Genomic DNA, 139,399 nt, shown 5'->3' with positions numbered 1-139,399 from the left:
ATTTTACGTAATTTATCCACGTTTGGGTAATAGCGGTAGATTTTCACGAAATTACCCGACCTACCTTATGGCAAATACTTTTTTTTTTTAAAAAATATTACGAAATTTTCAAATCCGAAAACGTTTACGTGTTAATGGGGTCAAATACCGTTTAAATAATAAATTTCCTGCGTTTATTAAGGCCGATTTTTTGCGCAGGGAATTGCAACAATTAATATAATATTTACGTTTTTTTAACCGGTTCGAGCCCACAAATTTCCAATTTTTGGGCATAAAAAATTGTTCCGCCAAAAACGTGAACGATATGGATTAGTTTAAACAAGCATTCGATACATCCACCCAGGAAATCCCGTTTAAAACGCCAATATTATACAAATTTATATTTTTATTATTATTGCATTCCCTGGGCTACCGCCCGTTTTATTTATCGTTATAAATTTCGAACGTGGTACATTTGGAACTAAGTATTTTTTAAAAATTATAAACCCCCCAACGTTAAAGGATTAACGCGTTATATTAATATTGGCGATTTTAACCCACGGATATTCCCCCCAAAAAAGCAATTATTTGTTACGCGTACTTGTATTATATTTTATAAATAATGGAATTCCACGACGTATTATAAATATATTATCTGGGTTTGGAATATGTTTATTTTATCAAGCTATTAAACGGTAAACCCAATAATTTATTACCGTTACCCGAGTGCGTTATTAATAATATTTATATTTATATTTAACTTTTACCGCCAACAGCAATAATAATTTTTTATATATATATATATATTAATATATAAACAAATTTAAAAAGGATCGTTTATAACCCAATATTATTTTTTATATATAATAATTTCAATTTTCTGGACAAGGTACAGGATTTTGGATATAAAAAACGTAACCGAGTGCAAAATTTAATATTGTATTTCCTTATATTAACGCCAGGATTTAAACGATATACGCAATCCCAATGGTACGCCACCGTACTTTTCCGCCAAAAATGGTTGCAAACGCCCGCCTTTTTACAATATCCGGACATTTATTACGAAGGCGTTAAATATTATATAATGCACCAAATTTGTGGTTTTTTATTCCCCAACCGCCCATATACGCCTGGAGCAATCCCACAATACCCTACCCTCGTACGAATTATATTAACCTTTTATTCTATCCAAACCCCCGCCATTACCGAAAACGAATGGGAATACGCAGGAATTATCCAAATTTACGAATTTCTTTTTAAACGTTTTTTAAACCTGTTACCCGACCATTTCGATTATTTTTCCGTCCTGTTCCTCGTTTATAGGAATTAAAAAACAGCGTTATATATCCGTACTATTTAGGGAATTTATATCGAATCATCCCAACTTTTTAACAAAAAATAATAAATATTACCCGTACTAACGTTTTTCTATATCGAATTCAATTTTATTAACCAATTATGGTAGTATTACGCCTTTTTTATATCCATAAATATAACAGGGCTGGGGAAATATAATCAATTTTATAAAGATAAAAAGGAGTTTTACCACGTTTTACGGCTTTTACAAAATATATTCCGGTCCCGCATTTTATATATTATAATTGCTATTTTAATCCAAAACGGATTATAAAATAGGGATTAAATTTTTGAAAACGCTTTGGAAAAGGTTTTTACCGATATATTATATAATACAGATATTTCCGTGGTAAACCGTATTTATAATAATATATTCGCTAATTATATTAACGGTTTAATGGGTATTGGATTATGGGATATAAAACCCAAAATTAATATCGTTTTCCGCACGTAACGCCGTTATTTGCAAATAATTAATTTTTTATAAATAATAATAAACGCGTTCCACTAAAAAAATTACGGCGTATTGGAAACTATAGTGCCGCAATTGGTCCTATTCTTTTACGGTTGCAAAGCAAAAAATTACGACCCTAAAATGGTTTATTTAACCTGGTTATTACGATTAAAAATAACAAATTAACCGCTGCGCACCGGGATTTTAAAATTAGCGTTCGTAAAATATACTACGGCCGGAAATAGATTTAAACCGGTAAACCTAGCAATTGAATATATTAATAATGGTTTCGCCATAAATATTAGAAATAACCGCAATTCCACGTACGATTTGCGAAAAACATTTTTAAATTGTATAGCGATGGGGCCAATCGCAACTACGGTGCGTAAAATATTGGAAAATATCGCCCGTATACGCATTAATAGCAAATATTACATAATATTAACTAACCAAAATATAATCCGTTATACCTACTTGTTATTCCAAAATAGTTAAGGAAGCGAAAAGGCCGAAATATTACCCAATTTCGATTTCGACGGTCCTAATTTATTATATTTGGGTTTAAAAAAATTAATGGGCGATATATTGGAGGTATTTAATTTAAAGATCGTACACCCTAATAGCGTATTATTTCAGGCGGATATTAAAAGAATAGGGGCAAATCCAAAGGAGGGATATAACCGGATAAACGGTTTGAATATTAATGGTATAATTAATATTAAAAGAGATTTGCTGGACGGAGTATACGAAAAATCCGACGAAAAAAGCGTATAAAATTTAAAATAATAAAAAACAAATTACGCAAACCAAAACGGGTAAAAACGAGGATGGTTACATTAAAAAAAGGAATTAACGGACGAATAACGATAACCTTACCCGCGAACAACGGAGGCAAAAAAACGTCCGCAAAACTAGTAAATATAAATAAATAAATACCAATCGTAAATTTGGTTTAAAATAAAAAACGAGGTATAATTTCCTCCAAAATCTTCCGCATAAATAACCCGTTTTTTATCCATTTTTTTTGCCCAAATAAACCGTATTTTCCATCCACCGCCAATTATAAATCCAGCAAAAAATATTTTGGTAATAACCGTTATTAAAATACCCTATTAATTACGAATAATAAATCCATTGAACCGGATTTTAATAGTAATAATTGTTACAATATTACATATATAAAACCACCAATTTTTTAGCACCAAATCCCAAAAAAAGCAAAACAAAAAAACCTAAACCGATTAAAAAAGACGAAAACGTTTGGCAGCGTTAAATATTTTTTTAAAAAAGGGTTTATTAACGCCACCCCTCCTTTTCCGAATTAGGGTCGCGGTAAACGATCCAAGGACCGAATTATCCTCCTCCTTATCCTTTTTTAAAATGGGTGTACAGGGTCTTTTGAACGAATCGAATATAAATTTATCGTAATTAAAACCAAAATAGCTAAATGAAAAAAACGGAATAACAACCGCCAAAACGTCGGCGTTATTTTTATTAAAAGTGCCTTTTTCAAACCGTTTATTGGTTTCCCGGCGTTTAATAATACAGGAGCTAAAATCCCTTATTAAAGCTCCGATAACCCGCGCGGTCGCGGTTTCGTCGTAAAATCCATCGTTGTTTTTAATTTATTTTATTATTTTAACTATAAACCCCTAATTTATAATAGTAAAATTGAAATACGGCAAATATATACGATTAATATAGTTAATAAGCGTATTATGGCCACCATTCTGCTTTTAATATTAATAATTAATATAAATTGGACCCCACGTTAAAATGAAAACTAACGTTTTTTCCACCAAATCTTATTCGTTAAACTGTTTGAAAATATTTAACACGAATATTAAAGTTAAACAAAAATAGAATTTGCCCATGCGGCGCGTTCTATTAAAATAAAAAATATTAAAATATTGGGGGGGGTTTTATTATCCAAACGAAGAAGTTAAAAGGCCAGGAAAATATAATTGCCATTATTTTATACGCCAGGAGTTGTTTAACAATTGGAAATTGGAAATTTTGGGGAAGCGTAAACGCGTAATATATTTAAATAGTATTTACTATATATTAGCAACGGCCGGAATAGTAAAAAAAAAGGTATTAACCTTCTGGAATATACGATTTTTTACCCAATCGAAAAGGGTACCTCGCATTTCGAAAATGCGCCAAATAATAAGCTTATTTTAACCCAACCGAATTAAACGACCACAAATTTGTAATTATATATTAGCGTTCCATATTAAAGGGATAATAATACCAACGCAATAACTGTGGTGCAAATTAAAATTAACGCTGGAAATATTAATATTTAGGATATAAACGTTAAAATTGGAGCTGGAATCTGTAAAATCGGAAACGGTTTTATCGCGTTCGGTTTGGAATAGGCCTAATCGGATAGCAATTACACCGAAACTGGTTTTTTCCAAAATAAAAGCAATAAAATTAAAAAAGTTAGTAAATATATTAAAAATTGTAACAATTGTTACAAAAATGGAAAAATAACAGTTATTATAACATTCATTATAATCCAAAAATATAAAAATTGTAATAATTGTTATAATAATTGTGGGGAAGGAAAAGGATTATAATAACTATTATTATATAACCAATTTACGTTTAAATTTAGGGATTGGGGGTTATAACCAGGACGCGTTAACCCTTTTTTTTCTATGCAAATTTCGATTATACGGGCAATAAATGGCGATTCGTTTAATATAAAGTGGATTAGTTTAACCCTGCCCGACGGAGGTAACGCTTTAAAATTAGTGCAAATTTTTGAATAAACCCAATTAAAGGGATCGTCGCCGCTATATTAAATTAAAACGTCCATAATTACCGATCCAAAACGGGTTTTTCCTTTTTATAAGTTTTTTTTAAAACTTTGTCGGACGTAACGGTGTTTGGCCTTAAAATCCACTCCTTTTAACGCCAACATTTTACCCAGCTCCGCCGAATTAACATCCCGGGTATCGTCCTCGGCGTAAATAATTAATTAAAAAAAGTAATTAATTGCTAAAAATTGCAATAGGCGGATAAAACCTATATTTAAAAAAACCGAGGTTTGGCGGTTACCAGCTATAATATCCGCATTAATGGGAATCCCTAATGGAGCGGGACCAGTATCGTCGGTATTTTCGCCCACGAATGCGGTAATAATGTTTTTAAAAATTGCTTCGGTATTCGTTATAACGTTTTCGAAACGGTGGTTAAATTGGAATTTTTTAATAATAATATTATAAAACGGAATACGCTTACGGGGATAAATAATTATATTATTAGGTAAAATAAACCCGGTATTTATACCCCTACGTACCGTAAATACGCCCTTATATTTAAAAATTATTTACGATTTTTCGTCTGGTATAATAGTAGGAATTATAAAATTTAAAATTCGAGGGTAAAATAACCATTTTTTTTAACCCATTAATTCGAATTTTTGTAGGGAAATTTTAATGTTTTTATCGATATTAAAAACGACGAAATAACCATTATTTTCCCAAATATAATCGACCGTAAATATGTTTTCCTAAGATTGGCCTTTAGGTCGGGCGAAAAAAATCGCAATTTTATCCCAAACCAGGGTATTAAAGCCAATAATATCCCTAATTTTGTTAATAATCGGCGTAATAATAATTATACCCCGATTAATATAAAGGATAAAGCGAAATACGCGGTATATTATCTATTCGCGGTAACGGAAATATTAAATTTTATTTCCAATTATATATTAAAAAAAAGTACCGGATAGTAAATATATAACCAAACGCCGGATATTTTTGGTATTTTCGCCCGTGGAAAAATCGGCCTTCCGACCGTTTTTGCGTTAACAGTTCCAAATAAGATTATTTCATTTAAACAAATATATTAATATAACGAAATTATAATAATTATTACAAAAAAACATTTATTAAATATTATTTTCAAAATTGGAATTATCGTCGGAATTATCGACGTCGGGGGGGCGCTGCTAAAAATTGGAATTAATAATTTTGATTATATATTATGGGTTAAATATTCTTTCCGCGTTATGGATTTCGTCCAACTGTTTAGTTTTTCGGATTAAAAATATCGAATAAAATATAATAATAATTGTACCCGCAAATTTGGGATTCGATTTGCGGGCGGCGAATTTGGTTAAAATATTGTAAAATTGCGCCTGGGTAAAAATAGCAGCCGTTCGCGGGGTATCGGTAACGTATACCTCGGTTAACCCATAATAGCATTTAACGTCGAAAATTGGGAAATTGGTTACTGTTTTTTTAAATGTTTGCGAAATAAAGTTAACCGGGACGAAAATTAAAGTGGGAAAACATTCGTCGGTATTTTTAATAAATCGGTCGTATTAGCAACGGATATACCATATATAAATCGCCGTAAAATAGATAATCGTTTTTCCTATACCTATTTCGTTGGTTGATAATTAATTTTTAAAAGCTATTTGCTCCAATTTTAATAGGGTGTGGGTATTTAAACCGAAAAAAAATTAGTTTAATAAAAACAAAAATTGTAATAATAATTACAAAAATAGGGGTGGGATTGTAATAATAATTACAGAACTAGGGGCAGGATTGTGATAATAATTACAAAAATAAAGATAAAATTGTAACGATGATTACAATTATTAGGGATAATATATATATAATTTACTAACCAGTTAATAGGGTAACCAATGGCGACCAAAAAAAGTATTAGGTATATCCCAATTAAATTAAAAATATTTGCCCTTAATTTTTTGATATTTGAAACCGATTTTATTATCGGTATTTAAACCGTCGATAGGTAAAATGTTTTAAAAAAGGCGCAACTTTTTTATAACAGCCTAAATCGCGTCCGAATTAAAAAAATAACCAGTCCAGGGATAATTTTTGGTTAAAATGGAGAATTGCGTATAATATGCCAAAGAAGCCGTTAGGATTTTTTCGCGGGCGTCCTCGAAAATTTCCTTTTTTACGCGGTTTATATTAGCAAATCGATCGGCGATAGTGGATTGGGTTTGTATAAAATTAAGGAAATTGTTTTGTTGGTCGTCGCTAAAAAATTTGGGATAAAATTCGGTAATTTTTGTTTTAGGTTTGGTAAAAATAGGACGATGGAACCGCCCCTCGTCGTACAAATTGTTAAAAATATTTTAAAATATTAATAAATCCAATAGGTGCATTTAAATCTAATTTGTACGTTTTTTTTTTCTTTTTTAACCGTTTAACCTTAATAGCTTTAAAACGGGACCAGGTATCGACAGCGAATATTATTATCGTCCTATTATAGCAGGCGCGGTTAAAATTAAATTAATTAACGACGTCGATAATTTAGTCGGTTCGCGAACGGGCAACCAAACGATACTAAAATTGCATTAAATATAAATTATTTACAACGATAACGTTATCGGCGATGGTTGCATAATTGGCGATAATAAATAGGGTAAAGGATTATTCAATATCAAATTTAAAAGAATTGCGGTAATTTCCATTAAAATCGTTAAAACTTTTTTATTTTTAGTAACGATTTTTCCCTACCGGCGAAAAATAAAATAAAGGAAATGGTAGCAAACCCTAAATTAATCGTCGATATAATAACCGTTATGTATATATGGTACAAAATTAACGGTTTTAAACCTTAAATCGCCGTTTTTAAAATTAGGTCCGGTGGTTATTATCCGCAGGTAAATTAACATTATGGCGAGGATTGTGGGAATTATAACCGGTTTAAATTTGTTTGCGAATATTTTTAACCCGGGGAGGTTAATATTATTTTGGCGGATAAAAGGGGGGATAGGGGGTAGGCGACGCCGATTTGCCAAATTATCGAAAATGGGTTTGGTATTTTTATCGTTAAATATATCCGGTACGGAAACCAAAATCTTTTACCAAACGGGTATTTTATTATTTTTAATTTGTTTACCGGGATTATTTATTTCCAAATAAATTAAAAACCCGAATACGTCGGCGATTGAAAATAAGTTAACTAATAATTAAAATGATACCCGTTATCCCAAAGTATATAAAAAAGTAAAATTAAATTATAATAACTGTTATATTATAGCAATAATTGATTGGTATTACCGCAAAAAATTGTCATAGTTAATACAATATAATAAATAATAGGGTATATTAATGCGGGGATTATAATAATTATCGCAATCCAATAAAAAAAAATATTAACCTATTATATTAATGTATTATACCAAAACATTTATCGTTTCGTAACCAAATACAACTATTATTTTGTTTATACTCGACGAATTATTATTAAATGGTATGTTAAAATCTGGTTATTAACGCGTGTTTTTGCTACGGTGACGCCAGCAGCGGATTAAAGGCGTTTAGGGGTTTGGGCGATTGGGGTTTCGTTCGTATTGCGGAAAATGTTATTTCCGCGACCGAACTAGGCGGGCGGGTTGGTATTATTATCAATTTTAAAATAGTTAATATAACCTAAATAAGATATAATGCGAATTATTTTAACAATATTCGTATTCCCTACCCTGCGTTAAATTATAATAATTATCGCCGATATGGATTGGTTTTTACCCAATTAAAAATCCTTTTATAACGGAACGGGTAAACGATCCAGGAAATCCGTGTTTTTATACGATGGGAAATAATATTTAAATTATACGAAGTTTATTAATCCATTATTTGGCGTCGAATTAGGTTTAGGTTACGTCCGCGATACCGAAATAAAATTGGTTTTAATTGGCCGAACGGTGGTGGTTTTATATATACGGGGTACGGGCGGCCTATTTAATAGCGCGGGTACCGGGTTGATAATAATTCCCGGTTATAATATAGGGGGCCGATTTCTAGGGTTTTTTGGTAACGGGGATAATGCGTTGGTAAATGGTTTAAAAAATATTAGGGGAGTTTGCAATTGGCGGTCATTTAAATCCGGGGCAAATTCGTTGTAATTATCGTTTATATTAATATTATTATCGCTTTTATTAGTGGACGCGGGGGCAGGTTAATTATCGTTTTCGCCTATATAAATATCGTTATTATTATAATCGACGGGGACAGGGGTAAATTCGTTATCGCCGGCGTCTATATCGGTATTATTTTTATTTTCATCGACGGGGGCGGGGATGAATTTATTATCGCCGGAATTTATATCGGTATTATTTTAATTATTATTATTATTATTAGGAATAGGGGGAACTTTAGGGGAATTCCGGTTGCATCCGAATAATTTTGTAATATAAAACGGTCCAACCGAGTAAAATTTAATTCCAAAATAATTGCAATGCCCGCGTCGTAATTTTCCAAATTTTTAAAATATTGGTTTATTTTTTTTATCCGCGCTCCTTTTTATGGTATGGTTATTCAGTTGGTAAATAATTTCATATTATTGGGTATATATTCCAACGTAAATTTGGTGGTGGTTTGGGCGGAGGTTTTACCTTTTTGGCGTTTTTTAAAAGTTATGGTGATAAAGGAACGTAATTGTAATAATTATTACGGTTTTTGGCGAATTAAAGCAATTATTGTAATTATTATTATAATAAGGTTAATTAATTTGCCCCGGACCTAACCGGGTGGGGGGTATTTTTGCGATGCAAGGGCGTTAATTATAATTTATTTTCGTTACGATTGGGTTAATGCCTGTTTGGGTGGGTAAAGTATAAACAGTTTTATCCAATTAAAAATATTTTAATTAGGTTTTTTAACGAATGTGTTTGCAATATTTATTAAGGTAATTTTGCGATTGTAACAGTTATTACGTTTGTTACTTAAAAATTAAACGTTGGTTTAATCGTTACAATTTTTTATTAATCGTTATAAAAAGAATTTAGCGGCCGGGAAAAAGGTTTTTATTGTAAAAAAAAAACCAATAAAAATAAAAAAGGAGGTATTTATAATTGGGTTTACGTATGGGGTTTTTTGCTAATAAAATAAAGTTAAAATGGAAACGCCAAAATTTCCGGAGTTTAACCGTAATAATTGTTACAATTCGCAATATTAAACCCTTTTATTCTTAATCGGGGCGCCGTTACGCCGTACCAACCTATATATAATCCAAACTTTTAATTTACGTAATAATTGTTATTATTTAGCATTTGGTCGTTTTATTTAGGCCGTTAATTGGGGATTTTGGTATTTAACAATTATATATTCTGCGCTGTTTAATCCTTCCCCCCTAATTAGTCCAATCCGGCGTCGCTTTTTTTATCGTTCGACCTTTTTGTAATCCAGGGCACGTTATTTAATTTAATTAGGATTTGATTTTAATCGCCCTTTAGTTTTTGGGTTATAAATTTATAAACGTTTTTATATTGGATATTTTTGCAACCGTTAACGTTAACCAATATTTTTAACCTGTGGTTATAATACCGTTTAATTCGTTCGTCGGCGTTTATTAATTTATTTTCCCGAATAATTGTTAATTATATCCATCGTTTCCTAAAATGTTACCGTATTTTAATTCCGCCGCCTTTTTTTTGTTATTTATGCAAATAAAAGGCGTGATTTCGTATCCCATTTTCGTATATTATTGGGAAATAAACAACGAAATAATCGTTATATTATTTAAATTATTTAATTAATTGTAAATTTGGAACAATTTCCAGCAAATCGTTTTTCGTCCAGTCCCGGTTATAGGAATGGACGAGCTTTTTAACGATATCAAAAGCTATTGGTTTGGGTAATATTAATTGGGATAATAGGTCGTATAACCGCCGCGGGTTTGGGATAAAGATAATTATTGCAAAATAGGTACCCCATTTATCCAATTGTTTAAATATATAACTTTTTTTGGAATTTTTCCTGGGTATTTTAAGTGGTTGCTTTTTAAGGGGTAATGCGGGTAAAACTCCAATTCGGTGCACGTAGGCGTTGCAACAGTTTTTAAATTGGTTTATTGTAAAAAATGGATTCGTTTCCTGTATAAAATTCAATATAATTCGTCGAAAATATTTAACGTTGGCGAAGGTTTACATATTTGGCGCCTTTTTTTTAATTTTCTCCTATTTATCATTTCCTATTACGTCCAATAGGGCGGAACGCGTGGTTTAAATATACCCAAAAGGCCGGTTTATAGTAATTCCGACGCTTTTGCCCGGTTATTATCGTTTAAATTAAATTTAACGATACGTGGAAAACTAATAGGGAATAACCGCGTTTATAAATACGTTAAAAAATTTAAATGGGTAATTTATAAACCTTTAACGTTTCTTCGTAATATTACCGGTTATTTGGTTAATTTGGTTAATAATTTTGGCCTGGTTAATTTATATTTAGCGATGGACCCCTGCGTATCGAAATACCAGTAGGGCGTAAAAAAATATGCGGTTTTTTTACGGTTAGGCCCGCGTGCGGTTCGTCCGAACCTTTACCATAGGTTTACGGGGTCGTTTAATATTAACGCGCCGTATTAAATTATACGTTCCACATCAGGTATATCCATACCTATACCCAAAAATAAAATGGAAAATATAATGCGAATTTTAAAATCCGGTTTGGAAAATTTTGCGTAAATTTTAATTTTATCGATTTTAAATGTAAATATATTATACCGGATAATTATATTGGTTGCGTTTTGCTTAGTAAATTTCCTAAATACGAGGTTTTTTATTAGGAATTGGCGTATTTAAATAATACGGTTTTTAACTTTTATACATATAATAATTTTAAAAATACGGGTGGCGGATAATAGTATAATATTCCCTATTAGGAATAGGAAATACCGGTAATCGTTAATAAGGGTTTTGCGTTCCAAACACTATATTATAATTGTAATTTCGGGTCGGTCGAAAGGCGTTTTAACGAAACGTATTATCCTTTTATAATATAATTGGTCGAAAACGTAAATTTTAATTTTTATTGTAAAAATTGCGGTGCACCCGAATATAAATACGGTTATTGGTATAATTGCCCGGATTAAACGCAATATGGAAAACGATTCCCTAAAATCCTTCCACTATAAAATTACATAAAATTGATTAATAGTAAATAAAACGATTTATTAATGGAATATAGGGTTTCGAAAAAATTTAAGGAATCGGTAATTGGTGGTTTATTCCGGGTTTAAAAAAATGTGCGTATATTTATAAACGGTTTGCGGGTTCCAAAAAAAGTTATATTAAATAAAATTAATTTTAGTAATAAAAACCGCATATTTATATTTACGTTTAAAGTGGATTGGTCGATTAATTTGGGGTTCGCGGCGGGATAACGTTATATATTGCGTAATTGTTTTTGCTTTAATTTGTTTAATGGGATTATTTGGATAATAATGGTATTATTGCGAATAACCGAAGTAATTTTCAATATTATATTTTTCCTATACCCGGTTTTTACTAGCAAAATAATATTTTTTATATTATATAAAACCCGGTATATATATTATATTTGGTTATAATATGGGATTCGTGCAGGAATATTGGAGGGTTTCTGGAGGTTTAAAAACTATATAACAATTAAGGAAACGAATTTATATTATAGGCTTAAATTACCAATAGCTTTGGTTTTGGCGTATAATTCCGGGAAAATATGTACGTCGGAGGAGGTATTTACCGCCGCGTATACGGAATTGGGACCGCGAAAAATTACGTCGATTTAATGGGAAAACGAGGTATATATGGGCGTGTTTCCGAATATTATATATATATAGTTTAATACGAATATATAAAAATTTGCGGAAATAATGGTTTTTTTAATGGGTGGATATATAGCGTATTATATAATATATACCTTATACGGATTGTAAAATTAGTGGTTTTGCGTTATTTATATTAAAATTTATATGTAAAAATTCCTTTCGTTTTTACGATTCTCCTTATATAAACTTTAACAGATTATAATCGCTATTAATAAAATGCGAAATGGGTATCGATGGTGTTTATAGGTGGACGTATAATATATTAAATAAAATTTACTTTATACGGATTGTAAAATAAATAATTTTGCGACATTTGGATTAAAATTTATATGTAAAAGTTCCTTTCGCTTTTGCGATTTTTTATATATAAATTTTAACGGATTATAATCGTTATTATTAAAATGCGAAATGGGTATTAACGGTGTTTTTGGGTTAATAATGGGGATACCGCCATAAACGGATGAAAAGCGGGTTATATCCAATTTTTAATTGGCGTACCGGGTGCAAAAAATTTTGGATTAATGAAAAAGGCCTACCAATTTTTATTTTCAACGATGTTTTTTTTCGATATTTTGCGTGGTTGTGGAATAATAAGGGAGTATCAGTCGTAAAAAGGCCAAAAATACCGTTATAGCGGCGAAAATCGACAAATTATCCTCAAACCTAAACCAAAGCGTTTTTTGGATGGACCCACAGGTATATTGCAAAACCGCAATTGAGCCACGAAGTGGAGCGAAGCGAACGAAGTGGATTAATTGTGGAGCTTTGGGCTTCAGGGATGAGCCCTGAGACTACATTTTAGTTAGGTTTCAACATTTTACCGGATCTATTATAACGCAGTGTTTTAACAAAACCGATGGCCATAATATTGCTGTTATATATTTCAACATTTTTTTTCCTATGGTCCGATGCCCTAAAAACCTAATTACCGGCAACGGTTCCCATTTTACCTACAACAATATTAATATTTTATTCGAACATTATAACACCAAAATTTATTACGGTCCCGCAAATCACCCATAAACACAAAATAGGTTGGAAAAGGTCATAAAATTAATAAATATAATGTTAAGGTAATAAAGAATGCGTGTAAACGAGGCTTGGTGACCACGTTAACCAAATTAAATACCTGCTTTTACCAGGCTAATTAATAATCGATACGTCGAGTCCATAAAAATAACCCCTTTTAAGGCTTTAATGGGAATTAATCCTATCCATCAAATACAGGACCTACCCGATATCCCAACTAAAATTTTCGACTTAAATAAGCCCGAAAATATATCTTATATTCCTAATAAAATTTAACTAATTATAAAAAACCATTGGGACGAACAACGATAGGGATTGGAAAACGAAAAAATCCGTTAACATTTAAGATTTAATGTGACCGATAAAAAGGATTTATATCCCCGTTTCCCAGTTGGGATATTAGTAATGGAACGGAGGAACCCCCAAAGAAAAAGGAAATTAAAATTCCTTTTAAATTGGTTATTACCGGTAAAAATCGTAAAACAAAATAAATTTGGATCTTATATTTGGATCGTGGGACCCGAAAATCGCCTTGCAGGAAAAGCACGAAAAATGCATATTTACGATTTACGAATATGGAAAAAACTTTGATTAAAAATAAACTTACACGTAAATGGACTTTTCGCCCTGCCTTCGGAAAATGATTTTGCATTTTATTTATCCATTATAAAACGCAACCCCATTATTCTAAACCATTAAACCAGTAATTTTATAAATTGCATTTTTTAAATTTAAAATTGTAAATTATTGCGGCTATTTTTCTTTTTTCTTTTTGCCTTTTTTCCTTTCAACTTTTTTATCATTTTACGTTTGCTAAAAAAAGACGGTACAAATTGGAATCTGTAATTGGGCTCCTCATTTTTGAATTATTTAGCAACCAATTTATATTTTGATAATTTGGTAAACAAAATGGTTACATCATCGCATTTTTCCTAGTGTTTTTCAGAATGTTTTCATTTTTATTTTAAATGACTAAATCCCTTTTACCACGCAGACACCGAAACACTATTATCTAAAATCCGATTCCGCTTTTAAACGAAAATTCTGTATTAAACAGCATAACGCAAAACAAAGCCGCACATTCCACCTGTTTATTCGATCCATCGAGAATAAAATAATTATTGAAAAACTTCTGAAAAAGCGATCCCATTTGTGTGTGGGATTTGGACAATTTATATAATTACGGGCTTAAACAATATAAATAAAACGGATTCCGGGACCAATTTAATATAATAACTGTTATTTTGTCAAAAATAAAACGATGTTTTCGCGGAATCCCCGGTACCGAAAATAAGGCTCAAAACTTCAGCTTAAAAACTATAAACGGGTTTTAATTTAAAAACCACGTAATGATAATAACCAACGGAAAAAACCTTTACCACCCATAAAACTTTTGGACAAAGACTTTTACCTACGCCTTAAACGATATACCCATCGAAAATGGTTGGCGGACCTTTTAGCTATTTAAAACCTGGATTTTAAAAACGGTATATTAAATGCCGATTTAATAGTAAATCTATATATATGGGAATTTATATGGCGAAAACTTAAATCAGGAAACGACGCCAGAAAATATACCCTGGGAATTTCAAACCTGTTTTTTTTGGGATATAAATAATCGCATTAATTATTTAAATAAAACCTGGGTAAAAATTTAACTACTTATCGGGGAAATGGAAAAACGTGGATTAAATACCCAATGTTCGGTTCGGTTTAAAAACAGGATCGTTATTTCGTTTACCGGTAATTTGGACCCTAGGGACCCCAATTTACCAATCCCATTAAAACGTCCAAAATATTTTTACAAACTTTTATAATAGAAAAAAATGGTCAATGTACATTAGGCGGAGGACCACCCATATATTTCAATAAAAAACAAAAGTCGAAAAAAATATTTTTCCGGGAAAAAATAAGCGTTTGGGCCTCCGATGAAGCATTTTGGGTAATAAATAAAATTGATTGGGTTTAAAACCTAATAAGCCGTTATATTTGGACCTGGATCCAAACAAGCGAAAATAAATTTAAAATCCGAAGCATTTACTATTTCGAAATTCTGGTAAACCCCGGTTTTCGCCCGAATTACGATATCTTCTTCCCAAATTGGACGGAGTACCATTTCGTTAAGAATATTCGGTAAAGTCGACGGGATAAAACTAATTTAAATCGTTTGGAAAAGAAAGACGCGGGAAACTAATTATCGATACAAAATATAAATATAAAATGGTGCTGGTATTTCTTTATTATACGGATATATTTACTCCATTATTTCTCCCGTTGAATCCTGCAATAATTAATTTACCACCCATTATTTTGAGGTTTAGGCCATTCAAGATAAACTATTAATAGTATTCAAAAAAAGCTTTTTTGGGAAACTACCACCTCCAATGTGGACGACGAAAACGATGGACCGAAAATCTATATTTTCAATTTAGGATTCCTTAGTAAAACGACCTGGAAATAAATATTGCAGGTAACAAAGTCGAATATTGCACTAAAAGTTACTACCAGGGGGTTGTTGGAACCGGTAAAACGTCCCGACCCAAAATATAGAATTTTAAAAACAGATCCAGGACTTTTAACAAATTGGAACGTTTTCGTAAAAATTTTCCTTCAAAAGTTTGGGAAACCTCAAACTGATTTGTTAGGCCTAATACCCAAACGTAATTGGAATCCCGCCCTCATTTACTTTACCCATATTTAACAAAAACTGATTACCTTATTATAATTAATTAATTCCAATCCCGTTACTCCTTTTAAAAATACGCATTCGAGCTTTTTACATTTAATAAAATGAAAGCATTTTTTAAACAATTGCTCGATTTAAAATTCGGCACCCGGTACGATAAAATTAACCGAATTACCCGCAAACCTTAAATCTACTTTATCGAATAGCACGAAAACCCTAATTTTATTATTACATATATGGTACACACTTTTAGTGGCATTTTCAGTTTAAAAATAATACAATAAATTTTGAAAAGTATTTGAACTGTTAAAAACTGGGATAATCAAAATCCTGAAATTCGATCGTCCATATCCCGATATATTTACTTATAACAATTGAATTTAATTAATACATATTGGGGACGAATCGCCAAATAGCTCCAGAAAATTGACAAAAAAGTTAGAAAAAAAAGTTAAAAAAAGGGTAATGCGAATATTTTTTCTAACCGGGAATATAATAGAAAATTGCTTACAACCTACGACAAATAAATAAAAACCAATAATTGTCCTTATCCGCTTTTTGAAAAAAGGCCTAATAAATTCATACTGTTTAGGGATACCCTTGAAATTATTAATATTTTTATCAGGATAATAGCGATTCAACATTTTCACCGAAACAAACCTCCACCACCACAAATATATATTTTAAAATTTGAAAATATATGGTTTATTAACCCGAAATTCAAATCCAAATACTGGTTAAACAAATACCTGTTAAAAAAGTTCGATGAAGAAACCGTTCGGTTAATAGACGAATATATCGCAATTTTCGCTTTTGGAAACGGACGACAATTTATTCTACCGTAATTAATAGCAAATCGATTTAATGTTAAAAGGAAGGCCCGATTTGTGGCTTTTCCCTTAAAAATTAAAATATATTTTAACGAATTCCATTAAAAGAAATTATGGAATGTATAAACGAAGTAAAATATACAAATTAATCCGGGTTACATTTTTCCACCGATAAAACCGAAGGAAATCGAAAAGGTATTAGGAAGCAACAAATTTGCAGGTATAAAAAATGGAAAAATTATTACCGAAACGGGAAAACCTTAAACATCTTTACCCGGAAATTCTAAAAATGTGGACGTAACTCCCCCCAACGGAAATGCATAGGACCAATTTACTTTAAAACGGAAGGTTGTAAACGATACTTCGATGGGTAAACCTTTTGCTAAAAAACAAAATAAAATATTTACCAAGATTTTAAAGGATTAATTAAACTTTTTCCTTAGCAACCAAATAATTGAATCGGACACCCGATAAAGCTAAACTTACACCAATTCGACAGGTTGCTTTCCCATCAATCCCTAAATTCAAAAATTTTAATATAGTTGAACTAATGTCGATATCCCGCCACGAAATATATAATTGGTACTTTAAAATAAAAAACGCTGCTAAAATTAAAAATAAGGCCCTATTTAACGCCCGGAACAAAATGGCCCAGTTAATAAAAGCACTCGAAAAACGGGTGGGACAATTAGAATCTGGAATAAAAATATTATTTTTAATATTTCAAATAAACCGGAAAACGAATAAATTTGAGTTCCTATTGGCCGAAAAGTTTAACATTAACACTTTTAAAAAATATAACCCTATTTGGAATTATAACGACGAAATTATTTTTAACGATTCCACCGATAACCGAATGGATTTTGGAAATGGATATATAGATAAAATTTTCACTTCTAAAATCCCTAAAAGATAATAGGAAATACCTGCGAAACCGGTGGGAAATATATTTTTAACGATATTAAAATAATGCTAAAATCCTTTATTTTCGAGGAATATATTGGTTTATTTTTCAACCAATTTAACGTTTCAATTATTTTAATGCATGTTGCGAGGTCTTTTGACAACTTTACCATTAAACCTTGCCATTACGATTAAATTTTAATTGAAAAAATGGGAAAATATACGGCAGTCTTTTTTACTTTATTATTTTTGATATTTACGGCAGAATATGGATTATAAGGTAGGGGATTTTGTGGCGTTGTGCTTATTTTCAAAAAAGGCCATAGGGGATTACGTTTATTTTCACATAACCAATTTAAGTTTTCAAACAGAGTTAAATCTCGGCTTAGATTCGGTAATTTACGTAGCTCCACGACACGCACTTTTCAGGTACGAGTCAGAGCACGATTTCTCATTTCTTCTGTGGAGTTGTTTTCCACTGTTTTCAAATGGTAGTAATACCCTTGAACCTCTGGATTATAAAAAGAAAAATACGCAAGCTTTAGCCACTATAAAATTGCTGTGCGATAATGGACCTCTTTTATATATAAAAAATGCACTCCTGCGTACGAAGCCTGGAGTAAATTAAAAAATCTATATAATTCCGAAGGTTTTACTTCGGATTACCTTTTATTAGAGGAGTTTTTCTCGGCCGTACCAGAATTATTCGATAATATCGAGGCTTATTTAAGTAAAATCAAAGCGTTATATTCAACTCTGAGATCTAAAGGTTTAATTACCCAAGATAAGGTTGTTATAGCCTGGGTTTTAAACAATTTAGATGAAAATTGGACCTTTTTTGCACAAAGTATTATCCAAACTTTACGGAAATGATTCAGATAAATATACGGTAGACTTATTATTTACTAATATATTAAATGAATTCCGTGGTAAGGATAGTATAAATAAAACAGCAATAGTTATACGTAACCAAAAAAATAAATAACCAAAGGGTTAAAAAGTCCAATTGGAATAATAAAAACAAGCTTTTACGGTGTACACACTGTAAGTTAAATGGCCATGTTGTTTCTAGTTGTAGATTTTTACACCCTGAAAAGGCTCCTAGTGGCTGGAAGCTAATAAATAATAATAAGGGGACCCGTTATAAAAAAAACAGGTCGATTTTGTTAATGTTATCAATAAATCTCCACTTTGAAGAGATAATAATAGTCGATCCAAAACCGTATCGTTGGAAGAAATTTTAACCACTGACGAGGCTGAAGATTCGGTATATTGTGTACTTATATATGATTATATTTATAATTATAATTATAAATACCCTTTTAACGGATATAAAGCTAATAAATTAATTTTAGGGCGACGTGGAAATGGACTTAATATAAAGTACTGTTTCACAGCGTTTGTACCTAATTTAATTTATTTTGACTTCAATCCATATATTGTATTGCACTCTACTATAAAATCCTCCAATTTTATCATAAACAGTGCAGCAACAATTCATACATGTTGCAGTATATAGTATTTAACAGACGTTAAAGATATAAATACGATTGTTAAATGGGTAATGCTTCCCATTTAAATATAAATAAGATGGGAACTATAAAAGTCAAGTTTAACGATACAGGTATAATAGAGACTATAAATAACGTGTATTATGTACCAGAATTTCGGTTGAATATACTTTCTGTTACACAACTATATAACTATATTATAACCTTTATAAACAATAAAGTAATAGTGTTACATAAAGGACATAAACGTAAAATAACAGAAGGTTATAAAAATAATGGGCTATATATTCTTACTACCCAAATTGTGGAAAATAACTGTATATTGCATACGGAAAAAAGTCGAATAATAACGATATTTCTTCCAATGCCATATATAAGCTACATGTTACATATGAGCATATAGGGTTAAAACCCTTATTGCAGTTAATAAAAATAAATAAGATAAAAATATCGAAAGACGATATATATAATTATAATAAGTATACATATGAGATTTGCTTAGCTGCAAGATCCAATCGGAAAATAAACAAGATTTCTGCAAATATTATAAATTATAATATATTAGACAGAATCCATTCCGATTTAGATGGACCTATAAATCCACGTACGTATAATTATTACAAATATTATACAACGTTTTTGGATAAGAAGTCACGTTATTTACGTGTTGCATTGTTAAAAACAAAGGCTGATGCCTTAAAGATATTTAATATATATAATAAACAAATGGATAATAATACCGTTAATATAAATGGTAAAAAAACAATAAAAAGTTCTTTACAGATAATGGAGGCGAATATATAAGTAACCAATTTAAGATTGCGTTATAGAATGACGGTATTATACACCATTTTACGCCTGTACATACAAAAGAGCCAAATGGGTTAAAAGAACGTATAAATTTAACCCTATTTAATAAAGTCAGGGCTATGCTATTGAATAGCAAAACACCTAACTATTTATGGGATAAGGCTTTATTAGCCGCTATATACCTATATAATAACACCCCACATACGGCTTTAAATATGCAGACGCCAGCCAATATATTTCACAATATAAGTGAAGATAATATAAATAATAATGCAATTTACGTAAATAATTATATATAACCTAGGGGATATATTATTTACTATAACGATAACCACAATAAACAAAAGCTTGAACCTCGCAATAAAATTGGTATTTTAGTAGGTTTTACACCTAATATTAAAATACAGAAAATATGGGACCCATATAAAAGGAAATGTCTCCTGGTTAGAGATATTACCTTTATAACGGATAAATTTTATCCGCATATAAACGAAAATACCAATTTAAATAATAATAATATAAACGAGGTCGAATTGTCTTTACCAGATTTCGAGGTAAATCCAGCAAATAATACAAGTATAAATAAATATAATAACCTTGATAAAAATAACATTAATAACGTTAATAACACGAATAACGTTAATAATATTAATAAAAACAACGTTGTTACCAATAGCAATAATCCCCAAACAGCTAATAATTCGTCTATAAAAATAAATATAAAACATAAGCCCCCAATAAATTCTGCAAAATATAGAATATATAATGACGTTCTATTTACGATACGTGATATCAATAAGTCGTTAAAATTTAATTTTAGCGAAGATAATTACGTATTAATAATAAACTCGTTAATAAAGCCGAATACCTATAAACAAGCCATGGAAAGCCAAAATTGGGAAAATTGGTTGCAGGCTTGCAAAAACGAAAATAATAGCTTAATAGAATCCAATACCTTTACTATAACGGATTTACCGCCATATAAAATAACTATAACTGGGCGCTGGGTTTTTAAGAAAAAGCCCTTGAACAATATAAATAATATTCGTTTTATTATGGATATTAATAAACGGTATCGTTATGTAGCCAAATGGGTAGTACAGGGATTCCACCAAATTATGGGTGTTGATTACCTGGATACCTTTTCTACAACTTGTAAAACAAAAACATGGCATATACTTATAATGCTAGCATTACATGAAGGGTGGTAAGTCATTTAATGTGACGTTAAAAACGCGTTTTTACACCCAGTTATCGATACCGAAATATATATAAAGTTACCTATAGGGCTATATATAGATAAAAAGTATATAAATAAAGTGGGTAAATTAAATAAAACCCGGTATGGTTTAAAACAAACGCCTAAACATTGGTATAAATACATTACCAAAACGCTGATAAAACTAGGTTGTACTGTTTTCCCATACGACGAAGGCGTATATATAAACCGAAATAATAATAGCCATTTCTTTGGCATTATTATGGTTTGCCACGTCGACGATATTTTGGCATTTAATGCTAATTTATCGTGATTGGATATTTTTTATAAAAGATTATCCAAATATATAAAAATAGAATGTATGGGACCTATATCCAATTTTTTGGGTAGCAGGATAATTATAAATAAAAACAATAAAGCCGCTTTTATTAGCCAGGAAAGTTATACCAATAAAATATTGAATAAATTTAATATTAAAAATACCGAAAAACCTTCTACCATTCCGGGGGTACCAGGTTTAAAATTCGATATAGATAAATATAACGGTACAAAAAAGGAAATTAAAAATTTCCAACAAAAGGCAGGCTCATTACTATATTTAGCAATAAAAAGCCGCCCAGATATAACATATTGCACGTGCCTAGCCGCCAGGTTTATGGCTAATCCTGGGGCTGAACATTTGAAAATTCTTGAAAATGTTTTTGAATATCTGCTTAGAAATCCCGCTTTTGGCCTACAATATAACGTTAATAATATATCTCAAAATAACGTTAACGGAAAGTTAATAAATATTATAAATATTATAACTTATATAAGCAGCAAAAATAATATAAATGATATAAATAATATAAAAAATATAAATAATATAAATAATATAAATAATATAAATAATATAAATAATATAAATAATATAAATAATATAAATAATATAAATAATATAAATAATATAAATAATATAAATAATATAAATAATATAAATAATATAAGTAATATAGATAGTATAAATAATATACTCTTGCAGGATAAAAGCCAGAAAAATAATGATAATATATTATTTAATAAAGGATATACAAACTTTGATTGGGCTAAAGACCTAAATCAAAAACGTTCCAGCACTGGATATATATTAAGCCTGTCCAATAATTATAACATAAATAACGATAACAATATAATAAGTTGGATTTCTCAACTTCAGAAACCGGTAGGTTTATCGTCGACTGAAACTGAATATACGGCTTTACGGGACGCTGTTAAAAAAGCCATATATTCAAATAATATGCTAAATCATATAAACAATAACTTGAAGTTGGGTTTTAACATTAAAACCCCTTTAATTTTAGTGGATAATGCGTCTACCATAAAGCTCGCGGAAAACCCGGAATTCCATAAAAGATCTAAACATATCGATATAATATTTTATTTTAGCCGCGAAGGTATAAATAATAACTTAGTTGAGTTGAAATATATACCAACTAAATTAAATATAGCTGATTTTTGAACGAAATCAGTACCCGGACCTTTGCATAAGGGTTTATTATCCTATGCAAATGTCAATAACGGTGCAGAAGACAACAGTGAAAATAAATAAAATAGAACGTATCCACTCGCTAATTTGTTTATTATTTTACATAATAAATAAATTACGGGGGTATGTGAACATGGCTAGCGCAGGGCTAATTATATCAGCTACCCTGCATTATCTTATAACGGCTAGCACGGGCTAATTCTATTAGTCACTCTGCATCGAAAAAATGAATAAATAACAAATAAAACGTATACGCGTTTATTATACACACAAAGCTTTATATATCACGTCTTTGTTCATAATTTCAACTACAAAACAAATACGTCATATATAATCTAACTTAATGGTATAATGCACGTACCATAATTTATGTCATATATACGTTGTTGAAGTGCGTGGGTTCGAATCCCGTTGTGGTCGCAGATTTTCTGTGCATGCATAAGCACAATAGGCCGTTAGGCTCAATAGGTCGGCAGGTCAGTCACATGAATAAGGCCAAATCATGTGACGTAACCCCGCATTCCGGACATCCGGATCGAAGATCTGCACCTATGGATTCGAACACGTAATTCACAACTTAGCCTTAGATTCATCACCTTCATAACCTTCATCGATTCAACGATTCAACGAATCGATTGTGCAACAACAATATATCATCTCTATTACCCGCTAGCAGACGGTTATCTGCCATTTCAACGTTGCATCAGCCTTATCCGTGATCCACTTTTCCCCGCGTTCAAGATTAAGCTTATTCTATCTCGTAACCTCCTTAAAGTATACGCGTTGGAAAATAGGGGCCCTGCAACCTATTTTGTAGGCGTTCAAATTAGATGGGATTGGCCTAAGCGCCTATTTTAGCTCCATTAAAATTAATACGTAAAAGAAATATTAACAACGTTCGGATTAGTTAATTGCAAATTTATATTTGCTCCTTTATAACCGGGTATGCTAAAATATAGTGGGGTTAAACCCGTAAATGCGCTGGAAATTAAGTTATTACGGCGTATTGCCGGCATTTTAATGTATTTAATATTATTAACGCGCCCGGATATCGGTTTCACGGTTTAATGGTTTTTACGTTCTTTAACAAAAATAATTATATGCCATTCAACGGCAGTTAAAAATTTATTACGTTATTTAGCGGGTATCAAATCCTTATTTATTTGTCACGGAAATAAAATATTCAAAGCCGAACTACCACCCGATTCTTTAATAAGGGGTTTAAAAGGCTTTAAATTACTGGGTTTTAGTAGTAGCGATTTTACCGGGGCTAGGGAAAATTCAAAATCCATTTACGGATATTTGTACACCTTATTTGGGGGCTTTAAAACGTGGAAGTGCAAAAAGGTGAATATTATAGCTTTAAGCACACCAGAAGCCGAAACCGATGTTTTGGCGGAAGCCCTGCGTGAAGTATAGTAGTTTAAACACCTATTTATAAAGGTTGGAATAACGTCAGGTACCCCCTGCTCGGCCCCCCCCCCTTTCGGCGCCCCGAAAATCTAATAACAAAATACCCATTTTTATAAACTAATTTAGATATAAAACCATCAACAAACAAAAATACAATCGTTTTCAGGTTATTCCGGTTTATTAACCTCTTCTTCATCAGCTAAAAGTTCCAAATTTTCTATATCATTTTCCTGCAATCTAATAATATTCTATCTATTAACCAAAAGCTCGCTTGGATCCGGAATCACCCTCCTTTTTTTAACCGGCCGTACTGCCTCCAATTGTGCTTCCAATAAACTGATTTTGTGCTGGGCGTTAACCAGAAATATATTTTTAGCTTCGAAGTTTTTTTGGACTTTTGCAAATAAAAGATATAAAATAGCGTTGGTTTTATTGGATTGGGAAAATTTTTGCAGTTGAAATTGAATATTTCGGGTCGTTTTAGGGGTTTCCCAAATAAATAAAAACGGGTCGTTAATTTTTTGGGTTAGATTTTCCGGTGTTTTATCCCTTTATAGACCGTTATTTTTATTTTTTACAACGTTGGCGTTGCTATTTTTTAATAAAAAAGGGCTTAAAAATGGCTTAACCAAGATTTACCGGCTATATGTGACATTTGGACCATGAGATCACCAGACCCTAACCCTGACCCTGGACCAACGACCCACCAGGGTGATACCTTTATCGACGTCGCGTCAAGCTCAGAACTTTGTTTGTTTCCTTTCCTCTCCTCAGAGTAGAATCTTCGTCGATAGGCGCCAATAGACTAGCTTCCGTGCTATGCTTACCCTGGCCGTGACACAATTCTACTCTCTAAAGAATCGCTGGCCTAGCGATTAACAAATAAGGCGCAACAACTTATCTTTACGCCGCTGGCGAGCGACGAAAATAAATCCGCACCCGACAGACCCGACCCGACCGGAGTTCGACAGGAACGGCAATTCCAGTCCCCGACCACGACCGATCCGACCTATGCCCAGGCTGAAGGACCATCCACCTGCGAGCAGGAAATCACAAAGATTGATTACGAACCAGACGGAGCAAACAGACCGCCCCATCGACGACCCGACCCGATCAGAAAGCGAAACAGACTTTCGCCCAGGCACCAAGTCCAGTGTCGAGGACGAAATCGAAGTTGCATCTTCTTCGCGGTCCCCGGAGCTCAACGTGAACGCACAAGAAAACAACCCCAGAATGATGGGCGACGCAAACGACCCAGCCAGCGAGATCGCTAGGCTAGAAGCGGAAATACTTAGGCTAAGAAACGCGTTGAGAAACGACACACCCAGCCCCAGGCCCTACAGAGAATTAAGGCACCGAGAGCCATCAGTGGAAAGTGCATTCGGCGGAACGAGTTTCAAAGCAAAAGGGATGGCCGCTTGGCCAGCCTTTACCGAGTTCCAAGGAACAGGCGGCATCAACCCTGCTTACAATGACAAAGCAAAAGCCAGAGCCGATTCACCCCCAAAGTTCGCAGGAGACAAGACGCAATTTGATAGCTGGCTGATAAAGGTGGCCGACAAATTCGAAGAAGATGTCGCCATTTTTAGGACTGAGAAAAGTCGGATGCGTTACCTGATGAATTTGCTCGAGGACAAAGCCGAGAAAGCAATGATTACTCGTTACGTTTCAGTTACACGCCCCTTTTCATCAGCAGCCGAAATGATCCAAATCCTAGAATCCATGTACCACGACCCCAACCAGTCCATAGCTGCCAGAGAAGCCCTTAAGAAACACGAGTTTGAGCTAGGCAAGGGCCAAGATATCCACGAGTTTATTGCCACGTTTAATTCACTAGCCCAGCAAGCAAAGGTTCGGGAAGAAGACTGGAAGCAAACCTTGTGGGGATGTATACCCGCCGACCTCGATCACCGTCTGCTGCACGATAGTGAGAACATCGACATAGACTACGAGACGTTTTGCCAGTACGTTACCAAAGCCGTCTACAGCAACCAACTGGCACAAGAAAGGCGCAAAGACCGAGAGAGCACCGACAAGACCAGCACGAAGAACGAGACCCGGAGCAGGCAGAAAACAGCTTCGACGAAAGTCCGTTCGCGCTACAAGCCCAAAGATTATCAAGGGGATAGAACGGAACCAATCACGATGGCTAAGGCCGGTCGCTCACTGACTTATGAGGAGAAAAAGGCGCATTGGGATGCCAACACCTGTTTCATGTGCGGAAGGGGTGGCCATAATTCCAAAGATTGTCCCGAAAAAGAGAGAATAAGGGATGTCAAAGCAGTGAAGCCGAAGCAACAAACGAGTAGCTTAGATTCGGAAACCACAGACGAATCGGGAAAAGAGTGAGACCGCCGCAAGCCTCCTCGGTGGTCCAGATGTCTACGATAGCTCAGATTGGTAGTAACCCACGACCTAAATCTTTCATCATTCGAACTCAGATACAGGTTAATGGCGTAGCACTATCAGTTAAAGCTCTTTGTGACACCGGAGCAGACATTTCTCTTTTGATCAGCCCAGCAATCGCTGAACAAGCCGCAGAACGGCTAGGAGCCCGGCTTCAAAGGTTAAAAACCCCGCTACTTTTGTCGGATTACCGCAAACAGGACGCAGGACGCATTACGCACAAACTAAAAGCGACCTTGGAAATCGATGGACGCCGGTTCAGCAACCAAATGTTTTACGTGACGGAAAGTGGACATGATATGTTTATTGGGCAGGATTGGCTAGTTGAACAGGATGTTTGGATCCACCCGAAAACGCAAACGTTCGCATGGCCTGAAAGGACACCGTCGCTGGCAAAATTCTCGCCAGCCATTAGACTTCCGAACATGTTGGACAAGCCCGATCCGGTTGCACAAGCCGATGCAGAGCGGCGCGACCGAGCATTCGAACGGGAAACCAAAAGTGTGCAAATACTTGGACGACCGTGGCGCCAAACAACCTTTTTAGAACCCAGACCAACGACCCCGGTCGTCTTGGGTGAGGACCGAGACGTTGTAAACATAGCCGCCCTTCAACACAAACTGGACACCGACCCCCGACAAAAGCGATGGAAATCGTGCCCAATACCCACGCAGCCCATCACGTTAGAAATTGGACCCGAAAAACCCGCCATCAGCCTATCTGCCGTCGGCCGTTCGTACCAATGGAAAACCAACAAGGGAGAACCAATCCCGTTCCCGGAAGATGAAGACCCCGACCATGTCGAACTGGTCCGAAGCAAACTGCCATCCCGACTCGCTCACCTGGAGGGATTCTTTTCGAAAGCAGCTTCCACCAACCTGCCTCCACATCGCCCAGGGCACGATGTAATTTTGGAGCTAGACAAGCCGAAAACAGGATCGCCTCCGACGTACAGGACACCTGTGGAATTCCTGCCGCTCGAAAAGGAAACAGTCGACGAGCTGCTGCGCATTGGGTTTATCGAACCCTGTATGCAGGCCGACCCAGCGCCTGTCCTGTTCGTACCTAAACCACACTCCAAAGAACGCCGTTTTTGCACCGACTACCGATGGATCAACCAGTTTTTGAAAGATCGATTCGTACCAGCCCCGGATGTCAACGGAACTATTTTTAATTGTCGCAATGCAAAGAGGTTTACAAAAATCGACATTATTCGAGCTTTCAACCGGTTACGTATGGCGGTTGGCTCAGAGTACCTCACTGCTTTTCGCACCCGACAGGGCACCTTTCAATGGAAGGTGCTTCCCTTTGGGCTAAAGGTCGGCCCAGCTTGGTGGCAGTCATTTATCAACGCTCAGCTAAATGAACTTTTGGACTTGTTCGCCAGCGCATACGCCGACGATGTTTTGGTTTATTCCGACGGAAACGAAGAAGAACATTGGGACCAAGTAGAAGAGGTTATTTACCGATTAAGCCGAGTCGACCTCCAGGGAGATATTAAAAAGTCTCGATTCAACGTTACCACGGTCGATTATCTTGGCATCGTTATGGACGCAGGTCTGGGCATCCGTATCGATCCAGACAAACTGCAGGCAATTAGCGATTGGAAGTTCGAAGACCTCACGTCCAAAACAGCCGTGCGTTCCTTTTTGGGATTGTGCAATTACATTCGAATGTTTTGCCACCATGCCAGCAGCGTCGCTGAGCCGTTGAACCGACTGTTGAAGAAAGACGCCAAATTCGCTATGGGCCCCGAACAGAGGCGAGCATTTGAGGAAATGAAACGTTTAGCCTGCGATGCACCGGTTATGGCATTTTTTACCCCAGGCCGACCGACCAAGGTAGAAACCGACGCCTCACGCAACGCGACCGGCGGAGCAATCTGGCAACAGCAACCGGGTGGAGAATGGAAGCCTGTGGGATATTTCTCAAAAACGATGACCCCAGCAGAACGCGCATACCCGATCCAAGACCGAGAGCTGCTGGCAGTGGTTCAAACGCTGAAACATTACGAACCAGAATTGTTGGGGACAAGCTTTTTCGTGGTTACAGACCACCAAGCTTTAGTTTACTATTCCACAAAACGACTCCTTTCGACTCGACAGGTGCGTTGGGCAGATTTCCTGGCCAACTTCAACATTACGTTTCAGTACCGCCGCGGCAAAGACAATATAGCCGCCGATGCCCTGTCCCGCAAGACGGCAGACCTTCCAACAGTTAAAGCTCGGGAAAAAGAAGAACGAACAATGACTTTAATCCCACCTGAGAAGATCACACCTACGGTGGCCGCCGTCAGCACTGCCGACCCAAACGCCCACGTGGTGAGCGGCGCAGATTTGGTAGACCTAATACGACAAGAGAACGAAAAGCAAAAGCTAGGCCAACACCAAGGAAAGCTAGTCGTCCCGGAAACGACTTTAGACGGACAGATTTTTTTGAGGACCGCTCTGATCCGTGAAGCTCACGAGCCCAAAATATTCGCCCACGCAGGACAGAACAAGACGATACAAATGATCAAAAGACGGTATTTTTGGGAGGGCATGAGTCAAACCATTCGGAAATACATCAAAAACTGTCACGACTGCGAGCGAAATAAAGGCAGACACGACAAGACCCCGGGCCTATTGCATCCGCTACCGATACCGAATTACGTTTGGGAACATGTAGCAGTTGACGGAAAGGACATGCCCAAAGACAAGTTCGGATACGACTACGTGTGGGTGTTCGTTTGCAAGTTCAGTCGCCTGATAGCCACCATCCCAGGACAGAAGACCGACACAGCAGAAATCCTGGCCTCCCGATATTACCGATACCTATACCGTTTCCTAGGACTACCTTTCGTTTGGATTAGCGACAACGCCGGGCCGTTCATCTCCGAATTCATGGCGACGATAAATGAACTCACGGGTACTAAACACCGACACGGCAGCGCCCTGCACCCTCAAACACAAGGTGCCGTAGAGATAACCAACCAGGAACTGGACCAAAAGCTGCGGTTTTATATCGACAAATACCAGACCAGTTGGAGCGTACATTTGCCTGCTTTGGATTTTGCCCACAACGCCGCGTGGCATTCCAGCCTTGGTATGTGCCCGTTAAAGGTAGTGCTCGGGACCGAACCCCGAAACCCGCTGTCCACCGACCTGCCAACCACGACCGTTGATTCAGACCAGAAACGAAAAGCGCTGCAGATCGTCCGCCAGACTAAAGAAGTCCAAGAGTTGGCTCGCCAAAACGCGCTAAAAACGCAGGCGAGGCAGGAAGAACAAGCCAACAAAAAGCGGCGACCAGTAGATTTTGGGGTTAACGACTATGTTTTCGTCAAGAAAAAAGGGTTTCCGACGACCGCACCGACGACCAGACTGGATTCACAGTGGACCGGACCATGGCAGATTCTAGAAGAACGAGGATATAGCTATATTCTGGACGTACCTGAATCGTTTAAAGGAAAAAACTTGTTCCACGCAGACCGCCTCCGCAAAGCCGCAATGGACCCATTACCACAACAGAAAAGAGAGCCGCCTCCGCCAGAAGAGATCAACGGAGAACCAGAGTTTGTGGTCGATAAAGTTCTAGCGTCCCGATTATTTGGCCGGAGTAAGACATTGCAATACCAGGTCGTATGGCAAGGATGTGATCCAGACGACACGTGGTACCCGGCTGAAAATTTCAAGAATTCAGCGACAGCCCTTGACGACTTCCACAAGAAGTACAAAGATGCCGCAGGACCGCCGAAGCGATTGGCAATCTGGATAAAAGCCGCTGCCGAGGATAAGTTGGACGAACCGAATCAGGAGGATAACGTGGCGGAGCATGGAGAGTTAAACGGTAAAAGGAAAAAGCGACGACATGGTTAACTTGACAAGAGCCTCGCATGATCTCCTGCGTCGACATACGAGGTTTGGAAGGGGGTAGTGTGACATTTGGACCATGAGATCACCAGACCCTAACCCTGACCCTGGACCAACGACCCACCAGGGTGATACCTTTATCGACGTCGCGTCAAGCTCAGAACTTTGTTTGTTTCCTTTCCTCTCCTCAGAGTAGAATCTTCGTCGATAGGCGCCAATAGACTAGCTTCCGTGCTATGCTTACCCTGGCCGTGACACTATAAACCCGTTATACGCCACCCAAATTAGATATCTTTTGCTGTAAATGCTTTCGATCTGGTTATATTATAGTAACAAAAGAAATTTCGTTTTCCCACAACTGTTAAATAGCAAAATTGGTTAATAAATCCAATTTAAAGTCGATAAGCCTTTTTTAACGGCCCAAAAACCGATACATCCAATGGTTGGAAAACGTATAACGAATAAAGGGGTAAATATAAAAGTTAAATATTATCTTGCAAATAAAGAAATATTAATTCGTCCGTTATATATAATCCGTGGCCGTTGAAAACTAATAACCGTTTTTCAGGGGTATTAGGTTAAATATACGGAATAAACACTTTTTTTAACCATTCGATAGCCGTTTCGTTATTTATCCACCCGTTTTCGGTTATATAAAATTGCCAATTATCGAAAAAGCTTAAATCTGTTGGAGACCATTGTTATTGTACGTTCTTTCTCTTAAATATAACGAAGGGAGGGAAGGTAATACCCGTAACCGATATATATTCGATTATAGTCGTCCAACCACGCGTTCCGGGCTTTTTCCGCTGTAACGGCCGAATTCCGTTAAAACCTAATATTAAGCCGTTAAATCCTTGTTACGACCAGACAGTTGGGCCGGCACCAACAAGGCCAGGCGGGGTCACACCCCTCCTAACGACACACGGAACCCGACCGACAGTGACGGGATTACATAAGGAAAAAGATCACGTCACCTCACGTAACCACCAAAAAAGCGATCTTTTATAATCTGTAAAACCTCGATTGGGAATTACAAATCAAACAAATCAGGAAAATCACATTTGGAACATAATCTATATAAAACACGCTTATTACCATATAAATAGATTCGATTTTAGGATTGCTTAGGAACAATCAAACTCTAATTAACTTTAATATTTATTTAAAAACGATTATAATTTCACCCCAATTATTAAAAACCCCCGCTACCCAGTGAAAACGCTTAATTGCTTCAACCCATTATATTTTACCCTAGAAACAGGTTACCCGATACCTTAATCGTAATATTTTAATTGCTCCTGTTTAATATTTTGCTTTAAAATATACCGAACAATATCGCCGAAACAATATTTTCCAATAAAACCACCCCTTAAACCCCTTTTACCATTAACGCTCCGGCCAGCGTTAACGCCTTAGGTTAAATAATCGCAACGTTTTAAATAGAAAATCGACAATTCCAGGAACGAATAACCGAATAAATTAATCGAACCAATAGGAATTTTATTAAATATTTTTTACCATTACTTTATAATAGCACCCCAGGTACCCTGCAGGGTTTCTTTACGGGAACCCGGGCCTATTTTTACTTTAACGAAAACAATTTCGATAATAACGCAAAAAAGGTTATTTACGCAATTTCGCTATTAAAAAGCGATACGTTTATTTGGTTCGAACCAATCCTACGAAATCATTTGGACCACGATAAGAAAACCGTAAAATTAAAATTAACCGCATTTTCGACGATTACGAAAATTTCGAAAAATATTTTAGAGGAGCATTCGGCAATTTAAACGAAAAACGAACGGTTAAGCGTAAATTGGTGCGCTTTACCCAAACCAAATTTATTACCAAATATGCTCGTAAATCTCGACAAATTACCGCTAAATTACTATAAAGCCCCGAAACCCTAATAGCACGCTTTTATACAGGATTTAAAAAAAAATTAAAACCGAATTTATTAAAAAAAAGCGACCCGACATTTTAACCGAATACGTAAAACTAATAATTAAAATCGATAACCGATTTTACGAGCGAAAATTGGAACGACGCGAAAAACGCAGCGTATAAGGACCAATTTTGCGATAAACCAATATGGGACGCAAATACCAATATTTTAAACCGTTTCGCCAATATAATATTTCCTACGGAATATATAACGGATTTATAAACTTTAACGCGATTTAATATAAAAAACTTCGCAAAAATCCCAAAAATGGTAAATGCTTTAAATGCGATAAACCAGGATATATAACCAAATTTTATCCCTAAAATATTCCGAATTTATACCCCAATTCCGAAAAACCACGAAAATTAAACACCACCACCCATTAACAAGTATAACCGGATTAATACAATTTAATAAATTGGATCGTATATTACGACGATAATTATATAATTTATAATAACGCAAAAATGGACGCAAAATGGTATTTATAAAAATTTAAAAATATTCGGACCTTAGCAATAGGAAACCGCGTATTTACTAAAACCAAACTACCGGTATAATTACGCAAATAAAACGCCAAGTTACCCGAATTTACGAAAGCAAACATTTTAAAAAAATTAAAACCAAAACCATTGGGATAAACCCATTATATCCGGATAATCCAACAAACCCCAACGGACGAATCCAATAACGAATTAAAAAACGAATTTAGCGAAAAAAAAATTATATTTTTAAACCTATATAATACCGTAATGGAAAACAACCCCTATATATATAAGAAGAAATTTATCGATTTATACCGAAACGACCAATTAGTGCAATTTCCCGGAATACTATTTCGAATACAAATATAAAATCCTATAAAATTAGTCAATCCAATTTTCGGAAACCACCCAATTTTGGATACCAAATATCCCAAATATATAAAAGTCTTTTGGGTAAAATGTTTTCAAAATAATTGCGGATTACATTTTAGCAAAAAAATAATCCACGATTTTTTTCCACGACGACGCAAAATAATAGGTATCCACGAAATATTTACCACCACTAAATTATTTAATTGGGAAATTAAAATAAAATTTAATACCGAATTAACGGTAATTTTCACCCTTTGTAACGATTACCCCATAATATGCTACAATCAAAAACAATCCCCATAATACGAATATACCCGAAATATTTGCAAAATACATATATTAGCTAAAATACAGTTATAATACGAAATAAAATCACGATAACCAGGACCCGCACCCATAACCAAAATCGTGTGGAACCCCAACGCTAAAAATAACGAAATACTTATAAACGCACGAAAAACGCCTGCACCAACAGGGTACCGATTTAATAAAATTAAAATTAAAAACAGCTATACGCCCCGAAATAAGAATAATAAAAACCCACGACGCGAGTCCAGTAAATTAAAAAATTAAAACCGCCAAACGGTACAGGGCACTAAACGGTAGTAGCAAAAACGGAATAAGAAACCCTAAACGCCACGCAAATTACGAAAATAATATACGAATATATATTCCTAAATATATAATTTAATGGAAAACCTATACGAACGCTTTTTAACAGCGGAGCATAAAATAATTACATTTTTCCAAAAATCGTAAAAAAACGACGAATACCTTAATAATAGAAGAAAAAACCATATCGATTGCAAACCGTAAAAGGAAAGGCAATTTTATACGGGAACGGTACCATCGAAACAAAAACCGTATACCTTTGGATGGAAAGCTATAAACGAAAAGAACAAATTATTTTGGATGTTACGGAAATAAAGAACAAAAATATAATTTTAAAAATTCCCTGGTTTAAAAGGAGCAACCCCCGGATAAATTGGACTATAGGCCAAATTTAATAGGAAAAACACCTAATTATTAAACGATTTCCAATATAATAGGGTTTATATAAGAAATATAAGGCACGGAAGGACTAAATAAAGCAAATGGCGTATTTACAGGAAAAACGATTAACCCCGGAGCCAATATCGGAAAACAAACGATTATCCACAGGCCAAAACCGATCCAATTACATAATATAAATTACGAAGGAACAGACCAAAAACGGCAAAATCCCAGAAAAATACCAAAATTATATACGATTATTTAATTAAAAATTCGAAATAAAATTACACGAGCACAATCCGTTCGACCACGAAATACCATTAAAAAAAGGAGCCCAATTAAAATTCCATAAAATATACGGTTTAAATCCGATACAAATGGAGGTTTTAAACGAATATTTCGTAAAAAACCTTAAAAAGAATTATATTAAACCATCGATATTACCAGCAGGATACCCAATCCTTTTCGTACCAAAGAAAAACGGAAAATTACGATTATACGTGGATTACAAACAATTAAACGATATTATAATAAAAAATTGCTACCCGCTCCCATTAATAGAAGGATTTCGAAACATGCTTTACCAAATACAATAATCTACAATATTAAACTTTAAAAAAATATATAATTTAATCCGTATAAAGGAAAACGAGGAATGGAAAATAGTATTTCGCATCAAACGAAAATATTACGAATACCTGGTAATACTTTTCGGTTTCACCAACGCCCCCGTAATTTTTTAAACCATAATAAACCACGTTTTTAAGGAATGTTTAAACATTTTTATCGTTATTTACCTGGACAATATTTTTATTTTTTCCAAAACGTTGAAAAAATATAAAAAACACGTTTACACAGTTTTACAAAAGCTACAAAACGCTACATTTTTAATTAAACCCGAAAAATGCATTTTTTACAATAAACAAATTAATTTTTTAAAATATATTATCGCCCCTGGAAAAATTAGGATGGAAAAGTTAAAAATTTAAATAATAAAGGAATAGCACCAACTATAAAACGTAAAAAACGTTCGGGCATTCCTTGGATTCGTAAATTTTTACAAAAGATTTAATAAGGGTTACGGCGCGATCGCCACCCTATTAACCAATATTACCAAAAAAAATTTAAAATTCCAATGGATGGAACGAATACAGCAAGCTTTCGAATAATTACGAAATATAATAGCATAAAAACCGATTTTTAAAATACTAAATTTAACGAAATTTTTCGAAATCGAAACCGACGTATCCGATTATATAATTGGAGGATAATTTAACCAACGAAACGAAAAAGGACGCCTGCACCCTTGCGCTTTTTTTTCACAAAAATTAGATAAACCAAAACTTAATTACCAAATACACGATAAAACATTTATAATTATTATTTGAATATTCGAAAAATGCAAACCACAGTTATCCGGAACTAAATACGAAATATTAATTTACACGGATTGTAAAAGTTTAACCCATTTTACCACCAGCAAAATGTTGAATAAACGATAAATTAAATCTGTAAAATTCCTATTAAAATTCCATTTTAAAATTATTTACCGAAAAGGAATAAAAAATAACAGGGCCGACGCCTTTAACAAAAAACCAAATTATAAAAACATAATACCCGAAGAAATACGGAAAACTTTTACGGTAAACGATAACGGAAATTTTTTACCAATTTACCAAAATTTTATAACGATTAATACGGTAATTATGCCAAAAGAAATACGGAAAATCCACGAAAGCAAAACCCACGGACATTGAAGAATTTCCAAAATATGGAAACGGTTAAAACAGCACTATAATTTTAAAAAAACACGATAAAAAATACGAAAAACCATTAAAAACTGCGAACTTTGCGCAAAAAGCAAATCCGCCAAATACAAGCTTTACGGGCTCCTATAACCTTTACCAACCCCTAACAAGGCCTGGCAAACCATTACAATAAACTTTATCGTTAAATTACCACTTTCAGAAAAATTATTTACTAAAACTAAATATAATAGCATATTAATTATAATGGATAAATTTATTAAATACGCCTATTTCCTACCCTATAAAAAAGCAGCAACGCCGAAAAGATCGCCTATATATTCCTACGAATAATTGTTAAAAACCACGGATTTCCAAAAAAACATTATTACGGATAAAAATAAATTTTTTACATTAAAAATTTGGAAATTTTTAATGGAATAGTTAGGAATTAATTATAAATTATTTACAATATTCTACCCACAATTAAACGGATAAGTAAAACGAGCAAATTAAATATTAAAATAATATTTAAAATACTATATAAACTATAAACAGGATCATTGGGTACGGTTATTACTCACAATATAATTCGTATACAATAGTTTAAAAAATAAAAATATTAAAATAACCCTGTTTTATACCGATTATGGATTTAACTTTACGGTATATGGAAAACCAAAAACCACGATTACGGCCCCACGAACCGATAAACAAGCAAGCGAATTACGAAAATTCCACCAAAAATTCCAACAGGAATTGGAATTTGTACGAAAGAAATAACCAAATACGCCAACCAATATTGGATAAAAAAACTATCCTTCAAGGAAAGAAATAGCGTTTATTTTATTCGACGTAATATTAAAACACAACGACCAAATAGCAAATTTAATTTTAAAAAATTTGGACTTTTTAAAATCGATAAAAAAATTAGCGGAACTAATTACAAATTATTATTATTAGGAATTATGAAAATCCACCCAACGTTCCACGTATGATTATTGGAACCAGCACCACCCGGTACTAATATATAAAAGACAATCGAAATCAACGTAAAAAAAACATACGACGTCGAACAAATACTGGATTATAAACGTAACCACGGTAAAACAGAATATCTTATTAAATGGGAAAACTATAAACACGAAAAAAACATTTGGAAATTTTTTAACCATTTTTAAAATTGCCAGGAACTATTCCGCCAATATTAATAAAAGCTGGATTTACGAGCAAATTAACCAAAAAAAGGACGATCTAAAAAAACAGCACCTACCATTTCCAAAAATTAAAAATCGACCAGGATTCGGAACTATACCACCAAATAAATTTATAAAAAAAACAATTAGCATATACCACAAACTAAAACATATAAACAAAACAATTTACCGTCCGAATATTACGTAAAAACATTTATTTTATCCAATAAAAAAGCATTTAAAAAACCTATAAGGAAGGACGAATCCCAAACAAAATTGGAATCCGGAAAAAACGATTTTAGGGACATTTTAGGAAAAACTTCGGCCGATCGTCGTCGCTCCTCCTATTTTACCTTTTTATATTCGATTCGATCCAATTCCTCCAAATTATTAATCCCGCGAAATACAGCTCGCATTATTTTTTTAAACCACAATTTTTTTATTTTCGCAAACGGAAAAGCTTTAACTGCTTTTTTTAAATTTTTTGCTATTTTACCAAAATATTTTCCTCCAAAACCTCCACTTTAATATTAAATTTGGAATATTACCGACCGATATTACGTAATTAAACATTCAAAATACTTAATACGTCGTAACCGGAACGGTTAACACGAAAATATTCGATATAGCGAAAGGAATTTTGCGGTAAAACTGTATAACGCATTATACCGCGGGATTCGCAATAAAAACAAAAAAGCATATTTACAAAAAAGGAAAAAAAAAGCGAAAAAGGCGTAGCGACGTTCTGTCGACGAACGACCAAATTTTAATTTAATTACACGATTTAATATAGCGCAAAAAAATTAGCCAGGAAAAAAGGAAAGCGAAATAAAAATTAGGGAAATACGGATTGTTTAAAAATTAAAGGGATTTGGTTAAAGGAAAGGAAACCTGATATTACGATTAGATAGTTGGACCGGCACCAACAAGGCCAAACGGGGTTACACCCCTCCTAACGATATACGGAGCCCGACCGATAATAACGGGATTATATAAAAAAGAAAATCACGTGACCTTACGTAACCACCAAAAAAGCAATTTTTTGTAATTTGTAAAACTTCGATTAGGAATTACAAATCAAACAAATTAGGAAAATCACATTTGGAATATAATTCATATAAAATACGCTTATTATTATGTAAACAAATTCGATTTTAGGATTGCTTAGGAGCAATTAAATTCTAGTTAACCTTAATATTTATTTAAAAACGATTATAACTTTACCCCAGTTATTAAGAACCCCCGTTACCCAGTTAAGACGCTCAGTTGCTTCAACCCACTGTACTTTACCCTAAGAACAGGTTACCCGATACCTTGATCGTAACAATCCTTTACTTTCCATTATACCGGTTTTGTCCATATTCCACCGATTTTCCGGTTTAATATTATTAATAACGGGGTTAATAATATAAAACCACCAAAACTTAATTATTTCCGTAATAGCCCCATTAACCAGGGCGTTTTTGATTCGACGGGGCTTTTGGGTTTTAAAAATTGGATAACGAGCGAAAAAACGGGTTATCCAACGTTTTCCAAAAATTTTTATCTCTCCGGCGGCTTAAAAAATTCGTTCGGTAAAAAAGCATAATCTTTACTGGGTTGGCGGAAGCTTTAAAATTATTTGGGTAGATACCCAGTTAATTAAATGTTTTTCCTATTCCGTAAAAAACCTTTGAAAAAGGTTTTGTGTTTGTTTATAAGGTTAAGAACCTTTAAGTCGATTTCAAAGTGTAGATTTAGGTATTCCCCATTTTCGGGAGGTTTTTGCAATTGATTCGCCATTATTAACGTCTTTAATAGCGGAAATAAGCTGATTTTCAGTATACTGCTTCATTGGAAAACGGAGAATGAAGAACAGAAAAAAGTAAATCCAAAAGTGAAAAATTGGTTGAGATATTTATAAAAGAACATGAGAGGTGAAGGTGGCTGTACAGTTATTTTTCGGTGCCGGACAGGGGGGGCCGAGCAGGGGGTACCCGACGTTACCTCTAAAAGGCCTTATTGCAATATTTGGAGATAATACAGGTTTTATAGTTAAAATATATAACTTTACGCACTATTAACGTATTAAATACACGTTATTAAAATTTTACTACGTACGGGAGTTAGTTATGAAAGGATTAGTGATTTTAAAGTACCTGGAATCCAAACAAATGCCCGCTGGTGGCCTAGCAAAGCCCCTAACGCTTCCAGTTTACAAGGTTTTTTTGTGAGCTTATAGAGCTTAAACCTTTACAAGCTTAGTTTTTACCTACTGAATTTTAGGGCATTTTTAATTAGTTAGTCAATTAATTACAACTTATTATATTTCTTTTGTCTGCAATATTGGATTTTCGCTGGCCCAATACCAAACGTACTACCCGAATCTATCCTGCATAGGTTGATTAATAATTAATCTATCCCGACCTTGTACCCAAAGTTGAATTCGAATTAAAATAACTCGCGTTTTGGGCGATTTACGCATTCGAAATACCCTATATAATATGCCTGATTTGGACTATTAGCAACGAATAACCAGATTAGTTACCTGGTTTAGTAGTTAATTCCTTGGGTTAATATTATGTAAATCGGGGGTTCAAATCCGGGGGTTTTTCCAATTCGGGGGTTCGTCCATTTTGGGGGTCATGGGTCGGTACAAAGGGCTTAATCATCCAGGGGGTTCATATCGGGCGTTCGAGTGGGGCTGGGACACAAGGGGGATCTCTTTTTATTTTTTTTCTTGGGTTTTTATTTTTATTTTTATATACTTTTCTTTTCCGACTTCATGTGAGTAATAGCAAAAAAGGGGGTGTTAATTATATGCGTTATTTAGCATGTAATTGGTCCACCTTTATTTGTATATAAGCCACAATAAATAATGCCGAGGTGGGGCTGTCGGGGTTATCGGATTTTCCGTTATATTTTATATTACAGGAATTGCGATTTAAAATGTCAGCGAATGGGGTTTACCCTATACCGGGTTTAACACCTACCCTGCACTAACAAATTAACTACCCTGTATCGGGTTAAGATTTTCACCAAATCAGCAAATTAGTGCGAACCCAGAAATGGTTTATATGGAAATAAAGGTGTTTTTTCGATAACCTATACAAAATAACTTTTCGGAAAATCGTGTGCGGTACCGGAACGTTTTTTGGCGTGCGGACCCCTATTTCAATATCGGAAGGTATATAAAGGAAATAAAGCAAAGTTTCCCCCACTAATGGATTTCAATTATTAATCCCAAAATTAGTGAACCATTTCAATAAATAATTTAGCGCATTTAAGCCCTGTAATTACAGGGTTTATAGCCCAACTAGCACCACGCCGCACATAGGCTAATGCCTAAACCCTTGTTAGCAACCCATATTGTTAACAGTCTTGATTTTCGTTTTCGTTTACGGGTTCGATCTTTTTTCGTTTTTTTTGCCGGAAAGTTTGAATAAAAATAAAAATAAAAGCGAGAAAAAAAAATAAAAGGAAAAATAAAAGGAAAAACAGCAGAATAAGCAGGTTAATTTTATTAATATTAATACGGATATATCAAAATCTCAATTAAATTATTCAAAAAACAAACTTATAAAATTGACAAAAGCATAATTATATAAAATATTTATTATTATCTTTTCTTAATATATCACATTATTTATAATTCAAATACCTGCCAATTGATAATTATACGGATAGATATATTTTGTTCATTAAGTCTTTATCCAAATTTCAATAAATCCGTTTTTCTTTTATTGTTATTATCTTTTAATCGCCCCAGTACGAAAACCCGCAGGTTATTTAATTCGGTTTAAGCCCGCCAGCCCGCGGGCCCCTATTTACCTGTTAAAAAAACCCGTGGGCCATTACGGGCCCCCGCCAAAAGCCCATGGGTTGGCGGGCCGGGCTGGGCTAAACCTGTTTTCGCGTTTTGGCAGGCCCTAAAACAAAGGATAAACGCCGACAATGGCTTCGTTTGTTGGTCATTGCCACGAGTGGGCGCTTTGTCCTTGACCCAAAAGTGAGTCCAACTTAAGTGGAGGCCAACCGAACGAAGCGCCGTGTATTGACCCCAGAGGAGAACAAACATGGGCATTGGCACATAATTCGTCCATGGTACGATTGTTTACCTGCCATGAATCAGATTTGACTGCCGTCCAATTGCTTTGTATTGGCCAAACAATGTTATTGTTCGGAAAAGCAAGCCTCACGTATAGAGTTTGAGCCTTGTCTATAAAAGGAGGCATAGCATCTATTCATCCAACAGCTTTTGATTTTCCAACCAGACCAGACCAAAGAGCAGCCATCGAACCGCACAGCAACAAAACATCAACCAAGCAAAAATCCAACGCAAGCGCAGAACCAGAATTCACTGCCGAGTGGCCAAACAGTTCTTGTGCGACCAACTCACACACAAACACTTTACCACCGTAAGTACCTATCCCTCCTCAGGAATTCTCACCATGGGTTGTGCCTCCAGCAAGCCAGCTCCTGGTCGCTCAGGCGGCAAGGGCAAAGGGGCTGCCAAGAGCAAGGGCAAGGCTGACAACAACATGGACGTCCTTCTAAGCCCAGTTCCCGTTGCCAGGCCTAGAGCGGCTCATAGGGCACTCATGGCCCCGCCGGGTCCCGCTGTCAGGCCGAGGGGGGCGAATAGATCATCCATGGCCGATCCTGCGAGACGCCGCAGCCGTATGCAGGAGCATTTGTAGGTGAGGGCTTGTTAACCTGGAGGAGCAGTGGAGGTGCAAAAGTGGTTGACCTGAAGCGACGTCACGGTTTTTTGAAATTCTGAGAAAGACTTGAGCCTCGCTTGTGTTTTTGGACAGGCCAGGCACCATCAGCGAGGCTTGAGAATCTCTCATCTTGTATTATTAATAACCTTTTGGAACTTTATTATTGTATCTAAAACTTGCCAAAATCTTTTGTGGGGACAGTTGTGTTCTGGAATTGTCCAGCTTTAAGCGTAGCTGTCTCCCTGAACCAGATACTTTGTGTTTCTGAAGGATTTAAAAGTATTCAATTTCTTGTAACACTCTTGGTAGGCACTGCAGCTATAACTTATAAGCGTGCATAAAACGCATGCACAAGAATTACAACAATGCACGAGTATCTTTACGTCAGTTGGACTGAGGAATATGCAGCGCCTGATGATCCGTTGAAGCCCTGGATGGGTTTTGCGGCGTTTCCTTGATGTTTCTCGAAGGGAACAGGAGGCCCACCAGTCTCGGTGAAGAAACTAGCAACTGGGAAAACCGAGTTTCGAATAAACCTTGATTTAGAAGCAAGCAAGGTCACTGATCGTCTCAGGTTTGAACATTCCCGAAATCTCCGCGTCAGTCCTACTCCGAAGAAGCACGGCCAAGAATGGCCTGTAGCTGCTCCAGAACGGAAATCAGTTCGCCTTTGAGGGTAGGCGGCAGACACCTGCATGGCAGATACGGTGTAGTATTGGCGGCTGTTTGCGGAGCAGTCACATTGCCCTGTCCAATGCGGAAATGTGGGTTTGTGCGAGGGAGTTCCCTGGCGTCATGGTTGACCCTCTCTCTTAGAAAAGAATAAGGAGTGCAAAGAGGAAAATCATGACTTGTGCCTGCAGCGCATTTCTTGAAAAAAAAAAAAAAAAAAAAAAAAAAAAAAGTGTCGATGGGCGCCGCTTGGTACATCTAGGGTAGTTGCCTGCAAAGACTCTGCTGCTAGGCGGTGTCGCTGAATTAGTTTGTCCGAACAGCCCGACGTCCGGCCTTTCGTGTTTACTCAATCCATCCAAACCATGTGGGGGCCTCTAAATTCGGCATCGTCCCGCGAGCCGACTTGGCCCGCGCCAAGAGATGGACCAATGTCCAAATTGCTACGTAACATGCACGTAGGGAACTGGAGTCCGCCAGGGGTGCCACGATCGTCCTTTTCTCAAATATCATAGTAGTGCATAGTCGGCTACGTTTCCATGCTAGTCTAGCATGTTCCCGATCCATATATTTTCGTTTGTAAATGAAGACCTCAGCAATTAAAAATTCAAGCCGAGGCGTTTACCAGCACGAGGACTTTGGAGCGGCATGACGACACAGCTCGTATTTGCCCCCTCTCTTTTTCAAGGCGTTCTTGCCATCGGGGGCCACCAAGCCCCATAAGGGTTAGGCAGGGACCCCGCATTTTGCAGATCCAATGCTTGCGATGGTTCTTTGCGGTGACAGCTGTCGTCCCATTTTTTTCCATTCGTTTCTCTGTGTGCATGATTGATTGATCGGATGACGTTGGAAAGGCTTGTTAGACAACTATTGAATACTTTTTTTTTTTCGTATAATAAGATCGAGGGTGTCACCCTTTGTTGATGTCAAGTTCTTTCTCTTACCATCCCAGTTTTCACACCATTCCACCTTCGCTCTAACTAAAACACCAATCTTGAGCACTCAGAACAACACTCGTTCGCTACCACATTTCGCTTACCATTTTTTTTTTTTTTTACCACACAAGAACAACAACAAGATGCAGTTCCTCTCCGCCGTCCTCGCCCTGGCCGCCACCGCCTCGGCCGCCACTCTGGTCCCCCGCCAGCAGGCATTCTTCGTCAAGGGCTTCAAGGCCGCCTGCGTCCCGCACAGCGTGCGCTGCCAGTACTCGTTCAACATCACGTCGGACCCGCAGCTGTTCCCCGAGGGCACGAGGTGTGAGGCCACGCTCAACGGGCCCGACAAGCTCCCGGCCGTCACGCAGCAGCCGTGCGACAACACGTGGAAGTTTGACGTCAAGCCCCAGGACGGAGGCCTCTACCTGGCCGCCTTCCTGCCCATCAACTCGCGCGTCAACCAGGACTACTGCCACAAGATCCCCGCCGACCAGCTGGTCGTTGACGACAACGGCGCCGTCCAGACCCAGCGGTACAATGGCCCCACCGACTTCCAGGTCTCCATTTTTGAGTGCGACAGGTCATAAGGGTGAAATTGGGTCAACTAGAGAGGGCGGGGATGAGATGTAGATTCTGTCAAAGGGAGATGTGTCGAGGAGCAAATTTAGTGCAAACATGAAGCGGCGAAATCCCTTCATTGTTAGCTTGTTAGCTGCCCTAATGTTGCCAACGGCCGACTCATGAGGCCTGCCACTCAGAGCTTTTAGAATTAATAGAGTCTGATCCATGAATATCAGTGGTTTGATATATGCATCATGAAGAAAGTGCAAGGAGGGGTAATGAGTGTCTACAAAAGCAGCGCGCCTCACAATGGATTGATTCTTTATTGTTTTCGGAGCACAAACGGCCAACAATAAAAATAAACATGGTTCCCGAGAGTCCGAGACCGCCATGTAATGTCAACTAGGTACCTATATATAGCACCCAAGAACATGAAAAACCAAGTATCCGTCTTTCGTCACAACAGGGGACTGACACGACATAGCCACGCATGTGCCCAAATCCCTAAACAACCATGCGCAACGAGCCCAACTCCAGCTCACTAGTACACTACACACCTCAAGGCAGCAGGACCGCTGCGCGCTTCTTCGCCGCAGCCGCAGCAGTCTTGTTGGCGTCGTTCCCGGCCCCGACGGTGCCGTTCCCCGCCTCGACGGTCCCGTTGCCGGCCGTCCGCAGGGTCGCCGCCCAGCAGGCGTCGTCCTTGCCAGAGCCGCGGTTCTGGCAGCCGCGCAGGCAGTAGTCCTTGTAGTGCAGGTCGGCGTTGGTCCAGTACCAGCGGTCCTCGCAGATGAAGAGCGTCTGGTCCACCTTGGCCTTGGACATGCTGTCTGGGAGGCCGTTGGGCTTGAGCTGTCGCCAGATCTCATCGCGGGACCAGCCTGCGGCGAGGGGGGTTGTGCACGCGGTTTAGTATTCGCAGCGGTCGGGGGGAGTTGGTTGCCTAGATGGTAGAAAAGGGGAAGGCTCACCCATGTCCATCAATGTGTGGCCGCAGTAGACGGTGTCGTCGTTGCAGGCTAGGCCCATGGCTCCGGAGGCCAGTAGGAGGAGTCCCGAGAGAGCTGAAAGGGCGTGCATCTTGATGACGGGTGTGGTGCTTTTGAGAAAGAAAGTAGAAAGACGAACAGGCAGTTTGGGACTGATTGCAGTGGTTGACCAGTTTGATGCAAGTTGAATGATGAGACTCTGGGAATTGAAAAAGTTGAGAAGTGGGATTTGAGGCATGTGGTCTTTGCCTTTTGTAGTTCAGTAGGCACCATGAAGAGCTTACCGGATTCTCTAGTGCTGCCTATGCCCACGTATGGGATTCAGCTCAGACTAACTTGCCATATACTACAATGCAAGCTGAACATATGCAAATGGAACAACTAGTCTGGTGCTGGTCTTGACCCCGGCCTGACTGGATGGTTCAACAAACATTCAAAGATTGAAACTAGCAGCTTGGGTGACTGCGGTAAACTCGTTATGGGCTATGCCATCGGTAAACGCCGGTCAACTGCAACATAACCACATGTAAGCTCGCTTATGCGGATTAAGTGTCGGGTGCTGAACTCACCGCCCCGGCCCGCGGCAGACCAGCCTAAAAGAAAAAAAAAGAAAAGACAAATTCAACGTCAGCAAAGAAGACCTTGCCAGCTGAGATGCCGGCTGACATGCACGCACAAGAACTATTCAGTGGGTCGAGGTTGACGCACTGGTCTGGTCGACATGAGGAACGTTACACAAACAAGCACGAAAGTGGGACGAGGGCAAACATCCAGCCTCTTAGGTAAGATTGGAAATAATAACCAGAGCGGGGAGGGTTAATTGGGTGGAACAAAGGGCTGAGTTTTCTGTTCAACTCCCTGGAAGAGAGCGCAATATCACCGAACTTGCAAGTTGGCATTTGGCATCACATTTGCCTTGCGGCCCTTGTTATCCCCGCAGCAAACATAAACGTAATCGCCGATGGCAGGCGGGCCAAAATTTCTTCCCTTTTTGGATGACAATTGAGAAGGAATGTTACGAGAAATCGTCGCGAGCTACACCAGCGTGCCGAATGCAACTTCTTGTTGCATTTGCTCCCAGCTTCAATATCTTGAATTTGTATAGACTGCCGACGGTACCAGCCATAAGTGGGAGCTATAAAGAAGCTATCATTTCCATCTTCCAAATACCTCCTTCCAAATGCATATCTCGTCCTTATCGCCTAACAAAAGCCTTCAAGTACAAGCACAAAAAAAAAAAAAAAAAGAAAATGCGTTCTTCTTTTCTCCTTGCTTCCTTGTCTGTTCTCGGGGGTGTGCTGGGCGAGTTCATCAACTGCTACAACGGAAACGTTTACGACTCGTCGCTGCACGCCCTGCCCCAGAACGCCTACGCGTGCTGGCTCCTCGCCAACGGTCAAACGGTGGGCGGCTACCCGCGGAGATGGTTCAACCACGAGGGCATCTCCCCGCCTTGGGTCCCAGGACCCTACTGGGAGTTTCCTCTCAAAACCACGACTTATACCGGCGGCAAGTCTACATCATCTCTTTTTTTTCTCTCTCAAGCTCCCATCTTCCTCTCTCTCTCTCTCTCTCTCTCTCTCTCTCCCCCTCCTGACTTTTTGCTTTCGGGCATCAGCTGGTTATCGTGACTGGTGTAGAGTAAGCCTACATGGAATCACAAAGCAGACTAACATCCTACTCATATCCCCCCCCACAGGGCCGCCGGGACCTGACCGCATGATATTCAACGGATCGCCCGCATGTGATTTTGCGGGTTTCCTGACGCACACGGGCATGCCGAACAATGGCTTTCAGTCATGCACCATCACGACCCGCTGAGTGGTTCTGGAGGAGTGCACTGGTACGAGGGGAATCGGAGGCAGAACACTCAACAGCCTGTGTTTGGGCGCTCGCTGGTTCTATATCCGGGTGTGGATAATGGGAAGACTGGTGCGGAGATGGCTTTTTGCTGCATTTACCTTTGAATATAACTTTTTTTTCTTTCTTTTCTGCTACGCTAGTCTCCAAAACCGCTGGACTATTCATCCCCATCAATAACAGATAAAAAAAAAAGTGCAAGGCCTAAATCCTCAATCACGCTCAAAGTATCCCTCATGAATCCAAATTGCCTCCAGCAAGCAGCCGATCCTTTGTCAAAACCCTCTCGAAACAGCAGAAAGTGATCTCCTACAAGTAAACACGACCCTCTGGATAGGGTGGAGCGCATACAGGCTCGAATCATGGCAAGCACGTTAAGCTCTAGATGTTTATGCATCCGTGACGGGGGGGTTTTCAGGCGCGGTCCGGATCTTCCTTGTTACATGGAGGGGTGCATGCGCCGCAGAGCCTCATCTATATACGGCGACGGCGTCGCGTCTCCTCGCTGGGTTGTTCGTAGCTAGGAGAAAACCCCCCCACTTTAGTCTAGATTTCAAGTTGACCATGAAAACTAGCCATTCATCCCATGAGCTGATCGGTTGCCGCAAACAGATACGATCCTCTTGCACAAAAGACCAATGGTCACAACCCATAAAGTCATGACATGGGCACTACAGATGACGCCCCACGAAGGTACACGTGCAGTCTGAATGAGTGACAGGAGAGCCCATGTATTCAGTTAGGGTGCGCTATCTAGGCTAACGAACGTGGCAGCGCTTTTATGGTTATGGTGTTCCCAGCGCTGACTAAGCCCCTCTGGTTATGTGATGCCAAGATCTCTTCTGCAAAACAGACAGTGACTCGAGGGTCCATGTCAAAATAGAAAGAAAAAAAAAAAGAAGAAAAAAAAAACTCAATTATCTAAAGCAGAAACTTTTGTGGTGTCGTATCGGAATCCAGCAGCTGTCACCGTTCGCCCTAGCCGGTTAGTCATCATCATCAACCTAAAGTGGTCAATCTAGCACCTCCACGAGCTGATCCTGTTCTGGTACTGGGTAGTACGAGTATCCTGGGGAAGAGGAACGCCCAGGTTGAAGTTGTAGGACGTGGCAAGGCCGCGGTCCCAGCCAGACTCGTCGCAGCCAGTGTACCTGTTTGCGTTGCAGCATTGCCACTGTCAGAATCTTTTTTCTACTGCGCAGTAACATAGGGGAGGTTGGGGTGGGCTGGACGTACTTGTAAAACTGGCAGACGCCGCCGGTGTTGGTGGACAGGGAGGTGATCTTGTTGTTGAAGCGGTCGCTAATGTCCTTGGAGCCTTTCGAGTTGAAGTCAAAGTAGGAGACTAAAAAGTAGCATTTTGTCAGTCAGCTATAAGTCGTGGAATTGCTCGAAACTCTCTCCAAATCACATACCGCATCTGCCGGCCGGAGCGCCAAAGACGGTGCATTTGCCGCGGAAACCCTGAATTTGGTTTTGTCCACATTAGTAAGGAGTTTATGTGTATTTCTTTTTTTTTGGTTCTTTTTCTTAAAAAAAAAAAAAAAAAAAAAAAAAAAAAAAAAAAAAAAAGTCTCAAGGGTCGCAACTCACAGCTTCGGTGCACTGAAGCACATAGATAATGTCAGGGTTCTCGTCCGAGGTGGGACTCGAGACCGCCGCGGAATTCGAAACCGCCGCGGAATTCGAGACCGCCGCGTACTTGTTGACCGTTGGCAGAGCTCCCTTCTGGCTCTGGCTTTTAGATTTGGGAGGCTCGGTGCCTTCGGGGTAGCGGAGGTCCGCAGTCAAAAAGACATTGTAGGCGGCCGAGTTCATGATGACGTTGGAGAAGCTCATCTGTTCGCCGTTGGCACGCGTCTGGAGCGAGAACTGGGCAACCGCGGCGGGGTTGACGGCGGCGGACAAGACGCCCGCGGCGGCGATGAGCATGGTGCTGAAGATCTGCATCTTGGCGGAGGTAGCCTGTGGCGGGGCGAAAATTAGGGCTATTGATTATGAGTAGGGTGGCTCTTTTTTTTGTCCGAGAATTAAGAAATGATTAGAATGTATCGCAGCAGTCACGAAAGCGCGTGCACTGTGTGTGAAGAGACGAGGTCAAAGCAGCAACAGAAGCGGACTTATTATCGCCTCTTATACATTTTGTCTTTCACGATAGAGCACAGCCTCCCAGGAGGCAGAGACACACACACACACTCACACCACCACTATCCCTGAGAATATGCAGTAAACTTCCAACATGCAAAAGAAAGACGAGAAAATCTCCAAGGTGCCTTCCCCCGTTTTCGCCCGGAAGTCAAATTTGGCCATGAGGAAATTATTCGTGGAGATGAGGAACTGCAAATCTTGTGGCCAAAACAGATATAATCTGCATGACTAGCGACGTTAATCCCAGCAGAACGTGCCGCCTTGCTTGGGCACTCCCAGTCGCTGATCACCGCCCTTTTCGCATCTGTATACAATGGCGATTTTTCAAAGTTTTCTTTTTTTTTTCTTTTTGCGTTATTTTACAGTTGATCGGAGAGTAGAATATGGTTCAGTCGTTGGACACGTCAATGACCAACTCTAATATTCATTTGACACGTCAAAGTCAGAGTTTTTAAAGGGTTTTTCTTTTTTTTTTCTCGACCGATACTTCGGTATAATCTCCCTCGAAGAGCCTTTTTACGTGATCATTTACCCGAGAAGTGATAACATGTCGGGGAGTCTGCCGTCTCCGTCCCGTTCCGTGAGATTCTTTACCATCGGGAGCTTGTTGATCCTCATCACAGGGTCGCCGACCTCGAAGATGTTGGGAACAGGATTATTTCAGGTTTTTTAAAATTAATCGCAACTCTAACTTATCTGGGCTGATCGTGGGTTACATTGAACAAAGCTTGGCAAATGATGGAGCAGCACACATTGGTTTGCTGGCCAGTCTAGAACAACCGAACAAGTATGTACCAAGTAACGAGAAATGTCATCATACGAGAACTGATCTAAAGCCCTGCATATCGCTCATTTACTCAAAAATCATCGTGGTTCCCTAGTTCATCCTACCCAACAGTATGCTGTAACGTTGTCAACCAAGCCCACTTTGTATATTGACAGGTCACCAGACGTGGCGCCGGCGTTTGTGGCACTTGACAACGAGGCTGACGCCCTCGTTGGCATCGTTCCGACCGCAGTCCATGTATCGGGTCCATGAGGTTTGGTCACACTTTTGGCTGGCTCGACTGGAAAATTCGTCCCGGCTTCTGCCTCTGCTGCTTTTCTTGACAACGTTGATCCCCTAGGCAGTGGCGGCGTTTATGATGAGGTGGTCAACTGTTAACATGCAACTGGGGATGTCTTTGTCCTTGGCTGGCTTCGAAAATAGCTTAAGCAGTCCGCTCACAGCGGCCCTGCCGACCCTTTTGACCGTTCCCAAGGCAGCCTTGATGGCAACATAAGCTTGGGCCACGATAATGTGCAAGTATTGAGTTAAACTAGGGAGTAGAGAGTCTGTCGTGAGCCTCATGTCGGCTATTTCTCGGGTGTTTTTCACGATGGATGCTCGCTTGAAAATTGAAATCCAGTCCTGGCAGCTCTGCCGGCGTTTGACACACACACACACACACACACACAAAGGCAAACTTTGCTTTATGACGTGCTGATCCCATGGAGCTCCAGCAAGGTTTTCGGCCTTTTCCGTACTTGCCCACCCCGATAAGGATGCTGGCTGGGCGGGATGTCGTGGTGATAAGCTTTTGAAGTCGTTTTTGTCCATGATCAACGTATGCATGCCCGACGCAGGGCGTAGAGTCATTCATACCATCGGGCTTCAACATGACATAGATTGTGCAGGAGGGCGCCGCCGAATCAAAAAAAAAAAAACTCTCTCTTTGGCCGAGCAAAACAAACGGCCGCGAATCCTTAATCACCCGCGCGCATCCTGACATTGGCAGCCATAGTTTATCTCACTGTTGATCTCGTCGTGGCCAGTCTCTTGAATGGTCTCTGTATCGCTTTTTGAGTAAATTATTTGGTGATTGTTATACCAACTCGACTATCCTCTTGACTTATATTTTTTTTTTCTTTTTTTTTTCAATACCGGGCTAGTCAAATACGGAGATCAGGGTGGGATATGAGTGCGGCACTAGATCTAGTGAACCATTGCCTTCTCGCCTGTGCTATTCCTGATGGGGAAAGAGGAGAGAATGAGCATCGTCTTTGACGAAAGACGTCATGATTCCAGATGCTTTTCTGTTAGAGTTCGAGGTTAATCTATTTACAACTTTCCTTTGCCATTTCCTGGTTGTGCTATAAGGCTACATCCCACTTTGCTCTCTTGCAACCACATTCCCATAATATAATTCATTGATCTCGTCTATTAATCATCGCTTCTTTTCCTCCAACCCCAAAGCCCTCATGACTTCTCCAGCGACCGAATCGTCTCTTTAACCTTTTCCGCCGAAGCCCTCAAGTTCTCCTCCTCCTCCTTGCTAAGCATCATCGGCACAAACTCCTTGCAACCGTACTTGTTCAGCTTGCGCGGCACGCTCAACGCAACATCGTCCACTCCGGCGTAGGACCCGACGCACGACACCGGCATCAACGTGTTCTCATCGCGCCGCACACACTCCACAATCCTCAACAGAGCGCTCGCAATCCCGTAGCCCGTGACCCCCTTTTTCTCGATGATGGCAGCCGCGGCATCCTTGACCTTGTCAAAACACCGCTTCCTGACCTCGTCGTCCCACGGCGTGCCCGTCTGTCGGCAGTAATCCTCCACGCGCATGCCAGAGACGGTAGCCAGAGACCACACGGGCAGCTCCGACTCGCCGTGCTCGCCGATGACGACGGCGTGCAGGCTGCGCGGGTCAATGTTGAGGTGCTTGCCCAGCTCGCCGGCGAACCGGGCCGAGTCGAGCGACGTGCCGGACCCGATGACCCTGTGGGCAGGGAAGCCTGAGAACTTGACGGCGGCGTAGGTCATGACGTCGACGGGGTTGGCCGAGACGAGCAGCAGGACGTCTTGGGATGCGTGCCGCGCCACCTTGGGCACGATATCGGCAAAGATGGCCCAGTTCTTTTGCGCCAGCTCCATCCTCGACTGGCCGGGCTTCTGGTTCGCGCCGGCCGTCATGATGACCACGGACGCGCCTCTGCAGTCCTCGTAGTCGCCGACGCGGATGCGCGTCTGGTGCAAAAAGGGCGCGGCGTGGACCAGGTCCATCACCTCACCCTCGGTTTTGTCCTTGTCCACGTCGATCAGGACGATCTCGGCGGCGGCGCGGTTCATGAGGAGAGTGTAGGCCGTCGTGGAGCCGACGTAACCGGCGCCCACGATGACTATCTTGACGGGCTTGGATGGGGAGTTGTCATGTCAGCAGCCACGGGGAAATGGGTGGATGCAGGGCGGTTCTGAATTGGTTACCTTGTTCGCCGGTGTGTTGGAGTCTTCGCCTGCCATTGTGTGGTGTGTTTTTGAGATTGCCTTGAATGATGTTTTGCCTGCGATTGATGCGATTGATCTCAAGCCTTGGTGGGATTTTGTATTTGGTCTTGGTCTTGGTCGACCTCGATTTGGTTTTGGTCTACGCATAAAAGACGTCACCGACCCGCACCTTGACGGGCTGTAACCCAATCAATCCCCACACTTTTTCCTTTTTCCGTTACTTTATCTATTTTGGAAAGAAATGTGGGTTTGCATCATCGATACCAATAACAAAACGCTACAAAGTCTTGTTGCCAGTCTATTTGTCAAAATGAGCGACTATTTACATAATTGAACACAAAATTTGTCTCGTACAATCATATAAATTGGCTGTCGCGATTGAAAAGGGTATTCGCAAGCGGTCACACAAAAAAGACAGGGACGGTGAAAACTACGCAAATTGGACAATTACAGCGGGGATATTGTGAATTAATGCCACCACTATGTGACAAATTTTATAGTTGACCCTGGGGCTATAATATTGAAAACAAAATTATGTTTACACAAATTCAAACCACTCCTCCCTCTTTGTCTCTATCCTGCCCAAATCCACTCGCCGAACTTTATGGTCCCCTCCACTGCTGTGCATCTGAAGAACCCAAGACCTACTCGGCGGTCTCATCATTATCAGCAGCCTCGGCCTCGTCGGCGGCCTGGGGCTCTTCGCGCTTATCGACATTGGACTTTCCATCAGCAGCTTCAGCACTGTCGGTGGCATCAGCACTGTCGGTGGCATCAGCATCGTCGGTGGCATCGGCATCGTCGGAAGCATCAGCCTCCTCGGTGGCCTTGTCCTCTTCGGTAGCCTTGTCCTCTTCGGTGGCCTTGTTCTCTTCAGTGCCCTTCTTCTCTTCAGTACCCTTGGCCTCTTCAGTGGCCTTGTCCTCCTCGGTAGCCTTGTTCTCTTCAGTACCCTTCTTCTCTTCAGTACCCTTCTTCTCTTCAGTACCCTTCTTCTCTTCAGTAGCCTTCTTCTCTTCAGTAGCCTTGGCCTCTTCACGCTTCTCGACGGCGGAGGCCTCATCCTCAGCGGCATCAGCCTCCTCAGTAGCCTCGGCCTCATCCCTCCTGGACTTGCGGAAGCCAAAAGCATTGTCCTGGTTGGTGACGTCGATGCCGCGAGGTTCCAGCTTGAAGAGGTCGGAAACCTTCCTCTTGGCCAGGCCAACCTCGCCGCCCTGGGGCACGGGCGCGGCAGCGGCCTCGCTGGCGAGCAGCACGGCCAGGAGGACTCGGGTCAATGAAACCTGCATTGTGAATCGTAAATTGTTGATACTAAATATTTGGTAATAGTAGTTGCCAAGGTATAAAAAGGCCGGGTCGTAAAGTATTGAATCCGTTGTCGGTTGACAAGAATAAAGATGAGAATTTGTGACAATAGTTGGGTTTCTCCTTGCCGAACTAAATGGGTCCAGGAAATCTAGAGAGAAAAAATAAAATAAATAATAGTTTTTGAACAAAGTGTAAAGTCGTAAAGAGTGAGATGGTGATATGATCAAGAAAAAGTAAATTCCCCAAGACTCACTTGGCAATGTACATACTTAAATATTTTTACGATGCTTTCGATGCTACAGACCAATACAGAGGTAACCTAGCCAAATCGTCTTCAGGGATGGGCTGCTTGAGGGAAACCCTCGTACTCATGGCAGATCAATCCCAAGAATGAGCTGCAACGCGACAAAGCATGAAGACTGACACAGGGTCTCAGCCAATATTAACCCTTGGTGGGGGGGTGCTTTTCTTGATTGTCGTATTTTCTCCATAACTTTTTTCTTTTTTTTGGATTTAGCTTTAAGTTGCTAAGACCTGGCCGCCCAAGAGCCTATTTTTACCCCCACGTCCCGCAAATATAGAACAGACAAAGTTGATGCACGTTTCGCATTTGGCAGACGCCAGTTGCTGATCTCCACTCCAATGCCCAAGCCCCCTTCTGTTTGCGTAATCACTTTGCCCATCTCTCAGACACATGTCGTGACGCCTCCAGACACTTCTCAGGCAAACGAGGATCTGATGGTCAAATAGTCCTGGCTGTGATCTGACTATCTGGCGAGTCATAACAGGCTCATTGATGAAAACACGTGACGAGCTAAGACGCGATGGCTCGTCGGCTAGTGAAAGAACATCCTTTTTTTTTTTTTTTTTATGGTTTCCGATGATAGAGTTCTCAGCATTAATAGCGCGTCAACCTTTCACAAAGCATAAGCGCAACCTTATATCATTCCTATGTCGTCCCTGTTGATACATGACCAGGATGAAAACAAAATCATGTAGTAATTTGGATGGATACAGCATGGCAAGAGAAAAAAAAATGGAAAGAAAAGAAAAAAACCACAGCAAGATCGTTCTAATCATGGGTGTTGCACCGACACCAAGGTCCAATTCATAGCTAGTCGAGGCCGGCTAAACCGACCCGTAAATAGCCAGCTTCAATGAGGGACTTCTCCAGAGGCCTGGGCGTCTCATCGCAGCGCCCATAGACGTCAGCCAAGTGATCGATGAGCTTTTGAGAACCGGCTGTAGTAAAAAGTTCACCGGGGTTTTTCACGAAGCCCGAGATGGCTTCCCTGACACTCGCTTGGTCATTTGTGTTTGTGATCTCGGTATAGGTGCGCTCTTTCCATCTGTGCATGTCATCAAACACTATCCTTCCTGTCCCTTGTATCTCGCGGATTCTCGTACTGACGAGCACCAGAGGCTTGCCCAAAGTCTTCGCTGCGTTTTGCTCGCTTTTCATGCTCCTTTGGGCGATTGCTGCTTCCTTAAGTGGCTGAAACGCGGGCAGGTTCTTGACCCAGGAGGTATGTTCGCAGCATTCGAGTGCTTCGAGAGTATCTTGTAGCAACAATGCTATCGGAAGGTTAAGCACACATAGCGCCATCTGCTGATACTTGGACACTGGATCGTCGTCATGCTCATATGTTCTCAGGAATATGTTTTGTGGTAGGCGACTTTCATTACGCGTCAACCCAATCCATAGCAGCATCTCCTCAGACATGGAACATCCCCTATCGATGTAGCATTGGATGTGATCGAGCCACAGTTCCCAGTCGGTGCGAACGTGAGAGCGACCATGGCCACCCATTTCTTTGTAGTAAACGTTACAATTATCGAGCATGTGACCAAATGGTACTGATAGCGGTGTACCCATTGAGAATATGCCCGCCCGAAACAGGCCCTCTTCCTGTGGCCACTTCCCCAGTCGGATCATGACGATTCTATCGGCCCAGTGCTCGAACCTGCCGGCCAATGCTTCTAAAAGCTCTATGGGATCGACAGTATTGTTGCGCAGGGTTATACGACGGCAAAGGGTGCAAATCAGCAATCGACCGATCTGCCCTTGCGAAAAATGCCTCGTGTTAAGCTGGGCGATGACGTATTTGGGGAAGTAATGAGAAGCCAAAAGGAGAAAGTATTCATGCCAATATTGATTTTCTGGAGTCCAAGTTATAGGGCTCGAGGACGACAACTTCCAAACCCCCAATCTGCTCATTATCTTCCCTGACGCGAAGAGCTTTTCCCACTGAGACGCCAATCGGGTCCAGTGTGCGCTGGAAAAAAGAGTCCACGAGCGGACAATTTCCATTTCAATTGAATAATAGGCCCAGGCATTACCCTGCGTTTCGTCCCACCGCTTGCAGTCATCTGGCTTCTCGCCCAACAGGCGCACATTGGGCGTGCCAAATAGTTGAACAGTTGCTTGCTTCCCCTCAATGAGCTTGACTTTTATTTCCTCCAACGACAACGGACAGCGGCCCAAGAGCATTTTTCCTTCCTCGGTATCCGTCAGGAAATCGTAAACACTTCGATGAACGAAGCGAAAGACCATTCGATCCTTTGCGTATCTGGTGAGCTGACTGAAGCCCTCATGGGTGTCCCCCTCCCATGTTAACTCCACAGGCCGAAATGTCGATATGTAATGCCCTTCTTTCCCTGTCATTTTTCTCCCTATCACTTTCATCCCTGCTCTCTGCTCAGTCTCAAGCCTGTGTATGAAACCCAGGCATTCATGCTCAATATTGTCTTCGATAAGCCTGCATGTTCCGAGCAAAGACTCCAATTGATTGCTAAGACTGTCTTCGCAATCAGTCTGATAAAGTTTACAATCAGTCGAGCTCAACGCAATGAGCAGTGTATTGAGGAAATGAAGGTCAGGGTTCATCATATCAACCATGCATATCTTGAAGTAAAGGGCTGCCCGCGCCGGCCGAGGATCAAGCTTGTCTTTCGCAAGTTTCGACCACATTTGCCTGTACATGTCTTCGATCTTATCTGGCATAAATTTAATTTCTTGCCGTATCTCCGAAATGCTGCGTCGATTCGTCAGGCTCTGTTTCACCCTGCGGACGGCAAGGCAGAGCCAGAGAAAAACTCCCTCGGCGTGATCGACGAGCCGTCGTTCCAGCTCAGATTTGATTTCGCCTCTACGTGCCAATTTTCCGCAATCTGGATTGTTGGAGGTCGAGCGTCGATGGTCCCGGTCGAGATAGGTAAAAAGCTTGTCCTCGAGCTGAGTTGCTGCAAATTGCAAAAGGTCCCGTCGGTTAAGTTCGTGCACTTTGAGCCCAGGAAACTGGCCCAGATAACTCCGTATCTCAGGCTCGGGGCGCGAGGACAAGCAAAATTTAAGCCGGTCCGAGGCTGCCGCTTGCATGTCCTGTACCAGTTTCCAGAGATCGCAAAAGTGCTCGCTGGAGTTTAGCTCGTCAAGCCCATCGAGAAAGACACAGAATGATACTGTAGAATTGGCGAAAAGCTCCAAGCACAGAGATCTCAATTCTGATCTGGACCAATCAGTGTGGGATTTCTTCCCCACATAGCTTTTGGATTGTATCACAAGACCCAGGGCGCTGGAATCAGACTCGAGAATCTGGTTGGCCAGTGAGCATAGCAGCCCTTTACTGTTCTGCTGCATTGGTGTCCCTGGGCGCCAGAAAAAATAGTGGAGAATTATGATACCATGCCGCCAGACTCTAAGGTTCTCAATGGTTTCGTCCTTGGTCAGTATGTAGCTGATAAGGTTGCTTTTGCCCGCTCCGGGCTTGCCACTTATCCAGTAGATAGGGTCCGAGGACTGCAACCAACGGGGGAAAACATCCCATGACACTGGGGAACCCTCGGGCTGTTCTGTCTTCATCACCCAGGCAAGAGTCTTGGGGTGTTCAGCTCCTCGCAGTTGGCTCCATCTTTCGTTCATTCGCTCGAATTGAAGACTGGCGAGGAAGCGTTCTCTCACAACCGTCTGAGCTGACTCGACTTTGAGACTATCGATGCCGTGCAAGACTGTTGAGGTACCAGTCCCGATTTGCCTTGCCAAGAATTCCCGGTTGCCAGTCATCTCTGAAGTTACATGCCGCGAGACGATTTTGCTGGCTTTTTCATTTTGTGCAGTGGTATGTGCCCTGGTTTTCGAGGCTTCATCGGAGACACTAGTGGAAACTTGAGAGACAAGCCTGTTGATGTCTCGCTCGCCATTTTCGTATTTGACAAAGAAAGTGCGGAGGTTCTCCTTGATATCCTTGAGCTGCACATCTGCAGCATGCACGGCTTCACTAGAATTCGAGGAAAAAAATCAGCATTCATAAATCAGCAGTTTAGGCTAGGGGTCGCGACAATAGTCTCCAGGGGAATCTTTGGGGTATCACAAACAAGGTTGCTGCCAAAAGGCTGGTGCGCATCCGATCCTCAACTTTGCGCAACTCCTTGAGCAGCTCCTCCAGCTTCTTCCGGCGTGTGGTCTTGACCGAGACCAGGACCGCGGCTCACATGCTCCCTTTCTTTGCATTCTTCATCAAAAAGGCCATCTGAGCTCTGATGTCGCGTTGAACATCTCTACATTTCGACGCCGTTTTCAGCAGTTCGCTGTCCAACTTGGAGGGCCTGCGAGGCGCAGCGCTGCTGCATATCGTTTCGATCTCGACAGAAATACTGCGGAGAGTCTCTGCGTCCTGCTCATGGCCTTCTAGGTCGTCTAGTGTGCCATATTTGTAGACTTTGATGGCTACCAGAGTCGTTTTCATGGCAGCCTAACCACTTGATCAAGCAGTGATGGGACATGGAGCACATGACATAGAACGTCGGCCATGACGCAAAGCCACATACGAAGGGGTCAGGGAACTCGTACACAGGCTATTAAGTGAGGGGCTCCTGCAGATGGCCTCCCATGCAACACCACCGCTCCTTCCAACACTGTCAACGAAGCTGTATTGTACTTTCCTCGGCTTTGCACAAGAACTGGCCAATCTACGTACGAGAAACGATTTGCAAATTGGTTCAGGAAAGAAAGACTTACGCGCTTTCCTGCCTTCGGACTTCGCCACCAGCACGGAAACTTGTGATGAGGAGTGCAATATTTGGATCCTGGTGCTTGTTTTCATTCTACATTTTCCTCATTGACTTAACGAGCTTGGTGTGAATATGGCCCAATCATCACAATGTCAGCCTCTCCTCCTCCCGCCAGTTTCTCGATGCCCCTGACCTCGCCGACTCCTGCCTGATGGATTCTGATCGCTTCTCCACGACCTTTCCCAGTTGAACGGGACCTCCGGCTCCCTGTTGTGTCGCCGTTCAAGTTCGATGGAGCCACGACGGTTGTTGTGGCGTCTCCCGCTCGGTGCACTGTTGAAGCATCCCATGTTTGCGGCGGGTTGTGCTTGATGTAGACTTCTGTGTGTGTGACTTGGTCTTATTTGTCGGGGATGTCGGAAGTATCGGGGAAACGATGATGTTTCACATGAGAAAGACTGAAACTGAAGCTTCAAGGTCCTGATATAACGAGCATCACGTTTGTTATGCACTCTTGGTAAGTGGTCAACAGCACGCAGTTGGTCATTTCCTCCGAATAAACCAAAGTAAATAGCTGTCATGGAATGCACTAATGGCACTGAGGCAGAAGAAAGTGTTAAAAACTATATAGCTGCTAATAATGAATGCTACAGAAAATATTTCATGTGAATAGAACCGCTCTATGTTCACTCCTCCAACTCGACCGGGTCGACCCACAAGCCCAGACCCCCATTTCACCCCATCGGGCCTTAAGCAGCACCATTATAAGCAAGCCTGTTGACTGTGCCATTCGGCAGCCCCGAAACCTTACCCAGAAGGGCCGACTTCTTGACCAGATCGCACACGGCAGAGCCGCTCATAGGCCCACGCACACCCATCAGGTACGCGCCCAGGCCTGCGACGTGCGGCGACGCCATGCTGGTCCCCGAGATGCTCTTGGTCTTGCCGTCGTTCCACGCCGACTTTATGTCGCTGCCCGGCGCGAACAGCGCCACGCTGGCGCCAAAGTTACTGTACGAGGCCATGGAGTCGTTGCGCGTCGTGGCGCCCACGGCGCACGCGCTCTCCTCGGACGACGGCGAGTACAGCTTGGTGTCGTTGGACTCGTTGCCCGCCGCGACGGCGAGAAAGTAGCCGGCCTGCACCACGGCGCGCGCCGCCGAGTTGACGGCCGTCGACCGCTCCCCGCCCAGCGACATGTTGACCACGACCCCATTGGAGCAGTTGCGCTTGGGCGCGTCCTGCACCACAAAGTTCATGCCCGCGATGATCATGGAGTTGGTCCCGCTACCCGACGAATCCAGCACCTTGACCGCGAACAACCTTGTCTGTTTGGCCACGCCGTACGTCACACCGCCTATGGTGCCGGCGACGTGCGTGCCGTGCCCGTTGCCGTCCGTGTCGTTCTTGTCGACAAAGTTGCCCGCCCAGGTCGCGCGGCCCTCGAACTCCGAGTGCCCGACCATGATGCCCGTGTCGATGACGTAGGCGCACGTGCCGGCCCCGGCCGTCGAGTCGTACTTGTACGTGGTGCCGTTGGACGTGCGGCTCGACATGCGGGCGAGGCCCCAGTCGGCGCCCGTCTGAGACGTCACGAACCCGCTGATGCGCACCATGGCGTCCTCCTCGATGTAGTCGACCTTGGGCGAGGACTTGAGCGCGTCGAGTTGCGTGGCGTTGAGCGTCGCCGCAAACCCCCTGAAGCCGACGGCGCTCGTGTAAGTCTGCGTCTTGTTGACGTCGCCCAGCCCCTCCTCCACGTCAGATATGGTCACCTCGCCGCCATTGTATGTCTCCTTGAGCACCACGATGTACGAGTTGAGAGGGGTGCCGCCTCGGGCCTTGAGGAGGCGGGCGCTGAGAACGAGGGGGAGGATGGAGAGGAACGCTGCCGTGATGCGCATGTTGTTTGGCTTGTTTTGTGGCTGCTGAGCAAGCTGATTGCGCGTGGCTCTGAGGGCAGGATCATCAGCCTTTGATAGACCCGATGGCTGCAGCAGATTTAGTACAGATCTTGAGGCTGCGAAAAAGAGAGCTCTCCACCAGATGGTTGCAGACGGCCAGAGACATATTTATCTAATCTGCGGTTCGTGACGTCGTATTCACATCTGTCCAAAGGGATGTCTTCTTTGTCGAAAGCACATCAGGGATATGTTCATGACCTGAAAATTCGAAATGCTTGCTTTCATTCGCAAACGCGTGGTATATCTGCGGGAGAGCTACACTTTGATTATTGAGGCTCATATGATCGCAACAGAAGCAATATCAGCTGCCTCCAAATTAACTCATATACACTCTGAATATTCTATTGGCAACGTCTCGTCATGAAGAAACAGTGCAATATCGGTCGTCAGGTCATGTCTTTCACCTTGTAGGGAGGCCCTTGTCACTAGAGAAGACAGTCTGCCAAATTGTTTTACTCAAATTGTTCGACGTCATAAATTTGGCATTGAGGGCTCACGCGAACATAAATGAGGTCCTCGGATGGACAAAAGGAGCAAACATTCATTTCATGCTTCACCTGTAGCTCATTGAAGCATCAAAGTTGGGGGAGTTAACAAGATTTCGTTCAACGGCAAAAGGGGTTGATTTCAAAAATGTTCGCCAAAAGATGATAAGAGAGGGTGAGGAATGACACCATCTCAAGCAAGCAGGATGAGTTTCAGGTGACTTGACAAGCTGCTTATTCACTACCGAGACAGTAGAGGTCACTGACGTCAGTCAAAGTCTTTGCGAGCTCCTCGGCGGCTAAACATCCGACGCGGGTACGGCCGGATCCAACAGCTTAGCCACTCTATGGCCGGCATAACCTTTAGGCGACCCTAAAACACGGTAGTTATAACTTATAAGTTATAATGTTGACTGCCCACAGAAAAATAGGCCATATGTGACGTTTAGAAAACACGACTTTTTTGTCTGAAAGAATTAAAACAAAATGCTATTTCAGCTGCTGCTGCCAGAAAATAAGCAACGAAAGTATTGGTGTTCGCATCCGCCAGAGCTGAAGGTCTCATTGGCTTGAAACAGCTCGCGTCGGCAGTGCGAGTACTACAAAAGCTGCAACTACCTGGCCGCCCAATACTCGGCCTACCTCATTTCCTACCTCATAAAACAAATCCATACACATGGCGGGATTTTTGGGTAAGGGTATTGCTCAGGAAGCTGAGCGCTTTCAATATCCTGGCTGAACCCTGATGGATCATATGGATGGCTAGCAAAGGCAGCTTTGCCTGGCTGGACTCAGCCGTGCGACTGGATAGGTATGGGCTCATCGTTGCACCTCTTTGCAACGTACCTATCGTCGTGAAGCTGGTCCTCATATTGACACAGGTACGCAGTCTACGGGCCAGTGCTTACCGCATTGCACGATGCGAGAGGAATCACCCAGTTCTTCCTCTTCGAATAAGCCAGAGTGGGGAACACTTAGGGATGTTACGCCGACCTCGCCATGACATCTCGGAATTTTGAACTTGACAGTGACCGGTTCCAAGTCCGAGCACTCAACATCAACACCCCAACAAGACAAGAGTGACATACCCCTAGGACTGTCCCGAGCCCTCTGAGCCTGTACTTGTACTGTTCGACTTATTCCCATGGAGGGCGTGGCCGACGCTGGACACTCATAATGCATACTGAGATTCCTGTAGGTCTGAGTGCCGTCTTTGTCCGAAACTACCTAACCAGATCGCAAAAAAGATACATAAGTTGGACAAAGGGGTTCTACACTATTTTTAACCAGCCAAATTTTCCGACATTGGCCGTAGCCAGTGCTGATAAAAGCCGTTAAGCAACCTGACACCACCTTGGTGGGGTCGATACTACGTAGCTCTTTTGAGAATTTTGCTCGTCGAGATCCTTCATGCGCGACACCAAAAAAATCAGCAAAATTTAAGCATGATGTACGAAAAACAAAACAAATAGTCGACGAGACCTAAAAATGAAAATCATGCAGAACCGAGTTTATGTCTGGACCACGCAAGATAATTCCAATGCCCTCACCAGGGATCGAACCTAGGACCTCATCATAATGCGGGAATTTCACCTTACTAGTGATGCGCTCTACCACTGAGCCATAAGGGCGGATGTTGATGAATTGCGTCGATTCCAAGCATCAATATGTACGAAGATGGTTTAGTGGCGTATATTGCGAGACAGATATCGAATGCCCCCGTAAGAACTCCTTCCTGTTGTCACAGGGCCGCCTAAGCTTTTGAGGCAAATGGTGCAATGACCGGATGTGGTTGCTCTTGATGCCCTCCTTGTTATTCTTGACCGCATCTTTGATAATTGCGGGGCACAATTGCGAGATTTCCAGGTCCGTCATCCATTCCATCAATGTGCTGCAAAAGTATCACCAGGATCCTGGTCAGATGGGTCGACATCTTTTGATATCGACGTCCATCCTTGCACTCTGTCACTGTGCGAACGCTTCGTCGGCGATTGTCTCCATTGTTGCTAGGCAGAATCGGAACCCCTGACTCGTGACTCCATGCTAGAGTGGATGGAGGTAGATGGTGTTGTGAGAAATCGTGCAGTCGCGGATATCTTCTTGTAGTCATGATGGTAACACATGCATGCTTCCTCAGCCGTCCAGAGTGACGAGGACAAATCCAAGGTATTAGCGCCATCGTCCGACTTGGTCTGGGATAATTGGGAAGGTATTAAGCTGGCAAACCCGCCCCCAACCCGGGTGAGAAATACTCAAGACAGAGAGCAGCTGAGAAACAAAGACGAGATCAAGAGAAAGAACCAATTCTCACGCTTGGCAGAGCGTTCCAGTTCATCAGAGGCAAGACATCCATCCATCTATGCGGGCCCTTTTGACCTTTGGAACTTGTTGGAGTAGAAAGGAGGAAGAAAGTAGAGCGGTCAACACCAAGAATAGATAAGGTTCTAGCATCCAGCGTTGTGTCAAGGGCATGAAATCGATTAGGATTCCGAGGAATATGCAAAAGACAAAGAAGCATTTTCTTGCGCCAAAACGCCTGGTACGAAGTATCAACCAATTCTAAACAGCGTAATGAAGAAAACCCAAGCATGTGCTACAGCAGTCGCAGAAAATATACCTAGACCGTTTCAATCACCAATAAAAGTATTGAGCCAGTTCCGATCACTGGGACACTGTCCAGTCCTGGCCACAACACCGACCGCCACTCAGCCGAGGAGGTCACCCATAGCACCGCCCTGGGAGCTTCCGCCGGCAGGCTTGTTTGCCCCGGACGAGCTGCCAGAAGTGGCAGGCGCGCCCCAGATGCCGGCTGCGCTCTTTTCCTTGGCAAGTTGACCCATCGCCGGTCCAGCGCTTGGCGTCGTCGACTTCTTGACACCGATGCTAGCCTGCGACCATAGGGAGCCAAAGGCATCGCCGCTCGCCGGCTTGGCCGCCGCATTGGGCTTGGGAGCCCCAAGCGATGCACTGGTTGAGGACATGGGTGTCGAGGCACCGAAGCCAACGGAAGAGGTAGACTGCCGTGATTGCAGTGACGGAGTTGATTGGCTGGCGCCAGCCTGGACCGATGTAAAATAGTTGGGCTGGGCGGCCGAGTAACCAGTTGGCTTGGGCGGTCCCGAGGGCGTGGCTGCGAGGGGAGTGCTAAGAGAAGAATAGTTGGCGGTGGGGGGCGGGGAGATGGCCGAAGCTGCAGGGGTCGGCGAGATGGAGGAAAGGCCGACCATGTTGCCCAAGTTGGCCTGTTGAGGAGCCGACACAGGCTTGGGTGCGGCAAACTGTGCGCTCGAGGCATTCGACGTCAATGGAGCCGCCAAGGGCTGCCCGCCACTGTTGACTGGGGCGGCGGACTGGAAGTCATCAAAATCATCGTCGTCGTCGTTGGCGGAAGACAAAGCGGCAAGGCCTGAGCTGGATGATGGCGCCACGGTTGGGGCCGAGATGGATGTCGTTTCCGGCTCGTCAAAAGAGAAGAGGTCGACCTCGGGCTCCTTCTTTGGCGGCTCAGCCTTTTTAGGTGCGGAAGAAGACCCGCCAGTGGTTCGCTTGACGCCGGCACGACCCGAGCTGCTCGACGCAGTAGTCTTTTTCTCGCCCTCGTCAAATTCGTCGTATTCCTCAAACTTGTCCGCACGGCTGCTGCTGCCACCACCACCGCTGCTCTCCCCACGCCAGTCGTCTGTCTGACCTCCGAACCCGCCGCCATCGCCGTAAACACCACCAGAATATCCACCGTAGTTGGCGCTGCTCCCCCCATAGCCACCAGACTCGCTACCAAACCCGCCAAAACGCCCGCCGCTGCCGCTCGAGAAGCCACCTGATCCACCTTCGACACCGGTGTATTTGGCCTTGTTTGCGCGGGCCTTTTTGCGCTCGGCTCGTATGCGGTCGACATCACCCAGCAGCTCGGCCAGCTCCTTCGCCCGGTTCCGCACGTTGATCCCTTGGTCCTTGCCATTCTGGTCAATGTAGTGGAACTGACGCAGCATCTTCAAAAGCGTGAGGTGTGAGCGGGCATCGTCGATGACGCGTTCAGAGCCGTGTTTGATGAGAAACTCGAGAAGCTGGAGGGCCTTGTAGATCTGTCGCCATTCCTCTGCCGTCTTTTCAGTGAAGCGGCGGTAGATCATGGGCATGATTTCGTTAAGTGTTTGGCTAGATAAGTCTGCGTAAGAAGGTTGCCCCCATCATAAGGCAGTCCGAGACAGGATATGTAGCAGCAGCACGTACTAATTGAATGTGCCGTTTGCAATCTCTTGCATCAGAGAAGAGGATGCGCCCCATGGTTCGTTATTTGTGGCTTCCCGGACCTGCAAGAAGCCTGTCAGCAGTCTGCCATAAATACATAGTTCGCCCAGGGTGCCCATAAGTTGGACATACCTTCGACTCCATCTCGGTATAGTTCATGACAGCTGGCGGTAAATCGTTAGCATGGCGACCTCAGACACCATATAGTCTCGCACGGCTCAGGCTTGGTTGTGGCAGCCTTACCATTCTGGACCTTGCGCACGCCGGCCTTGACATCGTACAATGTCAGGTTCGACACCGTGCTTTTGAGATCGTTCCAATCCATGCTGTCTGATTTGCTTGGGAGTCTGGTATATTACAATGAGAAGGAAATAATGGGAGATGGCCGTGATTGAAGCACAGACAAATGTTGTTGGCGGAGGTCACTTGGTGCGATTGCTCGTGTCTCGAAGTTGCCAGGTGGAAATGGCGGTCGTCGCTGGCCCCACCTTTCTTCGATGCCCAGCGCTAAATTACTGAGAGCCGCCAATCTTGCCAAGGCCGCCTGCCGCTCGAGGCCTTGGGCTTACTAAGACTGTAATGTCAGAAATGCCATGACACGTGACGAACCTCCAAGCGTTTGCATGTTAGGCCGAGTGTCGCAGTTCAGAACTCAAGCCAACTTAAGCTAATACAACAATTATAAGTCATTCCAGAGTGGCAAGTGCGGTTCCGTTCACCCGGGTTCCGCTGGAGCTGAACGAAACGACCCTGATTGAAAGGCAAACTGTAAATTGTAATATCGTAATATCAGGCAAGGTATCAGGCGTATCACACTTCTGATTCATCACCTCTCCCGGCCTGAGGCAACAACAATTCCTCACAAGGCAACCAGACACGATGACCCACTAATTTTTATTCGATGGTTGTCCAAGCGCCTCTCCTGCCACGAGTCTCAGCTACAAACAAGGGGAAAGTTTTTTTTTTTTTTTCTGAATTGACCATCCCAGGCCAAACCTCTTTTCTGCCATTGCTCTGATCTGTATTACAAGTGTACTTTAATAACGCCATCTGTATCAACACCATCTTTTGCTCATAAACAATCTTCACTCTTTGAAGTCTTTATACTACTATTGATCTCTTGATCAAGGTAAGCAACGTTGCGCTTTCCTCCGAATCAGTTTCTCGGGCACCCAATCAAGGCTTTCCAGGCATCCCAATCTCCATATCACAAATCTCTTCACAAACTGTGCAGCCTGGTCGGAGGACCAGCTGAAACTGGTCGGGAATTACCAATACAAGTTACTTCCTCTGCAATGGGCACTGCAAAATAGACTTGTCTGTCGCGTCAGGGACGTACTTTGGCGAGGCCTATGCAATGTGGCAAGCTGCATCATTGCAAACGAAGCCAACGGAACACGGGAGGAAATGGGGCCCCACCGGAGCTGCTTGCTTTGTCAACGAGTTCCACCCGTTCTCCGAGCCAACCCGAAAAGAGCCGCAGACTGCAGTGCAGACCGTGAGGAGCTTAGTCCAGATTGCCCCGCCCTGGCCACACTGTACATGCACCGAGAGGCAGCTTTGGACAAGGTAGCTTGGTCAAGTCCGCGGGGAGCTCAAGCTATTCGAGGTACCTTGCACAAGCATGAAAGCTCAGTAGCTTTGACCCCAACGTGGGTGACGGAGCTTGCTTATGTCCTGGAAATTGAAATCCTTACCCGCTGAGGCTCTCACCAATGTTACACTGAGACTCAATTGGGTAGTCAGTAGCCTGCTAGTGCATGCTGAACGACTCAGCCACCTCAACTGTCCCCAGGCTGGCCGCAATCGACAGAATCATGGAAAGGAAAGCCATGGGCTCGAATTCGCCTCAAGCTTGCATGCTTGGCTGCTTGGCCGTTTGGTCGTTTGGTCCCTTGGTCCTTCCCTCCTTGCCCCCCGCTGGCTTGATCCACTGGCGCCCCTCAGACGAGTCACGTGTTTCCACATCATCATGGACTTTGCTGGACCAGATCCCACCCCACTTGTGGAATTTGGGGTCTTGATTGGCTTTTGCTAACGATTTACCCCGCCAAGCAGCTTCGCGCCGATTCTCACAGACAAAATGAGGACTACTCTTCTTCGACCCCTCGTTCCCCGCCAGAACATCTTCTCTTCTTCCATCCCCAGAACTTCTTTTGTTAAACCGAACTTCGTTTCTACACCGAAAACTCCCATCAACAACACCACTCGAGTTCGTTTCTATTCCGCCAACATGTCCAAGCCTAACGTGTAAGTCCTCCGGCGGCTTGCCAGCTATTAAGCGCTTGCTATGAGCTTCAACAGAGCCCCTTCATTATGTCTTACGCGCAAGAGGTCCGGCACTAACTCATCGTTACAATCTCTAGTTTCTTCGACATCCAGTTCGACGCCGGCTCTGGTAGGTTTTGTTGAATTGCGCTTGAAACTCACATCACAATATCAGGAACCACCTTCGCTGCTGCTTCTACCGACAACCGACTTCTGAGTTCACTGCAAAGCTGTTGAGCCTCTTGAACGAGGCGGGAGAGGCGTCACAGCTTGGAAGCCATTGTTCCTCATCTGGTGCCTGGGCAATAGCTAATGTGGCATCTTCTCCCATCTTTAGGCCCCCAGACCAAGCGCGTCGTCTTCAAGCTGTACGATGACATAGTCCCCAAGACTGCCGACAACTTCAGGCGCCTCTGCATTGGCGAGCCCAACGTTGGAGGCTACAAGGGCTCCAGCTTCCACCGTATCATCCCAGACTTCATGCTCCAGGGTGGTGACTTCACCCGTGGCAACGTATGTTATACCTCCATCAATGCTTAGTCTTGAAATTTGTTGAACAGAATATTGACCCCGTTTTCTGTTGTAGGGCACTGGTGGCAAGTCCGTCTACGGCGAGAAGTTTGCCGACGAGAACTTCGAGATCAAGCACACCAGGCCCGGACTCCTGTCCATGGCCAACGCTGGCCCCAACACGTAAGTTGCCAATACCAAATTTACATTCACCGCATTCCTGGCATGGGCATTCCATTCTGTTTCGCCTTCTGTCGACTTTTCGATACGTGGCAGGCCTGGCTAACATGGTGTCCTCTGAACAGCAACGGCTCGCAGTTCTTCATCACCACTGTCAAGACTTCGTGGTTGGACGGCAAGCACGTCGTCTTCGGTGAGGTCGTCGAGGGTTTCAACGACGTCATCAAGCCCATTGAGGGCCTCGGCTCCAGCAGCGGTACCCCCAGGAGCAAGGTTACCATTGTCAACGCTGGTACCGTCTAAACTGATCCTCTGACGGGGACAGGTTGTTGGTCCTGATTGCGTGCGTATGCCTAGTCGGGACTGCGGGGTTCATGACATAGTAGTCGGGTCTACTAGGTGGACCAAAGGCGAAACGTCGAAGCGGATGGAGGGTAGAAACAGTTGTGCGATACGATGCGAATGGTTCCAATCCTATAGCGTTAGTTCCCAGTAACCTAAAAAGCAATCACACTCATGTCTGGTTCCAACATTTGTCTCTTGGCACCTCCAATCTCAATTCGTCCTTGACTTCTACTGCAAGTTTTATGAAAGTGTAGCTACAGAATAATGCTTTTTCACTTGATGCCAATCTGCAGGACATGTGCCATGCGGAAAGTCAAATTGTTAATTGCTTTTCTTTGCCGAAATAGTTATCGTCTGCCAATGATTGTACCACCCAACGCCCGCTAAATGAGACAATAGATGAAATAATACAGTTTAGTAAGCAGCAGCTAGCTAACTAGCCGTACTAGGTGTCGGATGCCTTGTCAGATTTCGACGACGGCTTCTTGGGCGGAAGCCTTTTTCTCTTCGGTCTGCAGTCCAAGCCACTTGTTATAATATATGCAAGTCAGCGGACTCACGGGTCCTCCCTCCTCGCAAAGCTCAAACACGGGACACCTGCCACACGGTGCTTCTGTGAGGCCATTTTCGCGCGCCGGCGGGCCCATGCGAACGACGTCCATCTGGTTCTGGTCGCTGAGCGTGACGTCGTCCAACCTGGCAACCTCGGCCGCGCGGTACCCGGGCTTCCGCGGCTCGTATCCGTGGTGCACGGGCTCGATCAGGCCGTCGAAGACCAGCACGTCGACGAGCTGCTGGATGTCGTCCTCCTCTAGGGTCTGGTTCTTGGCGATTCCGGCCTCCTGAATCATAACGGCGATCTGCTTGGTCGTCGGGTAGCCCTTGTAACCGGCCGGGAGCGGCCGGAGTTTGTGCCTACGGGAAGACGACAAGGCAGCCGCGTCGGCGGTGTGGCCGTTGACTTTGGGATGGGCGTCGCCGTTGGTGGCCGAGTCGACGCCCGCCTCCGCGGCCGTGCGCTTCTTCCCCGCGGCCGTCGCGGTCCCCTTGACGGCGGCCTTCTTGGGAGCCTTGGCGGTGGCGCTGTCGGACGCGTGGGATCGGTAGGTGCTCCTGGCCTTGACGATGTCGAAGACGACACGCTCCAGCTCGTCGATAAAGGCCTCGTCCAGGGTCGAGTCGTTGTACCAGGGCCCGCCGGTGGCCTTTTCCGAGGGCCGGAGGTTGGCCTTGATGTACATCTTCTTGTTGGGGTGCTCGACGCTCTTCATCTCCGAGATGAAGCCCTTGCTCTCGAGCTGCTTGAGCGCCTGCTTGAGGGTGGCGTCGTGCATGCCCAGGCGGCGCAGGATGGCGCGCGACCAGATGCCGTCGGCGCCGGCCTCGTCGATGAGCGTGTAGACGAGCATGGCCTCGGAGCTGGGCAGCGTGGCGTACTTGGCGGCGTCCTCGCGCGTGCGGTACCGCCAGGCCAGGCCGCCCTTGCGCGCGTCGTTGACGGGCACCAGGAGCTTGTCGTCCGTCAGGCCCTGGATCACCTTGAGGAGCAGGGTCGGGTTGTCCTCGGACACCACCCCGAGCGCCAGGAGGTCCTTTTGCCCGTACAGCCGGTCCGGCGAGCCATGGTTGACGCAGGCCTCGTACAGCTCTTCCTTGAGGTCCTGGAGTTTGGCTGGGTCGTCGGTCGTCGACGGGGTCGAGCGGGCGGTCGCCATCTTGGAGGGGCTTTGTGCGAGGCGGTGGCCTCGAGTTTAGGAAGGGGGTTTATTTGTTCTAGTCTCGTGTGGGGGAGGAGTTCTCAAACGCGATAGTGGTGGACTGCCGCACCGCAGTCGATATTGGAGGTCGCGGGCGGCAGAGCTTGTCTTGGATTGGATGCGGGATCGCAAGGTTGCAATTGGGAACGTCTCTGGAAAAAAAAAAAAAAAAATGCCGTACAAAATTTGCGACAGATTCTAAGTCCGGTCGGCGAGGGAGTCCAAGGTGAAGCGAGATTAAGCGAAGTCTACTGAGCTGGGCTGGTAGTTGATCTACTTTTGGCTACTTTTACTAATGATATGAGGACCGAGAAGGGGAAAAAATAAGAACAATGAATAGGAAAAAAAAAAAAAAAAAATAGTTCCTAGCCTGCGATGACTCCAATTCGGATGCTAACGCGCACAGTTGCAATCGCGCATTGAAGGAAATTTCCCCGCAATCGCAGCGGCAGAAACTTTTCACCGCCTACGCCACTAACTTTAACCGCTGGGGTTTGAATCGCGGATCATTTCACAGGGAAAAAGTAGCCGTCAGCTGGTCGAGCCTAGCATTGGTGCGGAGATCACAGGTGGAAATAACTTGTTTTTCAACCCAGAAATGATTAAAATGATCGATCAATGTCTCTGGATTCCTACCAGCATCCTTCACCGCACCAATCACCATCTAGACATTGACAAAACTAGAGTCTAGAGTCTAGAATCTAGGCAGTCTTGACCCAGCGAATGTAAAACTCGGGCGAGTTGTACACGTCCCACGACTCCCGCTTTGTGCGGTCGGCCATGATCTTGAGTGCAGATATACTAAACCGGTATCGCCCGGCCGGCACCCACGTCCCATCAGCCAGACTGCCATCCCAGCCAGTCAGCTGCCCCGTAGCACGGCTATACATGACTGGGAACTCTGCCCCTGCGCTGCCGAGGACCTTCAAGCCTAGCCCGTTGTCTTTTGCGTCTGCCAGCGCGGGTCCCTCAAGTGGCACGATCTCTAACCTGAGCTCGGGGCTTCCCAGCACCAGCCATGTGTGTGCTACCGGCATCGACCCAACTGCGAGAACGTCGCTCGTCACGTTGAGCGCATCGACGGCCCAGTCAGTGTGTGCGCTTGGTGCGGCAAGCTGGAACGTTACATTGTCTCGTAGACCACTGCCGTTCGCATTCCCAGTGTCCAATAATTGCATCCTGCTCACGGCCATGACCGTCGCGTTGCGCATGGAGCCGGCGCATCCAAAGTATGGCAGCGACAACGACTGGGCCGGACCCGTGCTGCCGGTCCCGTTGAGCGTCACCCACCCAGAGTACATGGGCAGGCTTGTGGGATCGAAGCCGTGGTCGGTAGGTGGGGAAACCACCACGGTCACCTCCGCGCTCTCACCTGGCGCCAGAGTCAGCGTCGACGGCTCAAGCGACACTTTTGCTGCAGCTTTGCTCAAGTCGGGGTCTGAGTTTCTGTAGATGGCGTTGAGGGAGTTGGCCGTGTTGGCAGGCGAGTGAGAAACATTGTACGTGGCAATCTCCTGTCCCAGGTTTGTGACTTTGAACGAAGTCGAGCCGGAGAAATTGTCCGTGTCGTTGAGTGACAGGTTTGGCACGTCCAAAGTCACGGTGGACTCGAGCGCGTCCAGCGCCTGGATGAGGCCAGCGCCTTGTTGAACGGCGGGCGCCAGTCCATCATTGAGAACCCAGAAGCCTGCACTAGAAAGGCGATAAGACTGTGCTGGCTTCGCCGTTGAGGAAAGCATCTTCTCCACCACGCCTGGTGCGATCTTGCCGCGCGCCTCGATAAGCAGTGCGATGACGCCCGCCACAAGCGGCGTGGCCATTGAAGTGCCGGAATTCACCGCATATCCACCCAAGGCGGTCGGCCAAAGCGAGAGGATCTGCCCGCCTGGTGCTCCAAACTGTGGCTTGAGTTGCAACTCGTAGTTGGGCCCCCAGCTGGTAAAGCGGCTGACACTGCCGCTTTGCACTCCTTGGCGCGTGTACACGACCGTTCCCTTGGCCGCGTCGTAAGTTGGAGCCAGGGACGCTTCGTATGAGGAAATAGCAAGCACTCCACCACCCGTCGATGGCGCACTGATACCAAACATTCCCTCGGTCCCGCCAACTTCGTTTCCTGCAGCAAAGGTAACGTGCACCCCGGCCGCCACCATGCGCGACACGGTGACGGCGAACGGGTTCTCGCTCCAGCCGCTCGAGACGCCCAAGGATCCAGTGATGACGTCGCTGCCGTCCTCGAACGCCCTGATTACCGCGGCAATGAGGACGTCGACTCCAGACCCGCCGGTGCATCCAAAGACGCGGTACATACCCAGCGTCGCGCCCGGTGCTGCACCTTTGAGCCCGCTGCCGGTCAGTGCGACTTTGTCCTGCTGCGCGCCGATGATGCCAGCCACGTGGGTGCCATGGCCGGCGCACTGGTCCAGGGGGTCCTGATCAGGCACTGGCGTGTTGCTGCCGTTGTAGGCGTCGCCGACAAGATCGTAGCCGTAGGACACGACGCAGCCCGGGCCGAAGCAGCCGCCCAGTGCGGGGTGGAGGTAGTCGACGCCCGAGTCGATGATGCTGATCCGCACACCTTTTCCTGTCAGGCCGCGGGCGTGCAGCTTGTCGACCTGGGTTTGGACGTGAGGTGGGTATGGGACCGCGGCTTGGCGGCGTCGATGGCGGCTGTTGGACTGCGTCTGCACGCCTTCTGCCGTCCATGCGGTCTCTGTCTGCGGCCGCGGGACGATCTGCACGGGCCAAAGTCGTTTGACCTGGGGCAGGTTGGCGATCTTGTTGACGGTGGAGTTGTCGTTCTCCCGGACCAAGTCATCCGAGAGGCGGAACGAGACGCCGTTGAAAAGTCTCGACTTGAGCTCAGTACGCGGGGAGACGTTGTCCTGACCGAGGTCGGACTTTAGGCTGGTGATGAAGGCGCTAGTGTCCTGTTGTCCAGTTGCGATGGTCAGCGGCTATGTACGCATCACGTGCTGTGGGATCGAGAACCCCATGTTCGCCAGTGACATACCTCGCTGTCTTGTAGTTCCACCATGTAGGATCCCGGAATGACCGCGGGCTCTTGAGCAGCAGGTGCCTGAGCGGGCTGGTCGTTTGCGCCATGCGCGACACCCGCGATGGCGCACAAGAGCGCAGCCGTGATGGAGAGGACGGTACGTGCCATTGGCGGTGCCTAGTATCTGCGCTTCTCGACGAGATGCAACCCGGATGCTATCAGATGGCGATGGCCAGACGACAACCCCCTACTTAACGTGCGCACCCGTCGGGCTCCATGCCGAGGTTCTTATACGTCGGCGGCAAGGTCGAGCTCGTTGGACCTCGTTATTGTTCGCGGGGGCCTTTCATGGTGCTAATACGAAGCGTGATGCAAACGCCCCCCCTCCTCCATTTGCCGGGCGAGGTTCCCAGGGGCTCTGCGCTGCATCTCTGTGCCGCCGAGGAAACGTTTGAATGACACCTTCCTGATTGTTGGCACACTGCCCTGCGAGGTTGCCAGTGCTGGTGGGGAACGCGGCAGAGGGCGTGAGCTTGATTGGATGTGATGAGCCTTGACCTTTGACTGGGGCCGCGAGCAGTATTGAGCAAGAATACAAGATGATGGATATTGAATGAGACCGAGTTGATTGCCGTCGTACGTGATAATTTTATTTTATTTTATTTTTTTTTTTCTTGTGTCGTGTTCAATAATATTGTTTATTATCGTCGTATCTTGTGTTCATATACTGCTTTTCTTGCTCCCCCTTTTGAATTCATGGGGTCTGCGCTCGACCCTTGCCAAGCATTTCGGGGTGCAGAGATCCATCCGCCGTCGATTTTATCAGGCTTTGTGCAGGCACGCTTTCGGCTGGTAGGATCCAATGACACCTTGGCGGCATGATAAACGAGAGAACACACAACGTTGCTATCCGACTTCCCCGATTCTTCAAGTTGGCACTGCCGGCTGTTATTGACCGCGTTCGTCAGAGATTTACCCATGCTGTCTAATTGATGAGCTGTCATGGCCGACAAGGTCAGGATTGACGATGGCCTTTTAGTCATCAATCAATAATCATACACTGCCAGATAAACTCCGTCGTGCGTATGTAATTAATTCAGATATCGTGCTCGATTGCCATCCCGCAACGATCTCACGCTGTTGTTCCTCCCATCGCCAGTCATAGTAGTCTTCCATCGATACGTGAACAAACCTTTAGAAAGTTTAGATGCTCCGTCATACACTAGCGCCGTATTAAATGATAAACCTTGGCAATAATACGGTTGTTGAACAACTCGATTAGCACCATGACCTGCGCTACATGAGCGGATCGTACTGGGGTCCAGACCGTATGCCAACTGGGCGCTTTGCAATAAGCCTCGCGCTTGGCTCGCGGAGTCGCAATGCAGATTTTGTCACGCGCAAAGCAATGCTGTAGAGGATTGTGTTTGTTTGAAGTTTGTTCTCAGTACGTCAACAATCGCCGCGGCGATAACAACTTGGGGAAATCGAGGTTGATCGTTCAGCAGGCGCTGCGGCAGGTAGACAAATACCTTTCTTCACTTGAAGTGACGGCAGAGCTCCTTTGATAGCTAGTAAACACATCAAAACTCCTGTTGAGTTTCAGGTTGCTTCTCACACAGCACACCCACAACTTTGATCTTGGGTTCAAGGGAGTCTTCAACGTGCCCATGGTTCTCGATTTTGCAGAAACTAGCCGTCAGCTTTCCGATCCGTCCAGCACTCTCGATACCCTTCATCTATTGAATTGCACGCCATTATCATCTTGACAAAGACTCTGGCTATTTGAGCTATTATGGGTAGATAGATTTCTGGTCAGATCTTGAATGGCCAAGACGCTCGACCTGGCACCTGTTTCGGTATAGCTATCCGATGGGCAACTGTTTCTTGTGCTCTTCCTTCCTCTTCCTAACAAAGAGCCAATTCTACATTGGCCAACCTTTTAGTGCTGTTGAAGCTATTATTGATTGGGCCTACCGAATGCAACCCTTGCCTACAGTGAAAACAAGAGCATCAAGGAGACTTTGAATTATCTACATTCAATCTGAAGAGAAAACTGACACGCAAGGCTGCATTTGCTGCCGGACAAAGGAGAAACGACCCTGCCTCATGCAGCACTATGAAAACGACGTGGAGTAAGCACATCAACTTGGAGGCCAAGATCCCGGCTCTTTTGCCAAGGCACAATAGTTCGTATCGCGGACCGACATGACTAACTTGGGCATTTTGTCATATTTTAAAAACAGCCAGTCGAAGCCTATATTTTTATGGCATAGAAGACTTGGAGAGTCAAGATCTGCCAGTCCCACTAAAAGATCTGTTCTAGAAAATGACTTGACAAGATGACATATCCTGGAGGGAAAGGATCACTGTGCGTAATGCTCGTGACGTGATTCGTCGACGGGGCTATTTAAAGCAACGACCATGATGGATGAAACGGGGCGCGCGAGTTGCTGCTGTCCACAACAAGGAAAGCATCGCCAGCTCGCCGTGAATTTGATTTGATTTGTTCATGCTCTCTGCATGGTTGTACCAAGGCCTGCACTGTCGAACCGGAAGTCCAGAGCCCTTTTTTTTTATTGTTATTATTTCAAAGCCCGATATAGTCGGGCTCACGTGTCTCCGCCATGACCGATTTCGCTTGCCAAAAAAAGGCGCTCGTAATTCTATTCATACATTTTAGAGCTTCTAAATAATATTACTGCTTTCGGCGTTGCCGGCGGTATGCACGACAAGCAGCCCTAGCAGGGTCTGTACGTGGTAGACAAACGGGCTACGATTTTTTTTTGCATTTATATGTTGGCTGTATCCCGCCGTAGCTGAAATCAAAATCTCTGTATTTCCAACCACCACCACTAATCTAATCTTTGTATTTTCTGCACTTTCATTTTCGACTTGTACGTTTTGCTCATTTACACTCACCCGAGTCACTCCTTTCTTTGTTTTTAGTTTTAATCTTCCCCAGCGAGTTTTATTTTTGCGCCTCGTTTGTCTATATTTTCGTTTTGGATTTCCAAATTCTTGCCAGTATTGCCGATTACCATTGCCGTGGGCCTCGTCTGCACAAAACAACGTCAGCGAAATCATACACTCGGAGCAATTCCGCCAACTTCGCACCTTCAGCCCAGCAGCCCTTTGATAGTATACGACGACTACTCGGCGGCTATGAGGGCATTCGAAGATCCGCATCCCGTCCGGGCGGGTTGACGGTTGGGGCCCGTGTGGGGTTCCTGGACGGCATCAAGTCCCCCGGACCTCAAGTCGAGCAGCACCTCGATCGTGCCGGAGAACACAAGCCCTTCTGCAACCGTTACCATCCCATACGATGGACATGGTATAGTCGGCCCCCCCACGAAATCCAGAGAGGGCTGGTTATGCTGTTCTCGGAAACGCCCAGACAACCAACCTTTTCACAATTGACGAGGATGGCAGGGCAACGATCATCGATCCTGCGCCCTTGCAAAAAGAAAAACAAAAAAAAACACGTCCTTGTCATAGGATTAATATGGCCTGGGTCAGGTCATATGGCCAAAGTCGCGGTGACGTCGGTCGAAAAGCCGACGTCTTGGCGAACCGGAGCGTCGAGGGGCATGTGATGTGACTGACGATTGTTTGCTTTGGTTGGCGTTTGGTGCTCTTGCTCTTGTGTTTTCTTTTCTGCGTCATCTTGTTCTGTCATTCCTCTTTTGCTTGCATTTCTTGCTTTGGTTTTTTCCTTTTTTTTCATTTTTACGTTTGATTTCCTCCCTTAATTCTTTGCATGTTCATTCTTTTTCCTTTTACTGCCGTTAGTTCTTTCTGACTTTTTTCGCTTTTGCCACCATCAGTTTTTTTTTTTTCTTTTTTGCTTTGTTTGGCTTCTTCTTTCAACTCTTTTTCTCGTTTTTGCTTTGATTTTTTCCCTTTTTTTCACTTTGATTTTACACCTTGATTTTCTGTATCTCCGTTTTCTTTTTCCTTTTTTCCCTTTGATTTTCCACTTAATTCTCTGCATCTCCATTTTCGTTTCTTTCTTTTTTTTACTTGCCATGATTTCTTTCTTTTTTTGACTTTTTTCCGCTTTCGTCGCAGCAGTTCTTTTTCTCTTTTTTCTATATCGTTTCCTTTTTCTCTTTGGTGTCTGGATAGGTTTCGTTTCTCTCTTTCATTACCTTGCGTTGGCTTTTGATTTGAATTCTTTGGGTTTGTTTCTGGGTTGTCTTTTCCCTTTTTTCCCGCTATCTTTACACATTTTGATTGGCTTCTTTCTTGCATTATTTCAACATGATTTTCTCCTAGCTTGTTCTCCGGTCTGCGTTTTTGGTTTTCTTTTTTTTTCCTTTTTTGCCAAATCTCTTTTGCTCTCAGCTTTCTTTTCTTTTTTTCTTGCTCGTTTATCTTTTCTATTTTACATCCGCACAACTCTCTTTGATCTTCATGTTTTAGACCTCCATTGCGTTTTCCCCGGTCATTTCCTTACGGTTTCTTATTTTGTCTTTGCGCTTGTCGGATTATTCTACATTTCCTTCCCTTTATCTGCTTGGTTTGAGTGGTTTGGTTTCATCCGAGTCTTTTTTGGTCACCTTGTTCGACGTCGCCTCTTCTTCAATTCCTTTTATCTTTGCTCTACTATTGATCGAGTTATGCTACTTGGGCTCAGTTCAGTTTTCTTGTTTTCTTGTTTTCTTTTTTTCTTGTTTTCTTTTTTTCTTGTTTTCTTTTTTTATTGTTTTCTTTTTTTATTGTTTTCTTTTTTTATTGTTTTCTTTTTTTATTGTTTTCTTTTTGCTCAACTTTCGCAACGGTGCCTTTTTGTTTCCTTTATCGTTTGGTTTACCATTGCCTCCGCCTAATTCTGCTTTGTCAGTATTTTTTGACAGTCATTCCGGTTTTCCTTTGCTTTACCCCATATCTTTCTTGATTTCATATCTTGCTTTAACCTTGTTACACCCTGCGACCTTTTCCTTTTCTGCATTAATGTTTGGGCTCAAATTCATTGGGGTTTTCTGTGGTCTTGCTTGGGGTTCGTTTTTATTTTTGCTTTTTTTCTGCTCTTTGGCTCTACGTCTATTTTACCTTGGGTTGGCATTTGCATTTAAGAGGGTTTCACGTACTTTTTTGGGCTGTGATAAAGAAAAGTTATCTATTATACATTTAAACATGTGAAACATTTCATGTGGCTTGTCAGGTCTCTTGAGGTGATTGATTTCGTACAAAGGAAACTATTTCAAGTCCCAAGCATAACAAAAATACAAAACCACAGAAAGCCAACAAAACGGCAAACATTCTCCACTACGCCAATCGCACATCAGAGCAAACGCATGTAGATAGCGTAAAGTGCAGCTCCCGCAAAAATAGAATGAGAAAAAAAAGAAATAGTCGAATAACATACAACACCGAGGATTCCCCAGTGGTCACCCACCTGAGTACTAATTCGGCCCTCACTGGTTTGACTAGGGGAGAGCGGACGGGATCCCGTATATTCCAGTGGGTATGGTCGTATGTGGCTGTGGAATCGGTACAGCAACACTATCCTAACTATACTTTAATATTTAGCGAAAAATTCGACGCCCTGCACGGTATAGCATTTTGCCCAATTATGCAGCAATATTTATTGAGAATATTATAATATTATATATAACCGACAAATATTGCGTTGGGAAAAAGAAAAAATAATAGGAAAAAATATTAAAAACATACAACACCGAGGATTCCCCAGTGGTCACCCACCTGAGTACTAGTTCGGCCCTCACTGGTTTGACTAGGGGAGAGCGGACGGGATCCCGTGTATTCCAGTGGGTATGGTCGTATGTGTCGGTGAGGATTGTGCTGCAACATTATATAGTAGCAGTAGTAGTAGTAGTTTCTATTAACGCCGGGCCGCGCGGAACGCGGGCAACGCCGGTTCTTCGCGCACATAATCGTACGTGGAGCATTACGGAGCGCTATCTAAACCTACATAAATTCAAATAGCGGATCGATCGTTACGGGCCCGGCCCGCGGCGATATAGGGGTGGGTACCTATTGCGGCCTTATAATTTATATTCCTGCAAAAGTGTGACTAACCTGCGGCGCTTTCCGCCGTTTATTCGTACGCACCGTTACGCGCGGGGGTATTTATCAAAGCGGGTGCGATACGCTTTTAACGCGGACAATGGGTAAAATGGCCAATAATAATTGCAAATTGTTCAAATACCCGCGGGTTCCCCCATATTTTATATAGGTGTTTTTACTTGGTTTGCGTATTTGGCCGTTAAATCAGGCCGTTGGGTTGTTTTTTCTATCGTTTGACATTACAGCGGGAGAAGTGCAATGGCAGCTCAACTTAATGAGAGGGCTTCTCTTTATAACATAGAAAGTTCCGAAAATCAAGTACCAATATGGGAACGGGTATATAACCTCCTAGAATGTCCAGGAGCAGGATGTGACGTTGGTCCATACTGCTGGCGTAATCCAGATACTGGATCGCGCCATGCAGTAGCAACTAATGTCCTGCTGAAGATTGTCCTCCAGTCCTTGAAGGAACTCTATCTCTCCAGTTGAAACGGACTATATATAAATATCTGGATACGAGACCTCCACCTATCCAGTAGAATCCAGCCAAAAAGCAAAGTTCTTTTATTTAAGAGCGGCTTTGAGTCTTTCAGAGCTGCCCGGAAGATTACCATATTGACTTCTTTTAGTTTTGCCTCTTAAAATCACAACAGCTAGAACATAATGTAGGTTCAGCTTCCGCATTGGACGAGATGAAGTGAATACTAATGCGATTTATTCTAAATAGTACTAGAGCGATGTTGAAATTACATAAACAATTGAAACTATCTCGTCGTAGCTCATTTGTCAGCTTGATAAGAGTTCCAGTCCGAACCACGCCTACCACAGAATGGGCAATAGTAGTAACTTGCACGTGAGAATTCGCCACGAAATTTGTTGTCGCATGATGGGCACTCATAACAGCGTATAGACTCTGATGACTTAGCACGAAGAACAAGAATCAGATCAGCTGAAAACTCGGGTGTCTCTCTTAGAAGTTTGCAAAAGCCGTTGTGCTCAAGAAGCTTGTCGATGTTTTCCCTCCCGGTCTGCACAACCAAGTTGCGAAGTCCCCTTTCTTCTGGAGGGGTAGATTCGTATACCACGGTGATGGCAAGTGGAAAATCGTCCATGCTCCATCCCTTAGCCACGGCGGCGTTGAACTTTTCTTTAGATTGAACCTCAAGTGCCGGTATGTCGTATTTGTCGGCGATTTGGTACATTTATGATTTGGGCGTCAAAGACCATTGCAGAAGTGCCATGAATGTTGCTGTAATCGAATGAGTACAGGAAACGAAGCATTGCTTCTACCACGCTTGCGTCGAAATCTTTGATGTCGATTTGCCTCTCAGAGCTCTCCTTTGATACTATAAGCGACAACTTCTTGTTCTAAACAAACGTGGTGGGTCTGCCATACTTTCCAATCACCATTCAGTACTTTGGAAAGAATACTTTGAATGGGCAGATATGATCACCCGGTGAGCTTTGAACTCTTGGCCATCGCAGTTAATAGTGACATCGGAGAGGGCATTTTTGTTGTAATATCTAGCAATAGTGTGTTAGGAGGCGCGCCTTTAAGCAAAATAATAGGCCGTACTCTTTTAAAGACGAGAGGAATTCCTCTACTTGATGCGTCATGTTGAGAAGGTGTGGCATGCCTAGGAAAACTTCCGATTGCAAGGTAGCTTTCAGATCTTCAGCAGTGGCTGATGGCAATGGAAGCAAAGAGCCAAGAGACGGAGCTGATATTATTTCCCCTCTAGCTATATTTGAATAGCCACTTGGTAGAGCATATCCCTGATGCCGCCAAAGTGGTAGAGGAATTGGAAAGAATTCCTCTATTCCTCCTAGCTCGTCCTTATCTATCAAAGCTTGCCTCTCGGCCCAAGTTTCGCTGGACAGTAGTATTATGTATGTACAATCTGCTATTCCATGAACCAAGCCCCTAGTTTGATGCCTCGTCCTGGCACTTTCCAAGCAACTCCACCAGTCCACCGAGAGATATCTTAAGAAGACCCTCCATCTGTTCGGCAACTCTCTCCTTGACATCCTGATCGATCGACTCGGCATCCGCTGTCCACGTGAGAAGCGTTTTGCCCGGCGCAATCGCATCGAGATGTTGCGTCCCGTAAAGACCTGTCGCTGGGAACGGAACAGGTTCCTCGAATCTGTAGCTAATGGTATGTGCCTCATGATCAAGAATCTCGAGCTTTTCATTGAAGCGGCCGCCTGACTCTGTCACAGCATATCTGACTGAACCGATTCCTTCTCCTTCTGTGGTGCATTGAACAACAATTGGTGACCATGCAGCGACAGCATCGAACTTGGATATGATGGACCAGACTGCCTCGACATCGTAGTCCAGTTCTTGGGTGGCTTTGTAAATAAGGGTCCGAGACATAATGGCATATAGCAGATACTTAATATTGATTCACGCCTTAGTGGAGCACAGGAACAGAGGGTAAGCAAAACACAGATTGTTGACAAATATGGCCTTTGGAGCTGTTATATATGCATTAGGCAGCGGCGCGTCTCGGCGCGCTCAGAGCCGCATTAGACCGTTGGAAGGAAGACAATGACAAATCACTTTAGGCTCGGGTTGTTAGTCTAACCCGAAGCTAGAGATATTATAGCCAATAAATTGTAAAATTAGCTAATCTTGTACCGTACAGGGTATATCAAGTTAGACGGCCTAGAACTTGGCCCGAGACCCCGGGTTTCTAGTCTTCAAACTTTTAAGCGTCCCGCTCCGCAAGTCCGTTCCGCAAGTCCGTTCCTCAAGTTCGTTCCATAAGTCCGCGTATAGGCGCTTTTTTTTTTTTTAGGTTAATGCAGATGCATAAACTCACAACTTTAATACCTCCATCCCATGTGTTCGTGCTGATGATCACTGTGGATAAGGGATTATCTAATCTATCATGAACGGTTTCTGTGTGAGCGATAAACTGAGTACCAGTTGCATGCATCAAAGTGCCACAGAACGTGACGTGATTCAGGCTCTAAAAATACGACCTAGATAAGAACAGTGGTTTGAGCAACTAGAGTATTTTGCCAGGTGATTTAATCTGTCCCCGACCGTCATCCTCTCGTCTGCTTCTAATGATTAGTTTTGAACTTGCTTCGCTTTCGCAATTGGTCTCCATAGCGGAAGAGATCGAGCCCTGCGATCAATACTGTGATTTAAAATGATTGCCATCCTTCATACTATAGATGGTATCGATCGTAACGCTATTATTTTCCGCTGTCGGAATGATGTGATGCCACATCAGTGCTTAGGGCAGGGGCGCGAGCTGTCCTATTCGGGCGAAACGACTGGCTTTTGTGGGCAAACAATTCCATCTCCTCTTCAAAGAGGGGCTCCAAGAGGTAATCGCCGAGGTATCCAACAGCGAGGCACAGCATGATTGTTCCCCTCTCCAGGGTACTCAGAGGTGCGTTTCCCATGAGAATGCCCTCAGAATCCACCAGGTCAGCCCAATCGAACGATGTTCCGAGACAGTCGCATCAGATGTGTCCGATCAACGCCACAGCTGGCACAAGCTTGATTCCGCAATGACCCGACCATACTTGGATCAGAACTTGCATTTGCCCTACAGGCGGAAGGGGCGACTGCTTGGTGCCTTTCGCCGAATAAATCTGTATCGCGCCGCCAAATGGTATAAGCATGCTGCGATTGACGAGAGACACTGGCAACTGGGGGAACCACGTGGCATGGCTTTATGGGTGTTTCCCGCCAAAGTCGCTTTGAACGCTGCTGTGCGTTTTGGAAGCGTTTCTGTGAAGGCTTCGATTCTTTCATCTAGTACCGCTTCTGCAGTGACGCGACGTCGAGAGGCTTTTGGAAGTGGAAATCCATGGTGAAGACAGGCCAGCAGTCGGTCATTTACCTTCGAAAGCAGACCTTCCGCAGTGGCTGGTATGGGGGGTGGCCTCTATCGGCCAGGGGTAGGTGAACCATTTGAAGCGGCGAAATATAAGCAATACTTGCTCCGGTGACCCAACGACAATACCAGGGGTCACATAGAAGCGACAGAGCGAGAGCATGTGACTGTCGACTAGGCGTTGGGAGTTAGCTATCCCACCTCTGGACGGTCTTGTGTTGGGTGTGAGCGTAACAAATATGCCGTATGGCTCCCAAGAACTGGCTCCACAACCTCTTCCACGATGGCTAAGCTGCGTGGTAACCTAGCTGAAAGCAAACTGCCCAGTATGGTAGGATTTGCAAGGCATACCCAGGTCTCAGGCGTCCTTGGCAGTTCGAGCCAACCGCTAGCAATCCTTATTCGAAATATTGGAAAATTCTGTATAGCCCATAGGTATTGCGTTCGGAAGAAAAAAAAAATAGGAAAAAAAAGTCAAAAACATACAACACCGAGGATTCCCCAGTGGTCACCCACCTGAGTACTAGTTCGGCCCTCACTGGTTTGACTAGGGGAGAGCGGACGGGATCCCGTATATTCCAATGGGTATGGTCGTATGTGTCAGTGACAGAAGTACAGCGTCACTATAATCTGGTATTCGGCGAAAAATTCAGTCCCCTGCACGCAATGCTTGTTTTGGGAATATTGTAAATTATATATAACCCACAGGTATCGCGTCCGAAAAAAAAAGAAAAAAAAGAGGAAAAAAAAGTCAAAAACATACAACACCGAGGATTCCCCAGTGGTCACCCACCTGAGTACTAATTCGGCCCTCACTGGTTTAACTAGGGGAGAGCGGACGGGATCCCGTGTATTCCAGTGGGTATGGTCGTATGTGCTGAAATCGGATGTGCTGCAGCATTATACTTTGACATTTGGCGAAAAATTTAACCATATGCACGCTATAGCATTTTGCCCATTTATGCAGCACTCCTGATTGGGAATATCGGAAAATTATGTCTAGCTTATAGATACTGCGTTCGGAAGAAAAAAGTAGGAAAAAAATATCAAGAACATATAACACCGAGGATTCCCCAGTGGTCACCCACCTGAGTACTAGTTCGGCCCTCAATGGTTTAACTAAGGGAGAGCGGACGGGATCCCGTGTATTCCATTGGGTATGGTCGTATGTGCTGATCAACGCTAGCAGTTCTATTCAAGAAGTCTTCTGAATTGGATCAGGTAAGTGCTGGTGTGGCCATGTGTATTAAATTTTCCGGCTGATCATATTTATTACAAGCCGCGCCCCACAAAAATGACTCCTACTCAAGACGGCCCAAGCATGACAGAAGGGTCGTTCTCCCACCCCGTTATGACCTTGAACGCAAACCTCGCGGCGGCCTCCCAGTCACCCGCCTCATCGACCCTGCCCAAGTGCCGGAGGGCCTCGGTGGCGCACATGAGGGCCCGCACAAGATGAATTGTCACGATTCCCGCGCTTCCCCGAGGCTGCCGCTCGAAAAAGTGCTGCATCTTCGTGCCCTCGGGGCCTGGGAACGAAAGGAAGCCAAAGTTGCGCAGCGCCTTGGTCGCCATGTGCACCACCTTGGCGTGCTTCCGACGGCCGCGGTACGCGTCCATGAGCCACATGCTGGGAAGGATGAGCAGCAGACGCGGGAGTAGAAGCGGCGGTGCATCATTGTCTCCGTCGCCGTCGCGGTCGCCGTCGCCGACACCGCCATCAGCATCAGCAAAGACCATGTTTGGCCCGTAGACTTCAACCTCGTGCGCCGCCTCCAGCAAGCCCATGACCCTCTCGACGTTGCGCACCGTTCCGCTGTCAGCCTTGGCCTTGCCAAACACATCCACGGCGCCCGACATCTCGACCGTCGTGGCGCTCCTGTCCATCATTTTCTCCATCTGTTTGAGCAGCACCCTCCTCCGCCTCGCCAGGACCCCGTCCTCCCGGCCCTTTTCGGCCGCGCACAGCACGCACCCGCACTCGAACCCCCACCACTGGCCGTGCTGCGCCTGCCTGGCCGCGACGTCGGCCCGCACGGGGATGTAGGACTGCGTGAGCTCCTCGCCCTGGGCGATGTCCCTCAGGGCGCGCGTGACGAAGACGTCGGCCACAAAGGCCCGGGCCGTGTTGGGCACGCAGGCGTGGTTCATGGCGGCGGCGAGCGGCCACAGGCCCCTGGCGCGCGGCGGGTGGTGCCTCGCGACGTCGGGCGCGAGGTTCGCGGCGGTGGTGGACAGCGGGGCGCTGAAGCAGTTCTTGACGCGCAGCAGCTCGGCGTGGAAGACGTCGACGACGGCGACGCCGTCCACGACGTCGCCCTCGCGGCCGGTGGCGTGGGCGTAGCCGCCGGCAAACATGCCGCACAGCCGCCGGGCCAGCGTGGGGCTGTCGAGCATGCGCCGCACCATGCCCGCGTACAGCGCCGCCGACGACCGCTCCTCGTCGTACTGCGGCGGCATCACCGTCGCCTTTTCCACAAACACCAGCTCGCCGGCCGGGATGCGCTCCGTCGCGAACAGCCCGCGCCCGTGCGTCGCCGACGCCCGCTCCTCCGTCCGCCGCCTGAAGCTGCCCACGTCCAGCGTGCGGCGCCCGCCCGAGACCGCCGCCGCCAGCGCGGCAAAGTCGTACTCCCCGCTCTCCTCCTCGGCGACCCTGGCGAGCGCCCTGTCGCGGTCTTTGGTCAGCGCGGCCGAGGTCGGGTTGAGGCCCAGGGCCGAATCGAGGTGCGCCAGCGCCGTGCGGAACTCGCCGAGCGCGTAGCTGGCCTTGGCTGCCGTCTGGTGCGCGCGCCAGTCCGACGGTCCGCCGTCGCTTTTGGTCAGGGACTCGAGCGCGTCGGCGCGCGCCGCGTCGAACCGGCCCAGCAGGAGGTGCGTCCCTGCACGCTTGGCGAGGATGCCCTGCTTGTCGAGCGTGGTTGTGTCGTTGGCGCTGGCGAAATCAAGCGCCTCGGTGTAGCAGAAAGCAGCAGTGGCGAGGTCGCCCTGCAGGAAGCTGGCGTCGCCAGCCTGCTTCCACTCGTCGGCCGAGCCGAGCAACGGCGTCACGGACCCGAACCGAGCCGCGATGGCCGGGTCGCTGAAGCGGAGGAGTACAATGTCGGATGGGTGGTCGACCGAGATGAATGCGCCGGGCGCTAAGTCGAGTTCTCCCCCTTCCTTCTCCTCTTCCTCTTGAGAAGACGAACGGAAGAACGGCTCCTTGATCGCGACAAAGCAGCCCTCGGGCACGTTGGAGAGGATGGACGAGTCGCTGTAGGCGAATATCACCAGCCGCGCCACGGCTCCCGTCTCGTCCTCGACGATTGTGCTTGTGCCTACGCCAGTGTAGGGGAGGGCAACGGTCCGGACGATTAGGCATTTGCCGTAGTGGTGGGTATCTGGACGGAGGGCGTCGAGAGTTATCTGGTTCGGTGTTTGTGAGTTTTGCTTTTTTTTTTCTTTTTTCTTTTGGTTCGGCGCATACGGAAGAGAGAAAGTAAAGTAGGTAGGTCGCCCAATTAGCAGAAAAGAAAAAAAAAAGGACGCTTACCTTTTCCAGCTCCTTCACCGGCTTATAAGACGCAGGGTACTGATGCGAAAAGTCGGGCCGCTTGATGGTGCGGCCTTCCTCGCCACCGGCCTCGATCAACTCATGCTGCTTTTGAACCTTGTCGTTGTGCAGCTTGATCATGTCTTGCCTCTTTGTCGTGTGGCCATTTCCTTGGAATGCTGGTCCGGCTTGTGACACTGGTGCTGAGTCCATGTTTGCGGGCGTTTGTCATTGACCAAGCCAACAACTGATGGCTGAACAGCTTGCGACAAAGCTGGTATAAGAACAGCCATATCATTGCTGCAGGCGTCCGTATGATGACATGTGGCCATCTCGGAGACCAAGCAGCCGCATCTCCAAATCAGCGCATGCAAATCGCGGAACCGCGACTGCACTCTACGCATTTAACCGGCAGGCTTGGCTCGGCTTGGCCCTGGGTGTCGTAGTATCCCGAGTTGTACCGCATCCTGAAAAAAAAAAAAAAAAAATAATGCAGTTCATTTCCAAAGAGAAAAAAACCCAAATAATTGGTTTGTTCACGTTTTCAAGGCAACGGCCACGACGCATCCTTATCCCTAGACAGCTGCCGAGCGTGGCTCTGCGTCGCTGGTTCCTCGGGCGCTTCGTCGGGCCCGAAGCTGACGGGACTCGATATCGCCGTCGTGGTAGTCGACACATCCTTGAGCTTGATGCGGCCCTGCTCCAGATCGTTCAGGTTCCTCCCGTCCAGCTTGCCGGGGAAGTCGATCCAGCTCTCGGCGCGGGCGTGCTCGTCCCGGTGGGGGGTCCTGGTCCTGCGGCTGCCGATGGTGGGCGGGGCGACGGCGACGTCGTTGACAAAGTTGGCCGCGTCGAGGGAGGTGTTGGCATTCTCGCGGGCGCTGTCGTGCTTGTCCGCGTCGCCGCCGTCAAAGGACACAAAGGCGCGCGGGAACCAGCGTGTCATGAGCGGTCGTAGGGTCATGGCGCTCGCCACGGCGATGGACATGTTGACTTCTACGTCGGTCCAGAAGGTGTTGACGGAAATGTTCCACGTGGAATCCTGACTGCGGTCCGCCGAGGTTAGGAAGACGAGGCGGATGATGGCGACGATGCAGACACTGTGGAGGAGATGAGCTTGTCAGTTGAAGAAGCAGAGGCAAGCGTTTTACGAACCTGGCAGGAAAAAAAAAAAAAAAAAAAAAAAGAAAAAAGAAAAAAAAGAAACTCACAAGAAGCCCATCCCAAACAACCCCATCAAAGTCATCTTCTGCCTCCACGCCAGCTTCCTCATGCCCAGCACGACCGGCAACGGCAGCGCAAAGATGACAAAGTCGGTGACGACGTTGATGGAGCTGTTGACGTACCAGACCATGTTGGGGTGGCAGTAGACGCGGCGGCCTTCTTCAGCCTGCAGCCTCGCGCGCAGGGCATAGTCCCAGTAGGCCTGCAGCGGGACGCAGGCGGTGAAGTTGGAGGCGGCGATCCAGAGGTTCGCGACGACGACGGAGGCTAGGGTGGCGAGGGCGGCACGCCTCGCGCGGCGGCCCACGCCCAGGAAAGTCAGGTACAGCAGCAGTATGGACACCTTGGTCAGGCACATGGCGGTGCTGTAGAAGACGTAGCCGTACCAGGCGGCGCGCACGCCCAGCGGGAAGACGGCCGGGTCCGTGTCCCAGACGTGCAGGCCCAGGCCGTAGTGCAGCTGCTCCAGCGACGACGCCACCACGCCGCCCGTCGACAGCCACGCCGCCAGGATGCACCAGTCGGCCGCCATCAGGGGCCGCCGCAGGAGGACGGCGCGCGTGTAGAAGCGCAGCGAGACCAGGATGCCGCTGACGGTGTAGGTCGTGATCACGCACGCGTACAGCGCCGGCTGTCTCGTCTCGTGGGGCTGCGAGACCGCGTCGGTCGGTGGCCCGGCTGTCGTGGGGTTTGTCGAGTTGGTCGACATTGCAAGTTGCTGCGAGTGCTTTCGTCTCCTTCCTTTGGCTCCCGGAGAGACCGGTCCTGGTCGTTTTTGTCGGTTCCTGTTCAGAACGTTATCAAAACAGCGTGTATCAAATCAACGGCCCGCGTTCATGCGCCCCGAGACAGCTAGTGGTATCAGAGCAAGCAACACTTGCAGACAAAATCGCATGGTGATTCTCCATGCATGCGCAACACTCTAAACCCAGTCACGAACACACAATACAGCAGCAAATCTGGCATGGTCTGGAGATTGCAAGAACCAAATCGCCGGGACAGTCTAGGTTTTTCTTTGGACTACTGCAGACGCATCACGTTATTGGAAAAAGGGGATGGGCGATTTGACTTTTCGTGTGGATCAAAAATTTCAAACCGGATTCCCGGCGAAGCATCCCGTTGTCGACGAATCGGTGACATGCATGCCAAGTGTGGATGCGTCGACGAACGCCCTTTAATACGGGATGATATACCCTTTTTGAATACGTAAAAAAACAACAGTCAATACCTGTACTGGCAACAAGCCAAGACTGAGCTGAGCTGTGTGGGCATCGTGGTCACCGAAGCGGACCATAAACAATGCGTATTATGATCTCGGTGTGAAGGGCTTCCGTGTAAAAAAAATGAAGTAAAGTAAAAAAACATTCAAGCCCAATAACAGTGGTGCTAAAGGGAAAAAAAAAAAAAAGGGGGGGAGGGATTCGTCCCGGGTGGCGATGAAATACCCTATGTACGTAAAAAAGTGTTCGGTGTGCGGCCGTAACGCTCCCAATGGCTGGAAACCTGGTGGGTAGCTGCAACTGCTATGGTTAAAACTGCCTGTTGCAGCGCCCAAGCTAAAACAAACCAGGGCCTGCATGAACGGCTCCCGAGCTCTGGGGTCCCTGCTCGTTACCACAGTACCATGGTCTGATCTGGTTCTGATATGGCCTTTTGCTACCTCTCTGGGAACTTGCCCCGCACCGGTCTGTGCCAAGGGAAAATCCCCAGCTCTCTGACTCGATTCCACTCGTTTATCCTTGCGACATGTATATTACAGTACCGTACATTGTCTCGTTTTCTTTTCTGTTTTTTTTTTTTTTTTCTCTTTGTCTTCCCCGTCCCCAAGGTGTTTAATCACCTATAACAAAAGCCGCTATATACGTCAAGCCCCTGGAATGACTCGGACCAAAGCAGATTAACGCCAATCCAAATGTAACCTACGGTCAGCTCCGGATTTTGAGGGGAGGGAAGTTAATTGTGGAGATAGGACTTAACAGCCGTGTGCTCCGATGTACAATAGTTGCTGACTGACTGGCAGACTCGATAACACTCGACACTGGCCGCGTTCTATGATCAATTTAGTCCGTTTGGTGCACCTAGTACATCCACTGCATCTAATTCGTATCTGATCATTATCATCGCCAATTTATGGGATTATCGCCATCGCGAGTCGACAAAACCCGAGTTGCACAGCTTAACTCCGGCCAACAATGTGCAAACGATGCCATGTGCACCAAAGACGCAGCTTGATGATGGGATTGGGAATCAAATAGTAGATACTCTATATATGACAGATTCTTGGAATCTTCAACAAGATTTCCATCATGATTATGTTGAACAAACAAGCCGATTTCCGACGCTCGTAGCATAAAGCGACACCCCCCCAGCAGCCATGTCTTCATCATCCAACAAAACGCTCTCCGCCATCCCCAGCACCCAATTCACCACCCCGTCCCGCCCGCTCACCTTTCTCGTCACAGGCTGCTCATCCGGCCTCGGCCTGGCCCTGTGCCGCGCCATTCAGTCCGCAGGCCACATCCTCATCGCGACGAGCCGCAACCCATCCCGGACCCCGTCTCTCGTCTCCGAGATCGAGGGCGCCGGCGGCCGCTGGCTACCTCTGGACGTCGACAGCCCCGACGCCGGAAAGACGCTGATCGACGAGCTCGAGGAGAGCGGCACCGCGGTCGACGTCCTGATCAACAACGCCGGCTGGTCGATCCACCACGCCGTGGAGCAGTTTGACGAGGCCGAGGTGCGCGACCAGTTCGAGACGGTGTTTTTCGGACCCTACAGGGTCATCAGGGCGGCGGCGCCCCGCATGCGCACGAGGCGCTTCGGAGTCGTGGTCAACATCAGTTCGGGGGCGGGGTTGGAGGGCCGAGAGACCATGGGAGTCTACGCGGGCGCAAAGGCGGCCATGGATGGTGAGAGCGCTTGTGTGGAACAGAACACTTACCAGTAGCAAGATCCAGCTGACCCTTTTTTTTTTTTTTTTTTCTTTCTCATCCTCACCAACAAACTCAGGCGTATGCAAGGTCCTCGCCAAGGAAGTGGCCGAGTTCAACGTGCGCGTCATCACCGCCTACCTGGGCACCTTTGGCACCAACATGATCAACGCGGTCCGCATCGGAGCCGCTCCGCTGGCCGACGACTACCAGGGCACCACGGTGCACGACATGATCAACGTGGTGTCCACGGGCGCCTTGAGGCCGGCGGGGGACGCTGACAAGGCCGCCAAGGTCATCGTCGACGTCGTTCTCGGCGTGGGCGCGGGTGAGGGACGACAAGGCGAGACGGCGCTGCCGCTTGGGCCGGATGTGCTGCCCAGGTTGGAGCTGGTCAGGGATCGAATGGTGCATGCGCTTGAGGTTTTTGGCGCTGCGGCCGAGTCGACGAGAGCAGATTAGGGGTTTTCTTTTCTTGTTTAGATCATGTCTGTTTTGGTTGACAGACAGTTGGCGTCTTTCCCGCGTGTTCAACAAGAGACTCCCGAGTCAAGACATAGACATGCGACTCACTAGATCAGCAAGTAATGCTTGGGTCATTTCTATACATATAATTGCCAAACAAATACGCACGAGTGCAAAAAATCAATCGCTGAAACATTTTCTATTCATCATCAAAATGCCCACCACCGAAACCTCACCATCCCCGGGTCTTGATGTAAATATCAACAACCTCATCCTCCTTCCCTACCCTGTCCGAGTCGACAACAAAATACCACCCAAAGTGGCTGCTCGTGATGCACGCATGGTTGGGCCACAGGCGAATCTTTTGCCCGACGGCAAACTCGTCCAGGTGAACGCCCTCGCCGCTCTTTCCCCTCCAAGTCAAGATGCCATGCTCCTGCGCGAACCGCCCGACGATCCACCCCTCGTAGTCCTCGACGTCGCACTCGGGCAGCGCCATGGGCTTCCCGGCCGCGTCCGTCCTCCCCCACGGCGACACGACCGCCATGCCCGGGTAGGCCTTGCAGAACTCCCGGCCCAGCGCGAGGCCGCCGGCGCCGCACAGCGCCTCGGGCGTGCCCCCATCGCCGCGGCCCGGGTAGACGCTGCAGACCTCGGCCAGGACCGTCAGGGCCACGTCGCGCCACGACAGCGCCGACCTGGCCACCGAGTGCGCCGCCAGCTGCTGCATGTCCAGCAGCGGGTACACGCCCGCGTGGATCTCGGCGACGTGGCCCTTGTCCTGCACGTCCTCCAGCAGCGCGCCCAGCTGCAGCACCGCGGCCATCAGCTCCTGCGACGCGGGCGCGTCGTCGTCGTCGTCGTCGCCGCCGGCGCCTCGCACCCCGGCCTCGCTCGTCATCTGCTCCATCTCGCCGCTGAGCAGGTTCTGCACCGCCAGCGCCGTCGGCGACGCTCCCGCCGACAGCACGAGCGGCTGCAGCTCCTTGCCGCCCGCCGCCGCCGCCGCCGCCGCCCGCGCCTTGACGACCGCGTCGGCACCCTGCAGCAGCGCGCCGATCTCAGCGGCCATCATGGCGACGGCGGCGGCCCGGCTGTCGCCGGCGTACGAGTGGCCGGCGTGCGAGTACAAGCCACTCAAGACGATGGCGCCGGCGTCGTGCGCCCGCAGCGCGGCCTGGACCACGGCGGCAAACGCGGCGCTCTCGAGCTGCACGCCCGCCCGCCTGCCGCCCATGTCGATCTTGAGGTAGGCGTGCGGGGCGAAGTCGGCACCGGCGGCTCGCGCAAACTCCTCCAGCCGCTCGAGCTGCGCCGGGTGGTCGACCAGGACGGCGACGCTGCCGCGGCCCAGCTCCCTGCCCACGGCCGCCAGGCGCGGCAGCTGGCCCGGCGGCAGCGGCAGGCCGTACAGGACGCTGACGGGCCTCCCGCGCGCGCCGTACTCGCGCAGCAGCGGGAGGAGGAACTCGGCCTCCTCCAGGGTCGAGACGACGATGCGCGCGGGCCCGTCGTCGCCGACCTGCAGGCGCGTCACCTCGGCCGTCTTGTGCGTCTTGACGTGCGCGCGCCACTGCAGGCCCAGGTCCCGCACGCACGACAGCATGCGGCCGCAGTTGCGGCGGACCGCGGCCACGTCCAGCACCGCCGCCGGCGTGGGGAGCGACGAGAGCGGCTGCCCTACGTACTGGGACACGAGGGCGTCGCGGGGCGAGGAGGGGTAGAGACGGGGTGGTGGTGGTTGGGACATGGTGAGGATTCTCTTTTTTTTTTTTTCTTAAAAAAAAAAAAAAAAAATATTTATTCAAGGTTTCGTCTGCGGTATTGGATTAACCCGGTTTTAGTATGCGCAGTTAGGGATGAGGGGCTTGGTTGGTCGCAATAGCGTGCGTCTTGGTCCGATGCCCCGCGTTCATCCGTGGCTTGCAGATAATCAATTCACAAGAGAAATAAAATCAAATCATTAATTGACCGATTCACCTCTAAAATTTCCCCTGGCAACCGTTAGAGGTTGCATGTCGGCCAAGAGAGACAAGCTTCTTTCAAGACCAACATCATCATGTTCGGCTGCTTCAGCTCCGAATAAAATAATATTCGACAAAAAAATGCACGACGACAGGGACACAAGTCAAAAAAAAGTAAATGAGGGGCAAGTCTGCAACCGTCCCTCGGCTCGACCTGATGGGTGCAGCGAAACCATGCAAAGTAAATGGGTATACAGGCCCGTTACCCAGCGAATGCTTGTATGCTGCTGAAGCACCAACTGATTATTCCCCATCCACTGTAATTGCCTCGATTGTCAACTTATCAACTGGGTAATTTTCTTCCCATGAGAAAATTGGCCCGGAACTTTAATATCTGATCCACCGCATTTGGGGGTTGTTTCTCTTTGTGGGGGTCATGTTGCGGACGAGTTACCTTTTGTCTGTCAGCTTGTCTTTGTCACACAGCATCGGCCTCTGATGCAGAAACCCGCGGTCACCTGTCAGTTTCGCGTAATTAGTACTACGGCACCTGGACTTGACCTATCCATTAAGCATGCATCACCTCGAACTGCTACTGTAGATCCCATCCCATCTTGGCTGCTGTCGGGAAACCAGAGAACAAAGCCGCAGGCACAAGCTTTGACAGAGTTTGGTCCGCTTTCAAACCAAGATTTATGTAGACTACTGTAGCTTTAGCTTTGGCAGTAGTCCACCTAACCCGGCACTCAATGCGAAGCTCACTAAAATGATTGATTGACTCGTTAGTCCAGGTCAATCTCGCCCCTCCCCCACATCAACTCCAGTCTCAAACCCCCCAAAATTTCCCCCAAACTAGGCAATTAACCTTGATAAGTGGCTGTTCCGCAAACGGCCATCGGATCGGAGCGTCTGCGCGTTGGCTTGGCGCGGGAGTGAGGGTAGAGCGGGTGCCACGGCGCATGTTTTTCCCCTGGTGGTATCAGTACGCACCATGATGGGGATGGAAGTCGCATGCGCGCTATGCATTTTCCCGGGGTTCAAAACACGGTGCATACGAGCGAGAGCGGCCATCTTTTTTTTTTTTTTTTTATTTTTTTTTCCTACAGTAGTTCAAACCCCATTCTTGATCCTTGTAACATAACCTGCCTGCCTGCCTTGTCGACTTTTAGTTTTTGTATCTCCATTTCTTGGAATAAATCACACATCATCTCTTGGAACAAAGCACATATCATCTTATGGAATAAAACACGAACCACCCTATAGTCTAATTGCTGCCAATCCTCCAAAAGACACACCACACAAACCCCTCGTCGCAAAAAATGTCCCAATCAACAGAATCAAACCCCCTCCCACCCTATCCCCTCCACCCCTCCGTCGCGTCCCGCATCAACCCGGAATACGCCGCCTTCTACAACGCGCACATCTCCGACAAGCAGCAAGTCCACCTCCAACCGATCGCCACGTCGCGGTCCTCGGGCGTGCTGATCCCAGGGGCGGGCCCGCTCCTCCCCGTCGGCAGCACCCAAGACTACACCATTCCGCGCACCACGTCCAGCGGGCCCGACGTCAAGGTCCGCGTCTTCACTCCCGCCGGCAGCAGGCCCGCATCCGGCTGGCCGGCCTGCGTCTACTTCCACGGCGGCGGCTGGGTGCTCGGCACCATCGACACGGAGAACGTGGTGTGCAGCAACCTCTGCGCGCGCGGCGGCGCCGTCGTCATCACGGTCGACTACCGCCTCGCGCCCGAGGACCCCTTCCCGGCCGCCGTCGACGACTGCTGGGAGGCCGTGCGGTGGACCGCGACCGAGGGCAGGGCGCTGCTGGGGCTGGACCTCGACCGGCTCGCGACGGGCGGGTCGTCGGCCGGCGGCAACCTCGCGGCCGTCATGTGCCAGCGCGCCGCGGCCGGCGACGGCCCGCGCTTCCGCCTGCAGCTGCTCTCGGTGCCCGTGGCGGACAACACGGCCTCGCCCCAGACGACGCCCAGCTGGCGCGAGAACGAGCACGCGCCCGCCCTCCCCGCGCCCAAGATGATGTGGTACCGCCGCCACTACCTCCCGCGGGAGTCGGACTGGGCCAACCCGGAAGCCAGCCCGCTGCTCTGGCGGGGCGATTGGAGCAGGCTGCCGCGGGCCGTGATCGTGTGCGGCGAGCTGGACGTGCTGCGCGACGAAGGGGTCGCCTTTGGCGACAAGCTGAAGAAGGCCGGCGTCAGGGCCGACGTGCACGTCTTGGAGGGCCAGCCGCATCCGTTTCTGGCCATGGACGGCGTGCTGGAGGATGGGAGGAGGGCCATTACTTATTTCTGTGACGCGCTGAAGGAGTTGTAGGTCGTGTGTTGTATAATGTCTATACGCTTGCTGTGCATGAGGAATGATGGGGTATGGAAAGAATACAAGAGAACGTTTGATAGAAATGCGAATCAGTCAAGGTTGTGTGTGCTCTTTTGTCTCTGATATTTTGTGAATTTGCTATGGTATTCCCCAACCGGCTACCAAACTTCCTGCCCGGCATCTAGCACAAAGCTGTGCACTCAATCTCGACATCCACATTCAGCGGCAGCGTCTTGACGGCCACGCATCTGCAAAACCCCTCTAACTGTCAGCCCGGCTCTCGGATGAGGTGGCACGCCAAACATGCAACACTAGATAAAAGAACTTACGTCCGGCACGGCTTGACCTCGCCCCAGTACTGCATGTAAATCTCATTCATGGCCGCAAAGTCGTCCATGTTGGACAGGAAAACGTTGACCTTGACGACCTTTTCGATGCTGGAACCGGCCTCCTCGAGGATGGCGGTCAGGTTCTTGATGCATTGGTGCTGTTGGGAGTGAGGGGTGATTAAGATCAGCGATCGGGTTCCGAGTATCAACAACAAAAAATTGCAGGGGGGTTTTTTACCGTGTGCGCCTGGATGTCGCCGTCGATGATCTGCATGCTCACAGGGTCCATGGGCACGGCACCCGAAACAAAAACGAAGCCGTTGGCCTTGATGGCCTGGCTGTAGATGCCGGGGAGGGGCTTGGGGGCCTTGTCGGTCAGGACGGCAGTCTTTTCGGACATTTTGGTGGATTTTTGTAAATTTGGACGGTAGAGGTGGTAGAAGTGGTAGCGGTAGGAGCGGTGAGTTACAAATTGGCCAGAGAATTAATTGATTTGACGATGACTTCTTTACCAAATTCCAGTCTAGAAATAGTAGCACAGCTTCATTTCACTTCCGGACAGCGATGCCACTCCGAGAATCGGGAGACTGCAAAACCCCACCATGGGTGTGGGTTGACCGGTACTTTCGCAATCTGCGAGTGCTACCCCGTTCCGGCCCGGCGCTATTAATTAGCAGACAGTGCCTTTGGTGTAGCCAAGACAAACAACAGCCCAGTGACGTAGTGAGACCGAATGGCAAGACATTAATCTCTCCATGTGGCCCCCCCATCCAACTCCGCTCGTTCGAGGGACCCTGTGCCCGAAAATTTGGCCTATCGGGGGATCCAGGTCCGCCAACCCCTCATTTTTGTTTTGCTTTTGCTGCCAGACTGACGGCTTTTTTTCTGATTTGGTTGTCCATTTTGTTTCTCCGCACTTTGCCCTTCCCCTCTGTCCCTTTCTGGTAACCTTATTCGGCGCAACAAGTCACCAAACATTGCTTGTTGTTTGTTCTCGGGTGTTGAAGCGAATTAAAAACGCCACTCTCAAATGGAACCGAGGACCCTGCTGATTTGCGCGACAGAAAAATAATAAAAATAATAACAATCCCAGCGAGATGCAGGTCTTTTGCTCGCTCTTTCCGCTCCCACAGTCTAACAAGCGATCAATCAAATGCAAAACTATCTATCTACATTATCTACCCCAATTATACTATCTACTGCTAGACACAAGTCGCACCGGTGGGGGTTAGTGCTCGCCCAAATCCCCCCAAATACCCCCCACCGATTCAGTGGGTTCATTCCCCATTCAGTTGCTAGGGTATAATCTATCCTGTACCAAGTCCCAGTCACCTGTCTAAACTGTTTGTTGGTTGCAACGTTGTAGATGCGGGGAAACCTATCGTTTAGGCGTCTCTCTCGGAGTTGCGCCCGCCCATTCGGTTGGTTTTCAGACCTGCTGGGTTTGATGTATTGTATGTTTTTGACAAGGTACAAAAATCGGGTTTGATACGAGAAATTCATACCATTGGCATGTGCATGGTGTTGGTATCCATCCGTATCGGCAAAGTACCCCAGATGATGCCACGCTTATCTCCCAGCGCTGGTCGTTCCCCCCCCCAAACAAGGCCGACCGATTGTTAGTTTCCAACCATGCATGTTATCAATCCCGAGCCTTTTTCTCAAGAGGCCAAGGTGGCAACCGTTACATTTATGCCGTGCCCTCCTGGTGGTACGGTACATTGCTGGCTTGCGAAACAGGGGTACACACACTTGTGCTCGGGACGCCATAAGAAATAAGACAACGCCAGCTTTAGATTGGGCCTAGATTTTTGGTTGTCTTGTTTCTTTTCTTTTTTTTTGTTTTTTTTTTCTTGTTTTCAAATGTCGGGCCGCTAGTTGTCGCATGTAGCCTGCATTTGTTTTATAATAAATTCTTGGCAGCCGGCACCAATCCATTTCGTCCGAGGAGCACTGCAAAAACCACCCGCGCAAACATGTCATCCGTACCGCAGGATGGCCCAGTGCCGAGCTCCTCGGTCCACGAAGCCACTCCAGCCGCCGCGCAAGATGGCAAGGACTCGGTTGCGCATTATCGCAGGGACTCGACCGCCAGCCACAACATGGGCAAGGTGATCGAGGACCAATCCGAGACGGCGCGCGTGCTCGACCACGCCGCCGAGCGGGCCCTGTGCCGCAAGTTCGACATCCGCCTCATGCCGGTGCTCGCCTTCCTGTACCTCCTCAACGCCCTCGACAAGGGCAACATCGGCAACGCCCAGACCGCCGGCCTGAGCGACGACCTCGGCTTCTCCAGCGGCCAGTACAACCTGATCCTGTCCATCTTCTTCGTGCCGTTTGTCATTTTTGCCCCGCCCCTGTCGATCCTCGGAAAGAAGTTTGGCCCGGCCAGGGTCCTGCCGTGCCTGGCCGTCGTGTTCGGCTCCATGACCCTGTTGACGGCCGCCGCCAAGGGTTTCGGCGGCATCTTTGCACTGCGGTGGTTCCTGGGAATGGCAGAGTCGGCCGTCTTCCCGCTCGTCATCTACTACCTCACCACTTTTTACCGGCGCGGAGAGCTCGCGCGCCGGCTGGCCATATTCTACGCGGCCGCCAACATCGCCAACGCCTTTTCCGGCCTCTTGGCGTTTGCCGTGTTTCGGATCGAGCGCCCGGACCTCATCGACTTTCGCTGGCGCTGGCTGTTCATCATCGAGGGCTCCATCACGGTGCTGTTTGCCCTGTTCGCCTACTGGTACCTGCCGCTCAACGCCGGGACGGCCAGCTTCCTGACCGAGGAGGAAAAGGCGCTGGCGTACCACCGCATCCACGTCGACTCGTCCTCGGTCGTCGAGGAGGACTTCAACTTTCGCAAGTCCCTCGTCGTCTTTAGGCACCCGACCACCTGGGCCTTTTTGCTCATCGAGATCTGCGTCGGCGTCTCGGCCCAGGCCGTGCACCTGTTCCTGCCGCAGATCATCCAGCGGCTTGGGTACGGCACCATCCAGACGAACCTGTACACTGTCGCTCCGAACATTGGTGTAAGTTGGGCCCCGCCCCCTTTTTTTCTTTTGCTGCAGCAGAGAGGATGAATACTAAAAGTACTGAATCACACCAGGGTGCCGTCATGCTCATCATCCTCGCCTTCCTTTCCGATTGGCGACGTATCCGCGGGCCCTTTGTCGCACTGGGGTTTACTTTTACCTGTTTAGGGTTTGCCGTCTACGCTTCCATTCAGGACATTGGCGCGCAGGTCCAGCTTGGCTATTTCGCGACGTTTATGATGTGCTGGGGCACGTCTGCGCCGTCTGTTCTCACCAGCACGGTAAGCCGCCATTTATTTGCACCTTTTTGTTGGTACCTCGGATTGGCCTCCTGGATCGAACGTCGTGACTGACAGCTCACTTAACAAAATAACAGTGGTACAACAACAACATCGCCCACGAAGGCCAGCGTCTGGTCCTGACCTCGGTCGGCGTTCCCCTTGCCAACCTGATGGGCCTCATTCCCAGCAACATCTTCCGACTCGAGGATGCCCCCAAGTACGAGAAGGGTCTCATCACGGTGGCTTGCTTCGGTGCCGCCGGAGCTTTGGCTGCAGCGTCCATGTTCACCTACATGTTTTTCGACAACAAGGCCAGGAACAGACGGCAGGGCGTCCGTCTTAGTGCGAGGGATGTGCCGACTCACAAGCTGAGGGATGGCCCGAGGGCTGAGGAGTTTAGATGGTTTTTGTAGGGCTGGATCGGGGGTGGCTTTTATGTACCACATCTAGTCTAATATGTACCCAAGCAGTTTGTCGTCCACAACAACGGAGCCATGCCTGCCAAAACAAAAACAAAAACCACAAAAAAAAAAACCCCCCCCCAAACGCCAGTCCTATGCAATGCTTTAATACATCAATGATAAATTACAAAGTTTCCAATCAGAGCGCCAACCCAGGCGTCGAGCTATTCACCGACGATGACCGTCTCCCAAAACTCGGCACGTACACACTGGGCGTCTGATAACTCTCAATCAGATCGACCTCGCTGATCGGCCTCCTCGACCTCCCATCACCATGCTCCACCGACATCCCCCTGCCAGCGCCTGCCACGTCGTCCGCCACCTCGACGGCGCGCAGGTCCGAGAACTCGATGACGCCCTCGCCCTCCAGCGCCGCCGCCGCCGCCGACCCGCACCTGACAAAGACGCCGCTCATGGGCCGCAGGTTCGCGGCGCCCTGGTCCGCGTCCACAAACGTCACGCGCGACCTCCTGTCGCCGGCGCTGCACGTGCTGTCCCTCGACCCGGGCGCCGGCGCGCTCAGCTTCAGCACCGGCGGCGGCGGCCGCAGGTCCGCAGGCGCCAGCGGCCTCAGCGCGATGGTGATGCTGCTGCTGCTGCCGCCCCCGCTGCCGTCCCTCGACTTGCTCGGCGGCGGTGCGGGCGGGAGCTGCCGCTTCTGCTGCAGAGCGCTCTTCCTGGCGGCGCTGTTGCTGCTGGCCGCGGTGGTGCTGGACAGGCGGCCGCTGGCCGTGCCGCGGCTTTGCTTTTCGGGCAGGCCGAGGAGGCGGCGGATGCGCGGGGCCGCGATGACACTGATGAACTGCCGCAGGGCCGGCATGCAGGCCACGCAGATGCCGATGCAGACCTCGGCGCTGGACCAGATGGCGCCCTCGAGGGACTCGTCGGTTATGGCGGTCGCTGGGGAGACGGACAGGAGGAGCGGGATGCGGATGCAGCTTATTACGATGAGGCTGTGTGCTGAACGGTGAGTACTTGGGGTTGTTTTTTTTTTGGTGGGGTACAGAACCATAGGAAAAGAAAAAAAAAAGGTATGCAAACAAAACTCACAAGACGCCAAACCCAAACATCAACATCACCCCAATCTTCTCCCGGCTCTTGAGGTTGAGTCGCCACACCAGCGTAGCCGGCAGACCAAACATCCACAGGTCCAGCAGCACCCCGACGATGGCGTGCGTGACGGGTATGTCGTTCATGTGCCAGCAGGACCCCGGGTGGTCCTCGCCGGTCCAGCCGAGCCAGAAGTGGTCCAGGGGCCGGCACTGCACGAAACACAAGACGATGAAGACGCCCGTCTGGAACATGTTGAAGTAGTGCGTGAAGCGAAACACGCGCTGGGCGTCGGGCTCGCGAAAGATGCGCATGTAGGTGAAGAGGATCGAGGACTTGACGAGGCAGATCATGATGAAGTAGAAGGGTTCGAATATGAATATGACCTGGGATTTGTTTTGCGTTAGTGTTGGTGTGGAGGGAGAGAGACAACAAAATAAAAAGAAGTGAGGGACAATGTAAAAAGATGGAGAACAAACCAGGAGGAAACGGGTTATCCTGCGTGCAGATATCGCCCACATATCTGTGGCCAGGTTGTTTTTGATAACTGCAAGCATCGCATCAGCCTCTATACAAAAACAAGTCTGTTTTTTTTTTTTTTTTTTTCTGACCAAGTGGGTATCAAATACGCCAACTACTCACCTTCAATTCCTGCCGGGAGGAGCGCTGCAAAAAGGACCTGCCACAGCCCGACACTGGTTAACCTCGCCCCATCACTTTTATCACAACCAACCCCGATAACAAGACACCAACAAGTCAACATCAAACTCACCCATGCCAATATGATGGTGGTATCATCATGATACCAACTCGACACCTTGGCCAGCTTGAGGGCTAGTCGAAGGATGATCAGCAGCGTCGGAACGGCAGCCATGATCCCGATGCCGATGGGGAGTTGGACATAGTGATTCGCCGGAGGGCGGTTGCAGATAGTCGAGGTTGCGTTGATGGCAGCTGTGGATTTTGTTTATCGAATCGTTAGCTCGTAGCCCACCTTCCGAGGCTCCAACCCAGGAGAGGGCATCCGTGCAAAGCCAAGAAAAGTCCCAAAACCCACCGAGGCTCTCCCAAGTCGAACAACTATTGCGTATGCAGGGTGTGAGATAACCCAGGAACCATTTATCGTCCTGACACAGACATGTCTGGTTGGAATACGGACATGTTGTTGTCGAGAGCCCATCGAGTGCGCAGTTTGCCTTGAAAACAGAAACGTCCCCAAAATCTGTTAGACTTTTCTTTTTGTTGATTACCCAATTTCTTCGTTGTCTGAGTTTGAAAAAAAAAAAAAAAAGAAATATCAACTCCCTACTTACCGCACACGACGGGATCTGAAGAAAAATCGGCGCAAGGACCAACTCGGCCTTCCACGGCGGCGAGGCAACGGCTCCGGTCAAGACCAGGTTGACAATGACGAGCAGTCCAAAACTTAACATTTTGGCCCTGCTACTAAATTATGCATTATAGATTCTGGGAGATGGTGAAAAAAAAATGTGGAAATTGCAAGGAGCAGAAAAAAACAACAAAAGAAAAAAAAAACAGAGAGCAGAGACCAAACCCCCCATAGGAAGCTTATGAGGCTCCAAGTGGCAACTTGATGCTGCCATCCGCTGCGGCCGCATCACTGACACTTTGTTTTCCCTCGTGAACGCCATGGAAGGCTGCCGCCAAGCAAGCAGAGAAAAGAGTGCAGCTGGGAAGCCCATCAAGGTTTGCAAGCCAGCCGCCACCGTGACATGTCGATTCGGGACCTGATCGCTTATGCAAGGCACTTGTTGCGCCATCCCTCCCCAACCCACCCCTCTATAATTTTTTTTTTCCCCCGCGGAATCTAAATTGGGTTTTCGCGTGGAGTAGCTGTCATCCATGGTCATTAGTCGTGGTCGGTGACGTGCGCCGCCGCGGAAAAAAGTATAGCGGGGGAGGCGGCTAGGAGCGAGCTCGGCGACTGCCGACGATGGCGCTAGCGGCAGCCACCTCCTATTCGCCCTTTGCGAGGGGGAAAAGTGCAGGGTGTTTGTTTTTCCCCCCCGCGTCAACATGATGCCCATTTGCTCACATTTCGATTGTATAGCTCATCGGCTTTTTGCCAAAGTAGGGCATCGGCGCATCGCAAGGGAAACGCCCCAATCAGGATGAGCATCTTGTGGCTTGACCCACAACAGCCTTCCGAATGTCCAATCGCATCTCGTGCGTAGGACTTTTTTTTTTACCTTGGAAAATATACCCCTCTGATACTTGTTTGATAAAGATTTCTACGCAAAGAAATTGTGCAAGGTAACCATAGACTCCAGAGTACCAACCACGGAATATGATCTGTACGCAATCCTCTCTTCACACGGTCTGGCTCTTATTGCGAGCTTTTTCTCCTCCCTTCAATCGACAAAGTGTTGCAGCAAACGCGCCAACCCATTCTAGTCTACTGTAGTCTAGTCTGGAAAGTCTGGAGCGATCTATAAGCCTTGTTCAATCGCCAAGCGGATGCTGTCAGCCAAGGCGCATCATCTGGACTAGCCTAGATCGACAAGCCTCGTCGTTCACGGGGAGCCGAGCTGATTAGCCTTCACTTATATTATGTCGTTGGCCTCGCCAGAAGCCCATGAAACGGCTGAATGTATCTCCCCGTCTTCTACCACGTTTTACACCAGAGACTGTTTCTTGACGGAAAAAAAGGTTCCAATTATTTCGGCAGCGGATTCAGTCACAACATCTTTGTAGCCGAGACAAATTACTTGTACGGGTAGCCTTGCTGGGCTTTTTTTCTTGTTAAGCGCTACAGCTATTTCCCAAAAGCCAAAATCATGGCCTTGTACGTCAACCCGCAAAGCTCTTTGCTCCTTTGGTATTTACTTGAACAGCAATGGGCTTTAGCCGTTTCTCGAGATTATGAACCGAATGACCCTCTTGGCGGTCTTGGAAGACGGCACATCTACCGGAGCCCAGTGGCTGCTTCCTCTCCTTGTTTTCTGAAAAAAAAAGAAACCCACAAGTTGTGGGCCACAACTTACCAAGATTTTATCGGCAAAGATAGAGTCTGCCGGCAGCTGTAATACACGTATGTACCCCGATACCCAGGTTGAACTCAAATCTTTTGATTCGTTGATAGTAACTTTTGGTGCTATTATAATACATAGTTGGGAAGCGGTGACAAAACTCTAATAATGTAACTCAAGTAGCAAGTGTCTCTTGGCTAGATTTCCATTGGTCCAGTACAAACTGCGTCGCCTCAGCCTTGTACTTTTCTTGGTACGTCTTGTGAACTGAGGAATCTGTGCCTTCCGGGGAATGCTTATCGCACCAACGGTCGTTCTTGTCGCACCATGACTTGATGGTTTTGGTATAAGCGCTGCAGGCGCCGTTACGGTGTCGCCGGAGAAAGCCGTTGCGGTTGGTTACGGTACCGACGTCGAATGACTGATTGGCGGCGCGAGTTGGATCGCCAAAAAGAAGCGTTGCGATGACTGGACAGGATGGCAAGTAGAATGAGTACTCATCCAATCGTCTCTTTAACACGTAGAATCCAGCATAAACTGTGCGGCCGGGGACCGAAAAAAAAAGAAAAAGAAAAAAAGAGAACTTACTATTCTTGTTGTAATTGGAATTGATTGGTTTTGATCTGACGATTGGAAGACTGCTTGCGCCGCAAACGAGGTCGCCGACGACATGCGCACCCTGGGAATAACCAATCAAGACGATCTTGCTTTGGGGGCACATTTCGACATAGTTTTTAACAAGCTTGGAAAGATTCTTGGTTCCCTTGGAGACGCTAAATAAATACACTATTGGGTTCATCTTGGCCGGGTAGTCTAGGGCAGTGATGGAACTACCAGGTATGGAGTTGGCTATGCTCTGGGCGACGGGCGCGATCCTGCCCAAGCTGGAGCGCTCTGTCGAGCCGCGAGCCACGAATATCTGCACGCCCGAGGCGCACGACGTCGGGGCCGCTTTGGATGCATCGCCGGTCGGTTGCGGTAATGTCCCTGCAGCGGCCGCAGCAAACAACAACCAAACTATCGGGAGTGCGGAAACCATCGTGGGTGAAAAGAAGACGTTACAAACTAGACTTTTCTTTACTCTGGCGATATGCAAAGGCCGATGTAAAAACCCGGCGAGGAGGAACTGCTCAGATGCGATATTACCACAAAAGGCACGACCAAGGTCAGATTAACTGGCGAGGCCGTTAACTTGTTATAGGCAGGACGCCGCTCATATACAACCGTCTATTTAATGCTGAGTTATTTATAACACGAATAGTAAATAAAAGCAATTTTCCATCAGGCAATATGAAACGGGGCCGACTGGGGTTACCCGGGTTTGTTTAGTAAGGCATCAAAAATTGGTAGTCGCGCAGTCCTAATAGCCAGGCAGAGTAGGCATGGATGAGTCGCAAAATCGAGTCACTAATTTCTACAAATAGAACGGATTGGACTCGCAGTATACGTCAACGAAATCAGAATAGAATTAATACGTAGACACAGTGCCTTTTGTTCGTGTAGAGCGGTAAATATGCTTGTTTTAAGTTCAAGAATATGTTCACGGTTTCAATGTCCAAAAAAGCTCTCTTCAGTCCGAGATGAACCTGGCAGCAAGAATATAAAGAGACAGATAGTGAATATAAAGCAAACCAGTAGTCAATAATCAGTTTCCTCCAGCTACTTACTTTTTTATACATTGTTGGCATTAATCAATTTAGATGAACGATTCATGAACGACACTACAACTGAAGCTATTGACTGCGAGCACGCATTGTCTATTGTCGCGTGAGGCAAGGACAGTATCAGTCCCGATAAAACTAGGATCCGTTGTATTGTCTTAGTGGTAAAACAATACGTAGGCCGTGTTATTATCCAATAGCACCAAAGTACGTAGAGTACAAACCTCACATTCTAAATAAATCAAACACCCGACTACTCTCGATGAGAAAGCCGAAGTCTGTAGTTGTTCACGGTCATGCTCTCAAGACCAGTGGGATCGCTGTCACGGACAGGGCGCAAGCAGCCGAGCGTGTGTAGGTTATCAGAGCTCCATGTCCAGCGGCAGCCTGCAGATCCAAGCTGGAGATAGTGATAGTTTCGGAGTTTTCATGTGAATCTCCACGCCGACCTTGCTTTCGTCCGCGCTGCCCGGCGTTTCCCATTCTTTTTTCCTTTCCTTTTCTGCAGAATCAAATCTAAAAGACGGGACTTGAAAAAGTTAAAAGTAGACAACAAAGGTATATTACCCGAATCAGCTAAACTTGTGGAATCAATGCGCTATATACCCGACTGCCTTATAATGCCTGATTTCATTATCTAGGCATTCCAAAACCCACCCTTGGGGGCCCGCGTCGGCCCAAATTGGTCGGGCGGGCGACCCGTGGGTGGGTTAAATTATTTATAAGGGGGCCCGGCCCAGCCCAACGCGGGTTTTTTTGGCAACGCGCGGGCCCCTGTACAAAACCCGGAAAATATATATATTGCGTATAAATATTAATAATGGCGCTAACTGAAATGTTAAATATAAAATATATTTGTTAATCTTTATCTTGTAAGTGATTTTCTTTATATCCTTTTTGATACAACCCGCAGGTTACCCAATTCGGGTTGAGCCCGCCAGCCCGTGGGCTGGTGGGCCGGGCCGGGCTAAACTTGTTTCGGGTTTTGGCAGGCCTCATAATCATTATCAGACATTTGCTAGTATAGTACATTCAAAGTATTAAATAATAGTTGGAAGGGTGTTTTGCCGTATAGTAAGTTTCTGTATGCAAATGCATGCCTATTATATTTGCAACCCATCATTACAGTCTGTATAATATACAGTTATTCATTTGACTTTACTTTCCTGCTTTTCAAGTAAGTTGTATTCAAGGCACTATTCTGGCTTTTAGCATCATTTTCATCATACAATTAGGCGGATTGCGCTCTATAGTAGATAAACATGCATTAATATACTCACTTGTGAATGTATTAACAGCGAATTTGCCTCTTTACCGGGATCGGTGAATTTCTTTACGCCGTAAAGTTCGGGATTAATATAGGCAAGTAGTGCAGACAACTAAGCTTTTTATCATCTAATACAAAACTTAAAAGGAAGCTATCCGACATCAACCGGATGTGATATAGAAGAAAAAAAAGGGCTTGGGTGGATTTATAGGTGCTTTTCAACCAAGGCACCGGAATCGCACGTGCAGTTACTTATTCAACTAGAAATTTTATCCCAAGCACGATAGCCATTTCTATGGTTCGGAGCATTTTAAACACAAGTCCCGGCCCTCCCGGGCTTCCTCTGATGCTTTTCAAGGACGCGTGCAAATTGACATTCTCTACTGCACTCACAGCAATGCCTGCCAGCTGGTGACGGGTTCATATTTTTTCGCCTGGCTCACTACTGGGAAAGCATGGCGAACGGCGCCCAATGGCGGAGTCGCCTCCAATGGCATAGTGTTGGAATAATAATGACGATCACGCGCAAAGGGATATCCCGGTATTGGATAGCGTGGCTTCCGGGCTGCCTTAAATGTAAGGCACCCACGGATATGGAAAACGCCGTTTTTTCTGTTGTCACAGAACACTTTGCAAAAACTTACTCTGTTACTCAGGGAGATAGACAGAAATAGTTAGGTATAGCAACTCGCACTAATTGTGCATTTCAGCTCGCATCCATACGCGTAGACGAGGTCTATAAACAGATTTCAAGAGTGCTAACGGGGAAAACGGCTGCAACTCCAATGACTTGGAGGATTCCCGCAGAGAAGACATAGCGCTGTTCGCAAAGTGCGCAATTAAGTTGAAAGGTAAACGGTTGTGTTGTCGAATTGATAGCCGATAATCTCGAACTAAGAACCTCGACGCAGACGCAGCTGTTTTCTTTGCATCCCCATGCATGTTGCATATATTTACCAGTGCTAATTTATATTTGCCGTACTAAATGCTACAGTGAGTTTTCAAGCATTTGCTAAATGTATAGATAAAAACTTAAAAAAAAGTTATTTCTATTTATAAGTCGTTATTAGCAACTCATGCTAATTTGTTAAAAACTTAGATTCAATAGCTTTGCACCCAACACCGCATGTTATGTACTCATATTAATATATTTATCTATTAAGTGTAAATATATAGCCGAAAGACAAACAGAGGTTACTTGGAAGAGACTTTTATTGAAAAGTATGCGCAGCATCCTTCATAATATTATTAATATAATTGTTTCGCCCTCTAATTCAAATATGGACTTCGCAAATCTCATTTTCCCTGCTATGATTCTATTTGCTCTAACGGTAAGCAAGTGGCAAATTGCACTATGATTTCATTATTTTTCTTGTCATTAACATTGTTCGCAAGATAATATTGAGCAAATGACGAGTACAGCACCAAAACGTGTACAAAACAATTCTGGCCACGACCCGAGCCTGAGAGTGCTCATGCATGCCTTCAGCGATTTCGCATGCGCAGGTATCTCCTACCTAGCACGCAGGGCCCGCTGACGACCGTGTTTGCCTCCAAAGTCTTCCCGCCGCCGCCGCCGCCGCGCAGAGCCCCATCACCAGGTCGTACCGCGCCTTGCACGGCAGCGTCTCGCCGTATCTCAGCCCTACATGAAGGCGCCCCAACGCCCAACCGTCAAACAATGTGGCCGGCTGGCGTCCACGGCGCGCGGATCTCAAAGCACGACGTGTTGGGCTGCAAGCAGGCCGAGCGCGTCGCCTTTTCCGCCGCCGCTCGGCCATCCTACTCCCGCACTCCACAGTAGCTTGGTCTTGTTTTTCATCCAGCCACCTCTGTGCGTTTTCGCTCCAGATCACTCTGTAAAACGAAGTTGGCTCCATAAACGCAACGAATGGAGGAAAAAAAAGAAAAAAAAAAACCGGATTTTTTTTTTGTCCAACTTGGAAAGTTTTGGCGGCGATAGCCTTGGGCTCAACCCTTGGGTTTGCGGGTAGCCTTCTTCTGCTCTTTCTTTGGAGTCGCCATCCTTGTAGCTGTGAGTTGTTTCACTCCAATTCGCTCGGGGCGAATGGAGGCGACGGAGACTCCGGAGGTGGCGACGGCGCTAGGACGAAAACGGAGACCTATCATGGAAGAATCTCGAAGGAAAAGGATACCGAAAAGTGCTCAAAGGCAACTAAATCAGCAAGGAAAATCAACACTTGGTATTCGGCCCTGGACGTTGTGAATAATTCTAATAAATTTAGCCCGAAGCTTGGTCTGTCCAAATTATGTAACCCGGGGTTATATTTGTTCCTAATGCGGGATGATCTGTTAGAAAAAACTTTAATCTGGCCGGGGAAGCGGGCTCCAAAAGAGGGCATCTTATGCATTATCATGTCTGAATCGGTCACCATTTTTGAATAGACCATTTATTTTGCCTTTCCATGTGGGAAGATCGCACTTTTGCCAAAATTAAGCCCTCGAAACTCGGAATTCCGTACAAAGGCTATTGAAATAAACATTTATCAAGGTTTTATTGCGTTTTCAGGCGTGGGCACTTAATATATCTAATTTTTCTATTCATGCGCTTTACGCATTGCGGCTTGACAGTTTATAGCTATTTATATGGAGGGTGCATGACACCTAACTCTGTCGTGTTCATCCCATATCAGACACATCACTTGCAGTCCACGAACCACCTACCAACCTTCATCTCTTCGTCCTCGACTACTTATCCATTCGGCTTTCTCTACCTCTATCAACCCACCATTAAACCGACAAGTTTGGACATCCACGCCCAGATCACCACCCACTACCTCAAGCCTCTTCACAATGCAGTTTTCATTCTCTGCCATCGCCATCCTTTTGGCCTTTGGGGTCAACCTTGCATCGGCCGACAGGCACCACGATCTTGTTTGCGTCAAGAAAGAATCTAACAACAACAGCCACGTGCACATGCCTGCCACACGATGTGCCTGCGATCACCTGAAGAAGGTTGGCAAATGTGACGACTGCTCCGTGTTCGAGGACCATTCCTGCCATTCGGACGGCGAGAAACTGGACGGAGACGAGTTTGAACATGCATGCACCACCATATGCTCCGAATTTGACGCCACCGGGTCGTCCATCCTCCCTTGATGTGGTACCTTCACTCGACTGATCGACGGGCGGGGTCTGGCTTAGTTGGGCCGCGTGCACGAGAAAAAAAACACGATCGACGTCGTTAGCAAAGTGTTTGGAGCGGTAAAATACTAGAGTTGTACATTTGATAGATGGAAATTCAATCACGTTGAAAAAGAAAATGACGTTCATATTGTGCCTGTTTGCTTGCGTGTGAAACTCTAAATCCTGGCGGGCTATATAGTCAATCTCTTGGAGATTATGTTTCTCCCAGTCGTCTTTCTCAACTGATTCCATTCCCCGGCGGTACGCAACAACATCTCTCCACTCGACCCAAAGGAAGCAATGATATTCTGAATAGGTAACATTGGACGGAATCTCCCGAGTTTTGAAATCCTGACCCAGGTGCCGCTTTCGGCAAATGGCGACGAGGTCCATCTCGCGGTCGGATTCTGTAGCCACCTGAACTCCTAGCAGCCCAACATTCTTGGTCAGGAAAGTCCGGATTTGTGAACACATAACTTCCAAGGTCTTCTGGTGGAATTCTAGGTTCGCATCCGCTCCGTATTCTATCCAGAAGAACCACAAAGCACCTCCTCAGAGGCGATACCGACCTGTCATCAAACTCGGCGACATCCATCGACGCATTAAAGGAGCGCAGCCAGGCCTTTTTGGCAGTTTTGAAAAATAAAACATGACGGACAGGTGGTTGCGCGCCAAAATATCTAGTACAAGAAACAAAGCGATATATTGCAAAAGCTTGACATGTTTAGGAGCATGACAATCTTGTAAGGATCAGGCCCCCCAGACCTACCTTTGGTATCACCACTCCACCCCGCCAGCTACACCGTTGGCAGGCACGGCCACACCAGTAAGCCATTCACCGTGCAAAGGGGTCTATCGATCCCGGGTTAAAACGCGTCTGCCGAGATGGTAAGCTGCAGCACGGACGTGGGTCAGTGTGGCGGCTTTGATAAGGTGCCCGCATCCGGTCTGCAGTCCATGATACTCGACAGCATCGCAGCGGACACGTCAAAAGACAGCCAGCCCTTCACCTGCCATCGATTTAAAAGCAAACATGGCAGTGGAGAACGTGGTTGAAGAGAATATACTGGAGAAATAGCAGCAGGAGCTCCAGACAATTGCAGATGGTTCGTTGCAACAACAACAACATGCTTCAAAGATCATGGCGCTTGTGAAAGACGTGAAAACCATCATGTTACGGAAGATTGGTATAGTGGATATTGCCGCAGACCTCTGAACTACTGGCCAAGTACTTCACTACTACGTCCGCAGCCTGGTTTTCTTTTTCTGGAAGAATCCTTGGACATTGTCGGCACTTGGCAGGGTGCTAGATGCCTGCAAAGCAGACTATCCTCGTGGGTATGGGAGCGTTTGGCCGAGAAGCCAGGCAACATCTCTTCAAACTCCCGAACTGGCCGAGCGTGCACTATTTTGCTGTTTGATTTCTCCGCTGTGCTATTGTTGGGCTCATATACTGTCCCCGTCTACATGACCTGAGAGGCTGACAGGGGCTGCTATTATCTGTTACAACCAGACGGCCTGATGACTGTAACCAGGGCTGACATTTTCTATCCACATTGAAGTCGACGGCCGAGAGAAGCCATGCATGGCCGGCCTCTCCGCCTCGATTGGTAGAGAAAAGTCGAAAGTCCATAGAGCAGGTATGTTGCCGTCATTGCTCTCAAGACCCGTCGGCTTCTGTTAGGATAACGTATACACATGGGCAACAACGCTACTAATCGAATGTCATCTACAGGCCATGCGAAAGAAACAGCTGCACAGAACTGCAAACTGCAGCTTGCTGGTTGTGGCTTTTTCAAGCAGCTAGCGTCGAAGTGGAGACTGCACTGGGGAGCGACCAGCTCCATTACTTTGAAAAACACTTTAATCGCAAGCATTTTGAGGACAACATGGAACTCAAGACGTAGTTTAAACGGCGGACACATTCAAGCTCTACTATTGGCAGTCTATCTAAAAATGAAATTTTTTACCGATAAACAACAAGACCTTTTCAAAAATTGCTCTCTTCTTCCATCTTGACATTTTGCATGTCTGGAAAGAGTTTGATCCATGCCTGTGAATAGCGACACCAAACAGTATACTAGCCGTTGTACGGTTGTAGAAGAATCAGCTGGAAGTAAAATCACAGAAAAGAAAAGAACAAGGCTGGAACGTCTTTTCAGGGCGTCAAACTGGCGGAAAAGCCAGGCCGCGGTACCAAAATAGAAACGCGACCCATTGCGTCAGGTAGCGTATTATCAGTGCGGTGTTCAGAGCTGGGTACGAAGCTCAGTACTATCCTTTTTGTACTAAAGAATGTACGACAGCTGGTTGCAATCGCAAAAAAGTTGCGGTTCTGCCCAGCGGAGCTGATTGTTTTCTCTTTTGCTTGTCTCGGCATGTCGTCAGAGAAAAGCCACATCTCCTGCACGATTCGCATCAAAAAGCTAAAAAATCAAAAGTCTGGATGACAGGACCAGTCAAGTTGTTTGTTTGTTTGTGGGTGTGTGTGTGTTTGCACAAGTAGCTCGGACCAGAAAATGCAGGTACCCTTCGTCGCGGCGAGGTGTCGATCTCGGGTCGCCTAAAAGGAGGTACCTAGGCATCCAAGGCATCTACCCATCTGCATGCGTACGTAGCTAGACGGCCGTTTAATCAATGTCAAACTACTTTTCCCCGGACCGGGCCGTGGCAAATCGCACATCTGGATCGGGATCGGACGTTGATTGTGCGTGTATACACGTCAAAAACAAAGTCTCGGACATGTCGGAAATATATAGTTAGGGCTGTCTTTGCAAGTCGCCTTTTTGCATGTCTCGGATCCGGCAGGCAGTCCAGTGTGTCTTATCAGCAGCCGTCGGGGAAATTCCGAACAGCTGGAATCCTGGGTAAAAGTCGAGTCGGAGTAAGAAGCGAAGCTAACGCAGGGGATGAGGCCAAGGGAACACTTGGCTAGTCCTAGAATATCCTTTCAGCTGGATGTCGGTGCATCCATCAGCTCGCCGCTCACAAATGCACGTTGGATGGTGTGTTTATTTAAGCGTGCAGCACCTGTGATGCGGGGGATGCATGAATGAATGAATGGCATGGCATGGCATGATGACGGGATGAAATCTTGGCTGCATTGTGCAGAAGATCGGCCAATGATTTGCTTTTTGTTTTGTTTTGTTTTTTTAATTTAATTTATTTTTGCCGTCAAGGTTTGGACAAAAACAATGACAAAAAGGGGAACAAAAAGAGAGAAAAAAAAAAAAAAAAAGCCGTCCAAAACTATGGCAAGTATCGGATTGGCCTAATGTTTTCCTCTGATATGAAATTGTCGTAAACCCAAAGCACACCCAAGAAATGAGTAGAGTAGCATTAGCAGTCGACAAACACCAAATGGCGAGAGGGACGGTGCCTAAACTTGGGTGCGTCTAGCGGCCACCAACAAGCGAACTAATACCCCTGGTGCGCAGAACGGGAGATTGCCGACGTCGTAATTGGTCAATCGCTCAATCGCCTCATTTTTGTCTTCAGCCGTAGGCTTGTCCATTGCTTGTTAGCGCCTCTTTTGTAGCAACTTCTCCTTGGTATGGTCTGCCCAGGTTGTTCCTGGAAGACCGAGACAACCAAGACTGTAAGACAATCGAGGCGAGCCGTGCCAGTCTGCAGACTTGACAAAATAAGGAGAATTGAGGTTTTTGATTTTGCAAGCCTTTTTTTTTCCTTTTTTTTTGGCGCCAGTTCCGGACCCCGGAAGTGCACCGCAGCTGAACCACACAGAGGGAAAAAAAAAAAAAAAAAAAAAACGTTTGCTCTTTCCGCTAAGCGACTCGGGGTGTGGTGTGTCTCTCCCAATCGAAACGGAAAATATGCTTGTCTTTCCTGCTCCCTTCATCGCACCCCCTGGATCCTTCCGAGTGCTGACTCGATTTTCTATTTTACTTCACCATCCCTCCTCCCCTTCCTTTCTTTTTTGTCCTCCACAATCCACCCCCGCATTGCCCACTCGGTCGATTGGGATTTCGGCAAGACGTCCGCAGAGGAGGCGCACTCTTCCAGTCCCGTCCATTCGTTCTTTTGTGTACTTGTACTTGTTCTTGTTTTCCCGACTCTCTTTTCAACAATGCACAGTCATTCATTCAATCTCTTGTCGGCGTTGCTGCTGGCCTCCACAGCAGCCGCCTCGGGCAGCTACGGTCCGGCCGGCAAGGCCGAGGTCCCGGTCGTGACGGTCGTTGTCAAGAGCACCATCACTACTTGCACGCTACCAAAGACGCCTCCACCGCCATGCTCCAGCAGAAGCAGCACGCGGGGCGGCTCTTATGGTGTTACCACCCCTTCTGGAGGCGGCAACATCAGCCGACCTGGCAGGTACAACTCGACGGCCTCAGCGACGTCAAGGTCGATTAGAACCTCGAGCATCTTGACCTATTCCGTTCCTGGCAACATCTCCACCATCAGGACGGGCCCTGGTTATGGCGGCGGGACCACCAGCCGTACCAGCAGCGCGACGGGATCATCCACCTCCGCGTCGGCAACTTCGACCTCATCCAGCACTCCACTGCCGGGTTGCGGCAGCGATTCGTACTGGCTGGCCAACATCAAACACCAAGGCTTTGCCCCTTATGCGCCCAGCCCGTCCAGCTACACCGTCTTCCGCAGCGTCAAGGACTTCGGCGCCAAGGGTGATGGCAAGACAGACGACACAGCAGCCATCAACCGTGCCATCAGCGAGGGAGGCCGCTGCGGTCCGGGATCGTGCAACTCCACCACCACCACTCCTGGGCTCATCTACTTCCCTCCTGGCACCTACCGCATCACGGCTCCGATCGTCAACTACTACTTCACGCAGATCTTTGGCAGCCCGCTCTGCATGCCCGTCATCAAGCCTAGTGCCGACTTTGTGGGCGCCTGGGTTCTCGACGCGAACCAGTACCAAGCCAGCGGCAAGCTGGGTTGGGGCTCCACCAACGTCTTCTGGAGGCAGGTTCGCAACTTGGTCATCGACATGACGGATCTGTCTGTCGCCGCTGACGTGGCCGGAATCCACTGGCCGTCCTCGCAGGCTACCAGCCTGCAGAACATCCACGTCAAGATGGCCAAGGGCACCCAGACCAAGCACTACGGCATGTTGATCGAGGAAGGATCCGGAGGCTACCTTGGCGACATGGTGTTTGAGGGTGGCCTGGATGGCATGCGAGTCGGAAACCAGCAGTTCACCATGCGCAACCTGACTTTTGTCGGCGCCCAGACTGCCATCAAGCAGATTTGGAGCTGGGGGTGGACGTACTCGGGCATCACCATCAAGGACTGCAAGGTAGGACTGGACATTGCCAACGTCGACGCGGGCAGCGGCCGCAGCTCAGTGGCATCAATCATCTTTATGGACTCGGAAATCACCAACACCGCCATCGGAATCGTGACCAACCGCAAGCCTCCGGGACAGGAGAACAACCCAGCACAGGCAAACACGCTCATCCTCGAGAACATCCGCATTTCCAACGTGCCGACTGCCATCAGCGGCCCCAACAACACCGTCCTTCTCGCCGGCTCGCCATCATCCACCACCATCGCCGGATGGGGTCAGGGTAACCGCTACACCGCCTCGGGCGGCCCGACTGCCTTCCAGGGCGCAATCGTTCCCTTTGCCCGTCCTGCAGCCCTGACCTCGGGGACCAACTTTTACGAACGCTCGCGGCCTTCATACGCCGAGGTGCCCGCCTCGCAGTTCCTGTCGGTCAAGTCAGAGGGCGCCAAGGGAGACGGCAAGACTGACGATACGGCAGCCATCCTCGCCGCCGTCAAGAAGGCCAGTTCCTCCAACAAGGTCCTCTTCTTTGACTACGGCATGTACGTTGTCACGTCGACCATCTACATCCCCGCCGGCATGCGCATCACAGGCGAGGCTCTCCCGGTCATCATCTCGCAGGGTGACTTCTTCAACTCGATGTCCTCGCCCAAGCCCGTTGTGCAGGTCGGCAAGCCGGGAGAGACTGGCGCGGCGGTCGAGTGGTCCGACATGGTGGTCTCGACGCGCGGACAGCAGATGGGCGCCATCCTCATCGAGTGGAACCTCGCATCCACCACGCCGTCGGGCATGTGGGACGTCCACACGCGCATCGGCGGCTTTGCCGGCTCCAACCTCTCGGCGGCAGACTGCCCCAAGACGCCGGGCACCAAGATCGACGCCGGCAACCTGGACAAGAAGTGCATTGCCGCCTTCATGTCGATGCACATCACGGCCTCGGCCTCGAACCTCGTCAACGAGAACTGCTGGCTCTGGGTGGCGGACCACGACGCCGAGCGCGACGCCGGCCTGGTGCAGATCACGGTCTACGCCGGCCGCGGCTTGCTGGTCGAGAGCAAGCAGGGCAAGATCTGGCTGTGGGGCACGGGCGTCGAGCACCACCAGCTGTACGAGTACCAGTTCGTCTCGACGCAGAACATCTTTGCCGGCCAGATGCAGACCGAGACGGCCTACTACCAGCCCAACCCGGACGCGACCCTGCCCTTCCCCGTCGACCTCAAGTTCTCGGACCCGACGCTCGACAAGGGCCAGAGCGGCTGGGGCCTGCGCGCCGTCGACAGCAAGGACATCCTGGTGTACGGCGCGGGGCTCTACAGCTTCTTTGACAACTACAACCTGACGTGCTCGCTGGAGGGTCAGGGCCAGCGCTGCCAGTCTAGGATCATGTCGGTCGAGAGGAGCGCCCGCGTCAACGTGTACAACCTCAACACGGTCGGCGTCGGGTCGCAGATCACGGTGGATGGGTTGGACGTATCGCGCTGGCAGGACAACAAGAACGGCTTTGTGAACACGGTGGCTGTCTTTAATTCCTGATGAGGAAGTTTACAAGCTTTTTCTCTCTCTCTCTCTCTCTCTCTCTCTCTCTCTTTCGTTTCTTTTCTTTTGTCTGTTATAAAAACTCTTGTTTGGAAACTTGATGGGACGGTAGCCTTACAGCGCAATTAATAATTACGGGTGTTTTTTTGGAGCCTGAGAATAACAATTGCTGATGTGAAATTTGTGAATATGCTTGGCCGACACGCTTGGACTGGATTCTCCCAGCGGTGACAACAGACGCATAAGCCATAGGTCTCATTACAGACGGCCTTGTGTTTACCACTAGCAGTAGCATACATGGGTTCAATCATGGATGACAAAGCATATATGACCAATTACTATATCAACACGCCGGCAAGTTGCCACCAAAATAGCAACACCAGCACTGATCAGGCCAATAACCTCTTGATCCATCGGCAGCATCCGTTTGCTAATCTTTGTTTTTGGGATCTTCCACCGCCACCACCGTTCTCGCTGGCAGGTCCAGTGCCAGCCTTTGGACGGGTCTCAGTTGCCTCGCCGGCTGCTGATCAGAAATAGGACCACGTCCAACATAACACGCCGAGAAGCTGCTAGGAAAAGCGGTGCTGGTTTTCATTCTTGTTTTTTTTTTTTTTCCCCCTTCAATTTGGCCCCCTAGTTTCGTCAAATGCGCCAACTATATCCACTCCCGGCACAAGGTGACCAGCCGGAAGGGCGTCGAGGGTAATCCAGCGAGGTCAGGGTTTCCGCCTGCAAAATCGGTTGAAAAGTCGGCGGAATGCCGAACACAAATCTCGACTCGAGTCACTCGACTATTGTCTGCGAGACCATTGCAGTGACGATGGCGGCGGTGAAAAAATGCCGCGACCCCTCTTTCGAGCTTGGGCTGCTTGGCAGTGCGGTCGAGACAGAATGCATGCTCGAAGCTACGCAACAGTGGCGGCTCGATCGCGGCAAGCCAACGCTGGCAAAGTCGCCGGCCAAGGTCGAGATACAAAGCCCGCCCCAGATGGCCGGGCAGTGCTGCAAATCCCTGTACGGAATCGCCCAGGGCCACCTCTCCAGTATCCCAAAGCTGCATGGCTGCGTCTCCGAGCTTTCCGAAGCAGGTCGCGACGGAATTCTCATGTGTGCGCTCCAGGGGCTACGATAAAATCTAGCAAGACTTTCGAGTTGCAGAAGCGCCATATACTGTAGCAGTGTAGCTCAGCCCGACCGTTCGTCCTCGCAACAAATCACACACTGAGCTGAGCGCATCTGTGCCTTTGGATTTGATGACAGATTCTACCCCTGGTCCATTTCAACTTGGCTGCCTCGGAGACGAGCGTTCTCGTCCTTGCCCTGCCCTCCGACGCCGCCGAGTCTATATGCCAGTGGGTGGTGCTCAGGGGTGGGCGACCAAAAAAAAAAAAAAAAAAGGAAAGGGTTACCATTCAACACCGTAGCCTACGGCAGCTCCAATTCCCTTTTGGGCATATTCACTACCGTCCTCAAGGTCCCGCTCCTTGGGTTGCGAGAGAAGGCGAGGTTGTGTGTGCCGCTTAATCCGGCAAGGTCTTCTAACTGAAAATCAAAACATTCAGTGACGTGATTCGAGAAGGAAGAAATCTGGTTTCTTCTTGAAAGAGGGTTCCTTGGGAATTCCATCCCAGCGAGTGCCCTGCTGTTGACTATAGACCCAAAACGAAAGATGTTGGCTGTATCTTGGCTCGTAGTACCGAAGCCTAGAATACGTTCTTGAGCTGGCGTTTGTCCAGTTCGAAGACTGTAGGCCATCGACCAAGTGTCATCGGGTTCCAAGCACCATCTCAGTATTGAAAATCAATTTTCTCCTTCTAATACTGGTATGGTAAGCACTTCAGCAAGCCACAAGAAGCTTTGAGCAAATAATTCAGTTTCGTACCTAGGAAACATGCGGGTGAAGCCGAACAAGATGCACACATTATGGCGGCCCTTGCGCGCCGCAAAAAAAGACCCAAGATTGTAGGAAAGATTGAGGAAGTGATGGACGATGTAAAACAAGGCTCTGGAGCAATATGCCTGACAAGAGAGGCCGAGGGGTCGATATGCGAAGATTGGTTCAGGAGCCGCAAACAATCCCGTATTTGTTAATTTGGCCCATTCAAGGAGACTTGATGAATTGGAGGTTTTTATATTTACTTTTACGGATTGATGCAGCTTGGCTGGCTCACAGGTCAAGCAACGCAGTATATCGTATTGCTATATGCGGGTAATCACTAATTCCACTTACCGCACCTGGCGATAGACAAAGTTTACGCACAAAAATAGTCAGTACTAGACCCTATGCTCCGACCGTCAATCAATCAAATACATATAATTCACGTATAGAATGGGCAATAGCTGAAAACAAGATGGCTGTCGTCAATATATACATGTATTTTCCAAGAGTGCTGGCTCTCGTTCGAGTTTATATACAAGGGTGCAAGGTTTCAAAAAAACAAACAAAACTAGCCCGCCACGTCCCGGCCAGCGTGGTTCGGCCCCTCCAACGGGTATTTCATCCAACCCACTGGCTTCTGACCTCAGTTACTGGCTCGGCCCTTTTCAAACGCATGGACCGCTCGCCGCGGCGCATTTCTTGGTGAAATCGTTTTTATCAATGGGGTTGGCTGCGAAACGGTCAGCACCTGCTTCTCCGCTGGAGAATTGAGGAATGCGTCGTTCATGACTTACATTGGCAAAAAAGCGGTTTGCCAGCCGGGTTGCATTTAAAACAGTCGCCATCGTTTCGGCACACCTCTGCAGGTAACGAAATTAGTTTACACGGCGCAAAACAAGGAAATGGTGTCGAGTTTGTACTCGTGGGCAGATGGCGTAAGCTTACCTCCAATGTCTTTATTTCCAGCTGCAACAGCAACAGCTCGCAGAAGGAAAAGTGATACGAAAGTAGCGAAACGCATAGTGAAGCTAGGGGTTGTTCAGAAATATAACAAAATTGGATAGAATTTTCCGAATAGCTGTGTAGTTGGGATGCTGTCTTGATAACAAATCGGTAAATCCCCGTACGGCTTGCGGCTTTATATACATGTAAAAGCCAGCTTAGCGTGAGGACGACCACTGTCAATCGCCTAGACCATGGAGCAATCAAACTCCTCCGAGCTAAATAAAGGTTTACAACCAGGGTTTAAGGTTTGCAGAAACGCAGTGGCCTTAATCGCAGATTTAACTTGTGCGCCATCCAGGGTTCAAAACGAATAATGTTTTGCGAAATTGTACAAGTGTATTTTTATAGAGCGGGAAACGCTGATTTGTAAATAATATACCCTGAGTAAGCATAAGACACAACTAGAAAAACGGAACATTTAGCAAGACAAATGTTATACCAAACAGCACCAAAATTTGACCAAATTTCACTGCTTAGCACGGTAATAGTCTACAGAAGTTTTTTTTCACTTTTTTTTGGTAGAAATTACTAGAGACTGGCACCTTAACAAAGTGGTTCATCAAGGCAGCCACCAGAGTAAAACAACGTTCGTCTCGAGGGAGGGTCGCAGCCCTAGGCCAAATTGGCTTCAGGGCGCCTTTTTCACGTCGCGATATCGACAATCGCCAAGGTTTCACCATCCAATGCACCGTATAGTTCAATCGCAGGCCCCGCTGTGCGAGCTGCGCACGTTTCGGCCTGGAAACATCTTGGCGACGCTGTAATCAACAAACGCCAAGGCGATTGATTGGCCCCACAGGTTTGGAAAGAAAACCAAAGGCCGGGTTTGATCTGCACGCACAAGACGCCGCGTGTTGTTGAGAAAGGACTCTTTGGTCTAAATAACCTGGGGGGGTGTTTGAATATAATAAAGTATAAATTCTTGAGCCGGGTGGAGGTAAAATACCATTTCGTCGGCCTTGTCATACGAGGGGAAGATGATCTTGGGCTTTCCGAGGCCGGTGTTGACTAATGGCAATCCACTACGATCTGCTTTGTGGTTTTCTCAATGGAGCTAGAGGGAATCTCTCGAATGACTCGGTTGCTGGTACGATCCTGCCTAAATATCAAGTTTCTTACAGCAGGTTTGCGAGTTAGAATGGAATGCCGGTTAGTGATTAAGGGAGGACAAACACGATTTAGGAAAAACCACGGGACTAAAAGGGAAACAGCCAAGCTGCCAACGAGGGCTGGCCCCGCCAAAACATGGTAGGGAAATTCCTTGCAGGAAGGAGAAAGAGGTCTGAGGCAAACCAAGTCCATATACACTAACTGTGTCATGCAACCCTTAGCACACACGACGAACCAACTGCCCGGAAAACTCTGCCGGGGTACTATCCTGAGTTGTTTTTTTTCTCTTTTTTTTCCGGGCGCGACATGGTAATGATGTTCTAGCCAACTTCCCGTGTTTCACCAAGTAAATTGGCCTGGTTCTAGGCCATGGATTCGAAAGTATAATGTGCTGATACCGGTTCGTCTTTCGAGGGTGTTCATTGCGGCCGACAGGAAAGTCCGTTAATCGCGATAAACCGAATCGAGGCCACGCAAGCGGCAAGGCATTTTCTGTGGTCTGGGACGCCTCCTTCAGGGAACAAAAATGTGTATTAAAATATCATTCATCGCCAACTTCGGAAAAGTATTTCTGATCCTCCACGTTACGGTAAACAAGCCACTAAAACTATTACCTAGGTCTAGCATATGGGAGCATTTGTCGCCAGAGTCACAGAAAGAGAATCAAACACCATGGTGACATTGCGGACGGCGATCTGAGAGATTACAAACTAAACTGTGAGAAGGAAATTCAGTTGTTGCGATTGTTGGGTCTTGGTTCTGCTCAACCTCCTCCCAGCATTAGGGCATGTTGAATTGTTCATATCTGTTCAAACGCCTTCGAGCTAGTTCCTAATTAAGCCTGGGTTTTTCGTATCCAAGTTGTTCAAAGAAGCACATGTATACACAAAGATTATAAAAGTTCTTAATAGGGGCAGTTTAAATAAAAGTCGACATTGAAAAAAAGTAAAGAAGCATGCTTATTTCGTTACACTGCAGAGCACAACTCTTTTCTACGTTTTGAATCACTGTCCCGACAACGTTAAAAAAAATCCCGCAACTCGTGTAAATGTGCAATGATTCATAAATTTTGCGAGTCTGATTTGCATTGCCCGTGGGCTAGTCAATCACAGTCTGGGCGCCAGGCACATGCTAGGCAGCTAGATACCGTAACAGATTGGAGTGGAACAGAGTGACGAGAAAATCCTAGCCAGCTCAGGCGTGGATGTGCATTCGCGTTGTTGACGAGCCTGGAACTGGTACAAAACAGCCTAACCACCAGCATGGCTCTTTATTGGCTAACCAGCAAATCACGTCGATCTTATAACAGGCCGGATCTCTGGCCAGAAATCGACCACCGCCGCCAAGCATCCAAAACATAGGAGGCCCTCCACGGGTTGGGGCGGGCAAGCGCGAAATTCTGTTCGCCGGCCTTTCCACGTTTGTTGGTGCAATTGGGCGTCCATGTTTACAAACAGTCGACAATGGGATAGGCATTTGCATCACCACTTTGGCAGTGCAATTCCTCATTTTGAAGAGGCCAGGTTCTTGCAGGCACAGTCACTGATAACGGCATCGAATAAGCTGATGTGTTAACATATTCATCAATTTGGCAAAGCGACCACGGTGCCAGACGCCGTTCGTCAAGGGGGACATGGCAAAATGACGGTACACTTTAACTAATAGCTTTTGAGACAGATTCGGGATGAGTGGTTGACGTCCCATCGAGAAGCGGGGAAGCAGCCAGTCAGATTGTTTCGACTGCTTAGAATGTCAAAGACTCAAAGTAACACAAGCACAATGCCTCATCCAAAACTTAAAAGTATGTGAGATCCCTCCAACATGATGCAATATTGACCGAACAGCAGTGGTCCAGGCCCCTCGGGTCTCTCTGGAACATGCGTCAAGACGGTTATTACCCTGGCGGATTCCCTTCACAGGGGGCGCGCTGCATCGAGGGCAGATCATCCGTTATCTGTGCTGCACAACTGGCCGGGGCAAACATTCATACACTGCAGCCAAAGCTTTCGGAAGAACCTAGTAAATGGGCAGATTGGGTCGAGGAGCAGCGTCAGAATTGGAGTGCGAATAACCTCAAGTTTAATTTGGACTTTCTCGCGCTGTTTCACAAGAGATTTCAAACTTCCTGTGGCTGCTAGCATCTTGTCCCTTTGGGCTAGGGACTCCTCAAACCTCAACATCCTGATATTCCTCGCCCAAATTTCGAAAGATTTCGACGAAACGACGTTAAAGCAATATTTTTATCTCTTCCGAAACAATTGCCTGCAGGATCTCCGTCTTTTGTAACTATCAATCGCCGTACGACTACTTTGGACCAGACTATGCCCAAGCTGCCACAATACATTACGTTGGTTGAGAACCTGGCTTTTCTTTTCGACGCAAAGAAAAGCTTCCTGGTTCTCCTTTGTCATTTCCCGTCTGGGGATGATTATCAAAGTCATAAACAACATGTGTGCAGCAGGATAACAAGGATCACAGAAATATATCCCGTCAATCGAGTACTTACGCCTAGCAAAAAGCGTAGTGATTGGCTATCAAAGGCATACCCAGAAGCTGAAAGAGGAAGTTAATGATCCATCATACATTACCTTTTTCCTGGGGAGCAAGGGGGAGCCTTGGAAGGAATAAAAAGGCTGGGAGAGGACTCGAAGGGCATGCGAGTTCTGTTCTCGAGGCATATCAAGTTGAAATCTGCAGCGCCTTCATTTCAAGGCACGGGTGAAGCCGAAGGCATGGCTACAAGACAGGTAGCAGACATCACTAAAGACACCAGCAGATAGAGGGACGAGCTCTTCTTTGGTTGCTTCAAGCTTTGTTCCAAATGTCAGCCAATAACCACAAAAGACAATTGTCTCGTCCTTATTCACAGAACATACTACGCCGCTACGGTAGCAGATACTACCTCTGCGATACTCTCGCGAAACCTACATGCCGCCACTGCCGCTTTGAACAAACTACAGGCATTGAGGGAGTTTGAACAGACGGTAGTAGCAAAAACGGATTGGGCCCAACTCTTGTATATTTCTAGATCTGTCTGGCATACACCCGCCCCTCTCCATTGTGTGGAGATGAAATCCGCCACCGTTACGGTGGTAGTAATCCCGATGACTAAAATCACCCAGCCGGATACAGCAGTTGAAAAAGAATTATCTTGCAACAGTTTACATAGAAAACACGCAAGTCTGCTTAAGCTTGAAAGCTCAACAGCGCGATTGGAATGACTGAAGATATATATTCATTTGATAACTAGCGCATACCAAAAAGGTATTCTTTTCATTTGTCAATTATGGAATTTTCAAATTTCCGCCAAAAGTCCATCTATAAGCTTACCTTGACATTTGTCGCAAACGCTTGGTTGGTTGCTAATTTACGCAATCCCCCAGGAATATGCTGTCACCTCTGATCCAACACCTCACAGCCGCAGCAGATTCAAAAGGCAAGGGTCCCCCGACGTTCTCCAGCTCCACGACCTTCCAAGCTCGAGGAGAAGATCTCGGCCCGAGAACTGTCGGGCAGCCATGCGGGAAGGGTTCGTCAGGTTCGATCTGCGCTCGAGGGCGGAAACTGCGCCATAGGATGCGGCGGAAAAAAAAAAAAAGGTTAAGTGGAATAAGAACTGCTGAGCAAGAACGCAAGAAAGAGTGGTTCAGTGCGAAAAGGGTGCGAACGAGTCGTTGATGGCCGGGGAGGGTTTCGCGCCAAAAAGAGGTTGGGAGACTTGCAGTTTACACGGCTTATAGCATGATGTTTGCTCGTCTCGGCTTATAGATCACCTCCATTTTCATATAATATGGTATTGAAGGTGATGCATGGGCTCTGAGGAAGCACTTCAATCTCCCCGTCTGATTCATGAGAAGGATGACAACCTCCGAACTTTTATGCAACTGCAAGGTATGAAATCAATCGCCTTTTCGCCATTTCTATATATAGTGGTGGAAGCTCTATTGGCTAGTCATACAATTCAAATTTAGAAACTAAATTGGAGTATTCAAAGCTCTAGCATCACTTTGTCTTTCTTGTCAACAACACCTTGCAAAAGCTTAGTATTCTTTAGTATGGCAATGTCCACCTTGTACAAAAGTCTTTCAGGCGTCCTCGACATTTCCAAATTTTCTTGAGGCTTTTTTTTGTTTTTTAGGATTATTCTAGTTCAACCTATTGTATCCAAGGAATAGTTGCAGAACCACAGCTATGCACCCAAAGCGAATCTACAGCATTTTCATCTTTGCCAATCTCGGCATCGCCGCCCCCATGACAGAACTTATAAACAAACAGCTACCTCCGGTCCAAACATCACATCATTTTGCCAATATTCCAACAGATGTCGAAAGTTCTTCCAACCGCGGGTCCACCAAACGTTCAGCAACTGAATGGGCTTATTCATCACACAACGACCTTGAGCGTCGATCCCAAAGACAAACGGAGCCTACGGACAAGCCGGGGAGCGAGAAATGTAAGTAGATGAAGGGACCCCTAAACATAAGCCAAAAAATATATGTTTTGGGCGGACATTGAGAACCTGCTTTTTTTGCATTTTAGCTGCTCGTGTGCCCAAGGAGGCAGACCGTATGAGATGCCGTGACAGATGTGCGGCTTGTTATTGTTTGGTGGGGTTCGCATACATGTTCCAGAAGGATGTACGTCAGCGAACAAAGACCAGCAGGTTTCAAACAAGGGAATAGACCAACAAGTTGTTGCCTTGGGGGGATGGTTGTTTAGTTGAGTTGTAGCTGAGATAGCGAGCACAAACAAATAAATTTCTAAAGCGTTGAGCGAGTTCTTATGCCTTCTGTCAACCTTGGAACCTGCCAATCTGGGACAGACTCTCAATCGGGTATTCCGGCTTACGTGAGATCATATTGGGTTAGATCAGCTCCGTTTGTCCCCAGACATGCTTGCTGTTTAAAACCAGTCACGTCGTTGGGCAATTGATAAGTTATACTGGCCATGTTGTAGAAAGTGCTCTGCTGCTACCTGTGTTGGCGTGCATCAAAAATTATTTTGTACTCATTTCGTTCATACAACTTCAAAAATGCTGTGCTTTTTCTGAATCACAACAGGGGCGACGTGCTCTGGGAAAGTGTATAACAGACATGGAGCGTGAGATACTTGAAGTCTTGGACGGTTGACGCTCCAAGCTGCAGACGCTAGCGAGAAGCGCCCATCAAAATTAACACCATGCTCTCAGTGTTGGAAGGGCTAGTAGGCACTCAGTCTGCTCTTGTCCGAGATCTTTGCTAATCAGCATCCGACGGTTTATTTCTGGTCAGCGAACAAAAGGCTGTGCTGACTGACTATAGTAGTATGTTTTTGTGGTCTGTGTTTGCTCTGGCTTACAGCTTTAGAATAGCTGGACGGACGAAATCAACTCCAAAAAAATCCACACCCAGGCTACCGCGGAAGGAACATGCTATTACGAAACGGCTGGTTATTGCGAATCAGATTCATAATCTACATCATAACTTGAAACTTTTCTATGTTGAACCATTGAAAGCTTATGGACGCACTGTATTGCCTAACAACACAGCATTCGAATTTAATTTCAGCTTTGAAATTCGGAACGGTTTGAAAGTAGCAGTACTGTTGAAAGGCTTACTGCACGAGTGTAAATTTTTTATCCTTGACAAGCTAAGCCTGGAGCAGAAATACTAGCACCCCTCGTTAATGCCGATCAGAATTGCGAGTTATTTATCTAGACTAAACCAGTAAACGTAGCCTACCAAGGTACACATTTATCTATACATCATTTTTGTATATATCAATGATGCACAAAGCGGTGCCTCTACCAAAGTTGTAGCAGTATTTAGCTTGCACCGAAATAGAGCAAGACAAAGCAAGCCAGAGGATCCTAATACAACTCGCCAAAACGCCCTCAAACAAAGTCATTGCAACCCACACCGGCATGACCCGGGGCAAAATCCTCCCTCCCGTTGCGGCCGTGGTGGCCATGATGCTCAGCAGCCGGCTGCGGGGTGTTGAGGGCGCCGTCCTATATCGGCCGCTGCTGCTGCTGCTGCTGCTGCGGTTGCGCACCGTTAATGCCGGCTTCCCAGCCGTAACCGGACGGCATGTTTGACGAGACGTTGCTGTGCCTGCCGCCGGGACCAATGACGCCCGTGTCGGAGATGGCGGCGTTGTTGGCACGGCGCTTGTTGCGGCGGCGCACGAGGAGGCAGACGGCTACCAGGAGGCCGGTCATGACTAGGGCGCCGATGACGATGCCGACGATGGCACCGATGCTGATGATGCGTGCGCCTGTCTGCACCGTGTTGCGCGTCTCGTTATACTCGTCTTGAAACCCGGAATTCCCCGGGCCAGGGCGGCTGTCACGGGTAGAGAGATGGGCGGGGGCGTTGATGGGAGCGAACATTTCCAGTATCTGTGGGTTTTTTTTTGTGTTTTTGTGTTTTTTGCTGATTGAGCTGTTTCTCTGGGGAATATAGAGGGCGGCCCAAGGACCACGCAGCCGTCAGGGCTGAGCCGGCCTGGTCAACTTATACATCATGTCAGCTTGCTAGGACACCTGGGTTCAATTGAAATGGCAGCCTTTTGAAAACTAGACAAACTGGTGCAATTCTCGGACTAGAATGTGTCGATCACAACGGCGCAGAAGAAAGGGATGACGACCCTTTTGAGGTGGAGGGCGTCATTTTCAATGGGTGAACCCCATGTCCAACATAGACGTGACATCAGTTCCATGGCCCCAGATGGCTGCGCCGCAAATACCAAGCCCCCCTCAACTTGAGCTTATTCAGCTGATCGTCTTGGGTACGGACTTTGTATACGAGATGTGACACCGCCTTGGTTGGTTGTCTTTGTTGCGGAAGGACTCAACCTGATGGCTCGTCGGCTGAATGCAGATCCTGATTCCTGACATCAGACTCGGATCCCGGCATTGGTTGGTTGTGGTAGGTTGCGAGTTGTTTGGTGATTCCACATGCTGAACAGTGAACATCTATCGCGGCATCAGGCGAAAGTAAAGAATTCAGGATCAAGAGTAGGACATAGATGATGGAACTGGCAGGTAATTCAGATCATTATATTCAATGTCATTATCGCTTCAACAAAAGAAAATAAACCAAAAATATCCTCCACTTTGCTCATGCTTCACCCTCCTTGACATCATCAGCCGGCACAAACTCCAGCCTCTCCCACCGCATCAAGCAGCCGCAGATCAGGATAGCCGCACCGCCAGCAACCACGATAAAGTACAGCTTGCCAATGACCTCGGTGACAGCCTCGATGACCTTCCTCCGCAGCTCCGCAGTCGGCTCCCGACCGCCCAGCAGCTGCGACCCCAGCCCGGCCAGGGTCCTGCGCACGTTTTCGTCGTCCACCACCAGCCGCCCGCCCGTGTACTCGTCGATGGCCTCGCGCACGTACCGCAGGCCCAGGTTCTGGAAGATGCAGCCGCCCACGGCCGTCATCAGCGCGACGCCCGACATCTGCAGCGTCACAAACGCCGTGATATACTCGCCCTCCCGGACGGCGTCCCCTGCTGCCAGCGCCTTGAACACGCTCCCGCCCGTCTGGAATACCAGCCCCAGCCCCGCGCCCACGATGGCCAGCTTACCCAGCACGAGCGACTTTGCGTCGTCGACCGTTACGAGGCTCTGCAGCGCCGAACCGACGACGATGATGCCGCCGCCAACCACGTACAGCGGCGCGTACATCCTCAGTTTGGGCAACAGCACGTTGGCCAGGATGGTGGTGCCCACGAAGCTCCCGATAAATGGCAGGAGGTCCAGGCCGGCCTCGAGCGGGGTGGCGCCGTGCGTGAAGGCGAAGAACAAGGGCGTGTAATACAGCGATATACCGTACGCGGCGGCCGCCATAGCCACCGACAGCACGAGCAGGGCCGACGTGCGCTCGCGAAACACCCTAACCGGGAAAATCCTGTCTTCGGGCGTGGTGAAGACGCAAAACGCCTGCTGCGCCACGTATAGCGCCCCCAGGACGCCCGTCGTCGCCCAGGCCGCGATGCCCGGCGCCGAACCCCACGCCCACCGCGTACCTGAGAAGATGAGGCTCGAGCACAGCATGATAAAGAAAGCGCTGTGGAGCAGCCAGCCCACGACGTCGACGTCGCGCAGCCGAGGCGCCGCGCGCCCTGTGGTCTGCGCCAGGTGCAGCGCGGGCAGGAACACGACCCAGCCGGCCACGAGGGCTACCAGCACAGGGATGTTGATGTACATGGCCCAGCGCCAGGTCGCCGACTGGTTCTCGGCGAAGGCGCCGCCAATGATGGGGCCCAGGAGCAGGCCGATGGCGAACCCGACTCCGATCAGCGCCTGGCCGCGCGGGGCTTCGAGGGGGGTGGAGAAGGTGTAGTTGTAGAACATGACGCTGGAGTGCAGGTTGAGAGTCAGCCACGTTGTCCCGAATTACAAACAACACCCTGTCAAGAAGAGAAGAAGAGGAGAAAGAAAAAAAAAAACTCACCCCTGATACAACCCAGCACCCCCAATCCCAATAATAGCCCTCCCGACCACGACGAGATCCATACTCGTGGCAGCCCCGGCCACAGCAGCGCCCACCATCCAAACGACCGCATAGACGTAAAAGTGCCACCTCGCATCGCCAAACATGTACAGCCTGCGGCAGAGCGGCACGACGCAGGCGTTGACGGCCGTGTAGCCGATGGCGACCCAGGTGAGCAGCTCGACGCGCCCAAAGTCGGCCACGATGGGCGCCTGGATGTTGGCCACGTTGCTGACGTCGTAGCCCAGCAGCATGGCGATGATCAAGTTGAGCAGCTGCACCGCGGGCCACTTGTAGGCCGGCCAGCCGGCGCGGAGGTGTGCTGCTGGGCTCCGGGCCGGCTTCTCGAGCGTCGAGGATGCCGACGACGGGGCCTGGGGCTGCAGGTGAGGCGGCAGTGGGAGCTGTCCGTACAGCTGCTGCACCGAGCCGGTTTGCGAGTTGAGCGTGTAGATCTGCCCGAGCCGGTTGACCAGGGGAGCTTGGGGCTGCTCCGTACCGGGAGGAGCTGCTGGGCTGTTTTGCTCGGGAGCTTGGTTTTGAGTTGCCAACGGCCACGCTTGCGTTGTGGAAGACATTGCTGCTATCTTTGGCTGTGTCATTATACCAGAGTGGAGGATGAGCCGTTCAGATTGGGGGGCCCAGGAAAGTTCAGGAACTATAAACGAATATATGAAAGATGGGTGGTCAAGGGTCCGTGGTCCTCGGTAAAGAATATAAAATACCAAACAACACCAAAGGGGCACAAAAGACACCAAGGCCGCCTCGGAAATGACGAGATAGCTTCAGCGGATCAGATATCAGAAAGCCTTTGCCATGTGGGTGGGCATATAAGTATGGGCCTTTGATTAATATCATTATTCTTCCCTCGGACTTGTAAGAGGGCAGAATTGTGCCTTATAAACATTCCACCTCTTCTATATTCTCAAAAAGAATAACAATAATAAAAAAAAAAAAAACTCATCTTAGACGCTAGGATTCCAAATTGCTCTCTTACAAAGACGCTTACATGTCATCCAACACACCCCACTCTCACACCCATATTTGGATATTTGGAGTTTGCGGCCCCCAGGGCGCAGGCGGTGGGTAGCCAAGCCGATCAATGGATCCGCCGCAGAAAGTCGCAGGCGCAGGCGGCACGGCCACCTATCGCGATTGGCAAAATCTGACAGGGGGTGGGAAGTTGATTAGTTGACCCGCGATTCTATGGGGTTGCGATGCTAAACTATCGCACTTCTTAACTTAGCAATCCTTGGGGCAGGGAATGGGCCGAATCTCACTTGACGGCCTTGTCGATCACGGTAGGGTTTGCAGCCATGATTTCCTCCGGAGGCTGCCAGGCAGAAATTGGATGTATATCGCCGTTGTTGTTTCCATATTTTGTACTGATGTCAAAGATAACAGAACGTCATCAACAAACAGCACGACGGGACCTAACATTCGTTTTGCCCATTGGGCACCTACACGTTATTTTTCTTTTTTTTTTCTTTCTTTGTTCTTATCTTTTTTCGCCCGTAATTCTTGGGCGCGACACAGCGATGATCCCAAATGACATAAAATCCAAATGCTGATGTTTGACAAGCGGTGCAGATTAAAAAGTAAGACAGTAATTTCTCGGCCGAAAGAACCCACCACCCCCACCACTTGCACCTGGGAAAACATCAACGAAAAGAAAATCACATGCAGAAAAATGCACCAAACACGGCAGCAGGCTGGCCGACCCCAAGAAAACCAAGAAAGAAAAAAAATGCCGGCCCGTGGAAAACATGATGATCCGTCGTAAAACAAACAACCCCTGCGCCGCAGCCAGCTGTGCCGCGCCCCCAAGATGGGTGTGAAGCTGAGCCCTGGCCTGAATTGGCGGGGGTCATTTTTGAATTTGGACAATGAGCCAATCAAGAAACACAACAAAGCCACACAGCTCGAAAAACGACCCTCTACGACTTGCGACAAGCGCCTTTAGCGCCTGCTGCCTTGAGGCTGTACGACGACATCTCCCCACCCCCGGTCAACGTCCCCGATCGGGACGGACCCTCCGTGCTTACATATTCTTATCTTGTTTTGTTCTCTATCGTCAAGGTGCGGGTCGACATTGCCGGCCCATCTCGTCAGAACCATGAAACGCGGCCGACCGACATGGCAGGATTCGCATGCTTTCCGACTTGAGCTGCCTTGCGTCGACGAGAATGGTTGGGCGATTAGTCTAGTCGACGAGCAGATAACAGATGGTCTCGACGTGGAGCACCTCCGAACTAGAATGGCGATAAGCCCGCCCGACATTTGGGGGCAAGATCCTACTGCGACGGCTCAGTCCAATCGCGTCAACCTAGCAGCAGCCCGACCAGATTCAGGAAAACAGACAGGTAGCTATGTTCAGATGCACATCGCAAAACCAAATTTTTCTTTTTGTTACCAAAGACGGCTGGACTGTAGCCTTTTTTTCCGGGGGAGATAAAACCCCAACTTGCTTTGTATACAAGACACCATCCGATAAAAAAGGACAAGATGAGCAAAGTAAAAAAAAAGTAGTCGAGAAAAAGAAAAAAAAAGATCCAAAAATAGAAACCAAAATCAGCAGCCGACATCAGCATCTATACCCAAAACTACACCCACTCAAAAGACCAATCAACCCTCCACTTGGACGTCGTCACTACTCAAACGACCCCCTGTCCCACCCATAATTCCACGCCAGCCTCCTGCCGACGATCCGAGCCGCCGTCGGCGACATCTTGCTCGAGGCAGTGTAGGGTTCCTGCACCATGAGCGGCGAGCCGCCGACCTCGGCCGAGGGGATGAAGAGCCACGCGGATCCGTACAGCTTGATGACGGAAAAGCCTGCCGTGTGCATGGCGTGCACGAACTCGGGCCACGAAACCTCGGCCGGCTTGGAGCCGGGGTTGGCGAGCGGGTCGTGGAACAGCGACTTGAAGACCTTGAGGGACCGCTTGTCCGTCGTCACCTTCTTGGGCTTGACCCCGTTCTTGGACGTTCCGTTGCTGGTGGCGGCGGCGGCGGCGGCAGCAGCCTTCTTCTGCGTCTGCGCCGCCTCCTTGGCCGCCATCTCGGCCGCGTAAATCTCCCAGTCCTCCATGGCCTCGCCGTTGGCGCCGACGCCACCGTTGACCTGTTTGCCGGCCTTGCCCGACCTGCCCGAGAGCGCAGCCGCCTCGGCCGCCGGCCCGCCCAGCCTGCGCAGCGGCTTGGCAAAGACGTCCTTGAGCGCGCCCGTCATGGCGCCCGACCGCTCGAGCTCGACCTTGACGCGGCCCCAGAAGCCGTCCAGGTTGACCTCGGCCCGGCGGATCTGATCCGCGCTGCCCGGCGCCACGACGTTCTCGAGCGGGTACGCAAACTTGTTCTTGCCCGGCATCGCCATGCCCACCAGCCTCTCGTTGACCTCGTACGCCGTCACCTTGGGCACGTTGGCCGCCTGTACGGACCGGCGGAAGTCGCCGTCGAGCGCCTCGCGCACGCCCTTGTCCTGCACGTCGGCGCCGAACCGCGCCGCCCACGGCTGGAACAGCTCCACCTGGCGCAGCAGCCGGCTGTACACAGCAAGCGACGACAGCTGTGCCGCCACCCAGGGTGTGATCTTGGCCCTGGCCTCCGGGTGCTGCGAAGTCAGGAGGTACTCGAGCTCGTCGAGCGCCGCGGGCAGACCGACCAGCTGTCGCTGCTTCTCATCCTGCACGACACCTAGGCGGCGGATCAGGAGCCTCGTCGACTCCTCTGCCGGCGCCTCCTCGACAGCCGCGATGGACAGCGTCTTGTCCTCTGCGCTCTCGGGAGTGACGAGCTGGAAGTAAGGCCGCATCGGCGGGCTGGCGACGAGACCCATGGTGATGTTTTGAAAGGGTCCGGCCTTGAGCTGCTCGACGTGGTGGTCGAGGGTGTAAAAGGCAAACGCCAGCTCGGCCGGCAGGTCCTTGCCCTCGTCGAGCGTGGGTTCGTGCTCGTCCAGCAACGCCAGCAGCGTCTTGACCTTGCTGAGCACCACGCCCCACTCGACCACGTCGAGCAGGGCCGAGTTGACGACGCGGTTGACGACGCGCCCCCAAAAGACCTGCGGGCTCTTGGCCAGGATCGGGTGCGGGTTGCCGGCTGCGTCTACGAGCTGCTCGCGTCGGTGCGTTGCCCAGTCGTTGAGCACCGCCTCAAAGTAGGCCGGGTCCTCGCGGAGCGCCTGCAGGTGGTCCTTGGCCTCTTGGAGCCGGGCCTGCACGGGCTCCAGCAGCTGCGTCCTGTCCAGGCCGGCGGGGCTGCGGTACGGCTCTTCGGCGATCTTGGTGATGAGGGACGAGAACTCGGCCGCCGTGGTGGGCTCGTTGGCTGCCTGAGGGGCGGGCGTCTTGGCGTCGCCGTTGGCGAGAAGCTGGTCCTCGGGGATGTCGTGCAGGATCTTCTTGCACACCTCGAGCAGGAACCGGTAGGTGACGTCCTGGACCTCGAGAAGCCACAGGCCCTCGCCCGGGTGGATGCCGCGGCGCTCAAACAGCCACTTCTTGTTGGAGTCCTCGGGCAGGTCCTCCCAAGCGACCAGCTCGCCGTACTCTTCCGGCTTGGTGCGCTTGTCAAACATCATGGTGTAGCGGTTGAGATAGTGGGGCATCAGGGCGAGGGACTCCATGGCGAACCTGGCGCGCTCCAGGTCGGCGGCGGCAAAGGAGTCGGGTGGGCTGCGGGAACGCGACGCCAGCATCAGCACCAGCGGCTCGGAACGACTCAGATCCTCGAGGTTGAGGTGAGGCCAGAGGAAGGCGGCACGGCGGGCGGCATCCTTGGCGGCAAACAGCTTCTCGTCGGAGCCGCCCTCGCGCACGTCGCGCCAGATGTCAATGTCGGGACGGTGACCCTCGGGCACCTTCCAGCTCTCGCCGGCCACCTCGATGGACTTGGCGGCGGCCAGCAGCAGCTCCTTCCGCTTCTTCTTCTGCTTGATGCCGGCCCAGCGCCTGGCCAGGGTCGACTCGTGCTCGCCCACCACGTGCTGCAGCGAGTGGTAGGCCTTGAAGATGCTGGCGGCCAGCCCCGCCGTCCGGCTGCGCACCTCGGACGGCTTGATGAAGTCGGGCATGGGCATGCCGCCCTCCTTGCCGATGTTGAGCTTCTCAAAGAGGGCCTTTTCCTCCTCCGAGAAGCCCTCGGGCTCCTGGCTTTGCGGAGGTTTCTGCTCCGCGTCGGCCATGGTGATTGATTTTCGGCCGAAATGTGCTGGTGGGTGATTTTATATAAAATAACAATAAGCAGGTGACTGGCCTGCGATTTGTTGACTCCTAAAAAAAACAAAAAGATTGCAGACAAGGCTGCTTTCTGATGGCAAAGGCCGGTTGCAGGGGGGGGTTGAAGTCACCGACAGGACACGTGTCGCAGCTTTCCCCTTCCAGCTTCGGTTAGCTTTGGCAACTCGACCAAGGGACACAGGTAGCCCAATTGAACCCCAATCGGTGGTCAATTGGTGTCAATTAGACAAGTTTCTGTTTCTTATTCCCACGGGCCAGTTTGGTCTCTTCTCCTTTGGGCTCTGGAGACGTTGTATCGACAGCGAATGTCGATTGCAGATCTGGCGGATAGGATGAATGGGGTTGTGTCGGACGAACAACCAAACGCCAGGTCGAGCTTGAACGACTGGACCTTCCAGCGGCAGCCACCCACCCAACAACCACAGCGGTAACCTTGTCAACATTTAGCTTTAGCTCTCCTAGCCAGCTGCAATGGGCTGGTTTGAGGTTCCCCGCGCAGCACAAGAGTGGAGACTGAACCCCTTTACCGCGTGGTGAGAAACTGCTAAAGGGTGACTTGCTCAACTAACCTTTGGACACAACGCAAGTCGGTACCTTGTCTAACAATAAGCCCCCCGCTGTGGAGACCGAACTGGACCGACCCTGAACCCCTGCATTCGCATCGGCCAGGGACCAGAATCCCTTTCGGCGATGAAGCCACATCTCAAAACGAAAAAGAAGCCTATGTCGCATCGTGCCGTGTCCCGGGACGAACCCGATTCTGGGCGGCCATCGAATGAGACTAAACGAATCAACGAAGTTAGATCTTGCCATAGCTCGGTGATCCTCCACATAGAGATGACTTTGCTGCAATCTCGAATTTTTGACCGTCAATCAGCTCAAACAGACCGACCTATCATGATAAATTTAGCGCCTTCTAAAAATACGAACTTGCTTAGCTTTTGCTCGTTGCGATTCCAGCTTCTTAAAATTAACCGAGGCCGACCCCAGATCATCTGCTCAAGCTACAATATGCCGTCGCTCCCCAAAACACCGAGTGATGCAATATCCAGCCTAGAAAAAGGAAAGAACTTGTCCAAGTGATCAAAAGAATCGCTGTCGTAGCTGAACAGGGAAATGCAAGAATAGACCGCGAGATTAAAGGGCAATTAACGAATGAGACATGAAAAAAAAAAGAAAGAAAAAAAAAGTCACCACAACTGTCTCCTCCTCCCTCATGCAAAAGCCCCCACCACAGCCATTAACCCCGCGCCCCCAAACACGGCCAGGAACGCTTCGGTTCGCCGCCTCCCCTGCAGGACACGGTAGCTCTTCTCGCTCAAAAAGTCCTCGGCCAGGAGCTGGACGAGTCCGGCAAAGAGCAGCAGGCCCGCGCTGATGGCGTTCATGAAGCCGACCATGAGCAGGCCCGCCTGGCTGCGCGGGTCGTACATGTTGTGCACCAGCAGCCCGATGGCCTGGCCGATTGGCGTCGTCGTGCCGTACGCCAGCACCATCAGCCACGGCCGGAGCGACGACCGCGGGAAGTGGATCGCCGCGATGCGCGACCCGAGCGCCAGGCCCTCGAACGACTGGTGGAACGATATCGCCACCAGGAACACGACAAAGGCGGGCCCCGTCGCCACTGACAGCGCCATGCCGATAAAGACGCTGTGGAAGAGGATGCCGGCCTCGAGGAGCAGGCACTGCAGCAGGAGCCGTTTTTGCTCGTCCGCCGGCGGCGCTGCTGATGTCTGCCCCAGCATGCGGTCGCGTTGCTGCCGTGGTGGGGCTGGGGGCTGAGCGTCGTGCTCGGGGACGGGGTCGAGCTCGTCGAGGTTCAGTTCTAGGTCCAGGGACTCCCGGGACGAAGACGAGGAGTCACGTCGTTGGTAGATGTCCTTGCTTCTTTCTTGTGGTTGGTGTGCATCCCCGTTCAAGTTTTTCCTGCCGTTCGTAGAGGGCAAGACTGGCGCAGATGCAGAGAGCGGTGGAGACTCGGGGAGCGGTGAGGCGCCGGCCATGAGACCTTCCGAGGCGCTGATGTCATCCAGCATGATATTCGAGGGACGCCTTTCCCGACGGGCGGCCATCCCACCGCTATTGCTCGCCCCGTTGATGCCATGGGTTTTGTTGCCGTTCTCCTCTTCTTCCGCATCATCCTCGTCCCATACATGGTGATGGCTGTGGCTGTGTGTCAGACCGCCGCGGGTAGTGAGGTATGATTCGACCGAAACGACGACGAGGGCGGCCGTCATGGCCACGAGGCCAGCCATGGCCGTATATCCCTTGCTAAAAACATGGGGCAGACAAGGGTCGGTTAAGGAGAGGAAGGCTGTCGGTAGTAGGTGGACAAATGCCGTCGCGATGAGCACTCCGGTGCCAAAGTGTTGGCATATGAATACTATTTTCGTCTGTCGTCGCCCGCCGCCGGATCGGTTCGTGACGAGGGGAAATGCACAAGCTGGATCCAGGGTTGTGTCAGTCGGGCGACGATGAGCGGGATGTCAGATGCTGACGTCCTAGGCAGGTTCCACTTACAGCATGTGCTCAGAAACAAGACCAGCCCAAGGGCAAAGACGTGTAGAGCCGTGTCATAGTGTCCCCTGTCTTTACTGCCGCACTTGGGCTTTGTGTCGACGTCATCGCGACGTGCTAGTTCGGCGGCGAGAAGTTCGGTCGGGATTGATGTCCACGAGAAATCTTTCGTACGAGTCAAGGGTCAGCGTGAGAATTAGGCTGGCTATCTGAGTAAACCCAAAAAAATTGGCACAGATAGTGGCATCTGGATAATCCATGCAGTATGTTGCCCTTCAAGACAAAGAGAACATACCCTGTGGGACGAAGCTCGACATGGTCAAGTGCCAGCCAAGGCGAAGGCGGTTGTATAACCGGAAGAGTGGAGTGTGCTCTGGAATTAGTGTCGCCGGGAATATCAAAGCATCGCTGTCAGGCGCATTGACAGACGGACCGATAGGCCAACCAACTTGGTGGCTGACGCGATTGACGTTGACGTAGAGCCAATACGCTTTGGCCCCAAATCTTTGCTTTTGGGAGGGCGTCTAGCCCCCAGTATGTCAACGTATCGAAAGTGGAATGAAATAGCGGAATGCTCCAAATTCAAGCAAGGAACATAGAGAAAAAAAAAAATATTGTAACGAGCGTTCGGGTGGTCTCCGTGTTACGGTGCGGTGTTACGGTACGGGGACCATCCAAGGCTTGAAGGTTTGCGACTGTAAGCAAAATGTTTCTGTCGAAGTTGCTGACAAAGGGATCTGCTTGGGAAAGAGGAGATGAGATGGTTCACGGTCCCACTGATCTTGGCCGCAAACAGCCATCGAGGTGTCCATGTGGGGCTGTCAACTTGTCACTTGTGCCATTATGTGGGGGGTCCAGGGTTCAAGTGGAGCATTAACTGCAGGGTAGCATAATATCTTGGCAGTGAAAGTGCTTCCAAATCGACCATTAAACCATTAAAGCCCTTGAAAATGAGCAGCAACAAGCTTCGCATCATGCATTATACATTTGATTTGGCAGTTGCAAGTCAATTGCGGGTAATATTGGTTGACAGCAGCCAGTTGGGTTGAAGCTGTTGAATGTCACCAGATCAGTTGCAGGTGGATTGCAGCATGCCAGTGCAGGACGAGAGCTAAAATGCAACACTGAGAGTTTGACTTGAGTTGCTTGTCATCATGTTAGAACTAAACCATAGCTTATATTACAGACGCGGCGCTGCAGGTTGACTAGGTTAGTTGATGAGAGAAGTACGTCAGATCAAAATTTGCCGAGTACAGGTTCGAATGCAAATAAAAAAAAGAAAAAAAAAATAAACATATCACAAGGTCACAGAGCAAAGTCTTGCGAGTACAACGAAAAGAGAGGCTTTTATTAATATATATGTGTCCATGTAGACAAAATCCGTTTTGCGCCTTCCTCGGCCTAGAAACCAAGAACAGTGCCAATGAGAGAAAAGAAGAGAAATGGCGAGCGGGGGAATACCTCCCGCTGTCGATGCTAATGCTAATGATGCCGATGCAGATGCCGATGCTGATGATGATGCTGATGATAATGCTGATGATAATGCTGATGCCAATGCCGGTGGGGTGCCCCCCTCTGCGTGTGGAACAAGTTGCAGAGTGAGGGATGAGGAAAGCCAACTAAGAAGAAAAAAACTCCGGGTCTATGCCAATAGCCGAGTGCTCGGGGAAAATGCTTCACGAGTGAAGGTGAAGAATGGGGACAGAGGGTGAGATGATCCCCTTATGGAGCGAGAGCCATCTAGGGACGACCCCAGTTGCCTCCCCAGCGCCAAGGCCCGTAGCCACCGCCGCCGAAGCCACCTCCGAAGCCGCCACCATAGCCGTACGGGTAGCCGCCGAAGCCAAAGCCGGGACGGAAGCCGCCGTAGCCAAAGCCGTATGGGTAGCCACCGAAGCCGAAGCCGTTGCCAAAGCCGAAACCACCGCCGTAGCCGAAACCACCGCCGTAGCCAAATCCGCCGCCATAGCCGAATCCACCGCCATAGCCGAAGGGGTAGCCGCCAAATCCAAAGCCAGGACGGAAGCCGCCGTAAGGGAAGCCGTAAGGGTAGCCGTAGGGATAGCCGTACGGGAAGCCATAGGGGAAGCCATAGGGGTAACCAGGGTAGCCGAATCCAAAGCCGCCGCCGCCGCCGCCAGCACCACCACCACCACCGCCGCCGCCGCCGCCACCACCACCACCACCACCACCACCACCACCACCGCTACCACCACCGAAACCTCCGCCGTAAGGGTAGCCAGGGTAGCCGGGATACCCACCGGGGAAACCAGGGTAGCCGGGGCCACCA

General features: G+C 47.0%; 34 protein-coding genes across 34 annotated transcripts in view; 13 read left to right on the top strand and 21 right to left on the bottom strand.

The window, feature by feature from the left end:
- Window positions 1–41,728: 41,728 nt before the first annotated feature.
- PpBr36_00072 (uncharacterized protein) lies at window positions 41,729–42,119 on the top strand (the record flags this gene model as incomplete). Its single annotated transcript, XM_029887265.1, has 2 exons — window positions 41,729–41,973; window positions 42,095–42,119. The coding sequence occupies 2 exons, from the start codon at window positions 41,729–41,731 to the stop codon at window positions 42,117–42,119; spliced, it is 270 nt and encodes an 89-aa protein (XP_029750934.1).
- Window positions 42,120–43,751: 1,632 nt separating this feature from the next.
- On the top strand, window positions 43,752–44,198 carry PpBr36_00071 (uncharacterized protein; the record flags this gene model as incomplete). Its single annotated transcript, XM_029887264.1, has 1 exon — window positions 43,752–44,198. One exon carries the CDS (start codon window positions 43,752–43,754, stop codon window positions 44,196–44,198), a length of 447 nt encoding a protein of 148 aa, XP_029750935.1.
- Window positions 44,199–44,730: 532 nt separating this feature from the next.
- Window positions 44,731–45,252, bottom strand: PpBr36_00070 (uncharacterized protein; the record flags this gene model as incomplete). Its single annotated transcript, XM_029887263.1, has 2 exons — window positions 44,731–45,053; window positions 45,144–45,252. The coding sequence occupies 2 exons, from the start codon at window positions 45,250–45,252 to the stop codon at window positions 44,731–44,733; spliced, it is 432 nt and encodes a 143-aa protein (XP_029750936.1).
- Window positions 45,253–46,411: 1,159 nt separating this feature from the next.
- On the top strand, window positions 46,412–46,876 carry PpBr36_00069 (uncharacterized protein; the record flags this gene model as incomplete). Its single annotated transcript, XM_029887262.1, has 2 exons — window positions 46,412–46,674; window positions 46,861–46,876. The coding sequence occupies 2 exons, from the start codon at window positions 46,412–46,414 to the stop codon at window positions 46,874–46,876; spliced, it is 279 nt and encodes a 92-aa protein (XP_029751969.1).
- Window positions 46,877–48,039: 1,163 nt separating this feature from the next.
- Window positions 48,040–48,971, bottom strand: PpBr36_00068 (uncharacterized protein; the record flags this gene model as incomplete). The annotated part of the gene is made up of 4 exons (XM_029887261.1): window positions 48,040–48,172; window positions 48,258–48,366; window positions 48,437–48,485; window positions 48,615–48,971. The coding sequence occupies 4 exons, from the start codon at window positions 48,969–48,971 to the stop codon at window positions 48,040–48,042; spliced, it is 648 nt and encodes a 215-aa protein (XP_029751968.1).
- A 2,437-nt stretch (window positions 48,972–51,408) lies between these two features.
- Window positions 51,409–52,455, bottom strand: PpBr36_00067 (uncharacterized protein; the record flags this gene model as incomplete). Its single annotated transcript, XM_029887260.1, has 2 exons — window positions 51,409–52,347; window positions 52,420–52,455. 2 exons carry the CDS (start codon window positions 52,453–52,455, stop codon window positions 51,409–51,411), a joined length of 975 nt encoding a protein of 324 aa, XP_029751963.1.
- A 629-nt stretch (window positions 52,456–53,084) lies between these two features.
- Window positions 53,085–53,732, bottom strand: PpBr36_00066 (uncharacterized protein; the record flags this gene model as incomplete). The annotated part of the gene is made up of 1 exon (XM_029887259.1): window positions 53,085–53,732. One exon carries the CDS (start codon window positions 53,730–53,732, stop codon window positions 53,085–53,087), a length of 648 nt encoding a protein of 215 aa, XP_029751962.1.
- A 1,133-nt stretch (window positions 53,733–54,865) lies between these two features.
- PpBr36_00065 (uncharacterized protein) lies at window positions 54,866–60,665 on the bottom strand (the record flags this gene model as incomplete). The annotated part of the gene is made up of 3 exons (XM_029887258.1): window positions 54,866–58,028; window positions 58,243–58,477; window positions 59,573–60,665. The coding sequence occupies 3 exons, from the start codon at window positions 60,663–60,665 to the stop codon at window positions 54,866–54,868; spliced, it is 4,491 nt and encodes a 1,496-aa protein (XP_029751961.1).
- Window positions 60,666–63,915: 3,250 nt separating this feature from the next.
- On the bottom strand, window positions 63,916–65,783 carry PpBr36_00064 (uncharacterized protein; the record flags this gene model as incomplete). Its single annotated transcript, XM_029887257.1, has 4 exons — window positions 63,916–65,365; window positions 65,441–65,520; window positions 65,591–65,622; window positions 65,702–65,783. 4 exons carry the CDS (start codon window positions 65,781–65,783, stop codon window positions 63,916–63,918), a joined length of 1,644 nt encoding a protein of 547 aa, XP_029751960.1.
- A 1,758-nt stretch (window positions 65,784–67,541) lies between these two features.
- On the top strand, window positions 67,542–68,719 carry PpBr36_00062 (uncharacterized protein; the record flags this gene model as incomplete). The annotated part of the gene is made up of 5 exons (XM_029887255.1): window positions 67,542–67,708; window positions 67,825–67,856; window positions 68,064–68,239; window positions 68,313–68,419; window positions 68,542–68,719. 5 exons carry the CDS (start codon window positions 67,542–67,544, stop codon window positions 68,717–68,719), a joined length of 660 nt encoding a protein of 219 aa, XP_029751966.1.
- Window positions 68,060–68,474, bottom strand: PpBr36_00063 (uncharacterized protein; the record flags this gene model as incomplete). The annotated part of the gene is made up of 2 exons (XM_029887256.1): window positions 68,060–68,267; window positions 68,296–68,474. 2 exons carry the CDS (start codon window positions 68,472–68,474, stop codon window positions 68,060–68,062), a joined length of 387 nt encoding a protein of 128 aa, XP_029751967.1.
- A 506-nt stretch (window positions 68,720–69,225) lies between the features above and the next one.
- On the bottom strand, window positions 69,226–70,476 carry PpBr36_00061 (uncharacterized protein; the record flags this gene model as incomplete). The annotated part of the gene is made up of 1 exon (XM_029887254.1): window positions 69,226–70,476. The coding sequence occupies one exon, from the start codon at window positions 70,474–70,476 to the stop codon at window positions 69,226–69,228; it is 1,251 nt and encodes a 416-aa protein (XP_029751965.1).
- Window positions 70,477–71,219: 743 nt separating this feature from the next.
- On the bottom strand, window positions 71,220–73,681 carry PpBr36_00060 (uncharacterized protein; the record flags this gene model as incomplete). Its single annotated transcript, XM_029887253.1, has 2 exons — window positions 71,220–73,472; window positions 73,529–73,681. 2 exons carry the CDS (start codon window positions 73,679–73,681, stop codon window positions 71,220–71,222), a joined length of 2,406 nt encoding a protein of 801 aa, XP_029751964.1.
- A 5,499-nt stretch (window positions 73,682–79,180) lies between these two features.
- Window positions 79,181–79,330, bottom strand: PpBr36_00059 (uncharacterized protein; the record flags this gene model as incomplete). The annotated part of the gene is made up of 1 exon (XM_029887252.1): window positions 79,181–79,330. One exon carries the CDS (start codon window positions 79,328–79,330, stop codon window positions 79,181–79,183), a length of 150 nt encoding a protein of 49 aa, XP_029750989.1.
- Window positions 79,331–81,470: 2,140 nt separating this feature from the next.
- Window positions 81,471–81,926, bottom strand: PpBr36_00058 (uncharacterized protein; the record flags this gene model as incomplete). Its single annotated transcript, XM_029887251.1, has 1 exon — window positions 81,471–81,926. One exon carries the CDS (start codon window positions 81,924–81,926, stop codon window positions 81,471–81,473), a length of 456 nt encoding a protein of 151 aa, XP_029750990.1.
- A 2,785-nt stretch (window positions 81,927–84,711) lies between these two features.
- PpBr36_00057 (uncharacterized protein) lies at window positions 84,712–87,154 on the bottom strand (the record flags this gene model as incomplete). Its single annotated transcript, XM_029887250.1, has 2 exons — window positions 84,712–86,814; window positions 86,942–87,154. The coding sequence occupies 2 exons, from the start codon at window positions 87,152–87,154 to the stop codon at window positions 84,712–84,714; spliced, it is 2,316 nt and encodes a 771-aa protein (XP_029750993.1).
- A 331-nt stretch (window positions 87,155–87,485) lies between these two features.
- Window positions 87,486–88,874, bottom strand: PpBr36_00056 (uncharacterized protein; the record flags this gene model as incomplete). The annotated part of the gene is made up of 2 exons (XM_029887249.1): window positions 87,486–88,041; window positions 88,153–88,874. 2 exons carry the CDS (start codon window positions 88,872–88,874, stop codon window positions 87,486–87,488), a joined length of 1,278 nt encoding a protein of 425 aa, XP_029750994.1.
- Window positions 88,875–90,521: 1,647 nt separating this feature from the next.
- PpBr36_00055 (uncharacterized protein) lies at window positions 90,522–91,557 on the top strand (the record flags this gene model as incomplete). Its single annotated transcript, XM_029887248.1, has 2 exons — window positions 90,522–91,074; window positions 91,175–91,557. Coding segments are annotated over 2 exons (936 nt in total), but the record flags the coding sequence as incomplete, so codon positions are not given.
- Window positions 91,558–91,774: 217 nt separating this feature from the next.
- On the top strand, window positions 91,775–93,445 carry PpBr36_00053 (uncharacterized protein; the record flags this gene model as incomplete). Its single annotated transcript, XM_029887246.1, has 2 exons — window positions 91,775–93,311; window positions 93,414–93,445. The coding sequence occupies 2 exons, from the start codon at window positions 91,775–91,777 to the stop codon at window positions 93,443–93,445; spliced, it is 1,569 nt and encodes a 522-aa protein (XP_029750997.1).
- On the bottom strand, window positions 91,793–93,310 carry PpBr36_00054 (uncharacterized protein; the record flags this gene model as incomplete). The annotated part of the gene is made up of 1 exon (XM_029887247.1): window positions 91,793–93,310. The coding sequence occupies one exon, from the start codon at window positions 93,308–93,310 to the stop codon at window positions 91,793–91,795; it is 1,518 nt and encodes a 505-aa protein (XP_029750992.1).
- Window positions 93,446–94,843: 1,398 nt separating the features above from the next.
- On the top strand, window positions 94,844–95,854 carry PpBr36_00052 (uncharacterized protein; the record flags this gene model as incomplete). Its single annotated transcript, XM_029887245.1, has 1 exon — window positions 94,844–95,854. The coding sequence occupies one exon, from the start codon at window positions 94,844–94,846 to the stop codon at window positions 95,852–95,854; it is 1,011 nt and encodes a 336-aa protein (XP_029750998.1).
- Window positions 95,855–96,038: 184 nt separating this feature from the next.
- On the bottom strand, window positions 96,039–96,586 carry PpBr36_00051 (uncharacterized protein; the record flags this gene model as incomplete). Its single annotated transcript, XM_029887244.1, has 3 exons — window positions 96,039–96,105; window positions 96,187–96,344; window positions 96,425–96,586. 3 exons carry the CDS (start codon window positions 96,584–96,586, stop codon window positions 96,039–96,041), a joined length of 387 nt encoding a protein of 128 aa, XP_029750995.1.
- Window positions 96,587–98,162: 1,576 nt separating this feature from the next.
- On the top strand, window positions 98,163–99,903 carry PpBr36_00050 (uncharacterized protein; the record flags this gene model as incomplete). The annotated part of the gene is made up of 3 exons (XM_029887243.1): window positions 98,163–99,206; window positions 99,284–99,490; window positions 99,586–99,903. 3 exons carry the CDS (start codon window positions 98,163–98,165, stop codon window positions 99,901–99,903), a joined length of 1,569 nt encoding a protein of 522 aa, XP_029750996.1.
- Window positions 99,904–100,090: 187 nt separating this feature from the next.
- On the bottom strand, window positions 100,091–102,434 carry PpBr36_00049 (uncharacterized protein; the record flags this gene model as incomplete). The annotated part of the gene is made up of 5 exons (XM_029887242.1): window positions 100,091–100,904; window positions 101,002–101,387; window positions 101,774–101,955; window positions 102,059–102,197; window positions 102,315–102,434. The coding sequence occupies 5 exons, from the start codon at window positions 102,432–102,434 to the stop codon at window positions 100,091–100,093; spliced, it is 1,641 nt and encodes a 546-aa protein (XP_029752043.1).
- A 1,732-nt stretch (window positions 102,435–104,166) lies between these two features.
- PpBr36_00048 (uncharacterized protein) lies at window positions 104,167–105,030 on the bottom strand (the record flags this gene model as incomplete). The annotated part of the gene is made up of 2 exons (XM_029887241.1): window positions 104,167–104,459; window positions 104,580–105,030. The coding sequence occupies 2 exons, from the start codon at window positions 105,028–105,030 to the stop codon at window positions 104,167–104,169; spliced, it is 744 nt and encodes a 247-aa protein (XP_029752042.1).
- Window positions 105,031–108,199: 3,169 nt separating this feature from the next.
- Window positions 108,200–108,723, top strand: PpBr36_00047 (uncharacterized protein; the record flags this gene model as incomplete). The annotated part of the gene is made up of 2 exons (XM_029887240.1): window positions 108,200–108,250; window positions 108,448–108,723. The coding sequence occupies 2 exons, from the start codon at window positions 108,200–108,202 to the stop codon at window positions 108,721–108,723; spliced, it is 327 nt and encodes a 108-aa protein (XP_029752039.1).
- A 1,010-nt stretch (window positions 108,724–109,733) lies between these two features.
- PpBr36_00046 (uncharacterized protein) lies at window positions 109,734–110,039 on the top strand (the record flags this gene model as incomplete). Its single annotated transcript, XM_029887239.1, has 1 exon — window positions 109,734–110,039. One exon carries the CDS (start codon window positions 109,734–109,736, stop codon window positions 110,037–110,039), a length of 306 nt encoding a protein of 101 aa, XP_029752038.1.
- A 4,114-nt stretch (window positions 110,040–114,153) lies between these two features.
- PpBr36_00045 (uncharacterized protein) lies at window positions 114,154–116,871 on the top strand (the record flags this gene model as incomplete). Its single annotated transcript, XM_029887238.1, has 1 exon — window positions 114,154–116,871. The coding sequence occupies one exon, from the start codon at window positions 114,154–114,156 to the stop codon at window positions 116,869–116,871; it is 2,718 nt and encodes a 905-aa protein (XP_029752041.1).
- Window positions 116,872–117,634: 763 nt separating this feature from the next.
- Window positions 117,635–118,009, top strand: PpBr36_00044 (uncharacterized protein; the record flags this gene model as incomplete). Its single annotated transcript, XM_029887237.1, has 1 exon — window positions 117,635–118,009. One exon carries the CDS (start codon window positions 117,635–117,637, stop codon window positions 118,007–118,009), a length of 375 nt encoding a protein of 124 aa, XP_029752040.1.
- An 8,851-nt stretch (window positions 118,010–126,860) lies between these two features.
- On the bottom strand, window positions 126,861–127,241 carry PpBr36_00043 (uncharacterized protein; the record flags this gene model as incomplete). The annotated part of the gene is made up of 1 exon (XM_029887236.1): window positions 126,861–127,241. One exon carries the CDS (start codon window positions 127,239–127,241, stop codon window positions 126,861–126,863), a length of 381 nt encoding a protein of 126 aa, XP_029752035.1.
- Window positions 127,242–132,002: 4,761 nt separating this feature from the next.
- On the bottom strand, window positions 132,003–134,537 carry PpBr36_00042 (uncharacterized protein; the record flags this gene model as incomplete). Its single annotated transcript, XM_029887235.1, has 1 exon — window positions 132,003–134,537. The coding sequence occupies one exon, from the start codon at window positions 134,535–134,537 to the stop codon at window positions 132,003–132,005; it is 2,535 nt and encodes an 844-aa protein (XP_029752034.1).
- Window positions 134,538–135,806: 1,269 nt separating this feature from the next.
- On the bottom strand, window positions 135,807–137,426 carry PpBr36_00041 (uncharacterized protein; the record flags this gene model as incomplete). Its single annotated transcript, XM_029887234.1, has 3 exons — window positions 135,807–137,035; window positions 137,113–137,274; window positions 137,405–137,426. 3 exons carry the CDS (start codon window positions 137,424–137,426, stop codon window positions 135,807–135,809), a joined length of 1,413 nt encoding a protein of 470 aa, XP_029752037.1.
- Window positions 137,427–138,804: 1,378 nt separating this feature from the next.
- PpBr36_00039 (uncharacterized protein) overlaps window positions 138,805–139,399 on the top strand; it is a gene marked incomplete at both ends in the record, with an annotated part of 2,946 nt that continues 2,351 nt past the window's right edge. Inside the window, one exon of the mRNA XM_029887232.1 lies at window positions 138,805–139,399. This exon is cut by the window's right edge and continues 1,581 nt beyond it. Within this exon, the coding sequence (XP_029751045.1) occupies window positions 138,805–139,399 (595 nt within the window).
- Window positions 138,850–139,399, bottom strand: part of PpBr36_00040 (uncharacterized protein) — a gene marked incomplete at both ends in the record, with an annotated part of 2,142 nt that continues 1,592 nt past the window's right edge. The window contains one exon of the mRNA XM_029887233.1: window positions 138,850–139,399. This exon is cut by the window's right edge and continues 1,592 nt beyond it. Coding sequence (XP_029752036.1) covers window positions 138,850–139,399 — 550 coding nt within the window.

The sequence above is a fragment of the Pyricularia pennisetigena genome, chromosome 2 (assembly GCF_004337985.1).
Source record: "Pyricularia pennisetigena strain Br36 chromosome 2, whole genome shotgun sequence".
Lineage (NCBI taxonomy): Eukaryota > Fungi > Ascomycota > Sordariomycetes > Magnaporthales > Pyriculariaceae > Pyricularia > Pyricularia pennisetigena.
Note: the sequence above shows the minus strand (reverse complement) of the source record. Positions and strands in the feature narration are given on the sequence as shown.